The 144179-nt window shown below is 43.5% G+C and overlaps 1 protein-coding gene across 1 annotated transcript; it reads left to right on the top strand.

The window, feature by feature from the left end:
• The first annotated feature begins 44750 nt into the window (after positions 1 to 44750).
• Positions 44751 to 96306, top strand: LOC137383268 (cytochrome P450 3A30-like). The gene is made up of 13 exons (XM_068055808.1): positions 44751 to 44910; positions 58114 to 58207; positions 62138 to 62190; positions 64204 to 64303; positions 67419 to 67532; positions 74976 to 75064; positions 76630 to 76778; positions 80233 to 80360; positions 83186 to 83279; positions 87944 to 88104; positions 90607 to 90833; positions 95315 to 95477; positions 95704 to 96306. The coding sequence occupies exons 1-13, from the start codon at positions 44813 to 44815 to the stop codon at positions 95797 to 95799; spliced, it is 1566 nt and encodes a 521-aa protein (XP_067911909.1). The 5' UTR covers positions 44751 to 44812; the 3' UTR covers positions 95800 to 96306.
• Positions 96307 to 144179: the final 47873 nt, after the last annotated feature.

The raw sequence follows: 144179 nt of genomic DNA, 5'->3' as shown, positions 1-144179 counted from the left end.
ACCACTGGCAGTGCCATCCACACCCTGGTGCGAGGCTCTCGGTCATGTTACAGGGGGTGGTACAGTCCTTGGTAAACCTGAGTCATCTTGAGCATTGCTCCTGTGTTATGATCTCAGTGAGACTGTTAACCATAAAATGTGAGATATGAACGCCCAGAACAATTTAAAGAATTACACGACAAGGTTTAACATTTTAAGACTTATTATAACAACTAAACTCAAAGAAATCCCCAGTAGCTGATACCCCAAATGACAAAGAAAGGTATATTCTTTACTTATTAAAACATTTGAAAACCTCCCATCACACTTATACATTGCACAGTCCTCTTTGATGGTGCAATCTTTGCTGTTAAAAGTCCCAATCTCCACCCAGTTACAATGGGTTGGATCTCCCAGCCCTTTCTTAAAGTCAATATCTTCTTTGCTCACTTCTCTGAGCTCTTTTGACCTGGACGTCCATGAATAAGACAATTCCTGGTGATCTTGTTGATCTTCTACTTCTCCACAAAATTCAACTTTCAAAATCAGGTTCAAGTCTTCACAGACTTTCACTGTATCAGTTTTTTTTTGAGAGTAGATATTCACACTTTCTTTCCCTTGAGGCTGCCACTGCTGGTTGTTTTCCTCTCTTACAGCCTCTTCTGAGGCTGCAACCACTGGTTTCCTTTCTTCGAGCCTTCTCTGAGGCTGCCACCATTGGTCTCTTCTTTACAGCCTTCTGTGTCTTCAGAAAATCTGTTAAATTTATCTGGAATCAAAAGACAAAAGTCAATAGTTCATTGTCCTTTTCCAATATGCAAAGTCTAGAAATCTGGCTTCAGCAGCACCACCCATTGTTTCCATTGTTTCCAGGTATTAGCAGCTGCCATGCACATTTGCATCCTCAGAATCACTGACTCCTTATTTAACAACCAAAAGTCTGGGAGGTTGTTCTTTGTTCTTCAGGTGTTACCTCTACAGTCTTTGAATTTCAAAAAAGTCTTTGATCTGTGTTCTCTTTTGTCCCTGAAACCAAGTTAAGCAGAGTTGATGTGAAATCACCTGACTCCATCTTAAGCTTTTAAAAATCACAGATTGTAAAACATAATCATGTCACAAAGTTCAGCTTTCATAACACCTGGCTCAGATGCAGATATGAGAAGTGTTCCAGGAATAGCCGTGGTTGGTATGGCCTTCTGTGGAGAGCCTTCTGCCTCCTCCCTCTTTACAGAGCTTCTCCTCTCTGCAGCCTCTACTCCATTTGTTGATTCTGTTTCAAACCCAGAGGCACTGAAACAACAGCCCTCATTCCTCTTGCAGACTATGGGTGACAAAATAGGCTCCCCTGAGTGGATGTACAAGCTCACCACCAGACCTCCAAAAACAAGTCACAGTACTTCCACAAACTTTGCAAAATCAGAAGTCAAAAGCACCTCACCTACAAGTTGGATGCCAGACTCGTAAATAGCATGATTGGGGGAGGGGGGTGGGGGGGGGATGGTCCTTGTTTAGCTAAACTCAAGTTCTACTGACAGTGATTAGCACAGGCGTTCAACGGACATATGCAGACCAGGTTTGAAAGGTGTGTATCAAATCAGTCCAAATGACTGACTGAAATCACTATCAGACCTCTCCTCACACCACCAGTGCAATAACAGCACACCTTTGATAGCACCCTGCCCAGCATGGAGTGCCACGCAGGACATGCAGGAATTGGCTGGCAACATGGCTCACACCATTTCATGCCCTCAGGGCTTCCATTGCACTGGCAGCAGTGTTAGTACGGAGCTCAAATTCACGACTCGAGAGTTGAACCAGCTGAAGGTACACAATTTGTCAGCACAGAGTATTTCTTATCCAACTAGGCTGACCCTAACCATTAAGGCATTGGCTTGCAGAGTTACCAGGAGCTGATCGGGAAGAAGCTCAGACCTCAGTGATGGGTCTACCTCTCCATATCCATTAATGAACCAGGCCTGCTGGTCAATTACAACAGCACCATGGATAATTGCGGATCACCGAATCTGCCACAAAGGGTCGACTTGGTTCCACATTTTCATGAACAATTGGAGCAGCTCAGAGCCAACCTGACTCAAAAGGGCCCCTGTTTATATCACTCCCCAGGATGAGAATAGGTGCTACTTGGGCATTAGACAACGGAATATTTTGAGCCCTGAATGCACAACAGATACTAGGAACTCCTCATGAATGATAGTGAGCAGTGAAACATCTCATAGAATATCAATGAATTATTACCATCCTTTGACCACAGCATGGACACATACCATGTCCCATCGAACACGTAGTAAAACATCCCAAGGCACTTCAGAGAAGTGCTATCAAACAAAATTTGACACAAAGCCACACATGAGATTTTGGGACAGATGACAAAAAGCTTGCTGAAAGGTGCAGGTTTTAAGGAATGTCTTAAAGGAAGAAAGAAAGGTTGAGAGGCAGAGAGGTTCAGGGAGGGAATTCCAGAGACTTGGCAACTGAAGGCTCCGTGGTAATGGGGGAGCAGTTAAAATCAGGTATGTGCAGAAGGTCAGAATTGGAGGAGCACGGAGATCTCAGAGGGTGTAGGGTTAGAGGCAGTTATAGAGATGTGCTATGTGGGAAATCAGGGATGCTTCCAGTTTCCTTGACAACCATGTGTGCAGGAAGTGTATCCATCTGCAGCTACTGACTACCTGCATTATGGAGCTAGAGCTGCGGGTGGATTCATTGTGGAGCATCCGCGATGCTGAGGACGTCATGGATAGCATGTTTAGAGAGGTGGTCACACCGCAGGTAATGGCAGCACAGGCAGAAAAGGGATGGGTGACCACCAGGTAGAGTAGTAGGCACAGGCAGGTAGTGCAGGAGTCCCCTGTGGCCATCCCCCTCTCAAACAGATATACCGCTTTGGATACTGTTGGGGGGTTGGCCTCCCAGCGGAAAGCAGCAACAGCCAGGTCCGTGGCACCAAGGATGGCTCTGCTGCACAGCAGGGGGGATAAAGGAGTGGAAGGGCTATAGTGATAGGGGATTCTATCGTAAGAGGTACAGATCGGCATTTCTGTGGCCGCAAACTGACTCCAGGATAGTATGTTGCCTCCCTGGTGCTAGGGTCAAAGATGTCACGGAGCGGCTGCAGTACATTTTGACGAGGAAGGATGAACAGCCAGAGGTCGTGGCACACATTGGTACCAACGACATAGGTAGAAAAAGGGATAAGGTCCTACAACAAGAATTTAGGGAGCTAGGTTGCAGATTAAAAAGCAGGACCTCTAAGGTTGTAATCTCTGGATTACTCCTGGTGCCACGTGCCAGTGAGTTTAGAAATAGGAGGATGGAGCAGATGAATGCGTGGCTGAGAAGATGGAGCCGGAGGCAGGGCTTTAGTTTCCTGGATCACTGGGTCTGTTTCTGGCAAAGGTGGGACCTGTACAAGTTGGACGGGTTGGACCTGAACCGGAATGGGACAAGCATCCTTGCTGGGAGGTTTGCTAGTGTTGTTGTGGGGGGTTTAAACTAATTTGGCAGGGGGATAGGATACAGAGTGGAGGTACAGTAGTGGGTAATATAGAACAGAAACTGAGTCTGTCTGGAAGGCAGAGCAAATATAGACCTGGTAAGGCACAAGTGAAAAATGCAAGGCTGGATTGCATCTATTTCAATGCAAGGAGTCTTACTAGTGCGGCAGATGAATTGAGGCGTTGATTAGCACATGGGATTATGATATTATTGCTATCACAGAGACATGGCTGAGGGAGGGACAGGACTGGCAGCTCAATATTCCAGGGTATAGAATCTTCAGGCGCAACAGGGGAGGGGATAAAAGAGGTGGCATTGCACTGTTGATCAAGGAGTCAATTACTGAATAAGGAGGGATGATATCTTAGAGGGTTCCTCAAATGAGGCCATTTGGGTAGAACTTAAAAACAAAAAGGGGGCAATGACTTGGCTGGGTGAGTACTACAGGCCTCCAAACAGTCAGGGAGAGATAGAGGGGCAGATATGTAGGCAAATCTCAGAGAGGTGTAAAAATAATAGGGTAATAATAGTAGGGGATTTCAACTTCCCCATTATTAACTGTGATAGTCTGAATGCAAAAGGCTTAAAGGGGGCGGAATTCTTAAAATGCATACAGGAGAGCTTTTTGAGCCAGTACATAGAAAGTCCCACAAGAGAAGGGGCAGTACTGGACCTAATCCTAGGAAATGAAGCCGGACAAGTGGTAGAAGTGTCAGTGGGGGCGCATTTCGGGGATAGTGACCATAACTCTGTAAGATTTAAGGTAGTTATGGAAAAGGACAAAGATGGACCAGAAATAAAGGTACTGAATTGGGGGAAGCCCGATTTCAATATGATAAAACAGAATCTGGCCAAAGTGGACTGGGAGCGGGTACTTGTAGGAAAGTCTATATCACATCAGTGGGAGTCATTCAAAGAGGAAATTGTGAAGGTTCAGAGCCAACATGTACCCGATAAGGTGAAGGGTAGGATGAACAAGTCCAGGGAACCCTGGATGTCAAGGGATAAAGAGGATTGGATCAGGAGGCTTACGGCAGATCCCAAGTGCTGAAAACAGCGGAGGCACTAGAGGAGTACAGAAAGTGTAGGGTGGCACTTAAAGAAGTAATTAGGAGAGCGAAGAGGGGACATGAAAAAACACTGGCGGGCAAGATAAAGGAAAATCCTAAGGCATTTTATAAGTATTTTAAGGGTAAGAGGATAACCAGGGAAAGAGTAGGGCCCATTAGGGACCAACGTGGCAATCTTTGTGTGGAGCCGGAGGACATAGGTGAGGTTTTAAATGATTACTTTTCATCGGTGTTCACTATGGAGAAGGACAATATAGGTGTAGAGATCAGGGAGGGGGATTGTGATATACTTGAACATATTAGCATTGAAAGGAAGTATTAGCTGTTTTAGCAGGCATAAAAGTGGATAAATCCTCAGGCCCAGATGAGATGTATCCCAGGCTGTTATGTGAGGCAAGGAAGGAGATAGCAGGGGCTTTGACACAAATTTTCAAATCCTCTCTGACCACAGGAGAGGTACCAGAGGACTGGAGGACAGGGAATGTGGTACCATTATTCAAGAAGGGTAGCAAGGATAAACCAGGTAATTACAGGCCGGTGAGTCTAACATCAGTGGTTGGGAAAATATTGGAAAAAATTCTGAGGGACAGGATTAATCTCCACTTGGAGAGGCAGGCATTAATCAGGGATAGTCAGCATGGCTTTGTTGGGGGAGACCATGTCTAACTAACTTGATTGAATTTTTTGAGTCTGTGATTAGATGTGTCAATGAGGGTAAAGCAGTAGATGTAGTATATATGGATTTCAGTAAGGCTCTTGATAAGGTCCCACATGGGAGATTGGTTGAGAAGGTAAGAGCCCATGGGATCCAGGACAATTTGGCAAATTGGATCCAAAATTGGCTTAGTGGCAGGAGGCAGAGAGTAATGATTGAGGGATGTTTTTGCGAGTGGAAGCCTGTGACCAGTGGTGTACCACAGTGATCGGTGCTGGGACCATTGTTGTTGGTAGTGTACATTAATGATTTAGACGTGAATATAGGAGATATGATCAGTAAGTTCGCAGATGACATGAAAATTGGTGGTGTGGTAAATAGTGGGAAGGAAATCCTTAGATTACAGGGAGATAGAGATGGGCTGGTAAAATGGGCGGAACACTGGCAAATGGAATTTAATCCTGAGAAGTGTGGGATAATGCATTTTGGGAGGACTAACAAGGCAAGGGAATATACAATGGATGGTAGGACCCTAGGAAGTACAAAAGGTCAGAGGGACCTTGGTGTTCTTGTCCATAGATCACTGAAGGCAGCAGCACAGGTAGATAAGGTGGTTATAATAAAAGCAAAATACTGCAGATGCTGGAAATCTGAAACAGAAACAAGAAATGCTGGAATCACCTAGCAGGTCAGGCAGCACCCGCGAAAAGAGAAGCAGAGCCAACGTTTCAGGTCAGTGACCCTTCTTCGGAACGGTGGTTAGAAGATAAGGTGGTTAGGAAGGCGTATGAGATACTTGCCTTTATTAGCCGAGGCATAGAATATAAGAGGAGGCAGGTTATGATGAAGCTGTATAAAATGCTAGTTAGGCCACAGCTGGTGTATTGTGTACAGTTCTGGTCAGCACACTATAGGAAGGATGTAATTGCACTTAGCGGAGGGGTCAAGAACCAGGGGTCATAGATTTAGGGTAAAGGGTAGGAGGTTTAGAGGGGATTTGAGAAAAAAAAATTTCACCCAGCGGGTGGTTGGAATTTGGAGCGCACTGCCTGAAGAGATGGTGAAGGCAGGAACCCTCACAACATTTAAGAAGTATTTAGATGAGCACTTGAAACGCTACAGAATACAAGGCTATGGACCAAGTGCAGGAATATGGGATTAGAATAGTTGGGTGCTGGATGGCCGGCACAGACACGATGAGCCAAAGGGCCTGTTTCTGTGCTGTAAAACTCTATGACTCTAGATAGGGATGTGGAAGCTCATGTCAGAATGAAATAGACACCAAAGTTGCAAGCAGTCTGGATCAGCCTCAGAAAGTGGTCGGGAGAAGGACGGAGTCGGTGGCTAGGGAAGGGAGATTGTGGCGGTGACTGAGGACAATGGCTCACGTCTAACCAAAATTTAGTTGGAGGAAATTTCTGCTCATCCAGGACTGGATGTCAGATAAGCAGCATGATAAATCAGAGAGTGGAGGGGTCAAAAGAGGTGATGGTGAGGTACGACCTGGTGTTGTCAGCGTAAATGTGGAACCTGACTTGTTTTCGGATGATGTTGTCGAAGGGCAGAATGTAGATAAGAAATAGGAGGGGGTCATGGATAGAACCTTGGGGGGCTCCAGAGGTAACAGTGCAAAAGCAGAAAGAGAAGCCATTTTCAATGAGTCTCTGTCTGCAACTGAATAGATGAGAATGGAACGAGGTGACTGCAGTCCCACCCAGCTGGACAATGGAGAAGGAGCATTGGAGGGGGATGATGTGTCCAACTGAGTTAAAGGCTCTAGACAGGTCAAGAAGGTTGAGGAGAGATAGTTTACCATGATCACAGTCACATAGGATAACATTTGTGACTTTGAGAAGGGTTATTTCAGTGATGTGACAGGGGCTGAACCTGATTGGAGGGGTTCAAACGGAGCTGCAGAAAAGATGGACATAGATTTGGGAGGCAGCAATCCGCCCAAGCAGTTTGGAGAGGAAAGGGAGGTTAGAGATGGGTCAGTTCTTTGCAAGGACAGAGGGGTGAAAGGTTCTTTTTTGTGGAGTGGGTGGTGACGGCAGATTTGAAGTGGAGGGGGACAATACCTGAGCAGGAAGAACCATGAACCAGATCAGCTAACATGGGAAAAGTAAGATAAGCTGGATGATTAAGAGTTTAGTCGGAATGGGGTCGAGGGAGCAGGAGGCGGGTCTCATGGTCAAGATGAATTCGAAGAGCACATGAGCAGAGATTGGAGAGAAACTAGAGAAAGATGCAAGTTCAGGTCTCGGGTTGGGAGGAGCCTTGGGACTGGCCCAGCAACCCCACCACACTTACCTCCCATCCGGGGCTCCAGTGCTGGGCCTGGTCCCAGGCCTGGTGTAGTACCAGCAGTGGCCACCGCTCCTGGTGGCACTGCCAATACAACTGAACCGCTGGACATCTGATTGTTTGGCAGCTGTGGAAGGCCATTAAATTGCACTGTGGGCTGGTGGGGGGGGGAGGTGGGGGGCTCCAAAGGGCCGAGGCGGGGATCCCCTTGTCTTTTTGGCCCAGCATCAGGAACGCCGTCAACTCCACTAAATTTAGCCCTACATGTGCATTTTTAATAATAATGATATCCATTAATGTAACTTGTGATATTCATGTCAAACGGCAGTTCAACAATTATTTTTATTATATTATAATAATACTTGCATTTCATATCGTGCTTTATCATGTTGGAACATATCACTGGTTCATAAATGAATTGTGAGTTATGTTGTGTTGACAAATGTAGCAGCCATTTTGTGCCTCAACATCCCATAAACAAGCTTGAAATTAATAACCAATTTATCTCTTTTCTTTTAACAGTAATTGAATCACAAAGGGAGAGGTGGAGTGGTTTAGATATTTAAGAAAAGAGCTGTTGCGCAAGATTGCCGTGAGTAGGTGAACTTCAACTCACATGACATTGCATCCTAATTATTACGTGATGCTGATTGCAAATCTATTCAGGGTGCAGAAAATTTACAGTCTTTAATAGATTTCTTACTCAATCAGTTTACAAACATTCAAAGTACAATTAAGGGAGAACCATCGGGCTCATCCTTCCATCGGCACCTCTCCCTCTCTCCTTGTCGCGGTATGGTCATGTGGTAATGTCACTGGATTAATAATCCAGAGGCCCAGACTAGTACTGTAGTGATGTGGGATCAATTCCCACTATGGTAGTTTGTGAATATGAATTCAGTTAATTAAATTAATCTGGAATAAAAAGCTAGTATCAGTAGTGCTGAACATGAAGCTATTCAGATGTTAAAGCAAGACACTGTATTCCCTCTCAGGTGGATGTAAAAGATGCCATGGTACTATTCCAAAGAAGAGCAGGGGAGTTATACCCAGTTTTCTGGCAAATATTTATCCCTCAATCAACATCACAAAAACAAATTATCTGGTCATTATCACATTGCTGTTTGTGGGAACATGCTGTACATAAATTGGTTGCTGCATTTCCTGCGTTACAACAGTGATTAGACTTCAAAAGTACGTCATTGGCTGTAAATCGCTTTGGAATGTCCTGAGGTCATGAAAGGCACTATATTCTTTTTTATTGGATTGTTGTAAAGAAAAACAACTGGTTCACTAATGTCCTTTAGGGAAGGAAATCTGCTGTCTTTAGCTGGTCTGAGAGTAGCAAGGCTCAGAATGTACTCTGGGTGGAGGACTTCAATGTCAATCACCAAGAGTGGCTCAGCAGCACCACTATTGATGGAGCTGGCCTAGTCTTGAAGGACATAGTGACCAGACTGGGTTTTCAGCAGGTAGTGAGAGAACAAACATGAGGGAAAAGCATCATCTTTGTCCTCACCAAACTACCTGTTGCAGATGACAGAATGGGTAGGTGTGAGAGGAGCACAGTCATTGAGGAGATAAAATCCTGTCCTCACGCTCAATGTCCCATAAATAACCATGAAATATTGTCCAACTTTTAACAGTAAATGGAGGCGTGGTTTAGATATTTAATGTAAGAACTATGGTGATGATGAAATATTGCTTGTGGTGAGTAAGGGACCTTCCACTCATATAAGACATCGCACTATAAATATCACATGATGCTGACTGCATAAGTATTCGGTATACAGAAAATCACAGTTTCACAGCTGACAGGTGCTGAAGCAGAACAGCCCTTCCCAACTTGGGACAGATTCAGGATGTTCCAGCGGGTTCCAATTTTTTAAAAAAAGTCTGCCGGAGAACCACAAAGCTGTTTGGAGTTCAGAAGCGCTGTTCCTGCTCTCAGCACCGTTCAGAGAGAACGCAAGAGAGGGAGAGAGAAAGAAAGAGTGAGGGGAGAGAGAGAGAATGAGGAGAGAGAGAGAGGTGGAGAGGGGGAGAGAGAGAATGGTGGGAAGAGAGAGGGGAGAATGAGGGGGTAGGGGGGACAGAGAGAGAATGGGAGGGGTGGGAGAGAAAGTGGAGGAAAGAGAGAGAGTGGGGGAAAGAGAGAGAGGGGGAGAAAGAGGGGGAGGGGGGACAGAGATGGGAGAGAGAGTGTGAGTGGGGGACAGAGAGAGAGTGGGAGGGGTGGGAGAGAGCGAAAGTGGAGGAAAGAGAAAGAGTGGGGGACAGAGAGTGTGCGGGAGAGACAGAGTGGGGGAGAGAGACAGAGTGGGGGAGAGAGACAGAGTGGGGGGAGAGAGACAGAGTGGGGGGAGAGAGAGATAGAGGGGAGGACAGAGAGAGAGAGAATGGGGAGAGAGAGTCAGAGAGGGGAGAGAGAGAATAGGGGGAGAGAGAGAATGGGTGCTGAGAGGGGAGAAAGGGGAGAATGAGAGGCGGGGACAGAGAGAGAGCAGGGAGACAGAGAGAGGGAGAGTTGGCAAAAGACAGAGAGACATGAGGGTAGAGAGAGAGAGAGGTGGGGGACAGAGAGAGACAGAGAGGTAGGGGGACATAGAGAGAGAGGGGGCAGAGAGAGAGAGGGAGCACAGAGAGAGAGAGGGGGCACAGAGAGAGAGAGGGGGCACAGAGAGAGAGAGGGGGCACAGAGAGAGAGAGGGGGCACAGAGAGAGAGGGGGGACAGAGAGAGAGAGGGGGACAGAGAGATGAGGGAATGAGACAGAGTTGGGGAGACGACACAGAGATGGGGGAACGACACAGGGGGAAGCAACACAGAGGGGGTAGCAACACTGGGGGACAACACAGAGTGGGGGACAAAATGGGGGGAGACAACACTAGGGGGGAACACAGAGGAGGGGACAACACAAAGAGGGGGGAACAGAGAGAGGGAGGGTGAAGGAGTGACAGAGACAGACAGACAGACAGACCGAGAGAGAGAGGAGGGAGAAAGCGCAAGCAGGATCCCTCCTGACAGATGGACAGCTATCCGGAATACTCCACAGTGCTACACAACTGTGCAGGCAGACATTGACTACTTGTGCAAGCAAAAAAATGTCAGGTATCTCACTAAATCACTGTCCAACATAGTGACATGAAAGTCAGTCAATAAATTAGTCTTCTCATTTAAAGCTTTTTCACAAAAATGCTCATTTGTGGTTGTTTTAATAGTTAAATTTTAATACCTTTATCTTTCCAAAATTGTCTCACCGGCCCCCTAAGTAAGACAAAAATTGTAATATGGCTCCCCATGCAAAAAAGTTGGACACCCCTGCTCCAAGCCTTTAACCTTATGTTTTAAAATAACTTAGCAGCTAGGTTATTTTAAAGGCTTGTGTTTGTAAACTCATTTTAAAATGACAAAAGTCACTTAGGGAATGTCTCGATTTCTACCCTCTGGCATGCATTACTTTCACTTGAGACACAAGCTCAGTGGCATGTTGAAAGTTATTGGACTTTTATTTCTCCATAAATGTCACAAGTCTGCTGCTATCCATTTGGGATCACATTGTTCCAGAACTGGTATAAAGGGGAAAACAGACAAGAAAATCCAAGGAATCTCCAGAAGTCAGAAGTCAAGAGTATGGTATAGTGGGGCTAAGTGATATTGGTGACAACAGGATGCTGGTGACCCATATACAATAGTTAGTAAATACAATATAAAGGATAGTGTTAATGAACCTTAATCTATGAGGAGCTGTCTATGATTTCTTAACAAAATCCATGCTGTATTTGCAGTTTTAAAAACTGTTGGGGAAGACATAGTAAAAATTTATTATGTTTCAATGACCATGTTAGAAATAGTCATTAACTGATTTTTTTTTTGCTGTGAATTAGATTAATGGACAAGTTTTACAAGTATATCAAAGATCAGTAACTGCAATGTGCATCATTTACTATCCAGGTTGAGGGCGGATAACATGAGTGGCTATATCATTTGAAAGTTGTCTGTATCATATAATTACATTATGTTATAAGTACACCTTTGCTAACAGGTAAGAGACTTGACTTGAACATAAATTGGTTAGTCTGGAATACAATCTTACAGATAGTGATTAAACATTTTGTAATTGAGTAATACACATTGTTACGACCAGGTGAGAAAGGGATCCCTTTCAGCCTTTACCTGGTCTTACTATAACAGGGTTTAATTTTAAACACACCGTGTTTTTAGCTCCCCATTGGTGAATCCTTGTTCACCGCTTTCCAATTTTAAGGCAAAGAAACCAGCACAAACAGGCTTTCTTAGGTTTAAAGAAGAAAAGTTGAAATGTATTAAACTTAAACTTAAATTCGGTTAATGCCTACGGACATGCCCCATGCTAGCATGGATACGTGATACCCACGTGCAAATAGAGACAGAAAAGAGAAGAAAAATAAAGTGGAAAGGTTTGAGGCAATATCTGCAGAGTTGTTGTTACAGTTCTTCGAGCTCACAGTCGGGTCCTTGATTGTAGGTAGATCTTGCTTTTCGTTGGGTCTCAGTATTCTTCTTAAACCTTGTTCGCTGTAGGAGACTTTTCTCTCTTGGGGTTCATGTGTCTTCAGTGGATTCGGAGGCTTGTGAGAAAGAGATGGCAGCAGACAGAAGAGAGATCCTCTCAGTCCAGGAGCAAACTCCTTTCTGCCCAAACTGTTTGTACAAGTTCAAAAAACTCAGGTTGCCCAGCAGGTTAGTCATGTGACTAGCTGGTTTGACCATGTCGGTTTGTGTATTCGGCCATCTTAGCAGTCAACCTGGAATGCGCGCTCCCCCATCTTCAACGTCTGGTGATCAAAAGTCCATTGTGGGTTGAATTTGTCAGGGAATGGCTTCATTCTCCTTCCAAACACTGTCTGTCACTATGCAAATCTCTTTTCCAACCATGACTGATCTGTTTAACAAGTCCTTTCTTAACTCCACTAACAGTTTAAAATCAATGTTCATGACAAAATTAATGTGCCTTATTCTTGGCAGGTGGGGGTCTTGCATGACAATGCAGTAAAAACTGCCCAACTTTTTGCAGAAAAGCTTGTCAATAATTATCTTGTCAGAAATGAATCAGAATCAACAGTGATAGACTGAGATATAGACAATAAGTGAATTTAAGAGAATTGCTTTATTTGAGGAACTGAAGGGTGCTCTTCATTTGTAATTGTGTTTAACTAATTTTGTCACGAGCTTTGATGAGCAAATGACATTTTGTCCATGAGAGATTTTGCTGTTTTTGTATTTAGAGTCCAGGACCTAGTTCAAGAGCGTGTCTAAGATAAATAAATTATGAACATATGAATTAAGAGCAGGAGTAGGCCACTCGGCCCCTCGGGCATGCTCCACCATTCAATAAGATCATGTCTGATCTGATTGTAATCTCAACTCCACATTCCCACCTACCTCCAATAACCTTTCATCATCTTGCTTTTCAAGAATCTATCTACCTCTGCCTTAAAAATATTTAAAGACTCTACTTCCACCATCTTTTGAGGAAGAGATTTCCAAAGACTCACAAGCCTCTGAGAGAAAAATATTCTCCTCCTCTCTGTCTTAAATGGGCAACCCCTTATTTTTAAATAGTGACCCCAATTTCTAGATTCTTCCACAAGGGGAAACATTCTTTTCACATCCACCCTGTCAAGACCCCTCAGGATCTTATATGTTTCAATCAAATCGCCTCTTACTCTTCTAAACTCCAGCGGAAACAAGCCTAGCCTGTCCAACCTTTCCTCATAAGACAACTCACCCATTCCAGGTATCAGTATAGTAAACTTTCTCTGAACTGCTTCCAATGCATTTACATCCTTCCTTAAATAAGGATACCAATACTGTACACAGTACTCCAGATGTGGACTCACCAATGCCCTGTATAACTGAAGCATAACCTCCCTACTTCTGCATTCAATTCCTCTCACAATAAACAATAACATTCTATTCGCTTTCCTAATTACTTGCTGAACCTGCCTGCTAACCTTTTGTGATTCATGCAAATCATCATCCAGATCCCTCTGTATCTCAGAGCTCTGCAATCTCTCACCATTTAGAGAATATGCTTCTTTTTTATTCTTCCTGCCAAAATGGACAATTTCACATTTACCCACATTATACTCCATTTGCCAGATCTTTCCCCACTCACTTTACCTATCGATATCCCTTTGTAGCCACCTTATGTCCTCCTCACAACTTGCTTTACTACCTAGCTTTGTGTCATCAACAAATTTAGCAAACATACCTTCATTCTCTTCATCTATATCATATATATAAATTGTAAATAGCTGAGGTCCCAGCACTGATCCCTGCAGCACACCACTCGTCACATGTTGCAAACCGGAAAATGCCATTTATAACTTCTCTCTGTTTCCTGTTGCTGGGAGACAACCTCCAGACAGCTAAACTGGCCCCTACCGTTGGTGGAAACTTGGAGGCCAACTGGAAAGATCCAGTCAGCCTCCTTTAATTATCCTTAAGTGGCTCTTAACAAGTCATGTCAGTTACCCAGTGTGTGGGTGAGTAGCCTTGCTGACTCCATCCTGCCTCTACAAAAATGGCCTAGGGTGGATTGGAGCCGGGAACTGGCATACTGGCCAAAGGCACCATTTTTAGTGCCCACCTGCCTCCAATCCAGGCCCCGGTGGGGGCAAAAAAATCAAGCAACTCTTCTCTAGCAGTGTTGTAGCTGTATTGGAAAAATTCAGTAACAGAACCACTATGTTACCTTACACTCATATCTTTGGCCTCCTTATCTCGGGAGACAATGTATAAGCGCATGGAGGTGGTCAGTGGTTTGTGAAGCAGAGCCTGGAGTGGCTATAAAGGCCAATTCTAGAGTGACAGGCTCTTCCACAGGTGCTGCAGAGAAATTTGTTTGTCGGGGCTGTTACACAGTTGGCTCTCCCCTTGCGCCTCTGTCTTTTTTCCTGCCAACTACTAAGTCTCTTCGACTCGCCACACTTTAGCCCTGTCTTTATGGCTGCGCGCCAGCTCTGGCGAACGCTGGCAACTGACTCCCACGACTTGTGATCAATGTCACACGATTTCATGTCGCGTTTGCAGACGTCTTTAAAGCAGAGACATGGACGGCCAGTGAGTCTGATACCAGTGGCGAGCTCGCTGTACAATGTGTCTTTGGGGATCCTGCCATCTTCCATGCGGCTCACATGGCCAAGCCATCTCAAGCGCCGCTGACTCAGTAGTATGTATAAGCTAGTGATGTTGGCCGCCTCGAGGACTTCTGTGTTGGAGATACGGTCCTGCCACCTGATGCCAAGTGTTCTCCGGAGGCAGCGAAGATGGAATGAATTGAGACGTCGCTCTTGGCTGACATACGTTGTCCAGGCCTCGCTGCCATAGAGCAAGGTACTGAGGACACAGGCCTGATACACTCGGACTTTTGTGTTCCGTGTCAGTGCGCCATTTTCCCACACTCTCTTGGCCAGTCTGGACATAGCAGTGGAAGCCTTTCCCATGCGCTTGTTGATTTCTGCATCTAGAGACAGGTTACTGGTGATAGTTGAGCCTAGGTAGGTGAACTCTTGAACCACTTCCAGAGCGTGGTCGCCAATATTGATGGATGGAGCATTTCTGACGTCCTGTCCCATGATGTTCGTTTTCTTGAGGCTGATGGTTAAGCCAAATTCATTGCAGGCAGCTGCAAACCTGTCGATGAGACTCTGCAGGCACTCTTCAGTGTGAGATGTTAAAGCAGCATCGTCAGCAAAGAGGAGTTCCCTGATGAGGACTTTCCGTACTTTGGACTTCGCTCTTAGACGGGCAAGGTTGAACAACCAGCCCCCTGATCTTGTGTGGAGGAAAATTCCTTCTTCAGAGGATTTGAACGCATGTGAAAGCAGCAGGGAGAAGAAAATCCCAAAAAGTGTGGGTGCGAGAACACAGCCCTGTTTCACGCCACTCAGAATAGGAAAGGGCTCTGATGAGGAGCCACCGTGTTGAATTGTGCCTTTCATATTGTCATGGAATGAGGTGATGATATTTAGTAGCTTTGGTGGGCATCCAATCTTTTCTAGTAGTCTGAAGAGACCACGTCTGCTGACGAGGTCAAAGGCTTTGGTGAGATCAATGAAAGCAATGTAGAGGGGCATCTGTTGTTCACGGCATTTCTTCTGTATCTGACGAAGGGAGAACAGCACGTCAACGGTCGATTTCTCTGCACGAAAGCCACACTGTGCCTCAGGGTAGACGCGCTCGGCCAGCTTCTGGAGCCTGTTTAGAGCAACTCGAGCAAAGACTTTCTCCACTATGCTGAGCAGGGAGATTCCACGGTAGTTGTTGCAGTCACCACGGTCACCTTTGTTTTTATAGAGGGTGATGATATTGGCATCGCGCATGTCCTGGGGTATTGCTCCCTCGTCCCAGCACAGGCATAGCAGTTCATGTAGTGCTGAGAGTATAGCAGGCTGGGCACTCTTGATTATTTCAGGGGTAATGCTGTCCTTCCCAGGGGCTTTTCCGCTGGCTAGAGAATCAATGGCATCACTGAGTTCCGATTTGGTTGGCTGTATGTCCAGCTCATCCATGACTGGTAGAGGCTGGGCTGCATTGATGGCACTTTCAGTGACAACATTCTCCCTGGAGTACAGTTCAAGGTAGTGCTCAACCCAGCGGCCCATTTGTTTGCGTTGATCAGTGATTATGTCCCCTGATTTAGATTTGAGGGGGGCGATCTTCTTGATGGTTGGCCCAAGAGCTCTCTTAATGCCATCATACATTCCTCTGATGTTTCCAGTGTCTGAGGCCAGCTGAATATGACTGCATAGGTGTTGCCAGTAGGCGTTTGCGCAGCGCCTGGCTGTTCTTTGTGCAGTGCTTCTGGCTGCTTTAAGTGCTGCGGATGTTAAATCGCTGGGGGCTTTCTTGTAGTTCAACAGTGCAATGCGCTTAGCGGCGATGACAGGTTCCAGCTCTTCATTATAAGATTGAAACCAGTCTGCATTTCTCTTCGCACTTTTGCCGTAGGTGGTCAAAGCTGACTCATAGATGGTGTCTCTGATGTGGGCCCACTTGGTCTCAGCATCCCCTGTGGGAGTGTTTTGAAGGGCTGTTACAAGTGAATTTAGAAATTTTTGTAACAGCTGTGGGTGAGAAATTCTGCTCGTGTTGATGCGCGGGTGGCCCTTCTGCTTGGAATGATGCAACTTCTTTGCTCTGAGTCTAACCTTGCTGCACACCAGGGAGTGGTCGGTGTCGCAGTCCGCACTGTGGAAACTGCGTGTGATTTGAACACTGTTTAAGGCGGCTCACCTTGTGACAATGAGGTCTAGCTGGTGCCAACGACGCAATCTTGGGTGCCTCCATGAAACCTGATGACAGGGTTTAGTGTGAAAGAACGAGTTGGTGATGCAGAGGTTATGATAGGTACACAACTCAAGCAGTCTCTGCCCGTTCTCATTCATCCTTCCAACGCCATAGCGCCCAAGGCAGGAGGGCCAAGAGTCATGTTCGGCCCCAACCCTGGCATTAAAGTCCCCCAGCAGGAATAGGTGTTCGGTGTTGGGGATACTGCTAATGATGTTATGGAGTTCCTCGTAGAACTGATCTTTAGCTTCATGTGCGGAGCAGAGTGTTGGAGCATAGATGCTGAGTAGGTGTACCTTACACTATACTGCAAAAAAGGGTGAGGGAGACTTGGCTGTAAGGATGAGCTGTTTGGTTCGCTATTCACTGTACTTATTGATACTAGCTTGTAATGTTTGTGAAACTGATTGAATAAGGGCTCATGATTTTCCAAGGATTGGCACCGACATGTGCACCACAGACATTTGACAAAATTATTGACTCAGCCATGGACATGGAGGTAATTAATCTCTAGATAAAGTGTACAGCCAATCTAATGCCATTGAAACACAGTCCGATTTAAAACACATTTCTCTCCATAAGTAAAGTAGCTAAGCATACAAACATCAATGGAGAGCAGCACAACTGTAGTTAGAAAGCAAAATAGTATGCAATGCCAATGCGAATTACTTTTGTTGACAGACTAGAGCTAGCTATACCATGTCACAGGGTGGTAGATGGACCTCTGTGGATTCACACAGTGTCAGGAGTGCAAATTCATCCAATAAACCATAAAACTCAAGGAGAGGATTGTTGATGTGGTCATTGAGGTGAGGCAGTAGAAAAATCACCAATAGGAAGACGGACCATTTCTCACACTGTTGTTGTCAGAAGACAATTTAACCCATGGTAAATGATTGTGCAACGTTTGCACCTGCTTGGATTATGTGTCTGAAGACAGGACAGCCAACAAAAGGGCAGTGATCTCCAAATCAGGAGAATTTTATAGGATGGAGCAGATAGTACTTCAGAAGAGTCACGTAAAACAGAAAAGCAGAGTGGGACAGAAAGGGACAGAGAGATTAACGATAGATAGCCAAGACTAACATCCCAGAAATAGCTGTAAATCAGGAAATGGAAAGGATGGAAAACTCAAGAAAATTACAATCAGCAGGGAAGTGGTACTGAGCAAATTGTTGGAGCTGTGGGCTGACAAGTCCCCGGGCCCTGATGGACTTTATCCTCGGGTTCTAAAAGAAGTGGCTAGTTAGAAAGTTAATGTGTTGGTTTTAATTTTCCAAAATTCCAAAATTAATACCTAATACAAGGGAGTCAAGGGTTATGGGGGCAGGCAGGAAAGTGGAGTTAAGGCCACAATCAGATCAGCCATAATCTTATTGAATGGTGGAACAGGCTCAAGGGGCCGAATGGCCTTCTCCTACTCCTATTTCTTGTTATGTTCTTATTCACTGTTGCAAATTGGCTTGTGGAGTCAGGCAGCATCTACTCTGACAGGAGCTTCACATTTAGAAGATAAGAATTAAAATTCACCTATGCTGTGCGATCTAAACTTCAAGATGGAGAAATTCATTCCAGACCTACGTCGATTCCCCGGGGATAGGCAGTGCGCAGGCCGCTACCTGCATAGCCTGAGTAAGGTTCTTCATTGATATCAGTGAAGAATGCCACATGAGCTGCACGGGTAAGAGGCTGTGGTGCTTCCTGCCCCGGTGAATCCACATGAACAATTTTCTCCCCCTGAATATTTGTCAGCCATGGCTCAGTGATAACTCACTTGTCTTTGTGTCAGAAGGTTGTGCATTTAAGTTCCACCCCAGGGACTTGTGTATGTAATTTAGGCTGCCATTCTAGTGCAATACTGAGGTACTGCCAGCGGTGCTCTTTTTTCAATTAAATGTTAGACTGAGGCCCCATTTTCCCTCTCAGGTGGATATAAAACATCCCACTGAGCTATTTGAAGAAAAGCAGGGAAGTTCTCCTGGTGTTCTGGTCAATATTTGTCCCTCAACCAATGCTTAAAAACAGATTATCCAATTGTTACCACATTGTTGTGTGCAAATGGCTGCTTTGTTTGCTACATTACAACAGTGACCACACTTCAAAAGTATTTCATTGGTTGTAAGGTGCTTCAGGACATCCTGAGGCCATGAAAGGTGCTATATAAATACAAGTCCTTCTTTGCCGTGTCTGATGGTTAGTGTCAGGAATAGAATCACTCGAATTTTTCAGCAATTCAGCTCCTATTTGCCATTTTAAAGAAAATTATGACGTGCTTTGACTGGTGTATCAGAATAGTTGTAATTTGCCTAGTTGGCCTGGCATGTACCCAGCCTGCTCCTGTAGCATTATCTGGTCAGTGCTGAAGTGGGCTTGGCTCCATTTTTAGAGAATGGTCTTTGCTGGCAAAAATCAGGTGACTGTAGAATGCTACAAAAGCAAAATACTGCAGATGCTGGAAATCTGAATTAAAAATAGAAAATGCTGGAAACACTCAGCAGGCCTGGCAGCATCTATTGAGAAAGAAACAGAGTGAATATTTCATGTCTGTGACCTATCATCAGAACTGAGAATAGTTAGAAAATTAGGTTTTGAGCAAGTGAAAGGGAGGAGGTTGGGAAGAAAAACAAAAGGGAACATCAGTGATAGGGTGGAGAGGCAGGAGAGATTAAATGACAAAAGGTTTCAAGGTATAAAGTCAAAGGGAGTGGTAATGGGACAAGTAAAGATACAGATGTGTCTAGAGGAGATGTGACTGGCAAGATAGCAGGCATCTGAATACAAAGTAAAGGAATTAAGAAAGAAACCAGAGAAAAAATCCAAACCAGTAAAAAACATGAAACAAAATTGGGGCAAAGGTTATGATCTAAAACTGTTGAACTCAATATTGAGTCCAGAAGGCTGTATAGTGTCCAGTTGAAAGATTAGCGCCTATTCCTTGAACTTGTGTTGAGCTTCAGTGGAACACTGTCGCAGGTCACAGTGGGAGCAAGGTAGAGAACTGAAATGAAAGGCGACAGGAAGCTTCATGCCAATTACTTGGTCATTGGTGGCTTTAACAGATACCTTCTGTATATCTAGTTTTGGAGTTTGAAGCTCTGGGGTTGGATTTTTAATGGAGGCCAAGGTCCAGATTGGAGGTGGGTGGGCTCACAATTTGGTACTGTCAGCCTCCATGCCGTTTCCCCATCACGATCCCGAACCTGAGCCATTTTGAAAGAGGCCGGCTTCGGATCAGATCTGCTGCCCACTGGCAAGTGGCAGGTGGCTAATTAAGGTTAATTAGATATGATTAAGAGGCCGAGTAAGGCTTCCATTCCCTCGCCAACTGGGATTTCCAGTCAGTAATGTGGCAGTCCACATTGTCCTGGACCTGGGCCCTGGGCAGGAATGGGCGAGGGCAAGATGGATTACGTGAAGGACCCCCTTCCAACACTACAATGGCTGCCAGGACACAGCTGCGGCCACTGGCAGTCCCCTGCAGGGTTTGCCTCTCCAGGATCATAGTTAAAAACTAAAATAAACTTACCTGCCCTTGTTCCTCACTGTCTGCATCCTCATTTTGACAGCTCCCACCTGAATCGGTGGGGCTACCAATCTCCAAGTCTGGAGGTCCTTCCATTGGCCCTCCAGCGTCGGGAGCCTGCCTGTTGTCCCTGATTGGATGGCGAGCCCTCACCCTTGCTTTGAATTGGCTGAAGCTTTGATAATTGCGGTGGCTATGTCTGAAGCACACCATGTGGGGTCGGGACGTGGAATCAGCCCTGTGTCTGGTTCCTGACCCCTGATTAAAAATTCAACCCAGGCGTCAGCTGCCCCAGAAGTCCCCACTGGTTCATTAGCCCAGGCTGGGTGAGTTAGGTTCCTTTATTTGTGAGAATGCATAGTGCCATAAGTGGCAAGCCAAAGAGTTCCTGCTGGTTATTTTTGTCTGATTACACTCTTGCGGAACACCTTAGCGTGCTTTACTATGATAAAGGTGCTGTAAAAATATAATCTGTTGGTGTTATTATCAATCACATCACTGAATTCCCAATCTCTGTTGTGGAAACAAAGGGAGAGTCATATGGGCCACTTTTAGATAGCTCTTTGGTAGCTAGTTCAGAGTTGGTTTGAAGCCTGGAATCAGGCCACTGTGTCAGTCTTAGTTGTGTGTTACCCACAGAAACCATTGGAATGGGCAGAAAAATGGTGGGAGTCCTAACATCATTGTTTTTTAAAATTTCCCCGACACCCCCCTCTCCCGCTCACTGCCCCACCGCCCCAATATACTCACTGGTAACATTTCCCTTCAAAAGATTGCACTGCATAATTTTCTTTTGCATCTTTGCATTCTTCAGCTAAATAATTCGTGAGCTCTATTTTTAAAGAATAGTATAGTATTCTTCTCCCCACCCCTCCTCTGCTAACCCAACAGTTGTCAGTGTTTAAAATTAATAGGTATTATCATTACTGACCTTCAGATAAAAATTCAGGAGACCTCCTCCAGCTGCTTGCTTTCAATCACGCAAACTAATCATATTGATAGCTCTGTTCCTCTCAGCGACACTATATTTGACTGATATTTATTAATAATGTAATAGTCTATTCATATTAAGATGTTAGAATATTGAATAGCGTATAATAAATCATTGTGGTCACATCTCCATTGAAAAGCTGAGAGTGTCAGAGATGGCCATTAGTGCTACTCTTACATTAACCTTGGCAGCCATCATTTGCAGTCATCTCATTATGCTTGACTTAGACTTTCATTTGCTGTAAACCAAGGTGGTGCTTAGGCTGTTAAGAATGATAAACTATCAACTTTTATAGAATTTCAAATATGTGTAAATATCTACAGATTAAATACTTCTGCTGCAGCATTTATGATTTTTACTGAAAGGCGTCCGTTAATTTGGAGAACCAAGAGTTGTTTCACACTTCTGTCTGTTCTTAACACTGCTGTTGATGAGGAATATTTCCTTGAGGGAATACTCTTTCTATTCTCCTGGTATTACTTGGCTTCGAAGTTACTGTTGTATCAGAAGTTCAATGTAACTCAGTACAATTTATTTTAGGATGGTTGAGCAAGAACATTAAGATTGACATTTACCATTACTAAAAGTAAAGCAGGAAGAAAAGAGTCAAAATAAGATTCAGTTTGATCTGACCATTCTCTAGGGTTGGGGATTGTTAACTGTGGTCAACCTCAAAGTTTCTTTATTTCATATCCTAATCAACCCTCGGTACAACAATTAAATCCAGTTTCACAAGCAGAGATCAGGTTAATCAATACATACCTTTGGACTCATATTGACATCCTGAGTGTTCTTCAATTGTGTCTTTGATGCCGGCATGCCCACCATCACTGGACATTGTAATTTCATGCAATAATGATTCAAACCATCCTGTCTGCATTTCACCATGCAAAATCTTTGTAAAAGTAAACGGTGGGGTTCAGAATCACAACTGCCATCTTGTAACCCTACCACTAATCAGCATTCTGATCTTATGAGGCTCTGGACCAACAGTGGAGTTTTGTACTTTCTTCCCTATTCTGCATATAAACTTGCACTTCACTTTGTAGTTAGCGAAGACTCATGTCAGGAACTGTGCTCGACACTGAGCACAAGAGAAACAGCTACCAAAGCCCTAAAAATGAACATGACTTACAGCATTAGCAGCTCACACATCAATTCTTCTGTTGAGCTCTTTGACATTAATTGCAAATTATTTTAGGCAATAACTATACTGTAGCAAATGCTTAGCCTTACTACAATAAAAAACATTTTTGCTTTCTAAATAAATGATCTTCCTTTAACTGCACCTTATAAAAATACAATATACTGCCATGCACAGAAGGAGCCATGATTAAATAAACAATTAAATGGAAGAATTATGAATTTAAAAAGTCAACTGTTAAACAAAACTACAAGAACATGGGCACTTGTACCACAGTCAAAATGGAATAGCAGTCACGTGATCCCTCCTGTACTGGAAATCAACAAACCGGTCTGAAAAGATGGAAGTTGTTAACCTCATCTGAAATAGCTCTGGGGAGAACTCCTTTGAAATTGAAAAGAGCACGATTGCATATTAAAGACTCTTATCGACATGAATGAACCAACGAAGGATTCTGGAGACAGACTGACTCACAGTCCAAAGAAAAATGCTTAGATGTGAAATAGCACCATGCTAGCAGAATGGTCCTCATTAAGACATCAATCAATATCCATGGGCTCCACATCCTGGTCCATTGTACAGTCACACCAGGGGAGAGGGTCATGTACCTTCTAACAGAAATTCTAATGTGATGGATTTTTACCTTAAAAAGGGAACCCTCATGAGAGAGAGGGCAGACAAAGCCAACACTTCCAGAAAAAGTGCAGTCAGAGGCTGTGAAAGAGATCAAGCTAAGCAAGAAGAACCCTGCTGAAACAATAACTGAACAGCCACGACAGCAGAGACATCACAAAGTGACTTCAAGACTCTCCATCTGTGAAGGTAACAGCATCCACACTACCAGCTTTGTGTTGAGTTGTAACCACGAGAACTCTACAACACCTCATCAAGTTCAAGACTACAAATACCTCGGCCTGCATCTTTAAAAATACTTTCCTCCTAAGATGTTTCAAAGGTTTACTGTAAACCACGAACACTTCCCTCACTTTGGTCTTTAAACTACTGACCCTTTTCTCTCTATCTGTTTATTCTTGTGTGTGTGGGTGAGGTTATGACCATTTTGGGAACTGTGTAAAAATAAACAGTTAAATTTTTTTACCTACGAGAAAACCTATCATTTGTTTGTTTATTTGACCCTAAAAAGCACTCAGGGACTAACACACCATTTTTAACAAAACACAATTGCAGTCAGTTGGGAGGCAAACAGTGGGAACCACCCACATGCTTTCCACCTGCCCTTAACAATACTGCTTAATAATGCTATAATCCTGTTGCTGCCTCTCGTCTACCTTGCTGCCACATTAACCATGTTTGCAGAGGTTATCTTATGATTCTGTTGCTTTGAACTATTAGACTTTATGCAATTAGAAAGGGAATTAGTGCATTTTGATTAAACACTTGGAACTTAGCAGTATTCATAAGGGAAAAGCATTGTTATACACAGGCGGGAGCTGAAAAAACAGAAACTCCAGCACGAGACAAAAATGACACAAAAGCTAGGCAAACAGATTGATGTATTTTATTTATTTTGTCAAGTGTACATACTCTTCAATTTTTTTAAAGCTTATTTTCTCTTTCACCATGGAAGGAAAGGGAGAATTTGCATATATAGGGCGGCACAGTGGCGCAGTGGTTAGCACCGCAGCCTCACAGCTCCAGCGACCCGGTTTCAATTCTGGGTACTGCCTGTGTGGAGTTTGCAAGTTCTCCCAGTGTCTGTGTGGGTTTTCGCTGGGTGCTCCGGTTTCCTCCCACCACCAAAAGACTTGCAGATTGATGGTTAATTGGCCATTATAAATTGCCCCTAGTATGGGTAAGTGGTAGGGGAATATAGGGACAGGTGGGGATGTGGTAGGAATATGGGATTAGTGTAGGATTATAAATGGGTGGTTGATGGTCGGCGCAGACTCGCTGGGCCGAAGGGCCTGTTTCAGTGCTGTATCTCTAAAGAAATAAAAATAAATAAATATACATTGCCTTGCACAACCTCCAGACATCCCAAGCGCTTTACACCCATGAAATACTTTTGAAATGTAGTCACTGTTCTAATGTTGGAAACATGGCAGACAATTTTCACACAGTACTTCAGCTGTAAAGCGCCTTTGGACATCCTGGGTCGTGAAAGGTGTTCTATAAATGCAAGTTGTTTCTTTTCAGTATTACAAAGTATTTACAGCACAGGCCATTCAGGCCAACAGGCCATGCCGGTGTTTATGCTCCAAACAAACTTCCTCCTACCTTTCTTTCTCTAATTCCATCAACACTTCCTTCTATTTTCCCTCTCCCTCATGTGTTATCTAGCTTCCCCTTAACTGCATCTATGCTAGTCACTTCAACTACTCCTCATAGTAGCAAGTTCCACATTCTCACCACTCTCTGGGTAAAGAAGTTTCTCCTGAATTCCCTATTGGATATATTAGTGACCACCTTATATTTATGGGTCATAGTTCTGGTCTCCCTTGCAAGTGGAAACATCTACCCTATCAAACCTATTCATAATCTTAAAGAGCTTCATCAGGTCATCCCCTCAGTCTTCTTTTTTCCAGAGAAAAGAGCCCGACCCTTTTCAATCTTTCCTGATCTATATTAGCTCTCAATTCTGGTCTCATTCTACTAAATCCTTTTGCGCCTTCTTCAGGACCTCTGTCTGCTTTATAATATGGAGACCAGATCTGTTCACAGTATTCCCAGTGTGGTCTAACCATGGTTCTGTACAAGTTTAACATAACTTCTCTCTTTCAACAGCAGAAAGGTGAGTAACTTACTCAATACTTCAGCCAATTTCATTCATGTTGCCTGATGATGTGTCATTTTAAGAGTCTGTGAAGTGCTCCACAAGAAAGATTTTAGAAAGTTTAATGAGCAAACTATTATACACTGATGAGAAGGCATGTTCTGTTCAACCAGAATCTGAATAGAAGACAGTAATTCAATAACTGTGCAGTGAGAGTGATAAAAACATTTGTTGCTTGTGTACAGATAAAGATTGGTTAAAGTTCACCGGGGAATGACTAATGTGTTTTTTGTTTATATAGAGGTAAAAGGCGATTAAAGTTCACAGGAAAGGGAATTACCAAGACTGAAAAGGACAGTCAGCAAAATAACTGCTGCATGCTGCATACATATCAGAATATCCAGCACGGATGATCAATTACATTATATGTAGATAATTATAACAGCTGTATTTAAAGAAACTTTATTACCAAATGATAAATTGCTATGGGGGTGGGGGTGAAGGAAAGACTGGAGAATTACATAAAGTGAACATGAAAAAGACCTCACAGAGTGAGATTTCAATGTATTTTTACTAGCAATGCAGTGATAGCAGATTTGTTATAATTCAACACATCCACGAAAGCTCAAAGGGGAAGGAAATTATAGAGGAGATTTTTCTTTTACATAAAGTATTTCCTCTTTTACAGAATAACAATAATCAGTTATTCACGTTTTAGTAAAAATATCAAGTTTCTGAGCAGCTTGAGTCAGGCCTCTCTCACTGCTAGCTAGATTTAGTGACAACAGGGATAGGCATCAACATGATGCACCATGGACATTTGACAAAATTATTGACTTAGCCACGGACACGGGATCAATTAATCTGTATATAAAGTGGTCAGCCAATCTAATGCCATCAAAACACGGTCCAATTTAAAACACATTTCTCCCTATAAATAAAGTAGCTAAGCATGCAAACATCAGTGGAAAGCAGCACAACTGTATTAGCTAGCTAGTAAGCAAAATAGTATGCAATGTCAATGCAAATTACTTTTGTTGACAGAATAGAGCATGTCACCATGTCACGGAGTGGTAGATGGACCTTACCAGATGACCTCTGTGGATTCACACAGTGTCAGGGGTGCAAATGCATCCAATAAACCATGAAACTCAAGGAGAGGATTGTTATTGTGGTTATTGAGGTGAGGCAGTAGAAAAATCAGCAATAGGAAGGTGGACCATTTCGCACACTGCTGTTGTCACAAGATAATTTAACTCTTGATGGTCAATGTTTGTGCAACTTCTCCACCTGCTTGTAATATGTGTCTGAAGACAGGGCAGCCAACAAAAGGGCAGTGATTTCCATATCAGGAGAATTTTATAGGATGGAGCAGATAGTACTTCAGAAGAGTCATGTAAAACAGAAAAGCAGAGTGGGACAGAAAGGGACAGAGAAATTAACGGCAGGTAGCCAAGACTAGTTTATTCATTATGACAGGCTGTTAAACTAGGTCCTGGATTCTAAAATACAGAAACAATAGCATCTTTCATGGACAAAATGTCATTTACTCACCAATACTAGTGACAAAACTAGATAAACGCAATTACAAATAAAGAGCGCCTGTCAGACAAGCCCCCCACCTGCCAAGAATGAGGAAAATTAATTTCGACACATGAACATTGGTTTTAAACTGTTGTTGGTGAAGAAAGAACTTGTTTTAAAAACACTTGGAGACTTTGGCTGGAGAAAGACATTAGCATGTCAACATACAGTACTTCAAAGGACAAAGGAGCTATTCCTTGCTCCAATTTAATCCACAATGGACTTTTGATTACCAGATGTTGAAGCATTCCAGGTTAACTACTAAGATGGCCGAATACATAAACAGGCATGGTCAGACCAGTTTATTCACATAACTGTTGGAGTTTTTGAATTTGAACTGGCCATAGGGTTAAAACTCTGAAAGCTGTTTGCTCCTGGTCTGGAAAAGACCACTCTCCTGTCTTCTCTCATCTCATTCTCACCAGCTTTGGAAACCATTGAAGACACGCAAACTCAAAGAGAGAAAAGTCTCCTACTTGAACAAGGTTTAAGAAGAATACTGGGCCCCAATTAAAAGTAAGAGCTGTCTACGATCAAAGACTATACAGCGAGCTGGAAACACAGAAACAGTAATAAGAAACCCCCTTCAGAGACTGCCTCAAACCTCTCTACTTGATTTTTCTGTCCCTATTTGCATGTGTGTATCGTGCCTGTATGCTAGCGTGGGCGCGTCATATATCCATAGGCATTAACCAAATTAGAGTTTAAGTAAGTTTAATAAATTTCATTTTTCTTCTTTAAACTGGAGAAAACCTGGTTGTGCTCATTTTGTTGCCTTATAATTGGAAAGCTGTGAACAAGGATTCATAAAGGGGGAGCTCAAAACACGGTGTGGTTAAAAATCAAAACCTGTTACAATAAGACCAGGTGAAGACAGTAAAAGACCCCTAGACACATTTCTCACCTGGCCATAAAAGCGCCCTTCAATTCCTCCTGTTATGACCAGGTGTGAAAGGTGTCTAGGCTTCCCTCTCAGCCTTCACCTGGTCTCACTATAATAGGGTTCAATTCTAAATGCACCTGTTTTAGCTCCCCCTAGGTGAATCCTTGTTCACTGCTTTCCAATCATAAGGCAAAGAAACCAGCACAAACAGGTTTTCATAGGTTTAAAGAAGAAAGGTTGAAATTTACTAAACTTAAACTCTTATTCAGTTAACGTCTACGGATACACAACACCCCCACGCTAGCATGCATACGTGATACATACATATAGATAGAGACAGAAAAGAGCAGAAGAAAATAAAGTGGAAACGTTTGAGGCAATGTCTGAAGAGGGTTTTTGTTACGGTTGTTTGAGCTCACTGTAGAGTCCTTGATTGTAGGTAGAACTAGCTCTTTGTTGGGGTTCTCAGTGTTCTTCTTAAACATTGCTCGCTGTTGGAGATCTTTCTCTCTTGGGGTTCATGTGTTTTCAGTGGATTTGGAGTTCCATGAGAAAGAGATGGGGAGCCAGACAGGAGAGGTCTTCTTCAGGCCAGGAGCATACTGCAGTCTCTCAGTTCAAACTGTTTGTACAATTCAGAAAAACCAGGTTACCAAGCAAGCTAGTCACATGACCAGCTAGTCTGACCAAGTCTGTTTGTGGATTCGGCTATCCCAGCCGTCATCCTGAAATTTGAGCTCCCTCACCTTCAACATCTGATGCTCGAAGTCCATTGTGGATTAAATTAGATAAGGGAAGTAACCTCTTTTGTCCCTATTGGTATGTAAGTGTCTTCCAGCCGAAGGTCTGGCAGCCCTTTTAACAGGCCTTCTCTTCATCCCAGCAACAATTTGAAATTTAATGTCCATATCGTGAAATTACTATGCCTCATTCTTGGCAGGTGGGGGTCTAGCATGACACTCCAATAAAATGATTGTCTTATATTCACTTATGTCTATATCTCAGTCTATCACTGTTGATTCTGATTCAACTCCGACAAGATAATTATTAACAAAAAGTTTTTCTGCAAAAGATTGAGCATTTGTTACTGCATATATTATTCAATTGCAAAATGTTTAGTCACTATCTGTAAGATTGTACTCCAGACTAACCAATTTATGTCCAAACCAAATCTCTTAACTGTTAGCAAAGATGCAGTTATAACATAATGTTATTATATGATACAGACAAATTTCAAATGACAGGCTATCTGCCCTCAAACTGGATAGTAAATGATGCACATTGCAGTGACTGATCTTTGACTTGTAAAACTTGTCCTTTAATCCAATTCGCAGCAACAAAACAAGTTAATGACTGCTTCTAACATAGTCATTGAAACACAATAAATTTTTGTTATGTCTTGTCTGACAGTTTTTAAAACTGCAAATGCAGCATGGATTTTGTGAAGGACTCGTAGACAGGTTTATTAAAGCTTTCCATTACATTTGTTATGACCAAGGTGGGAGCAATGCACCGACAATTCAGTCCCATCGCTCCACAGGTTACAGCATATTATTAAGGTTTCCCCACCCAACTGGAAAACAGACAAATTAAACCCTCTGGTAACCCGCAGAATACAACAGACTAAACCAGGCATCTTTAGACAACAACAAATTAACTATTTATTAAAAAAACTAACTCTTCAACGCTAGTACAATAAACCTATCTCTAAAGACCTTGTAACTTCTTATGTTAACCTAACTTCCCCATTCACATACATATATTCAAAACTAACAGTTAACCAGTTTTAAAAGTGATGTTTTAAAAATAAATTAACTGTTTCTTAAGCATAAGTAAGTAAATAAGTTTTTGTGGGTTACGCTCCTAATGGGTGAGGTACCCCACCTCTCTCTCTCTTTCTGTCCCCCAGCTCTCTTTCTCTGTCCCCCGCCTCTTCTTGTCTCTGTGAAAATAATTAAATGCTACTCCAAGTCTCCATGCAGATTTGATCTGACCTAGCTTAAGTTATTTTAAAACACAAAGTTAAAGGATTGGAGCAGTGGTGTCCAGCCTTTTTGCATGGGGGTCCACATTAGAATTTTTGTCTTACATAGGGGCAATTTCAGAAAGATAAAGGCATTAAGAATTTATCTTACTATTACTCAAAATAATAAATGTGAATTTTTGTGAAAATGCTTTAAATGAGAAGGCTAATTCATTGACTTACTTTCTCATCACTATGTTGGACAATGATTTAGTGAGATACCTGGCATTTGCTTGCTTGGACAGGGAGTCAATGTCTGCCTGCACAGTTGTGTAGCAATGCAGAGTAATCCGGATAGATGTCCGTCTGTCAGGAGTGAACTTGATTGCTCTCCCTCCCTCCTCTCTCTCTCTGGCTGTCTGTGTGTCTCTCCACTCCCTCTTCATGTACCCCCTCGCTGTGTTCCTCCTGTGTTGTACCCCCTCTGTGTGTTGCTCCCACCCCTCCCTGTGTTGCTTCCTTTCCATATTGTCCCACACTCTCTGTGTCGCCGAAGCTTCACTGCACCATCCCCGCTCTCTCTGTCCTCTCCACCTCTCTCTCGCTGTCCCCCACCTCTCTGTCCCCCCCATCTCTCTCCCTCTCTGTCTACCCCACCTCTCTCTCCATACCCCCACACCTCTCTCTCTCTCTGTGTCCATCACAAACTCTCTCTCCCTGTCCCCCCCAACTCTCTCTCTCCCTCTGTACCCCACCTCTCTCTCTCTTTCTGTCCCCCAGCTCTCTCTCTCTGTCCCCCACCACTTCTTGTCTCTGTCACCCGCTCACTCTGTTCGCCCCTCTCTGTCACCCACTCTCTCTCTCTGTCCCCCTCACCCTCTCTCTCCTCCCACTCTCACTCTCTCCTCCTACTCTCACTCTCTCCCCCCCGCAAACTCACTCTATTCCTCTCTCCCCCTCTCTCTCCCCCACTCTCTCTCCCAAATTCACTCTCTCCCTTTCTGTCCCCCAGCTCTCTCTCTCTGTCCCCCGCCTCTTCCTGTCTCTGTCACCCGCTCTCTCTGTTCCCCCCTCTCTGTCACCCACTCTCTCTCTCTGTCCCCCTCACCCTCTCTCTCCTCCCACTCTCACTCTCTCCTCCCACTCTCTCCTCCCACTCTCACTCTCTCCCCCCCTGCGCACTCACTCTATTCCTCTCTCCCCCCACTCTCTCTCCCAAACTCACTCTCTCTCTCCCACACTCACTCTCTCTCTCTCCCCCCCAGAGCATTTTGAGGTATATGTCTGCGAGGACAATAAAGAAATACTAATATACACTGACTATAACCCATGACGTTTGTGGAGAAGTTTAAAAACCGAAATGCTAAAATCTTTAGATGGATTTTTTTGTTGCAGCCTTATCATCTAAAAGTTATACATACTTCAGGAAAAATAATGTTATCGCCGATGCTTTGTCACAAATTTAACTATGTTAACTGATATAGATAGTGATCGTATAAAGAGAATGCTGTAAATAATTAGCAGGGTGTGTGAATGCGAAAAAATGTTAGTGTTTTTCCAATTTTTTCTTTTTGCACTGTAATGAAACACATTTCAGGAATGGCCTTTCATTTCGTCAAGGGCGGATTTTTCATGGACTTGTATTTTTTTTTCTTCTCAGGTTAAAAACTGTGTGTGCCTTTAAGACTCTGTTAAAAACAGTGCACCTTTAAGGGAGAGAAAATTCGAGAAATCTAGAGACACAGTGTACCACAGCTGCATTTTTGGTTACGCTGAGCAACAATAGTAGAGAGAGAGGTCACATGGTATGATGTGTCCATTTGACTATGCGTGGAGCTGAGGCAAGGTGATCTGAAGAAAGGAGCTGTTTTATTCTCTCTCAAGAAAATTTCTATAAAGCTACAAGCCAGATTAATTCCCCAAGCAAGGAAGAAAAGCTTTTCTTTTACAACATATTGTTTGTATTGCTGTGCTCATTGTTGAAAGAACTGTATAATGCTACTGCAGCTGAACTGTTTGAATGGCTATCAAGAACAGAGTATTTTCATCAAATCCGGATGAAGACTTTGAGTGAACTTTGATTATCTGCACATTAGAAGACCTCAGTCACCGGGAATGTAAATGTGCAAAAAACGTACTTATTTGTTTTATTAAGAAACAGCTAATTTTGAAAAATTCTACCTTTAAAACTGGACCACTGTAATTTTTGAATGTATGTGCATGAATGTGGGAGTTAGATTAAATTAAGAAGTTATAAGGTCTTTAGACATATGTTTATTTTAATAGTGTTTAAGATTTAGTTTTTTCATAAATAGTTAATTTGTTGTTGTCTAAAGATGCACGATTTGGTCTGCTTCTTTCTGGGGATACTAGAGTGTTTAATTTGGCTGTTTTTTTTGATTTAGTGAAAGCTTCATAATATGCTATGACCTGTGGAGTGATTGGACTGAATTAACAGTGTGTTACTCCCGCCTTGGTTGTAACAGTAGGAATCGCGTATGTGATTGCAATCACGTGCAGATCTGTTGCTGTCTGGAAACTGATAAGCATGCCACAGTCTCCAGATATGACATCGAATAGAGCATTCATTCTAGTGTCTTTGAATGAGACTGGCATTTCAAAAGTTTCGAGAATTTTCAGTGGTTTGTCACTGTTGTAAGGGAAATTTTTCGTATTCCATGGTTTGCAGAGAAGGGGCAATCCTGAAGTCTGTTGAATGTTTTGTCTCCCATGGCAGTGACAGATGCTCCTGTGTCAATGAGTGCATTTATGTCTGAGCAGCCACTGATCACTGTCACATGTGGCTCTTTGCTATGTCTGAGACAGAGCTCAAAAGTATGTTCAGAGTCATCCGCCTCTTTGTTAGCGACATTATTTTTGTTGTGGTACGCATACATGGTACCTTTCTGTTGGTATTGGCCTTAGTAGTTATTTTACTGATGAGTGACAAACACAAGTAAAGCGGTTAGGTTTTCCACAGGCTTTACACTGTTTACTAGTAGCAGCTCAGTCTGTCCGGTGTGGGTAAGCACCGCCACAGTGGAAACATTCTTTGGATAAGTCACAACTCTGTTTATGAGATGGCTGTTGCTGCTTTGCAGGTGGTTTGCTGACGTGTGAGGGATAAACAGTGTTCACAGATAATTGTACAATGTTCAGTGCCATTCGCGACTCTTCAAATACAGAAGCAGTCCGTGTTCATATTCAACAAGACCTGGGTAACATTCAGGCTTGGGCTGATAAGTAGCAAGTTACATTTAGGCCACACGTGTCAGGCAATGACCATCTCCAACAAGAGAATCCAACCATTTCCCCTTGGTATTCAATGGCATTATCATCACTTAAACCCCCACTATCAAAATCCTGGGGGTTGCCATTGACTAGACATTGAATTGGACCAGCCATATTGTACAGTGGCTACAAGAGCAGGTCCGAAGCTGGGAATTCTGTGGTGGGTAACTCACCTCCTGACTCCCCAAAGCCTGTCCACAATCTACAAGGTACAAGTCAGGAGTGTGATGGAGTACTCCCCACTTGCTTGGATGAGTGCAGTTCCAAAAACAGTCAAGAAGCTTGACAGCATCCAGGACAAAGCAACCAGCTTGACTGTTTCCCCATCCACAACCTCAACATTCACTCCCTCCACCACCAACACACAATGGCAGCAGGTTGTACCATATACAAGCTGCACTGTAGCAACTCACCAAGGCACTTTCGACAGCACCTTCCAAACCCATGGCCTCAACCACCTAGAAGGACAAGGGCAGCAGATGCATGGGAACATCATCACCTGAAAGTTTCCCTCCAAGCCACACACCATCCTGACATGGAACGATATCAGTGTTCCTGCACTGTTGCGGGGTCAAAATCCTGGAACTCCCTTCCTAAATGGCTGTGCCGACACCACATGGATTGCAGTGGTTCAAGAAGGTGGCTCACCACCACCTTCTTAAGGGCTATTAGGGATGGGTAATAAATGCTGGTCTAGCCAGCGATGCCCACATCTGGTGAAAGAATAAAAAAAACATGAGATGAACTTTGAGTGTGGTAGATACTGTTAGCAGCCTCAACTTCAGTAGCTCTGGACTCTGAGATCGATAGTGATCTTGCTAACTCCAGCAACTCTGATAGCTTTCCATCTTTCTTGAGTGCTTTTCAGTGTAGTTGACTGGAAAGACAGCTTTTGATTATTTGAGTTTTGATTTCCTGTTCAACATGTTCAACATTACTGAAGTCACATCTGGTTGCTAGCTACTTCAACTGCGTGCAATATTGGTCAATTGTCTCATTTGCTTCATGCTTAGTGTGTCATGTTATGACCGAGGTAGGAGGAAAATCCTAAGGTATTTTATAAGTATATTAAAGGCAAGAGGATAAACAGGGAAAGAGTAGGGCCCATTAGGGACCAAAGTGGCAATCTGTGCGTGGAGCCGGAGGGTATAGGTGAGGTTTTAAATGATTAATTTTCATCTGTGTTCACTATGGAGAAGGACGATGTAGGTGTAGAGATCAGGGAGGGGGATTGTGATATACTTGAAGATATTAGTATTGAAAGGGAGGAAGTATTAGCTGTTTTAGCAGGCTTAAAAGTGGATAAATCCCCAGGCCCAGATGAGATGTATCCCAGGCTGTTATGTGAGGCAAGGGAGGAGATAGCAGGGGCTCTGACACAAATTTTCAAATACTCTCTGGTCACAGGAGAAGTACCAGAGGACTGGAGGACAGCGAATGTGGTACCATTATTCAAGAAGGGTAGCAGGGATAAACCAGGTAATTACAGGCTGGTAAGTCTAAGATCAGTGATTGGGAAACTTTTGGAAAAAAGTCTGAGGGACAGGATTAATCTCCACTTGGAGAGGCAAAGATTAATCAGGGATAGTCAGCATGGCTTTGTCAGGGGGAGGGTATGTCTAACTAACTTGATTGAATTTTTCAAGGAGGTGACTAGATATGTAGATGAGGGTAAAGCAGTTGATGTAGTCTGCATGGATTTCAGTAAGGTATTTGATAAGGTACCGCATGGGAGTTGGTTAAGAAGGTAAGAACCCATGGGATCCAGGTCAATTTGGCAAATTGGATCCAAAATTAGCTTAGTGGCAGGAGGCAGAAAGTGATGGTCGAGGGTTGTTTCTGCTAGCGGAAGCCTGAGACCAGTGGTGTACCGCAGGGATCGGTGCTGGGACCCTTGCTGTTTCTAGTGTACATTAATGATTTTGACGTGAATATAGGAGGTATGATCAGTACGTTCGCGGATGACACGAAAATTGATGATGATGTAAATAGTGAGGAGGAAAGCCTTAGATTACAGGACTATGTAGATAGGCTGGTAGGATGGGCGGAGCAGTGGTAAATGGAATTTAATCCTGAGAAGTGTGAGGTGATGCATTTTGGGAGGACTAACAAGGCAAGGGAATATACAATGGATGGTAGGACCCTAGGAAGTTCAAAAGGTCAGAGGGACCTTGGTGTACTTGTCCATAGATCACTGAAGGCAGCAGCACAGGTAGATAAGGTGGTTAGGAGGGCATATGGGATACTTGCCTTTATTAGCTGAGGCATAGAATATAAGAGCAGGGAGGTTATGATGGAGCTGTATAAAATGCTCCACAGCTGGAGTACTGTGTACAGTTCTGGTCACCACACTATAGGAAGGATGTGATTGCACTGGAGACAGTGCAGAGGAGGTTCACCAGGATGTTGCTTGGGCTGGAGCGTTTCAGCTGTGAAGAGAGACTGAAAAGGCTACGGTTGTTTTCCTTGCAGCAGAGAAGACTGAGGGGGGGACATTATTGAAGTATATAAAATTATGAGGGGCATTGATAGGTTAGATAGGAAGAAACTTTTTCCCTTAGCGGAGGGGTCAATAATCAGGGGGCATAGATTTAAGGTAAGGGGCAGGAGGTTTAGAGGGGATTTGAGGAAATTTTTTTTCACTCAGAGGTTGGTTGGAATCTGGAACGCACTGCCTGAAGAGGTGGTAGAGGCAGGAACCATCGCAACATTTAAGAAGTATTAGATGAGCACTTGAAACGCCATAACATACAAGGCTACGGGCCAAGTGCTGGAAAATGAGATTAGAATAGGTAGGTGCTTGATGGCCGGCACAGACACGATGGGCCGAAGGGCATGTTTCTATGCTGTATGACTCTATGACTATCTTTTCCAGTTCCACATCTCCACAGGTCGCAGCATATATTTAAATGTTTACCCTGTTACCGATACAGCTAATCACACTTTTTATCCCAGAATAAAAAACACCAACCAGGTTTCTTTAATAAAAGCAAAATTATCAGTTTATTATAAAACAAGACTTAACCAGTAACGAAGCAAAGCATTAACACACAGAGTGAAATATGGAAGTCCCCTTTTTAAAATGCCCTGATTACACACACACACTGAAAAAAATACAGAAGTTCTCTCTGCATAGGACTGTTACAAAAAAAGACAAAAAATTATTTTGACCAAATGCCTGCTAATTCTGGACAAGAAAAAGAGAAGATATGGAAGGATGTCAGTTGTCCCTTTTTTGGTCTGGTGTCTGGGTATGCGGAGGCAGGTCACTGGGATTGTTTCAAAAGCAGTCTGTTCTGGAGATGTCCAGAATTATTCGAGTAGGCTTTTTGGGAGAAATGTGGCATCAGGGCTTTCCACCAGCACACACTTGAATTGCAGGATTTTTTCCAGCTTCTTAAACTAGTTTGGCAGGGGGATGGGAACCGGAGCCACGGATCAGTGGATGGGGTAGCTGTTGAACAGGCAAATACCGAGTGCAGAGAGTCTGTGAGGAAGGTTAGACAGTTGACAGGGCAAAGTTGCAGCCAGTATGATAGGTTGAAGTGTGTCTATTTTAACGCAAGAAGTGTCAGGAATAAGGGTGATGAACTTAGAGCATGGATCAGTACTTGGAGCTACGATGTTGTGGCCATTACGGAGACGTGGATATCACAGGGGCAGGAATGGATGCTGGATGTTCCGGGGTTTAGATGTTTCAAAAGGAATAGGGAGGGAGGTAAAAGAGGTGGGGGAGTGGCATTGTTAATCAGGGATAGTATCACAGCTGCAGAAAGGGAGGTCGTCGAGGAGGGTTTGTCTACTGAGTCATTATGGGTGGAAGTCAGAAACAGGAAAGGAGCAGTCACTTTGTTGGGAGTTTTCTATAGACCCCCCAATAGCAACAGAGACACGGAGGAACAGATTGGGAGGCAGATTTTGGAAAGGTGCAGAAGTAACAGGGCTGTTGTCATGGATGACTTCAACTTCCCTAATATTGATTGGAACCTCCTTAGTGCAAATAGTTTGGATGGAGCAGTTTTTGTCAGGTGTGTCCAGGAAGGTTTCCTGACTCAATATGTAGATAGGCCGACTAGAGGGGAGATTATGTTGGACTTGGTGCTTAGCAACGAACCTGGCCAGGTGGCAGATCTCTCGGTGGGAGAGCATTTCGGTGATAGTGACCACAACTCCCTGACCTTTACTATAGTCATGGAGAGGGACAGGAGCAGACGGGATGGGAAAATATTTAATTGGGGGAGGGGGAATTACAATGCTATTAGGCAGGAACTGGGGAGCATAAATTGGGAACAGATGTTCTCAGGGAAATGCACAACAGAAATGTGGAGGTTGTTTAGGGAGCACTTGCTGCGACTGCTGGATAGGTTTGTCCCGATGAGGCAGGGAAGGGATGGTAGGGTGAAGGAACCTTGGATGACAAGAGATGTGGAACAGCTAGTCAAGAGGAAGAAGGAAGCTTACTTAAGGTTGAGGAAGCAAGGATCAGACAGGGCTCTAGAGGGTTACAAGGTAGCCAGGAAGGAACTGAAGGAACTGATTTAGGAGAGCTAGAAGGGGACATGAAAAAGTCTTGGCGGGTAGGATTAAGGAAAATCCCAAAGCGTTCTACACTTATGTGAGGAACAAGAGGATGGCCAGAGTGAGGGTAGGGCCGATCAGGGATAGTGGAGGGCACTTGTGCCTGGAGTCAGAGGAGGTAGGGGAGGTCCTAAATGAATACTTTGCTTCAGTATTCATTAGTGAGAGGGACCTGGTCGTTTGTGAGGACAGCGTGGAATAGGCTGATATGCTCGAACAGGTTGAGGTTAAGAGGGAGGATGTGCTGGAAATTTTGAATGATCTGAGGACAGATAAGTCCCCGGGGCCAGACGGGATATACCCAAGGATATTACGGGAAGCGAGGGAAGAGATTGCTGCGCCTTTGGCGATGCTCTTTGCGTCTTCACTGTCCACTGGAGTAGTACCGGATGATTGGAGGGTGGCAAATGTTGTTCCCTTGTTCAAGAAAGGGAATAGGGATAACCCTGGGAATTATAGACCAGTCAGTCTTACGTCGGTAGTGGGCAAATTATTGGAGAGGATTCTGAGAGACAGGATTTATGATTATTTAGAAAAGCATGGTTTGATTAGAGACAGTCAGCATGGCTTTGTGAGGGGCAGGTCATGCCTCACAAGCTTTATTGAATTCTTTGAAGATGTGACAAAACACATTGATGAAGGACGAGCAGTGGATGTGGTGTATATGGATTTTAGCAAGGTGTTTGATAAGGTAGGCTCATTCAGAAAGTAAGGAGGCATGGGATTCAGGGAAAGTTGGCTGTCTGGATACAAAATTGGCTGGCCCATAGAGGTCAGAGGGTGGTAGTAGATGGAAAGTATTCAGCATGGAGCTCGGTGACCAGTGGTGTTCCACAAGGATCTGTTCTGGGACCTCTGCTCTTTGTGATTTTAAGAAATGACTTGGATGAGGATGTGGAAGGCTGGGTTAGCATGTTTGCCGATGACACGAAGGTTGCTGGAGTTGTGGATAGTGTGGAAGGCTGTTGCAGGTTGTAAAGGGACATTGACAGGATGCAGAGCTGGGCTGAGAAGTGGCAGATGGAGTTCAACCTGGAAAAGTGTGAAGTGATTCATTTTGGAAGGTCGAATTTGAATGCGGAATACAGGCTTAAAGACAGGATTCTTGGTAGTGTGGAGGAACAGAGGGATCTTGGGGTCCATGTCCATAGATCGCTCAAAGTTGCCACCCAAGTTGATAGGGTTGTTAAGAAGGCGTATGGTGTGTTGGCTTTCATTAACAGGGGGATTGAGTTTAAGAGCCGCGAGGTTATGCTGCAGCTCTATAAGGCCCTGGTTAGACCACACTTGGAATATTGTGTTCAGTTCTGGTCGCCTCATTATAGGAAGGATGTGGAAGCTTTAGAGAGGGTGCAGAGGAGATTTACCAGGATGCTGCCTGGACTGGAGGGCATGTGCTATGAAGAAAGATTGAGGGAGCTAGGGCTTTTCTCATTGGAGCGAAGAAGGATGAGAGGTGACTTGATAGAGGGGTACAAGATGATGAGAGGCATAGATAGAGTGGATAGTCAGAGACCTTTCCCACCTATGCAGTCATATTCAGCTGGTCTCTGACACAGGAAATATCAGAGGAATGTATGATGGCATTAAGAGAGCTTTTGGGCCAACCATCAAGAAGATCGCCCCCCTCAAATCTAAATCAGGGGACACAATCACTGACCAACGCAAGCAAATGGACCGCTGGGTTGAGCACTACCTAGAACTGTACTCCAGGGAAAATGTTGTCACTGAGACTGCCCTCAATGCAACCCTGTCTCTGCCAGTCATGGATGAGCTGGACGTACAGCCAACAAAATCGGAAATCAGTGATGCCATTGATTCTCTAGCCAGCGGAAAAGCCCCTGGGAAGGACGGCTTTACCCCTGAAATCATCAAGAGTGCCAAGCCTGCTATACTCTCAGCTCTGCACGAACTGCTTTGCCTGTGCTGGGACGAGGGAGCAGTACCACAGGACATGCACGATGCCAATATCATCACCCTCTATGAGAACAAGGGTGACCGCGGTGACTGCAACAACTACTGTGGAATCTCCCTGCTCAGCATAGTGGGGAAAGTCTTCACTCGTGTCGCTTTAAACAGGCTCCAGAAGTTGGCTGAGCGTGTCTATCCTGAGGCACAGTGTGGCTTTCGAGCAGAGAGATCCACCATTGACATGCTGTTCTCCCTTCGCCAGCTTCAGGAGAAATGCCGTGAACAACAGATGCCCCTCTACGTTGCTTTCATTAATCTCACCAAAGCCTTTGACCTCATCAGCAGAAGTGGTCTCTTCAGACTACTACAAAAGATTGGATGCCCACCAAAGTTACTAAATATCATCACCTCATTCCATGAGAATATGAAAGGCACAATTCAGCATAGCGGCGCCTCATCAGACCCCTTTCCTATCCTGAGTGGCATGAAACAGAGCTGTGTTCTCGCACCTACACTGTTTGGGATCTTCTTCTCCCTGCTGCTCTCACATGCGTTCAAGTCTTCAGAAGAAGGAATTTTCCTCCACACAAGATCAGGGGGCAGGTTGTTCAACCTTGCCCATCTAAAAGCGAAGACCAAAGTACGGAAAGTCCTCATCAGGGAGCTCCTCTTCGCTGACGATGCTGCATTAACATCTCACACTGAAGAGTGCCTGCAGAGACTCATCGACAGGTTTGCGGCTGCCTGCAATGAATTTGGCCTAACCATCAGCCTCAAGAAAACGAACATCATGGGACAGGATGTCAGAAATGCCCCAATTATCAATATCAGCGACCACACTCTGGAAGTGGTTCAAGAGTTCACCTACCTAGGCTCAACTATCACCAGTAACCTGTCTCTCGATGCAGAATTAAACAAGCGCATGGAAAAGGCTTCCTCTGCTATGTCCAGACTGGCCAAGAGAGTATGGGAAAATGTTGCACTGACACAGAACACAAAAGTCCAAGTGTATCAAGGCTGTGTCCTCAGTACCTTGCTCTACGGCAGCAAGGCCTGGACAACGTACGTCAGCGAAGAGCGACGTCTCAATTCAATCCATCTTCGCTGCCTCCGGAGAATCCTTGGCATCAGGTGGCAGGATCGTATCTCCAACACAGAAGTCCTCGAGGCGGCCAACATCCCCAGCATATACACCCTACTGAGCCAGCGGCGCTTGAGATGGCTTGGCCATGTGAGCCTCATGAAAGATGGCAGGATCCCCAAGGACACATTGTACAGCGAGCTTGTCACCGGTACCAGACCCACCGGCTGTCCATGGCTCCACTTTAAAGACATCTGCAAACGCGACATGAAGTCCTGTGACATTGATCACAAGTCGTGGGAGTTAGTTGCCAGCGATCGCCAGAGCTGCCAGGCAACCATAAAGGCGGGGCTAAAGCGTGGCGAGTCAAAGAGACTTAGCAGTTGGCAGGAAAAAAGACAGAAGCGCAAGGAGAGAGCCAACTGTGTAACAGCCCTGCCAACCAATTTTATCTGCAGCACCTGTGGAAGAGTCTGTCACTCTAGAATTGGCCTTTATAGTCACTCCAGGCGCTGCTGCACAAACCACTGACCACCTCCAGGCGCTTACCCATTGTCTCTCAAGACAAGGAGGCCAAAGAAAGAACAGCCATGCACAGTCCATGTTGGACATGGCCGATGGGGAGTGGCCTGCCTCTCTTCCACAGTCTTATCCGGGCCCAGGTAGCAATGTTGAAAGAACACACAGTGTCCATCGGCATGCTTGAGGCCTTCCATGACTGCTGGGCACCACAGGGACTGGATGGTGTAGTCAACACTGGGAATAATATTATTTAAATTTATTATGTTTCTTTTGTATGATTTGGTTTTTAATAGTTGTGCATTTCTAAGAAGGGGAAATAGTTTTTTTTTAACTTGATACTGGGGCACAATTGGGTAGATTGAAAGAAGCACCTTGTCCATATGCAATGTTTCAGGACCTCACATTGCAAAACACAGATATCGGATATCAACCAATAACTCATTGCATTAGAGAGGCTGCAGAAAAGATTCACGAGAATGGTCCCAAGGATGAGGAACTTCAGTTATGTGATAGGTTGGAGAAGCTGCAGCTGTTCTCTTAGGAGAAAAGATTGAGGTGATTTGATAGAGGTGTTCAAAATCATGAGGGGTCTGGACAGAGTATACCGGGAGAAACTGTTCCCCTGGTGGAAGGGTCGAGAACCAGAGGACACTGATTGAAGGTGCTTGGCAAAAGAAGCAATGATGACATGAGGAAAAACTTTTTTATGCTGCAAGTGTTTAGGATCTGGAATGCACTGCCTGAGAGTGTGGTGGAGGCAGATTCAATTGAGACATTGAAAAGAGAACTGGGTAATAATCTGGGGAGAAAAAATTGCAGGGTTACAAGGGAAAAGGCAGGGGAGTGGGACTAGGTGAGTTGCTCTTGCAGAGAGCTAGCAGAGAAACGACGGGCCGAATGACCTCCTCCTGTGCTGTATCCAGTTACGAAGTAAACATAAAAGCAAAATACTGCGGATGCTGGAAATCTGAAATAAAAACAAGAAATGCTGGAATCACTCAGCAGGTCTGGCAGCATCTGTGGAAAGAGAAGCAGAGTTAACGTTTCGGGTCAGTGACCCTTCTTCGGAACCCTTATTACGAAGTAAACATCCCGCCCTCTCTCTCCCTGCTTTGTGACTGACACTCCCTTTAAATACACCCAAGGCCCAGGTCAGGCTCCCAGTCGCTCTCTGACTTCTCTCAGGATGACTGTCCTTTTCCCAGAGAGTCTGGGGCTGATCCGGGGCGCTCTGTCCGACCAGACCTGGATCCTTCTCCTCACTTTCCTGCTCCTGCTGTCTTGGTAAAGTGTCTGATTGATTTCTTTAATCGCTGTCCTGTTTCCAACCATGTGAGAAATAGTCACAAAGTTTAACTGCATTCACTGTTTGAATGAGGAAGGTTGACAGCATTTATCACTAGTTTCTGTTTGTTTCTAAGTGTGTGTGTGTGGGGTGGGGGCTCCTCAGTCTCCCCCCTCCCCCAATGCCCACAGAGTGGGTGTGGGCTGAGCCGCGGACGGTGCTGGAGAATCGGTGCTGATTCCGGGGCATTTCCCCCTCCTCCTGCTCACTGCCCGCGGCTCACAGCACATCAGCCTTTTGGGGCTGGACCTCCGAGTTAATGCAAGTGATGCCAGGGTGGAGGTGGCATGGAAGCTGATCCCAGTGGGATTTTATGGGGGCGGGAGAGGCTGATTTTAATGGGATTTTGCGGGACAGACAGTGTTTGGGGTGGGCGGGGTCTTCAATGATATCAGTGAGTGTCTGTCCCGGAAATCCATGGAAATCTGCAGCGCCGGGAGAAGCAATTTCACCCCCTTTATTATTTTTATTGGATGGAAGCTGATCCTGGTGGGATTTTATTTTGGGGGAGGAGGATATCGATTTACATGGGATTTAAATGTAGGTGGGAATTGGTCGCTTTTTACTTGTTTTTCCAGTTTCCACTTCAGGACAAAATGAACCTCAGGACTGGTGAGATTGAAATCCTGCTGCTTTATTGCTATTTACACCAAACTGGGAAATCTTGTAATCTCAAGTCTGCTCTGTATAAAAGGGATATATTTCACTTCTGTAAGGGAGAGAAAAGGAGGAGAGAAGAGCCCAGGTGTTGTTGTTGTTTGCTTTGCTGATGATGTAACCAAGAAGTACTGCAATAACGTTTCTTAAAGCTACAGTCGGACTTCGTCTCTCTTTGTGTAACTAATGGGATCCAACAAATTTGGATTCAAGCTTGGGAAACCCACACTTCCCATTATAAAAGGGAGGGATACTGGAGATCCACAAAAAAACCATATACCATTGCACTGTGAGTGGATGGGAGCTGGCTTTTTAATAGTGTAAATGCAGGCAGCTGGCGGATGAATGCCATCCTCCGACTATCCAAACTAAACAAACACCTTATATTAAAGAGTGTCACTGTCTACAGGAGTACCAGGTGTCTCAGAGTGAATTACCAGGTGCCAATAACAGCTAAGATTATTACAGTATGTCCTATTAGTAATGACATTGCTGTTAAATGTTTGAAACCCAATTGAGGTATTTGCTTAGTGTTTAATGCAGCCCTTTCTGCACAATATCTGGGCTAACAATTGCAGTGAGGGAATGCTGCCCAGTCGGAGGTGCCGTCTTTCAAATGAAACATTAAACTGAAGCCATGTCTGCTTTTCAGATGAACACAATGGATCCTTTGGTGTTATTCAAAGAATAGCAAGGAGTTTTCCTGATCAATATTTATCCCTCAACCAACATCACTACAAAACAGATGATTTGGTCATTATCACATTGCTGTTTGTGTGACTTTGCTGTGTACAAACGAGCTGCTGCGTTTTCCTACATTTCAAATGTGACTCCACTTCTAAAATACTTCTTTGCCTGGAAAGTGCTTTGGGATGTCCTGTGGTCATGATAAGGTGCTTTATAAATGTAAGCTTTATCTTTTACTTCATTGTTAAAGCAGTTATGCAATCAGAAGAAACTGGTGATGCAATGAATTATGCATGACTCACGTGAAAAGTGCCCATTTCCTGTTGAAATAAGTTGCTTTAGTTTAGACCCAGCCCAGGGGTGGGAACAATATCTTGAGGACAAATTCTTGATTCGAGTGTATGAGGCGGTTGCACCTTGTCCACTATTTGAAGGGGCTGCTCCTCAATTTCTGGCTGCAATTCAGTCTCGCACATTCCTGATCTTTGGCTATTTGGTATGGGGTTCTGGGAGGGGTGGGTATGTCAGAGGACCTGCTCGTGGGCCTGACCAAGGTGGCCATCCACAGTCCATGTTGGACATGGCCAGTGGGGAGTGGGCACTCTGTCTGCCTGACTCTCTTCCACAGTCTTGTAGGAACACATCGTGTCCATCAATACGGTTGAGGCCTTCCATGGCCGCTGGGCACCACAGGCACTGAACAGTGCAGTTAACATCGGGAATAGTATTATTATTTAAATTTATTATGTTTCTTTTCTCTTGTGTAATTTGAGTTTTATTACTTGTGCATTTCTAAAAATGGGAAACTTTTGTTTTTTTTAATTTGATAAAAGTGGGGCACAAATAGGTAGATTAAAAGGACCTTGTTCACACACAATGTTTCAATACCTCATTACAAAACGCAGATACCAGATACCAGCCAGTCACTCATTTCCTCTCAAGGTTTTATGTAAGAAGTGAACATCCCGCCCTCTCCCTCCCTGCTTTGTGACTGACACTCCCTTTAAATACACCCAAGGCCCAGGTCAGGCTCCCAGTCGCTCTCTGACTTCTCTCAGGATGACTGTCCTTTTCCCAGAGAGTCTGGGGCTGATCCGGGGCGCTCTGTCCGACCAGACCTGGATCCTTCTCCTCACTTTCCTGCTCCTGCTGTCTTGGTAAGTGTCTGATTGATTTCTTTAATCGCTGTCCTGTTTCCAACCATGTGAGAAATAGTCACAAAGTTTAACTGCATTCACTGTTTGAATGAGGAAGGTTGACAGCATTTGTCACTAGTTTCTGTTTGTTTCTAAGTGTGTGTGTGTGGGGTGGGGGCTCCTCAGTCTTCCCCCTCCCCCAATGCCCACAGAGTGGGTGTGGGCTGAGCCGAGGACGGTGCTGGAGAATCGGTGCTGATTCCGGAGCATTTCCCCCTCCTCCTGCTCACTGCCCGCGGCTCACAGCACATCAGCCTTTTGGGGCTGGACCTCCTAGTTAATGCAAGTGATGCCAGGGTGGAGGTGGCATGGAAGCTGATCCCAGTGGGATTTTATTTGGGGGGGGTGGGGTGGGGGGGGGGGAGAGGCTGATTTTAATGGGATTTTGCGGGACAGACAGTGTTTGGGGTGGGCGGGGTCTTCAATGATATCAGTGAGTGTCTGTCCCGGAAATCCATGGAAATCTGCAGCGCCGGGAGAAGCAATTTCACCCCCTTTATTATTTTTATTGGAGGGGAAGCTGATCCTGGTGGGATTTTATTTTGGGGGAGGAGGATATCGATTTACATGGGATTTAAATGTAGGTGGGAATTGGTCGCGTTTTACTTGTTTTTCCAGTTTCCACTTTCGGACAAAATGAACCTCAGGACTGGTGAGATTGAAATCCTGCTGCTTTATTGCTATTTGCACCAAGCTGGGAAATCTTGTAATCTCAAGTCTGCTCTGTATAAAAGGGATATATTTCACTTCTGTACAAACAGGGGCAATCATAATAAGAAACACTTCTACTCTGCAGGGATTTATAATACAAGACACTGTGTAAGGTGTGGAAGGACTTCTCTTATCTGGGTTCAAAATTACATAATACACTTGCAGGAGGTAGGTTGAATGTGACAGAGACGGATTTGAGGCGAAGCTGTTTTTTGTAAAAGTGAAACCATTGTGCAGTACATGGTGAGAATACATAGAGGAAGTTTTAGTTGGTATCAAATGTTATCATTTGGCCTTTTGCAGTGGGTTAGATCTTTAGAATCACAGTATTGTTACAGCACAGAATGAGGCCATTCGGCCTGTTGTGTCTGTGCTGGCTCTCCAAAAGAGCAGTGTATTTACCTAGTGCCACTCCCTGCCTTCTCCCTGTAGACCTGCACATTCTTCCTGTCATTGCAAGGCAACCTGTCAAGAATGAGGCACATCAATTTTGTTATAGACATTGAGGTTTAACTGTTGCTGGAGCGAGGAAATGAGTTGTTAAACAGATCAACCGTCGCTGGAAAAAAAATTACGTACTAACAGACATTAAAGGTGAGGAAATACATTCCAGGGCCTGCTCAGGAGGATACAATCCACAACAGCCAGGACTGCTTAGACCAGCTGGTCACATGACTAACTGGCTGTTCCAGGGTTTTCTTTTGAACTGGCCACAGAGAGTTTAAAGGCGGAGTGTCTGTTTGTTTGCTCCTGAACTGAGAAGATCTCTCCTGTCTTCTCCCATCTCTTTCTCACAAGCCTCTGAATTAACTGAAGACACATGAACCACAAGAGAGAAAAGTCTCCTACAGCGAACAAAGTTTAAGAATACTGGGCCCCAATGAAAAGCAAGATCTAGCTACAATCAAGGACTCTACAGTGAGCTCAAAACCATAACAACAACTCTTCAGATATTGCCTCAAACTTTTCCACTTTATTTTTCTTCTACTCTTTACTGTCTCAATTTGTACTGTGTATCGCGTATGCATGTTAGTGTGGGCGCATCGTGTATCCGTAGGCGTCAACTGAATTAGAGTTTAGGTTTAATAAATTCCAACTTTTCTTCTTTAAACCTAAGAAAGCCTGTTTGTACAGGTTTCTTTGCCTTAGTTGGAAAGTGGTGAACAAGAATTGACCAAGGTGTTTAAAATTAAACCCTGTTACAGTAAGACCAGATGAAGGCTGAAATGGAACCCTAGACCTCTTTCTCACCTGGTTGTAATACTTCCTTTTCAGATAACAAGCCAATTCTGTTTTGAATGCCTCGATTAAATCTGCCTCTACCACACTCTCAGGCAGTGCTTTCCAGATCCTAACTACTCACTGCATGAAAAAGCTTTTCCTCATGTCACTATTGTTTCTTTTACCAATTATCTTAAATCTGTGTCCTCTTGTTGCTGATCTTTTCACCAATGGGAACAGTTTTTTCTCTATCTACTCTGTCCAAACCCCTCTTAATTTTGAATACCTCTATCAAATCTCCTCTCAACATCTCTTCAAAGAAAACAGTCCCATCCTCTCCCGTCTGTCTAAGTAACTGAAGTTCCTCATCCCTGGAACCATTCTCATGAACTTTTTCTGCACTCTTTCCAATACCTTCACATTTTTCCTAAAGTGTGACTCCCAGAACTGGACACAATATTCCAGTTGAAGCTGAATCAGTGTTCTATACAAGTTTAACATAACTTCTTGGCTTTTGTGCTCTATGCCCCTATTAATGAAGCCTAGGATGCTGTATGCTCTATTAACCATGCTGTCAACCTGTCCTGTCACCTTCAATGATTTATACACATATACACCCAGGTCCCTCTGCTCCTGCACCCCCTTTAGAATTGCACACTTTATTCTATATTGTCTCTGCATGTTCTTTCTACCAAAATGAATCACTCCACACGTCTCTGCATTGAATTTTGATCTGTCACTTGTCTTCCATTCCACCAATCTGTCTATGTCCTTTTGAAGTTCTACACTATGCTCCTCACAGTTCACAATGTTTGCAAGTTTTGTATCATTCACAAATTTTGAAATTGTGTCCTGTACACCAAGGTCTACGTCATTAATATATATCAGGAAAAGCAAGGGTCCCAACACCTACCCTTGGGGAACTTCACTACAAACCTTCCTCCAGCTCGAAGAACATCCACCAACCACTACTCTTTGTTTCCTGTCCCTCAGCCAATTTTGTATCTACGTTGCTACTGTCCCGTTTATTCCATGAGCTATAACTTTGGTCACAAGTCTGGTGTGTGACACTTTATCCAATGCTTTTTGGAAATCCATGTACATCACATCAGTAGCATTGCCCTGATCAACCTTCTCTGTTATCTCATCAAAAAACTTCAGCAATTAGTTAAACGTGATTTGTCCTTCACAGATCCTTGCCAGATTTCCCTAATTAATCTGCATTTGCCCACGTGAATATAAATTTTGTCCTGAATTATCATTTCTAGAAGCTTCCCCATTACTGAAGTTAAACTGACTGGCCTGTAGTTGCTGGGCTTATGTTTACATGCATTTTTGAACAAGGGTGTAACATTTGCCACTCACCAGTCCTCTGGCACCATCCCTGAATCTAAGGAAGACTGAAAAATTATGGCCAGTGCCTTTGCAATTTCCACTCCAGGTCATGACAGTGTAGTTGTGTATGGTGCATTGGAGGGAATGATCTCGATAGGCTGAATGGCCTTTTCCCAGTCCACGGTTTCGTCATGTTCATGTGAAACTTTGTCTCAATATAATAAATGTAATCTGATAAAATCTATAATTAACTGTTTTTGAGGGTGATTAACTGTAAGTGCTAAAGAACCTCCAAGGTGGCCAAAATGAGGTCTTAAACGGAAACATTAGTTTAGTGAATGTTAGCATAAGACGCCATCTTGGTAAAGGAGTTGAAGCTTGTGACAGGAACATTCTCCTGGAGGATCACTATTGGGCCATTTGCAATTTTAAATTGCTTGCTGGTGCTCATTAAGGAAGCAGAACAGCATTTTGGTGGATAGTGCCTGACCTAACGACCTCTCCTAACAGCAACCAGCTGATTGGGAGAAAATCATTGCAGAGGATTTAGAGTGGCACCTAAAGGCTTTAATTACCTTTTTACTGTTCACTCTCTGCTGAATGTTTGAAGAGGACTTTTGAAACACACCAAGAAACTTTCTGGGACACTTTGTCAACACATCCCCAACACTCTATCTATATTTATTCTGGAAATTTTTTGAGGACTTCACCAGGACTTCCCCCTTCCTTTGGACCTCCTGCACCAAGACCTCCTTGTTCTTATTATTCATTCTTGGGAATTGGGCGTCACTGCTGAGACCAGCATTTATTACTCATCCCCAATTGCTCTTAAGGTGGTTGTGAGCCATCTTCTTGACCTGCTGCAGTTCCTATGGTGCAGGTACACCCACAATGCTGTTAGATAGTGAGTTCCAGGATTTTGACTCTGTGACAAAGCAACGGTGACTATATTTCCAAGTCGGGATGGTGTGTGACTTGGAACTTGCAGGTGGCGGTGTTCCCATGCGTCTGTGTCCTTCCAATTGGTAGAGGTCGCAGGTTTGGAAGGTGCTGTCGAAGGAGCCTTGGGGCGTTGCTGCAGTGCATCTTGTATATGGTGCACATTGCTGCCATGATGCACCTATGGTGGAGGGAGTGAAGGTTTAAGGTGATGGATGGGGTGCCAATCAAGCGGGCTGCTTTGTCCTGTAATGTGTCGAGCTTCTTGAGTTTTGTTGGAGCTGCACTCATCCAGGCAAATGGAGAGCATTCCATCACATTCCTGGCTTTTGTCCTGGAGATGGTGAACAGGCATTGGGGAGTCAGAAGGTGAGATACCTGCTGCAGAATACCCAACCTCTGACCTACTCTTGTTGTCACAGTATTTATATGGCTGGTGCAGTTAAGTTTCTGGTCAATAATAACCCCCAGAATGTTGATGGGTGATTCAGCGATGGTAATGTCAAGGGGAGATGGTTAGATTCTCCTTGTTGGAGATGGTCATTGCCTGGCATTTGTGGCACAAATGTTCCTTGCCACTTATCAGCCCAAGCCTGAATGTTGTCCAGGTCTTCCTCTTTGTGTTGTCAGAAGTGGAGCAGCCATGATGGATTTATAGATCCAAGATTGCATGTGACTGTGTGTGTGTGTGTGTGCGTGTGTGACCTAATTTAGAGAAACTGGTATTTGATAAAGTACCGCATAAAAGACTTGTGAGCAAAATTTGAAGCCCGTGTGATTTAAAAGTGCAGTACCTGCGCGGATACAAAATTGGCTCAGGAAAGAATAAGCGAAGACTTGCATTTAAATAGCACCTTTTCACGGCCACCATATGTCTCAAAGCGCTTCAAAGCCAATGAAGTACTTTTTGAAGTACAGTCTCCATTGTAATGCAGGAAAAGCAAAGATCAGAAAGCAGAGGGTATTAGTGAACAGTTGTTTTTCAGACAGGAGGGAAGTATAGTGCTGTTCCCCAGAGGTCAATATTGGGTACAAGGATATCTTTTTGATATCGCAGTGACTCCTGACCACGCAGAGCCTGCGCAGAACGATCGCGGATATCATCAATGTGTGCAAATGTTTGCCAGTATGAATGCGAGCATGTGCGCGCTGATGTCACCACACAATAACGTCCTCCCCCTCAGTCACTGCGATTGCCGCTTCCATTCCCCCGAACAGTACCCTGCTCCCTCCCGCCATCCCGATTTCAATCGCCGCTTTCAATTTCCGGCTGCCTTCCCTTGCCGCTTCCCCCTCGGCCACTTGCTCCCAGCATCGCTGCTTCCATCCCATCCCAAGTCAATCGTTCCCACCCTCGCTGCTTCCCTCCTCGTCCAATCGTTCCATGCTGCCCGAAGAAGCAGTGGGGGAGGGGGGGCAGGGAATGAGCAAGTGGCTGAGGGAAGGCAGCGGGGAGCAAGCAGCGAGCAGACGGGCGAGTGAGGGAACGGTGAAGAGAAGTGCGATGGCAGGAGGGAGCAGAGTATTGTTGAGGATGGAATGAAGGCCACAATCGCAGCAATTGAGGAGATTTGGGGTTAATTTGTTTTTGTGATAAATTGAGCAGCACCATCTTTATTACTGGCAGCTGCCTGAGACGATGTCAGACAGTGACGTTTCAGTGGATGAGGCTGCATTTGTGTATGTGCCAGTATGGTGCCACCTAGTGGTTGTATTGTCAGCAAATGCAGCCTTTTGATATATAATAATAATAATTTGGACTTGGGCATACCGAGCACAATTTTATAGTTTGTAGATGATACGAAACTTGGAAATGTAGAAAACAATGAGGAGGATAGTAATAGACTTCAGGAAGACGTAAAGTGGTGAAATGGAAAGACACATGGAAGGTGAAATTTAACGCAGAGAAGCATGAAGTGATTCATTTTGGTAGCCAGAATGAGGAGAGGCAATATAAACTAAATGGTACAATTTTAAAGGAGATGCAGGAACCGAGAGATCTGTGGGTATATGTACAAAAGTTTTTCTACATGGCTGAACCAGCTGAAAAGGCTGTTTAAAAGGCCTATAGAATTATTGGCTTTATAAATAGAAGCATAGAGTGCAATAGCAAGAAAGTTTTGCAAACCTTTCTATAACACAGTTTAAACCTCAGCTTGGGTGTTGCAGCCAATTTGGGGCATTACATTTTACAAAGGAGGTCAAGGTCTTGGAGAGGGCATTGAGGTGATTCCGAGAATGGTACCAGGGAGAAAAGAGAAAAGAATTCAGTTCTATGGAAGGACTAGAGAAGCTGGGGTTGTTCTCCTTACAGTCGAGAAGGTTAAGAGCAGATTTGATAGAGGTCTTCAAAATTCTGAAGGATTTTGATCAGAGTAAATAAGGAGAAACTGTTTCCAGTGGCAGAAGGATTGGTAACCAGAGGACATGGATTTAAGGTAATTGGCAAAAGAAGTGGAGGCAACAGAGGAAATGATTTTTTATATATACGGTGAGATGCTATCTGCACAGCCTGACAGCATGGTGGAAGCAAATTCATCGATAACCTTCAAAAGGGAATTGGATAAATACTTCAAAAGGTAAAGTTTATAAAGATATGAAGAAAGCGCAGGGGAGTGAGACTAATTTCTTATCTTTCAAAAAAAAAAAGTAGGCACAATGAGCCAAATGGCCTCCTTCAGTGCTGTATCATAGAATCATAGAAGCTTTATGGCACAGAAAGAGGCCTCTTGGCCCATCGTGTCTGTGCCGGCTGAAAATCGATCCACCCAGTCTAATCCCACCTTCCAGCATTTGGTCTGTAGCCCTGCAGATTGTGGCACTTGAGGTGCAGGTCCGGACTCCTTTTGAATACGTTGAGGGTCTCTGCCTCAACTACCCTTTTTCAGGCAGTGAGTTCCAGACCCCCACCACCCTCTGGGTGAAAAACATTTTCCTCATCTCCCCTCTAATCTTTCTACCAATCACTTTAAATCTCTGCCCCCTAGTCATAGACCTCTCTGCTAAGGTAAATAGACCCTTCACCTCCACTGTATCCAGGCTCCTCAAAATTTCAATCAGATCTCCCCTCAAGCCTTCTCGGTTCCCAGGAGAACAACCCCAGCCTATCTAATCTTTCCGCGTAGTTGCATTTTTCCTGTCCCGGCAACATCCTCGTAAATCTCCTCTGTACCCTCTCTAGTGTAGTTACATCCTTTCTGTAATGAGGTGACCAGAACTGCACACAGTACTCAAGTTGTGGCCTAATGAATGATTGATTTATACAGTTCCAGCATAACCTCCCTGCTGTTATATTCTATACCTCGTCTAATAAAGGAAAGGATTCCATATGCCTTCTTAACCACCTTTATCGACCTGTCCTGCTACCTTCAGGGATCTGTAAATATTCACTCCAAGATCCCTCTCTTCCTCTACACTTCTCAGTATGTTCCAATTAATCTTGTATTCCTTTGCCTTGTTTGACCTCCCCAAAAAAAGCATCTCACACTTCTCCGGGTTGAATTCCATTTGCCACTTTTCTGCCCACCAGACCAGACCATCAATATCTTCTAGCAGCCTACAGCTATTCTCCTCGCAATCTACTACACGGCCAATCTTTGTCTTGTCTGCAAACTTCTTGATCGTGCCCCCTACATTGACATCCAAATTGTTAAAATTTATCACAAAAAGCAGGGGACCCAGTACTGAGCCTTGTGGAACACCACTGGAAACAACCCTCCAGTCGCAAAAACACCTGTCAACAATTACCCTTTGTTTCCTGCCACTGAGCCAATTTTGTATCCACCTTGCTGTATTTCCCTGGATCCCATGGGATTTTATTTCTTAACCAGTCTGCTGTGTGTGACCTTGTCAAAAGCCTTGCTAAAAGCCACGTCTACCACATCAACTGCACTACCCTCCTCTATCTTCCTTGTTACTTCAGAACATTCAATCAAGTTGGTTAAACAAGATCTTCCCTTAACCCCACTATTTAAAAAGGGAGGTCGAGAGGAAGCAGGGAATTATAGACCAGTCAGCCTGACATCGGTAGTGGGGAAAATTCTAGAGTCCATTATCAAAGATTTTATAGCAGAGCACTTGGAGAACAGTGGTAGAATCGGGCAGAGTCAGCATGGATTTACGAAAGGGAAATCATGCTTGACAAATCTACTAGAATTCTTCGAGGATGTTTAGTAAAGTTGATGAGCGGGAGCCAGTGGATGTGGTTTATTTGGACTTTCAGAAGGCTTTCGACTAAGTCCCACATAAGAAATTAGCGTGTAAAATTAAAGCGCATGGGATTGGGGGTAGTGTATTGTGATGGATAGAAAATTGATTGGCGGACAGGAAACAAAGAGTCGGGATAAATGGGTCTTTTTCCGAATGGCAGGCAGTGACTCGTGGAGTACCGCAAGGATTGGTGCTGGGACCCCAGCTATTCACAATATATATTAATGATTTAGATGAGGGAACTAAATGTAATATCTCCAAATTTGCAGATGACCCAAAACTGGGTGGGAGGGTGAGTTGTGAGGAGGATGCAGAGAGGCTTCAGGGTGATTTGGACAAGTTGAGCGGGCTAAGGCATGGCAGATGTAGTATGATGTGGATAAATGTGAGGTTATCCACTTTCGTAGTAAAAACAGGAAGGCAGATTATTATCTGAACGGCTATAAACAGAGCAAGGGGAGTTGCAGCGAGACCTGGGTGTTCTCTTACACCAGTTGCTAAAAGTAAGCATGCAGGTGAAACAGGCGTCAAAAAAGGCAAATCGTATGTTGGCCTTCATAGCGAGAGGATTCGAGTACAGGAGCAGGGATGTGTTGCTGCAATTATACAGGACCTTGGTGAGGTCACACCTGGAAAATTGTGTAGTTTTGGTCACCTTATCTGAGGAAAGATGTTCTTGCTATAGAGGAAATGCAGCGAAGGTTTACCAGACTGATTCCTGGGATGGTGGGACTGACGTATGAGGAGAGATTGGGTCGGTTAGGATTCTATTCGCTGGAGTTCAGAAGAGTGAGGGGGGATCTCATAGAATTTTATAGGTTTCTAACAGGATTTGACAGGGTAGATGCAGGAAGGATGTTCCTGATGGTGGGGGAGTCCAGAACCAGGGGTCATAGTCTAAGGATATGGGGTAAGCCTTTCAGGACTGAGATGAGGAGAAATTTCTTCACCCAGAGAGTGGTGAACCTATGGAATTTGCTACCACAGAAAGCAGTTGAGGCCAAAACATTGCATGTTTTCAAGAAGGAGTTAGATATAGCTCTTGGGTCTAAAGGGATCAAAGGGTATGGGCGAAAGCGGGAACAGGCTACTGAGTTGGATGATCAGCCATCATAATGAATGGCGGAACAGGCTCGAAGGGCCGAATGGCCTCCTCCTGCTCCTATTTTCTATGTTTTAAAAGCCTGGGGAACATTTCTTCCGGCCCTGGTGATTTATCAAATTTCATGGATGCTAATCCCATTAATACTTCCTCTCTCCCTATCATTCTTTGGCCTGGATTTTGCGGTCAGCGGCAAAGCAAGGGTGCTCACTGCTGAACTCGAAGAAAGCTGCAACAACTAGTTGCGGTTATTGACTTTTTTACTGGTACTAAAAGCTAATTTTCAATTCTCTGGATATTGACAATGGTTAATTGCAATTCTAAAAAGTGCCAAATACATTCTCAAAAACAAAAGCAGCGAACATCACTTTCTAATTGTATCTGATGTGTCAGTTTATCGAGGATGTGTTTCCTTCATTTTCTTTGCCTGTGTAATTTAATTCTTGCTGATATTATTACTTAGCATTTTTTTTTAGAAGTAATTTTATAGCCACAAACTAAGACTTTTTTTTGTTCGGTGCCTTATGGAGTCTCTCAGAAACTTCTTGTAGTAATTTTGAATTTGATGTGAGAAAGTGTGTGGAGATAATCTTCAGAGTGCCTTAGTGTGCACTAAGTATGGCGAAGAAGAAACTATCTTGAATAAACACATAAATCACATGGCTGCCTGCTCTCCCATGCCATTATGTTTCAGTCTTGAGTGCCAGTGACATAAATGCACCAAATTTGTCATCAGCATTCATTTTAAGGGGTGGGCAAGGCTTTGATAATTAGTTGGTGAGGGTCCCTGGGGCATTGCAGAAAGTCCCAGCAGATCATGACTTGGCATAAGTTATTCCTGCCATAATGTGCTGGAATTCCTTTTACTGCAATAAAAGCGTACACTGTAAATAAGCCATTACCATGGTGAAAGCTTTCATCAACTTCAAGGCAGGGAGCGGAAAGCCAGTACCTGGATACATCTCCTATAGTTGGATTGGGTTTCAGACTGGCACAATGTATTCTTTATCGAACTTGCATTGTAATTGATGTTGCCCTTGGAGAGGCCAGCAACCATCAGCTTTAGTAATGTTCACTGTCTGTGGTTCCACTGCACAAGGGTTTTGAGTTTATTGTCATGCTGCTGCACCAAATTTACAATCTCCATGGGTTCCTATATGATTCTATAGCAGACTTGAATGTTGCTGGGTTTCTGCTGAAGCAGTTACTAAAGCAATGCACAATCCTGTCCTGAAGTCTCCGAAATCCTGAACCTTGTTTTTTTTTAGATTGCAATATTATTTACATTTTTAAATGGAGGTTATCTGTTAGACAAGAGATTAGTGTTTGAATAAGGACATAAGAAATAGGAGCAGGAGTAGACCATACAGCCCCACGAGCCTGATCTTCTTTTCAATATGATCATGACTGATCTTCTGTCTCTACTCGACTTTCCCGCCCACTCCCCCTATCCCTTGGATCCCTTAGAGACCATAAATCTGTCTATTGCAGCCTTAAATATACTCAATGATGGAGCATCCGCAACCCTCTGGGGTAGAGAATTGCAAAGATTCACAAGCCTTTGATGAAATTTCTCCTCATTTTAGTCCTAATTGATCGACCCCTTATCTTGAGACTGTGCACCCCCCCCCCCCCCACTGCATGTTCTAGATATCCCCAGCCAGCGGAAACAACCTCTCTGTATCTACCCTCTCGAGCCCCTTCTGAATTTATTTAGAAATACAGCACTGAAACAGGCCCTTCGGCCCACCAAGTCTGTGCTGACCAACAACCACCCATACTAACCCTACACTACCCCCATATTTTCTACCACATCCCCACCATTCTCCTTCTATCTACCTACACTAGGGGCAATTTACAATGGCCAATTTACCTATCAACCTGCAAGTCTTTTGGAGGTGGGAAGAAACCGGAGCACCCGGCAGAAACCCACGCAGACACAGGGAGAACTTGCAAACTCCACACAGGCAGTACCCAGAATCGAACCCTGGTCACTGGAGCTGTGAGGCTGCAGTTCTAGCCACTGTGCCGCCCAACATAGAAGCTTCTATGTTTCATTGAGATCGCCTCTTATTCTTCTAAACTCCAGTGAATATGGGCAGAATTTACTCAGCCTCGCATCATAGAACAACCCTCCCATCCCAGGAACACCAATCTAGTGAACCTTCCCTGTACTGCCTCCTACGCAAGTATATCCTTTTTTAAATATGGAGCCCAAAACTGCACACAATACTCCAGGTACGATTGGAGCAAGACTTCCTTATTTTTGTCATCCAATCCCCTTACAGTAAAGGTCAGCATGCCTTCCTAATTGCTTGTTGTACCTGCATGCTGACTTTCTATCTTCCTGGTTCGAAGTCTCTCTGAACATCAACATTTTGCGAAAGCATACTGCATACAAATCCATCTTCCAGACTGCCTTTGCCAATTTGATTTGTCCAGTCTACATGAAAATTGAAGTCCGCCACAATTATTATTTGCCTTTGTTACAAGCTCCAATTATTTCTTAATGTTCTGTCCAGTGGCATAACTACTGTTATGGACTAATTAGTGTAATTTTCCTGATGTACCAGAGAGCTGAATGAGCTCTGAAAATAAAAGATACAACAGCTAGATCTTACATTAGCTTCCCCATTAGATTGGGAGGTACTCATTAACTTTTCGAAAAAACTACTTTGTTATTCTTCCTTGATGTGTTGTAATGTTTTTGATATTCTCAGTATCATCTTAATGGCAGACTTGGTATCTCTTTAATAGATTTTCCCCTGACTTGTTGACATGATAGAGGTTTACAAAGTTATAAGCGGCATGGACAGAGTGGATAGTCAGAAGCTTTTTCCCAGAGTGGAAGAGTCAATTACTAGGGGACATAGGTTTAAGGTGAGAGGAGCAAAGTTTAGAGGGGATGTGCGAAGCAAGTTCTTTACACAGAGGGTGGTGAGTGCCTGGAACGTGTTGCCGGGGGAGGTGGTGGAAGCAGGTACCATAGAGATGGCGCAGTGGTTAGCACCACAGCCTCACAGCTCCAGGGACCTGGGTTCGATTCTGGGTACTGCCTGTGCGGAGTTTGCAAGTTCTCCCTGTATCTGTGTGGGTTTTCGCCGGGTGCTCCGGTTTCCTCCCACATCCAAAGACTTGCAGGTGATAGATAAATTGGCCATTGTAAATTGCCCCGAGTGTAGGGATGTGATGGGGAATATGGGATTACTTTAGGGTTAGTATAAACGGGTGGTTGTTGGTCGGCACAGATTCGGTGGGCCGAAGGGCCTGTTTCAGTGCTGTATCTCTAAATAAATAAAATAAAGAGGCATCTTGACAAATACATGAATAGGATGGGAATAGAGGGATACGGACCCCGGAAGTGCAGAAGGTTTTAGTTTAGGCAGGCATCAAGATCGGTGCAGGCTTGGAGGGCCGAATGGCCTGTTCCTGTGCTGTACTGTTCTTTGTTCTTTGTTTAACTATGGTGGCTATTGTAGAGGTTACAGGATGGGAGGGTAACTAGTCTGAACTGGAATCTGGGCCCAAACTAGTCAAAAGCATGAGGTGATAGCCAAATTTTTGCATTCCGTACACCATCAACATTCTTTGTTAGCAATCTGTCGAGATTGTAATAAGGATTGTAATCTGTTAAATTCAACTTGCAGGTACAGTGTTTCACCATATGGGTTATTTAAACGGATTGGAGTTCCAGGGCCAAGGCCACTGCCGTTCATTGGAACATTTCTACATTACAGAAAGGTATGTTTTATTTCCCTCTCTTGACCATGTTAATAACTCCAGTTAGAACTTCACTGGTTATGAAACTATTCTACCATCGCACTGCTTCTTCCTTTAACTGAGAGCTGAGAGAGATATCTTCAAAGCTCCTGCTTATAGTTTTCTATGTTTGGGTGAGAGGAGACTCAGCGCAGAGCAGGAGTGGTGTTAACTGAATGACTGACTCTGTCTCTCTTGATGCTGCAGTGTAAGTGTTTCATTTAATGAACCAGCTAAAATTGGAGAAGTTCTGCTGAAGGACAATCTCACAGTGTCTATAAAGTCTGGTTTGAACTCGTGTCCCTGTGATTGGCAATGCCAGTGTTTCATCCCTGGACTGACTGCAGTGGTACAAAAGAATTCATTTAACAGTTTGGCTAATGAATGCATTGATTTTTTTAAAAAAATTTTGTTTAAAGAGGCAAATACACAAATTAATGGCAATGAATGTATGGGATGGAACACAATGGGCCAGAAATAGGTGAGGACCTCGATGGGGCAGCGTACAGGAGAACACTGAGATGCTGGGTGCATTGGCTGGCCTGTCAACCTCCTGAGACTGTCAAGGAGCATGGAGGATTCCAGCTCCAGGTTGGCAGAGTGCATTGCGCGGTACTTGCCCTCTCTGCAGCCTCTGCTCCATCTCCCATTGTGCTGCGGACCCAGAGCCACTGTCACTGCTACCTCTCTATCTGTTGCTGCCTTTGTGTGCACAGGTACCAACTCCTCTGCCTTCCCTTTCAGGATGCAGCAAGAGTCCCTGCTGACTCCAGGAACTCAACACAAGACCTCCAAAACACTTTGAAGAATAAAAAAAAGTTGTCATAAACTATTTTGCATGCAATTTGGGTGCCTGGTCTTCAAGCATGTTACAGCCTGGTGCCTGGTCTTTGCAGAGTGCTGGAAGAATACATTGCCAGTACTGGTGCTGTCCAAATTCAGGATCCTGGCGTCGCATCAGCTGGTTAGTCTGTGGGACGTCAGGATAGTGCTGCTTCACAGGCTTCCTGCGCATGCTGAGGACACCTGCATGGGCGCCATTTTGAGTAGGCCTTGCCTTGCCACCAGCTGCTGCTTCCGGAAAGTTCCAGCATCACTATGCAACTGAATTATGCATCCAGTATTTTCTCAATGTCCTATAATTGTTCAAGTTTTTATTAAGAAAGTGTTTTTTTTCAAATGGTGACAAGAATACATTTTAATTTCCTTTCTCCTCAGCCCAAGTGGATTAGCAGGTGACCTACTTCCAGGCTTCTGACTATTTCTTGGACTGGTTGCTAGGAGGTTTGAGAGAGATCTTTTTATTCTGGTTCAAGATTCCATTTACCTTGCTCAGGCCTCACTCCCAAAATTGGCCACGCCCCCAGGCCAAAATGGCAGCATTTTGCTGATTGTGCTGGTTTGGGAAGGCTCTTCAAACTGTGCTCCATTATCTTGGGTGCACAGGCACTAGTTGACATGTTTTAAAATTTTTCATATCAAAAATTTAATTTACCAAGAAATTGATTAGCATACACCAATGGAGATATTAAATGATTCAGTATCGTTTTAAATCATTGTCGGTGATTTTTAAAAAAAATTGTATTGCTCAGAGTGGACGCCTTATTAAAACTACTTATTCTTGCTGATGAACCCGTTCTCCCCTATATTAATAAAACGGCACCAGGTTATCACCCGACAATGCATCAACACTTTTTAATGGAGGGAAAAATAAAGAAACTACGGTGTCAGTTTCTGGAAGATTTTATGTCTGTAATTGTGCAAATACATTTAGCGGAAAGTTGAACTGTAATCTAGCAATTTTGAGAGAATTTTCCCGATTTATTGCCAAAGCTGAAACTCTACCCGGTGATGTTTATTAATTGAAAGTAAAACGGGCCAGTGTGGATCTTGATATAAGAGGACTGTCTGCTGAACACTGCAGGCTAAATGGCTTCTCTGTGGGAGGGAATGGAGAGAAATGGTTCTTTGGTACTTCTAGCAGGCAGCTGAGATCCAGCCACCCAATGCCCAGTTATCCACAGCTGATGAGTCACCAGTTAGACCAGGGTGAAGGGAAGGAGCAGGAGATTTATCTTGTGTCTGCCCTGCCTCATGCCACCTGCTGCTCAAATCCTCATCCATACATTCCGCACCTCCTGACCTGTCTATTCCAATGATCTCCTGGCTGCCTCCCAACTTCCACCATCCATAAATTGAAGCTCATCAAAAATTCAACTATGACTTGTGTTCTAATTCATACTAAGTCCCATTCACCCATCACCTCTGTCCTCACCAACCGACAGTGACTCCTGGCCCTTGAACACCTCACTTGTTTGAAAACTCTCATCCTCGTGTTTAAGTCCCTCCATGGCCTCACCCTTCCCTATCTGTGAAATCTCTAAACTCTCTGAGAACTCTGCGTTCCTCGATCCTTGGGCTCCTTTGCATCCAGCACTTCTTTCACCTCCCCATTGGCAGCAGCGTCACCAACCATTTAGACCCTAATCTCTGGAAATACCCCTAAACCTCTCGCTTAGACCTTTTATGATCCCCTCCCCCCTCGATCCCCTCATGTCTCTCTCTGGACCAAGCTTTTGATCCCAATGCTTCCTTCAGCTCGGTGTCAATTTATTTTGTCTGATTTATGCTGCTGATGAATGTCGGCATTGAACAATGTTAATGGAGTGGCCTTAAAGAAAGATCTTGCATTTATATAGAGCCTTTCACAACTTCAGGATATCGCAAAACACTTTACAGCCATTGAAGCACTTTTGAAGTGTAATCACTGTTGATTGTGGGAAATGTGGCAGCCAATTTGCAAACAGCAATTTAATAATGACCAGGGAATCTGTTTTGGTGATGTTGGTTTGAGGGATAAATCTTGTCCAGGCCAGCAGGGAGAGCTCCCCTGCTCTTCGAGTTAGTGCTGTGGGATATTTTACCTCCACCCGAGAGGGCAGACTGGGCATCGGTGTAAAGTCTCATCCAAAAGACACGATTTACTCAGTCAGGCCACATCACCCTCCGATCACCTGTAATTATATATGGGATGGGGGTCCTGCATCTCAATGTCCTTATCTCACCTGCTGGCTGGGTGAGCAGGGCTCTTTCGAAGATGGACAAGGATGCATACCTGTGATCTTGTCCACATCGTGTGTGTGGGGGATGAGGATTGGGAAGGTAGCAGGGTGGCACAGGTAGTGTAGTGGGAGCAGTTGTGGGTTTACAGTGCCCTCCATTCTCTGCTGGTTGAGTTGTTTCCATTTGCCACTGCAGAATCCAGTGGGAGAATTGTACATCTAACAGCAGCTGCCCTCCTCCAGCGTGTGGGATGCGCTACCACAAGGAGTGGTTGAGGCAAAACGCATTAATGTATTTAAGGGAAAGTGAGATAAACACACAAAGGAGAAAGGGGCAGAAAGTCCTGCTGATAGGATGGGAGGAGGCTCGTGTGGAGCATAAACACTGGCATTGACCAGTTGGCCCAAATGGCCTGTTTCCATCATTGAAAGTGTTTTCAAACTGTCTCCTGTGATTGGTTCTCTTGAAATCACATGAATGTACACATGGAAGATGTGAGAGTGGAATGGAGTTGAAAAGATGCATTCCTTGTTCCAGAAGTTTCTTGTGAATAGAACATTTGTAAGAAATCCAACATAGGCCATTGACCTGAAACATTAACTGTTTCTTTCTCCACAGTTGCTGCCTGACTTGCTGTGTATTTCCAGCATTTTCTGTTTTTTTTATTTCAATCTTCCAGCATCCACAGTATTTTGCTTTTGTAATTTGTGTATGTCCTTTATCATCAAAACAATACAAGCAAATATATTTTCCCTCCTAGTGACCCCACATTCAGATTAAGTAATTATTGTTCCACTTTTTGTATTATGTGAATATCTTTGCTGATGATTTTGTTTTCTTCCTGGTCAGGGTATGTTTGCGTTTGATACAGAATGCTACAAGAAGTATGGAAAGATGTGGGGGTGAGTTCATTTCATCAGCCATAATGTATATGAAAATATGGACGTTTTTCCCTTTCAAAATTGCATTTTACTCCAGTAATGTAAAATGTAGTCCAAGAAGTGTTGTACAGGTCATAATCACAGTTTAAAGGCACAGATCATTCCAAGTAGTCTTGACACTGATGCATTCAATTCTAGCATGTCAAAGGATGCTGTATTTACATTGATGTACACTGTTGGTCGGAGTACCTTCACTTTTATCATTGCACTCAAGGATGTTACATTTATATTGAGTTGTGCCGTTTTCAGCAGGGTGGGGGTGAGGGGTTGTTAAACCTTAACTGATTTTGTTCCTTTGCAAACATTCAAACTGAAGAAATGTCTCCAATGGTGCATTTACACTGAGTCTGAAATTCACTCTGTTTGGGTTTAGACACAGGTGGGGCACTTCTCCCTTCAAGGAACTGGAAAGATGGGGGTGAAGCCCCACTCTGCTGGGAATTGTCCCATTTCCTCTGTTGCCTGAATCTTCTGTCCGTGCTCCCGACAGCAAGGGAGCGCGTCTGGGAGATCTTCCCAGGCTACCCCAGGAATTCCATCCATTGAGAACTGACAAGAATTCGAAGGAGGCCCCAGGAAATGTTCCAACATTCTCACAAAGTTAATTGATCCTGGAGGTGATATTTGTTCCCTGGGAACTTTTAAATTTTCCACTTTCTTTGGCCCAGAATAGTCTCTGGGAGGTGGGGGCAACAAATCCACTCTTTGGAGGGGTGGGTCACATGGTAAAAGCATTTATGGAGGCTGCTTTCCTCTATTTTGCATGTTTTTTTATTTATAACACATTTTGACTGGGTATCCTGGGCATCAACTATTCCAATGTTCTCCTAACAGTCTCTTTCCCCTCTCCCTGCCCAGGTTATCACTGTAGTATAAGGGTCAGAAAGGGTTAATCTTGAGACAGTGTAAAGAATGCCTCCTACCCTGATGATGTAAGAGATCACATGAGAGAGAGACTTGAAGATAGATGCAGCGTGGCTTTGGAGGTGTCACACAGACCAGTGTGAAGCTGTACATAGTAATAATGTAATAAAGGGTAATGTTCTACTTACTCCAGACTAAAGAATCTCTCTCTAAGCTAGTCTAATTAAAGTGGCAGCTTACCAAACATACAACAATTGCCTTTTTTCCCTACCTGCTGTCTGCTCCCTGGCTGCGGCCTGGTACTGCAGGTGTACCCTCCTTGACAGTTAGGCAGCCTGTCAATCAGCTATGCTGGAAAACAGGTGACAAAAATTTGAAATACATTCTGCTGTTAAATTCTGCAGGAAGTCTGTGAAATCTGTGTTTCCAGGTTTTTCTGGAACTCCTCCCCTTAGGTATTGCTGCTGGGGTTTCTCTGGCCTGTTCATGAGTGAATTGTGTGGTTGCTGTTGAAAAACTGTTGTAGGTGCTAGTGGCTTTCCCCAATTATACTAATACCCTGTGCCTGCAATTTTGCAGAGGATCTGCAGCTCAGGCAAGTAGCAGAGTTGCAGTTTGGTCCATCATACCAGCAGGGCAGGCCAATTGGAATTTTAACCCCTATAAATTCAACCAATGCAGTTTTGGCTTTGCACTTACAGGAAACCTGTGGATTGTAAATTGGTTGTCAGGGTCTGAACTGAAGCTGAGCGAGGTTGCTCATCTTCATTCTGGTGTCAGTTGGAGTCTAACTCCTGACTCAGGTGCACTTGTGCTGCAGCTGCAATACCAATGTGAAACAAGACTGCTTCCCATTGATCTGGTTGCAGTGTAACTGCAGCCTGGATTAAATACTGCAATTTGAGACATTGACCATTATTATAGTAAGGGAATATCTACAAATGCTCATGTGATCACTTTATAGTGATGGAGACCTGGCTGTCAAGAGCTCCCAAAGTTGTTGCAGTAAGTCTGGATTAGTGGGGTTTGCCCAGGCCACTCCCCCAGTCAGACAATACACTTTCTCCAATGCCCAGATTCACTTTGTCACACTTCTGCCTTTTCCTTTAGGATTTATGATGGGCGGCAGCCCATTCTCTCCATCATGGATACTGACCTGATTAAAACCGTCTTCATAAAAGAGTTTTACACTTTGTTTACCAACAGACGGGTGAGTATTGACCTGCACTGAGGGATATTTGCTCTTTATTGCTTTTTCTCATGATTACAATAAGCCCTTGTTTTCTTCATCTATTTAGACTTTCTTTGGTGGTTAAGCTACAATGTAACTTGGTTCCCATGTTTTTCCCCATCTGATGTTCCGATCTCATTGCATGCAGGGTAAAGGTCAAGCTTATCAAACAAAAAACTGCATGTGTTGGGGGGTGGGAGTGGGAGAAGAGTATGTTTAATGGGGGAGACCTAATGGGCTGATGCTGTGAGTTAATGTCCTACCTCTACTTCTATCTGTATCTCAACCAAATTCCCAGTGATTCCCTGTTCAAGTTTGACCTTTGGAAGTTTGGACTGAACCATATTGTTGAGGTAGAGTAGAAGGTGTATCTCACCCATGCTTTATCTGACTTGTTGCTTGGAACTTGCACCCCTCACCTTGGAGAGTGGATTGCGTAATTGTCTTGAATTCTGACACAATTTTCACAGCTTGATTTGTGTTACACAGGAGAGGGATTTATTAACAGCAAACAAAAACAGGTACAATATCCTGCATGGTCTGTGAAGAATCCTAATCACCGATAATTTTATGGAGCCCTGGGGCTAGACTTTTCCTATTTCAGGGGGTGGGGGCGGTAAAGCAGAGTGAAATGCCCATTTTATAATTTACAACGCACTGAGTGTTGTGGGATTGTTTGGGTTTGAAATGTGTAATTTCATTAATAGTTAGTGAAAGAAATAGCACCTGTAGGAAGTGATAAATCCTATGATGTGAAACAACTTGATGCATATGGAAACGCTACAGTTGATTGATTTTTAATGTGGAGATTGGAGGGATGTGTGCAACTCATGATATAGAGCATACTTATAATCCATGATTTATATTTGTACTCTGTATATGGTGCATGCAATGGCAATAATCTATTGAAATGGAATACTTCAGTTTGTGAATATCTAATGTCACATCTGCTCTTTGAAAGCAAAGATAGCCCAATGAACTACAAGTCTTAGCAAGAGTTGAGCAGCTGTGTGTATTGTACAACTGCCCACTCTTCATTGTACTAATTCTCCTCCTCTTCTTCCCGTGTCTTCTCTCTTCCTCCTCCTACTTGTTCCTCCTCGTACTTCTGTTTCATTGATGTAGACAATTTGAGGCAAGCAGTTTTGTGTTAATAATATCTCCCAAATGAAATATTCCAGGTTTTCTGTGTGCTATCCCAATTGTAGCATTGGTTTTTTTTCTTATCAAAGGGAAAAATGAGATTTCAGGTGTCCTGTGGAAGGTGGGATTATTTGATGTGAAGTTGTGCCCTAGAATCCTTGGTGCCAAAGTGAATTCACACTGTGAGGAGCAGCTGCAGAATTTCTGGCTATTCATTAAGCTGACTGTTTAGAGGAGCATTCACTTTGTCACAGTTGACTAGAGCAGAGTAACAATTGCAGCTTTGCAAATATTGTATAAAATATGTAATGACATTCAACAGTGTTCTACATTCTGTGCAGCCACTGTCCAGAGAAACTGTGATGAGGTGAGGGAGGGGAAAGGAAGAGGAAATTGAGCATTAAGATGAAAACTGTGCATTTAACAGGTATTTATTTAGGAACAGTTGATTTGTACAGCATCCTGACGGACGAAACACACCAACCTTGAACCGCACAGTGGGAGGATATGAACATCTAACCTCACTACACAGTCAGTGACCCACTCTGGCAACCCTTTGTAGAATGGTACTGAGACACAAGGGGTATAAATTGGTTTAGGAATGAGGTAGGCCATTCAGTTCTTTGAACCTGCTTCACCATTCAATCACATCATGGCTTATCTGTCCCTCAACTCCATTGACCTGCCTTTGCTCCATAATCCCTTGATACCTTTACTTAATTATCAATCTCCGTCTTGTAACTGTCCCAGAATCCACAGCCTTGTGGGGAAGACATTCCAGATTTTTACCAGGCCAATTTTCAGCTCTGAAATAAAATCTTAGAAACTTAATACACACGAGGCCATTTGGCCTATTGTGCCTGTGTTGGCTTTTGAAACAGTCCCTCATTCCCACTTTTTGTCAATAAACCTGTAAGTTCCTCAAACTCAAGTACTTTGTACTTGTCTAACTCTCTTAAAATTATTTATGGAATCAGCTTTCGCCACCTTTTTCAGGTAAAGCCTTCCAGTTCCCCACAATTCTGAGTGAAAAAAAATTCCTCCCTGTTGCTTTTTAAATCTTTTTGCAAGATTTTGATTCCATAACCTCTAGTTATTGACTCAATTTCCAGAGAATATTTTTCCATATTTACTCTTATCAAAACTTGTCTTCATCTTGAAAAGCTCTATTAGGTCACCTCTTATCCTGCTCTGTTCCAAGGAGAACAGACCTACCTTTCCCAACCTCACCTCAAACTGAAGTAGACTGGAGGTTCATCCCAAGTTGGACCTCGAGCTTCACTGGAATAATTCCAGTGAGCAGCCGTGCCAGTTTGCCGAATACCAATATGGATTGTCTGTGACTCCAGGACTGACCCTTGTGTAGTTCTGTGTGGTGAAGCAGGTGAACAGGAGGAAGGTGGACTGGCAGTGTAGCTGTGGAGCCAGAAACTTCACTCCTGCTCCTCTTGTCTCTACGCTAATGTTAAGTTGCTCCAAAAAAGTAACTTTTTTTAGTTGCTAGTTTCCCAACAGTCCACTTGGGGATTTCTGGTCAGTCCACATAAGGAACCAGAGAGCTGAGATAAAGTATATGTGAATCAATACAGGCAAATTCCCAGAATTAGATCAGAAATGGGGATAAGGCCCCTGCTAATGTATGCACTGCCTGTTTTCGGTGAACACCACCAGGGAGGCCTGAGGATTGCCTTGCCCAACATGGCATTGGGTGCATTTCAGGGGCCCTTGGTGTGGGCAAGAACACTGAGATTTTACCACATTTTGCCCTTGCCCTGTGCCCCAAAATAGGCACAGTGGGATCCAATTGTTCTCCCCCCTCCCCCACACACTTTATCCCTTCCCATATAGCCAGAGTGCATTGTGCAGTCTTGGCTGAAATCAGTTTATGAATTAATATGTCATTGAACCCAATGTGCAGTTTTAAAAAAATAACTTCCTACTTTATCTGTAGAACTTTGGTCTGAATGGGCCACTGGAAGAGTCTATCCTGGTCGTGGAAGATGACCATTGGAAGAGAATCCGAAGTGTGCTTTCACCAAACTTCACCAGTGGGAGACTGAAAGAGGTAAAGACCCCCAATCCCACTCCCCAATAGATCAAATACTTTTTCTGTGCTTCTACTTGTGATGTGCAAGATTAGATATTTAGACAAGTGAGTTAGATGCAAACTCATGCAATAATAATTGACTTCTTATGATGCTGAAGAGTAGATGCTGATACACTCAGAGGAACGATAATATAAGAAGTTAAAATAGAAAGTGATTAAGATGTTGACATACAACCTGTTCACATGTACTGGAGTCGAAGGTGATCAGATTCTGTCTTACCTTCACTTGAGCATGCCCAGTTCCATTTCAAGAACATTCTGCTAATCTAGGTTTTACGTTTGCAATGAGAAGTTTCTTTATGTTGAGATGCTTGGAATTCAGATTGTTGACAATCTCAAAACAGTTTTATTAAACAGCTAATTAATATATACGACACAGAGCTAACTATTACAGAACTTGCCTCTTGGTGTTAGAGCGAGACAGGTGAGCAGTCACATGACCATGTCCTGGTGCTCCGCTTATTGGAATACTAAGATCTTAAAGGTACGTTACTCTTAAAGACAATCACACAACATCCCCCTTCTTTCCAAAGATAAGTCTCGTATGCTAAAAGCAAAAACATATAATTAGATAACTACAAAATTATTTACACATGGGCAGAAATTATGAACTTTAGAAATATAGAGGCTCAACAGTCCATATATTGTCTCTTCTGACGCCCTACGTCATTTTGACAATTTCCAGTTTCCTGGTCCCAACCGCCTCCTCTTCACTATGGACGTCCAATCGCTCTACACCTCCATCCCCCACCAGGATGGTTTGAGGGCTCTCCGCTTCTTCCTGGAACAGAGGCCCAACCAGTCCCCATCCACCAACACCCTCCTCCGCCTGGCTGAACTTGTTCTCACATTGAACAACTTCTCCTTCAACTCCATGCATTTCCTTCAAGTAAAAGGTGTCGCTATGGGTACCCGCATGGGTCCTAGTTATGCCTGTCTTTTTGTGGGATATGTCGAGCATTCTTTGTTCCAGTCCTACTCAGGCCTCCTCCCCCAACTCTTTTTCCGGTACATTGATGACTGTATCGGTGCCGTTTCCTGCTCCCGCCCCGAACTAGAAAACTTTATCAACTTTGCTTCCAATTTCCACCCTTCTCTCACCTTTACATGGTCCATCTCTGACACTTCCCTTCCCTTCCTCGACTTCTCTGTCTCCATCTCTGGGGATAGGTTGTCTACCAATATCCATTATAAGCCCACTGACTCCCACAGCTACCTCGACTACACTTCTTCACACCCTACCTCCTGTAAGGACTCCATTCCATTCTCCCAGTTTCTCCGTCTCCGACGCATCTGCTCTGATGATGCTACCTTCCATGACGGTGCTTCTGATATGACCTCCTTTTTCCTCAACCGAGGATTTCCCCCCACTGTGGTTGACAGGGCCCTCAACGGTGTCCGACCCATTCCCCGCACCTCTACCCTCACCCCTTCCCCTCCCTCCCAGAACCGTGACAGGGTTCCCCTTGTCCTCACTTTTCATCCCACCAGCCTCCATATCCAAAGGATCATCCTCTGCCATTTTCGCCACCTCCAGCGTGATGCCACTACCAGTCGCATCTTCCCCTCCCTTCCCCTGTCAGCATTCCGAAGGGATTGTTCCCTCCGCGACACCCTGGTCCACTCCTCCATTACCCCCACCACCTCGTCCCCGTCCCAGGGCACCTTCCCTTGCAATCGCAGGAGGTGTAATACCTGTCCCTTTACCTCCTCTCTCCTCACTATCCCAGGCCCCAAACACTCCTTTCAGGTGAAGCAGCGATTTACTTGTACTTCTTTCAATGTAGTATACTGTATTCGCTGCTCACAGTGTGGTCTCCTCTACATTGGGGAGACCAAGCGCAGACTGGGTGACCGCTTTGCGGAACATCTCCGCTCAGTCCGCAAGCGGGACCCTGAGCTTCCGGTTGCTTGCCATTTCAACACTTCCCCCCTGCTCTCATGCTCACATCTCTGTCCTGGGATTGCTGCAGTGTTCCAGTGAACATCAACGCAAGCTCGAGGAACAGCATCTCATCTACCGATTAGGCACACTACAGCCTGCCGGTCTGAACATTGAGTTCAATAATTTCAGAGCATGACAGCCCCCCACTTTACTTTCATTTTTAGTCATTTTTAGTTATTTTTTTCTTTTTTTTTTTTGGCATTCCTTTTTACATTTTTTACAATCTTTTTTTGTATTTATTTCAGTTCATCTTAGTTTGTTCAGTTTGCTCACCCACTGTTTTTTTTCAGGTTGTTTTTCTTCAGGTTTGCACTTGCTGATGTTCAATATTCAGTATATTCACACCTAATCTGTACTAATGCTTTGTCTTTCAACACACCATTAACATATTGTTTGCCTTTGCTCCGTGACCTTTTGGTCAGCTATGTGGCCTGGTCCAATCTGCACCTTCTCCTTTGTTATCTCTTGCCCAACCCCCACCTCACTTGTTTATAATCTGTTACTTTTCTAATATTTGTCAGTTCCGAAGAAGGGTCACTGACCCGAAACGTTAACTCTGCTTCTCTTTCCACAGATGCTGCCAGACCTGCTGAGTGAATCCAGCATTTCTTGTTTTTGTTCCATATATTGTCTCGGTGGTTTGACAACTGATGCTCGGGGACTTTGCATCTCATCTGTTGCTGTTCTTTCTGAAGTTTCTCCCTCTATGTACTCCATTTCTGTTGTTCTGCCTTCAGCCTGCTAACGTTCCTTTTCTCAAGTTGACAACTTTTTGGGCCTTGTCATTCTTGGACAGTTTCTGCACCTCATCTCAGAGCCAATAGACAATGCTTCAACTCATTCCTCCTCTGCCTCTTCAGGGCATTGCATGTCCTTTGCCTCTCCTCATCCTCCATGTCTGAAGGCTTGGGGCTTAATGTCGAGGACTTGTTGGGGGATGAGGACTTGGTCTCATGGAGATACCTGTCTGTCCTGGCTTCTTGTTGTGCTGGCGGTGCTCTGGATAGCAGAAGTGAAGGTGCAGCATAGTTGTAGTGTTGCTGGGTTTCCAGACTGCACCATTTAATATTGGTCAGAGTCTGCGAGTGGGTTCCAGTCCTTGGAGATTTCCCCTTGGCAATGCTTTCATGGATGGTGATGATGTTGAGGCCCTTACACGCTGGTAGTCCTGCCACTGCTGGTCCACTCGTGTCTACTAGGTAGAATGTTTGTGGTTTCCACGCCGACTTGGCATATCTGCACTGCATTTTAAATGTGCCACTGCAAGGGATGGGTGACCCCTTGTCTGCAGATAGTTTGGCATTGTCAGTTGTATCATCAATCTCCAATGACTCCGGTGCATATCTTTGAGGATTCGGACTGGTAGGGTATTTGCACTAGAGCCGGTGTCAATCTTGACCTTGCGTGTGTATTTGCCAGCTTTCTTTGGGCACGTGATGTTGATGGCGGTGAAAGTTTCCAGTTGCTGAACTTCATCAAGGTGATGTGTTGGGTTCACAATGTGGAATGCTTGCTCGTCTTCTGACTGAGACTTGCTTCTCTCTGGGCTTGTCTCAGGTCTATTTTGCTGTGGACCTCATGTATTGGCTTGTGATTATGCAGATCTCTGGAGTTTTCCTTGATGCTGTTGCCGTATTGCTACATCTGTTTTCTGTTGGCTTGTGTCCTGCAGTAGCTTCTGGCTGCATATTCAGAGCCAAAATTCCTGCATAGGCGAGCCCAGTGCAGATCTCGAAATGCAGGACAACTTTGCTGTGAGTGGGCCCAACCACATTTACCACACAGCTTGCTTGCCCTTTTCGACCTGGTTATGTGCTGATATTGTTGGCTGCACCTCATGCTTGGAGGTGCTTTTGTCCTGCTACATTGGCTTCGTACTTCCTGCCATCTTCCAGCTGTGCATCGATGCTGTGACCTTTCTTATTTCCCAAGAGGTTTTTCTGAAATGTTTCAAAGGGTGTTAATTCAAGCAATAGCCCCATTATTAGGTCTGACAGTTCAGCTTCTGAAACATTGCATTCATTGCCCTTACTTTGGCATCTACCGACAAAGAACAAAGAACAGTACAGCACAGGAACAGGCCATTTGGCCCTCCAAGCCTGCGCCAATCTTGATGCCTGCCTAAACTAAAAGCTTCTGCACTTCCGGGGTCCGTATCCCTCTATTCCCATCCTATTCATGTATTTGTCAAGATGCCTCTTAAACGTCGCTATGGTACCTGCTTCCACCACCTCCCCCGGCAACAAGTTCCAGGCACTCACTACCCTCTGTGTAAAGAAACAGGTCTGTTGAATCCTGTGGCTGTTGCCTGTAGGATATCAATTCTGGGCAGTGAATTGTGAAATTCACTCTTAATCTGAGCTGATCTTCCAGCACTTTCCATATCTTTGCGGGATCTTTCTGGTCCTCTTCAGTAGTGCCTGAGGTATTGATTCTGTGCAATCCCTCATTTCCTATTGCTATCAGAATTTTTACAGCTTGTTTTTCTGGTTCTGTAATTACTTGGTCTGTAAAGCATAATTGCATTCTTTGTTGGAACAGTTTGAACGTGGCTAGGATACCCAAAGCTTTCCAGTTCATGCTGGGAATATTGGTATCCATGTTCCTGCTGTTCTTTTGCTTTACTACTTGCTTTAAGACCTGGTTCTGGGACTCTGCACTTGTTTCCCCTTTAAGAAACTCTCTTGGCTGATTTGATTGACAGCAGCAGCTTGTCTGTGTGTATAGCTTCCAGCATTAAGCCTGTTTGTTTACACAGCTGTGCAATAGGTATTTCAAGTGCTTTTTTTGGCTAGTTTATTTATGTAGTCATTCAATAGGCAATTCTTCACAGTTGAGTGGTTTCATGAGTTTTTTTTAAACTCTGGCTGAGTGAACAAAATCTCCTCAGCCTTCCAATGATTTAAAGGTTTCTATTTTTAGCTGCAACGTCCCAATCCCGCCGCCAAATTGTGTTTCTCTGACTCTGGCCTTTTCCCCACTCCAACCCCCTCACCTCACCATTGGTGGCCATGTTTTCAGCTTCCTTGGCTCCACACAGGAATTCACTGCCTTAGCTTCACTGCCTGTCAAAATCCCCCTCCTCCTCCTTTTTAAATACCACCTGTTTTACTGACCTTTGGTCACCCCTCCTAATATTTCCTCCTATGGCTTGGCATCCATTTAATTTTGATAGCACCTTGGCACTTCTCCTACATTTAAAGACATAATATAAATTCAGGTAATTTGCTTTTTTTTCTTGTAGGTGTACTGAAAGAATTTTTTTAAAAAACAAAACCAAACCCAATGGAGGGAATTTTATGCTGTCCCCCGTGTCAGGTTTGGAGGTGGGGAGAGCATATAATTGGGCAGGTGGGTGGGGGGAGAGCCCCGCAACACAAAATGTGAATGGCCTTCCTATGCTGCTGCCAATTGAGGCAATTAAGGTCCTTATCCCACCGCCGCTCCCTCCCCCCTCCGTGGGGGGAGGGGTCGCTGTTAAAAGGCACTTAGTGCTTCAACGAGGGACCTGGTATCAGAAAGGGGTGGGCCTGCTGAGAGCCACCCCCCTGCCCTTGCTGCCAACCCTCCTACATTCCCCTCCCCTTTGATCCCCATCCTTCTGCTGTGACTTACGTGTGGCCTAGTTGCAGGGCCTTGGATGAATGCTGTACCGGCAGCAGCTGCACAGTTAAGGAGCTGCTAGCCTCTGGGGGACAGTTCTCAACAGGTAGGATATCTGTCGCCGGGGTCCTTGATCACTGGGAAGGCCCACCGCTGTCTACTTAAGTACCTAATCGGCATTTGATTTGGTGGGCCTTCCCCAGAGAAGGCGATGTGAGGCTCTCGCCTGTGGTTGAGATCCCCATCACCAAGACAAAATCCCAGTCAATATGTCCATTCGTCTATACTCCTTTAGCCAAAGTGCTGTCACAAATAACTTGTATCCTGCGACTATCAGCTTGTTGACTTCCATTCTGCAACACAAGGATATCAGGTGTAAATATCAGTAATGTGAACGGTTTTGACATAATTGATGTCAAACTAAGTTGATGCAGGGTATGGCTTCCATTTTCCTTCCCTGCTTTTAAAAAAAAAAAAATATATATATATTTTTCTCTTGATGTGAGCAGGTACTGAGAGTTAACAACAACAACTTGCAAATATAGAGCATCTTTCACCGAAAAATATCCCAAGGTGCTTCAAAGTAGCATTGGTGAAATTTGACACTGACCCTCATGATGTGATATTCGGGCAGGCGACCAAAAGCTTGGTCACAATAGGTTTGAAGGAGCCTCTTAAAGGAGGAAAGATGGAGATGGAGAGGTTTAGGGAAGGAATTCCGAAGCATGGGGTCTGGGTGGCTGAAGGCAGGCCACCAATGGTGGGGCAAAGAAAATTAAGGATGCACCAGAGGCTAGAATTGGGGAACACATAGATCTAGGAGGGCTGTAGGGCCGGAGGAGGTTACAGAGATAGAGAGGGGAGAGATCATGGAGATATTTGAAGAGCAGGATGAGAATTGTAAATTTGAGAGATATGATTGTGAGCCCATGCAGGTTGCGAGCGCAGTGATGATGAATGAATGGGACTTGATACAAGTTAGAACAAGGGCAGAGTTTTTGGTGAACTCAAATTTATGGAGAGTTGAAGGTGGGAGACTGGCCAATAGAGATTTGGAATAGCCAAGTCTGGAGGTAACAAATGATCCTATAACTGTTCAACCTTGTCAGTTCTGCTCTGAGTAGGAACAAGAAGAAGCATGTAGAATAGAGAACAACATCAGAGGTCTTGTATTCTAACCTGTGTAGCAGCTGAGATAATCAGCTTTGGTCGGATTCCCACTTAATGACCTGGTCACCTGCTCTCCATATTATTATAGATCTGGTCTGCCTGCTTCTGATTTCAGAGTGAAGTCGGCCATTTTCTAAGGGAGAAGATCTGCTCCTGACCAAGAATTCATTGAGGTGGCCAGTATGGATACAAACCTCAGTACAAGCAAGAGTTTTAAGTAGGAGTTCACCAAATTTCAGTGATTCCAGATCATTTGTGTCTCGAGTTACCATTTTCCCCCAGGATTACCCTGGAGTCTCCAGGAATTTGAGACAAATCTCCAGGAGCAGCGAGCGACCCAAGAGAAAATTCTTTTAAAAGGAATTTTTTGAACAGTTTGTTTACTCGTTATAAAAATATTAGACATGGGATAATATGCTGTTTGACAGTCAAATATCATCCAATCTGGGAATGAAGGGTCTATTCTCTTTCTGATTGGATAGGAAGATGCTGCACCATGAGATGGACAAATGACCAATGGCCAGAGTGTGGCGGTGGGGGGTGTGTGTGGGGGGGTGGCGGAGGGGGTGTTGGAGACAGGTGGTCATGTGATGAAATCTCCAGTAATACATACAACCATATTTGGGTCTAGATTAGCTTTCTGTACATCCTGTATTTTGGTTGTGCTTTTTCTCCCTCCCCAGATGTGTTCAATAATTAGTCACTACGCAGAAAATCTTGTGAAAAGTTCAGAAAAGAAAGCAAAGCTGAATGAAACTGCCGACATGAAGGAGTGAGTAATTTGTCTGTCTGATTACAGATCTGCAATCCTCCACAACAAATTCATCAAATTATTTTCACTTTGCTCCAAAAATCTGCTAATTCACACTGTTCTCCGTGTGAAATTAGTTTGACATTCGCTGATTCTTCTATGAACTGACTGCTTGTTCTGTGTTAACCAGTTTTACTGGCTTATTGTCTGGTTTTGATGGGACATAATAACTTCTCATTGAAGCTCATAAACGTACAGCTTCCATACTGGAAAACCACACATACATTTTTATCCTTATGAGGAATTTAACTCCTTCCATTTATCTTCTTCCCCGCCCGCCCCCCAAAGATGGCCAAGAAGCGGATGAATTGTTCTCTAGATTTCCCCAATGTCACCTTGAGCTGTTCTGTGGGAATGAACTGTTGTGACAGTTCCTCTGGTTTTTTTTCCCACTGCAGTTGCATTTTACTCCATGTTCTAACATGTTGGGTGGAATCTTAGCTGCGAGGGGGTGAATATTTTAGAAAGGTGGGCATCGGGTCGTCGACCCAATGCGATCCCACCTCCGAGTATTCTTGCTGGAGGTGGGGTCATCCTGATACTGGATACTCACCCAGCAGCAGTGGGTAGTGAATTAGTGGCAATTAAGTGGTCACTTGGGGGCAGTTTGGTGATGTCGCTGTGATCTTGCTGCCAGTGGATGGCTCCCTGCTGAGGCCAAAGCCCGTCAGATGCCTATGAGGCCTCATTTAATTACCCCACCCCACCCTCCTCCCCAGATGCAGGGATCAGAGGGCCACAGCTGTGCCTGCACACCATCCTGAGAGGAGCTGACTTCTTTTTTCTGTTTCCATTTTCTTGGGTTTTAAAGCATAAACCAGAGGACATGGTGTTAGATTATCTTCCCTCCTCCAAGATTCATCAGTTGATTCTGACTGTTTGGGCCTTGTTCTGGTCTAAGCTGAAATTCCTTCACAGTGGGTGATTGTTTCACTCTGTAGATTGATTTTTATTCAAATAACAGCAACATATTATGAGAAAGTTGTAAAAGTAACTGGTGAAGGTGTAAATACAAGACTCTCGAGGATGATTCCAGAACTGAGGGGCTATACTAACCAGGAAAAGGTTGGGACTCTTTGTTTTTTCTCTTGAAAAGAGAAGGCTGAAGGGTAACCTAATCAGGGTCTTTAAAATGTTGAAGTGTTTAATAGGGTAAACATGGAGATGATGTTTCCATTTGCAGCAGAGAGGAACAGTGAGGGCTGTAAATATAAATCATCAACAAATCCAACTGGTAACTTGGGAGAACTGTCATTATCCAAAGAGTGTTAAGAATGTGGAACTTGCGAGCACAAGGGGTAGTTGAGGCGACTGGTATAGATGTACTTAAGAGGAAGCTGGATAAGTACATGCAGGAGACAGGAATATAATATTCTGAAAAGGTTGGAAGAGAGAGGGGTGGGAGAAGGCATGTGTGGAGCAAAAATGCCAGTTTAGACCAGTTGGTCAAACAGCTGTCGACTGGCAGAAGACTTCTTTCTTTCAGCTGTTGACCAATTGTAATAAACACATTTCTCTTTTGCCAGTACCTTTGGAACATACAGCTTGGATGTGGTTACCAGCACTGCATTCAGTGTGGATGTCGACTCCATCAACAACCCCGATGATCTGTTTGTCAACAACATCAAGAAACTAATAGACTTCAACTTCTTCAACCCTATACTTATTATTGGTAGTAAGTGATTCCAAATTTTTTCTTTGTTTTAGTTGAGCGAGAGTAGTGATTTTTTTTTTTCTCCAAGTCTCTTTGGTTAAGAAGATATCCTGTTAGTTGCTCTGTTCACTCGGGTTTCAGGTTCCCTGTTTCCCTTCCTCACACTTCCAGCAACTTTGTGGGAAAATTTACTTAAGCTAAAGGTGGAGGGGCAAGTCTAACGGCAGACGCCATTAGACTCCCTGCTCCATCTAAATCTGGTCCAAGTGAGCTGGCTTTTCTGTACAGTTTGCTCAAACTGGTTAGAGAGTTTTTCAGGTCTAATTTTAACCATCAACCCATTGGAGCATGAAGAGAACAGGATATAAGAAGGAGAGGTTAAAGCAGTGACCATAACAAAGTAGAAAATGGATAAATATTTGTAATATTCATGCCAGGCAATGACCATCTCCGATACAAGAGAATCTAACCATCTCCCCTTGATATTCAACAGCGTTACAAACATATGAATTAGGAGCAGGAGTAGGCCACTCGGCCCTTCGAGCCTGCTCCGTCATTCAAGAAGTTCAAGGCTGAACTGATGACTCCACATTTCCACCCACCCCCGATAACCTTCCACCCCCTTGCTTATCAAGAATCTGTCTACCTCTGCCTTAAAAATATTCAAAGACTTTGCTTCCACCGCCTTTTGAGGAAGAGAATTCCAAAGACTCACGACCCTCAGAGAAAATATTTCTCCTCATCTCTGTCTTAAATGGGCGACCCTTTATTTTTAAACAGTGACCCCTAGTTCTAGATTCTCCCACAAGGGGAAACATCTTTTCCACATCCACCCAGTCAAGACTCCCCAGGATCTTGTATGTTTCAATCAAGTCGCCTCTTTTGAATTCCAGCGGATACAAGCCTAGCCTGTCCAATCTTTCCTCATTAGCCAACCTGCCCATTTTAGATATTAGTCTCGTAAACCTTCTCTGTACTGCCTCCAACACATTTACATCCTTCCTTAAATAAGGAGACCAGTACTGTACACCGTACTCCAGATGTGGTCTCACCAATGCCCTGTATAGCTGAAGCATAACCTCCTACTTTAGTATTCAATTCTACTCACGATAAATTATAACATTCTATTAGCTTTCCTAATTACGTGCTGTACCTACATATTAACCTTTTGCGATTCATGATCTCAGACACCTAGCTTCCTCTGCATCTCCGAGCTCTGCAATCTCTCACCATTTAGATAATATGCTTCTTTTTTATTCTTCCTGCCAAAGTGGACAATTTCCCACTTTCACACATTATACTCCATTTGCCAGGTCTTTGTCCACTCACTTAACTTCTTTTATATCCCTTTGTAGCCCCCTAATGTCCTCCTCACAAGTTACTTTCCTACCTATCTTTGTGTCATCAGCAAATTTAGCAACCATACCTTTGGTTCCTTCATCTAAGTCATTTATATAAATTGTAAGAAGTTGAGGCCCCAGCACAGATCCCTGTGGCACACCACTCATTACAGCTTGCCAACCCAGAAAATGACCCATTTATGCTTCCTCTGTTTCCTGTTAGCTAGCCAATATTACATCCATGCCAATCTGTTATCCACTACACCAGGAGCTTTTTATTTTGAGCCATAATCTTTGATGTGGCACCTAATCAAATGCCTTCTGGAAATCTAAGTACAATAAATCCCCATAACGATATTGTCCCCTACAACCATCACATTCCCTTTTTTCTCCCTGCACTTGAATGGCTTCCTGTATCATGGTGCCATGGTCAGTTAGCTCATCCACCCTGCAGCCCCCACTCTCATTCAAACCAAGCTGACAGAACCTCATACTTGTTGGACAATCACAAAGGCTGAGGCTCCTGCACTCCTGCCCTCTAAGTCACTTTTCCTGCCTCAGCTGCAGCCATACTCTCTGTCCCTGACCACTGACCAAATCAGAAGACCCTATCCTAAGGGGTATGACTGCCTCCTGGTACAAAATGTCCAGGTAACTTTCCTCCTCTCAGTGTCACAGTGTCTGCAGCTCGGACTCCAGTTCAATGACTCTGAGCCGAAGCTCTTTTAGCCACAAACACTTACTGCAGACGTGATTGCCCTGGATCACACTGGCATCCAGGAGCTCCCATATGCTGAAGCCGTGACACATCACCTGTCCTGCCATCCTTTTTAATGTGTTTTAATTACCCACTTAATTATTATGTTCATTTTTTTTTGTATGTTTTATTAAGCTTACCACTAGTTCCTTTACTATTTTAAACTATTTTACTATTGCCATCACTGAATGCCCACCATCAACATCCTAGGGATTACCATTGACCAGAAACTTAACTGGACCAGCCATCTAAATACTGTGGCTACAAGAGCAGGTCAGAGGCTGGGAATTCTGTGGCAAGTAACCTCCTGACTCCTCAAAGCCTGTCCACAAGGCACAAGTCAGGAGTGTGATGGAATACTCCCCACTTGCCTGGATGGGTGCAGCTCCAACAACACTCAAGAAGCTCGACACCATCCAGGACAAAGCATTTGATTGGCACCCCATCCACCATCTTAAACATTCACTCCCTCCACCACAAGCACACAGTGGTAACAGTATTTAACATCTACAAGATGCACTGCAGCAACTCACCAAGGCTCCTTCAACAGTACCTTCCAAACCTGCAACGTCTACCACTACAAGGACAAGGGCAGCAGACACTTGGGAACACCACTGCCTTGCCAATGATGTTCATATCCCATCAATGATTTTTTTTTTTTAAAAAGCAGAGTAAGATGCAGGACCATGGAAGAGACCAGGGTAGCAGGATTAGTTTTGGATTGCTTTATACAAGAGCTGGCACAGTCATGGCTGAATGGCCTCCTATGCTGTAAACTTCTATGGCTTGGTAAGAGGGGGTTGAAAGGAAACGCTGTCAAGAGCAAGGTTTATAGAAGTTCAGAATCCGTCTCAATTGGTAGCACTCTTACTTCTGAGTTGGAAGGTTCTGTGTAGATGTCCCACTCCAGAGACCTCAGCACATAATTCAGGCTGATACTTCAGTGCAGAACTCGGAGTAAGTACGACACTATCAGAGGAGCCATCTGTCAGATGAATCATTAAAATGAGACCCCGTCTGCCCTCTCAGGTAGGTTTTAAAGATCCCCTGGGATTATTTTGAAGAACGGGGAGTTCTCCAAGTTTCTTGGCAGTATCAAACAGCATCACAAACAATTTCTGTTCATTATCACATTGCTGTTTGTGGCACCTTGATGTATGTAAATTGACTGCTGCATTTCCTACATCACAATCGTGACTACATTTCAGAAATATTTCATTGGTTGCAAAACCCTTTGAGACCTCCTGAGGTTGTGGAAGGTGGTTTTATAAAAGTGTCTGTGTCTCGCTTTCTTTCCTTCTTGTCCTCCTTTTGAAACCTGTGTGTGCAGGGCCACTGCTGTTATTAATCTGTATGATTTTTTTATTCTTTATTCCAGTGGTTTTTCCTGTCCTTATTCCAATCTTGGCAAAACTTGGCTTTAGCTTCTTCCCTCGAGATGTGAATACATTTTTCATGAAAGTTTTGGCAGATTTGAAGACAAAGAGACAAAAAGGAGTGCACACTGTGAGTGTGAAACTAACCATTGAAATGTTTCAGGTTCCTGCGCCTGTTCTACCGTTCTTCCTCCCTTAACACTGACCATCCTTCTCTGTCGTCTTTCGATAACTAGAAAGGAAGTGACTATAACAATATTGGTATAATTAGAAGAGGCGGGTACTTGGGGAATATTGTGTTCTATTGCAGTTGCTGAGGTTTACCAGCCAGGTGTGCAATTTAAGTGTTCAATCTGGTTGCAGATAGTTCTACAGTCACACGCCTGGGATTGTTACTGGGATTCTCCAATCTCCCAATGTCAAGTGGAACTGGCAGGTACAATGGCTGCTTTCACCCTTTTCTCTTGGCCTTCTGCTGAGGTTACAGCAGGAGATCAGGAGCAGTCTGTGTAAATTCTACCCTGTGGTGTTTTAGGATGTGTATTTTCTTCAGAACTAGGAGCCCAGTAGTTAGATAAACACTTGGATGACCTGTGAATAGAAGATCCCATTGAAAAAGTTGGGGTGGGTAAGGGAGGAGAAGAGGTAACTATAACAGTAACCTTGGTGTGAGTGAAAGCAGTCTGATCTTTTCTCTTGGTCTGTGTTAATGTTGATTAGAAATCTTGTATATTTAAGAAGGCCTTTAACTATTCCATCTCCTTTCGGCATTTGTTTTATGATTGACAGCTATAGTGTATAATTAGTTTGACACTTGGTGCCCTGGAGCTTCACCACCTGTTTGGACTTTGCTCCATTAAATGTCCAGAGCAAAACTGGAATTTGTTTAGTTGATGGACAGTATTGGCTGTAATGAGACAAAGATATTGTTGCAGATAAATTGGATTAGAGGATGTCATCCTACACTGGGGATGCCTTTACAGCAGAGTTGTTGATAATTAAAAGTTAGGAGAAGTGCCTGTCAGTGATTGTGCAGGAGAAATGCTGGAGTTTGTTTGTCAAGTTGAACATCTTGGATTCAAAGTAAAGTTGGTTAAATTGATTGAAGACCAAGAGTCTGAATTGATTCCAACCTGCCCAATGTGGAGTAAATGTCTCCTTGATGTGTTTAACAGACTCTGACGAGGGTTTGGAGAGCTTCACTGGGATAAATCAGGGATGAGAGGTTTTCATTATGAGGAGAACTAAAAGAAAGTGGGGCCCGTTCACTGGAGCGGAGACAGTTCAGAGAAGATCAGGTTCAGAATTTTGTCAAGGTAAAGATGGAAAAACGTTTCCACTGGTTGGGGAGTTGGTCACTAGAGGACATAAATTTAAAACCATTGAAAGGAGAGGTCAGGCAAAATTATTTTTATGCAGAGGATTGTTAGGATATTGAATGTCTGACCAAAAACAGAATCCATTACTGCTTCGAAAAGGGAAGCTAATAAATATATGTAAAGTATATTTTAAAATGTTATTGAGGATGGGACAAAGTGGACAGCTCTGAGAGCCAATGAACTGGATTTTCCCTTGGGGGGTGGGGGTGGTGGTGCAGGACACAGAGACCTGGACTGTTTGCATGTGCTGACCCCATATATACCCAAAGACGACTCCAGGGTGTGTGGGAGGGAGTTCCTGATCTACACTGGGTATTATACCCATTTACATTTTCCCGGAATAGAGACAGTTCAGAGGAAACAAATCACTCGCCTGTGATTTTTCCCCTGGGCGGCCTGGAGACAGGTTCACTGTCCAATTAAATAAAGTGGGCCGGTTCTTGGAGCTGGAGAGCCAATCAGAGGCCTTCTAGCTTGTGAGGAGCAGCAGGCTGTAATATAAGGTAAGTAAGAGAGAGGGTGTTTCAAGATGTAGGCGCCCTCACTCTAACCTCTTTGAAATCTTTAATTAAAAAATAGATTCAGCAGCCAGGCCACCACTCTGAAGAGGGGAGTGCACCCTCTACAGGGCAACCTGTGGCTGCTTCTACCTCCAGGCACCTAAACTGGCCCCTGCTGCCTATGGGAAGCTGGAGGTCCACTGAATCATTCCAGTTGTCCTCAATCAGGCACATAATGAGCCTAATCAGTAGCCCCCTGTTTGGGGGCGGGTAGCCCTGCCAACTCTTGATTCTGTCTCCGCACAAATGGCCTGGAGGCAGGATGAAACCAGGAAACTGGCACGCTAGCCAGCTGGGCGGGTTTTAGTTCCCACCTGCCTCCAATCGCGGCCGAAGATACAGCCCAATGTATCTGTGATGAGCTGAGTGATCTTCTGTGAAAAGCTATAGCCTTGGAATTCCATGACTCCTGCTCTGCCACCAGCAGATTGGAGTAGTGGGGATTCCCACTGGTCACCCAAGGCCATCAGTGTTGATCCTGTTCCAATTATACAGGATGGAGTAATTTAAAGAGATGCTGTGAGTGACCTTGCCTGACTGCAGGATATAAAATTGGAGCTGACCCCTGCTGCTCCAGTCAGGGGAGCAGGGAAACCTTGAAGGCCAAACTTCAAACTTGTTAGATTTTTGTCTTCTCCCCACAGGGATAGAATGATGATCCCTCTGGGATTGATTACCTTTCTCTCAGGCAGTCTTGGGGGCCCTTCACTAGGCCCATAATCAGCTGACATGAGTTCCATTGGACTTCGGGGAAATGTAATGGACAGAATACCCAGTGTAGATCAGGAAGTCCCTCCCACACACCCTGGAGGAGTCTTTGGGTATATATGGGTTAGTGGAAGGCTTGACTGCTCTTCTCTGACTAGAATTCAGGGTGGATTCTGATTCCTGTCCCTCTGGAGGCAATGTTTTCTACTTCCTACTTTCCAGCCCTCTGGAATTTCAGGATTGATGACTTTAATCCTGTTTCTGTGCCATCATAGCTGAGTTCTCACATTGTTTATTTTAACTCTCAGGATCGAGTGGATTTTCTGCAGTTGATGGTTGATTCTCAAATGACTGATACCAGCTCCGGGAAGCAGAATGGTGACGGCAAGTCGACGGACAAAGGTACCATTAGTGGAAAGCTTCTCATTCTCTTCATCCTTGTTTCTTTCTGCTCTTGAAGTTATTGCTCCCTGTTCAATTATTTTTGTTTTTTTATCACTGTGGTCTTCCCATACCCTACCTTGCTGGCAGTTCAGACATGTGACCTGCTCCTAGCCCCTTAAACCCCAGTGAGGGATTATTTGAGAACAGTTTAGTTTTAGTTTAGAGATACAGCACTGAAACAGGCCCTTCGGCCCACCGAGTCTGTGCCGACCATCAACCACCCATTTATACTAATCCTACACTAATCCCATATTCCTACCAAACATCCCCACCTGTCCCTGTATTTCCCTACCACCTACCTATACTTGGGGCAATTTATAATGGCCAATTAACCTATCAACCTGCAAGTCTTTGGCATGTGGGAGGAAACCGGAGCACCCGGAGGAAACCCACGCAGACACAGGGAGAACTTGCAAACTCCGCACAGGCAGTACCCAGAATCGAACCCGGGTCCCTGGAGCTGTGAGGCTGCGGTGCTAACCACTGCGCCACTGTGCCGTCTGGGGAAGCATAACTTTGCTGGGATTTGTTACCTCTCTCGCCCGACTGGGAATTGTCTGGTTTCTGGTCAGTGTTTCTGCACAATCATGGGCAATGATAGGCATCGACATGTTGCACCATGGACATTTGACAAATTTATTTACTCAGCCATAGACATAGCAATTAATCTGTTGGCAGGTAGGGGCCTGCATGACAAGAGTGAGGCACATATTTCAGCACATGAACATTAAAACTTAATGTTGCTGGGAAGAAAAGAGGGCCTATCACAACTAATTGGCGGGCCCCACGCCAGAAAGACCTTTTTTTGCAGAGTAACAAACAGTACTTGGAAAGGACAAAGGGGCCATTCTCTGCTGCACTTTAATCCACGATGGCCTTTTGATTACCAGACGTTGAAGGTGGAGAGGATAGCATTCCAGGTTAACTGCTAAGATGGCCGAATACACAAACTGACGTGGTCAGACCAGTTTAGTCACATGACTAACTGGCTGTTGGAGTTTTTGAATTTGAACGTGCCGCAGAGAATTTGAACTCAAAGCTGTTTGCTCCTGGACTGAAAAGACCTCTCTCCTGTCTGCTCCCATCTCTTTCTCAGAGTTCAAGACACATGAACCCCAAGAGAGAAAAGTCTCCTAAAGTGAACAAGGTTTAAGAAGAATACTGGGCCCCAACATAAAGCAAGACGACCTACAATCAAGGGATTCTATGGCAAACACGAAGCACAGTAACAAACCCCCTTCAAAGATTGCCTCAAACGTTTTCACTTTACATCTTTTCTGCCTCTATTTGCATGTGTGTATGCTAGCGTGGGGCACGGCGTGTATCTGTAGCCATTAACCGCATTAGAGCTTAAGTTTTTAAGGTTTAATAAATGTCACTTTTCTTCATTAAACCTAAGAAAGCCTGTTTGTGCTGATTTCTTTGCTTTATAATTGGAAAGTGGTGAACAAGGATTCACCAAGAGGGAGCTCAAAACACTGTGTTTAAAAATTAAATCCTGTTATAGTAAGACCAGCTGAAAGAGACTCCTTAGGAACCTTTCTCACCTGGTCGTAACACTGTATGTAAAGTATATAGCCAATCTAATGCTGTCGAAACGCAGTCTGATTTAAAACACATTTCTCCCTGTAAATAAAGTGGCTAAGCATACGAACATCAATGGAGAGCTAGCAAGCAAAATAGTATGCAATGTAAATGTGAATTACTTTTGTTGATAGAATAGAGCTAGCTACACCATGTCACAGGGTGGTAGATGGACCTTGTCAGATGACCTCGGTGGATTCACAGTATCAGGAGTGCAAATTCATCCAATAAACCATGAAACTCTAGGAGAGGATTGTTATTGTGATTATTGAGGTGAGGCAGTAGAAAAATCAGCAAAAGGAAGACGGACCATTTCTCACACTGCTGTTGTCAGAAGACAATTTAACCTGTGATGGTCAATGTTAGTGCAACTACTCCACCTACTTGTAATAGGTGTCTGATGACAGGGCATCCAACAAAACAGCAGTGATCTCCAAACTAGGAGAATTTTATGGGATGGAACAGAGAGTACTTCCTGTAAGCAGTCATGTAAAACAGGAAAGCAGAGTGGGACAGGAAGGGACCAAGAGATTAATGGTCGGTAGTCAAGCCTAGTTTATTCATCTTGACAGGCTGTTAAACTAGGTCCTGGATTCTAAAATACAGAAGCAACAGAACCTCTCATTGACAAAATGTCATTTACTCACCAAAGCTAGTGACAAAATTAGATAAACACAATTACAAATAAAAAGCACCCTTCAGTTCCTCCAATTAAGTGATTCTCTTAAATTCACTTATGTCTATATCTCAGTTCATCACTATCGATACAGCTCTGACAAGATAATTAACAAAATCTTTTTTTTGCAAAGCGTTGAGTGGCGGTTACTACATATAGTATTCAGTCTCAATGTTTAGTCACTATCTGAGGTTGTACTCCAGACTAACCAATTTATGTCCAAGCCAAATCTCTTACCTGTTAGCAAAGGTGCACTTAAAAGGTAACGGAATTATATGATACAGACAACTTTCAAATGATTTTGACCACTCAGGTTATCTGTTACTGATCTTTGACATACTTGTAAAACTTGTGCTTCCATCCAATTCGCAGCAAAAAAAGCAGTTAATGAGTATTTCTAACATGGTCATTGAAACATAATACATTTCTACAATATGTCTTCCCGGACAGTTTTTAAACCTGCAAATGCAGCATGGATTTTGTTAAGGAATCATAGAGAGTTCATTATAAATTATGGTTTATTAAAGCTATCCATTTTCATTGTATTTACTAACTAATGTATATGGGTGAGCAGCATCCTGTTTTCGCCAATATCATTCAGCCCCAATACACCATGCTCTTGTATTCATGAGGAACTTACAATGCTGACTTCTGGAGATTCCTTGGATTTTCTTGCCTGTTTTTCACCTCAACACAAGTTCTAGAACAATGTGATTCCAAATGGATAGCAGTGGAATTGTGGGATTTATATAGAAATAAAAGTCCAGTAACTTTCAACTTGTCACTGAGCTTGTGTCCCAAGTGAAAGTAATACGTACTGGAGCATAGAAATCGCGACATTTCCTAAGTAACTTTTGCAATTTTAAAATAAGTTTTACATAGCACAAACCTTTAAACTTGTGTTTTAAAATAACCTAAAGAACAAAGAACAGTACAGCACAGGAACAGGCCATTCGGCCCTCCAAGCCTGCGCCAATCTTGATGCCTGCCGAAACTAAAACCTTCTGCACTTCCGGGGACCGTATCCCTCTATTCCCATCCTATTCATGTATTTGTCAAGATGCCTCTTAAACATCGCTATCGTACCTGCTTCCACCACCTCCCCCTCAGCAAGTACCACGCACTCACCACCCTCTGTGTAAAGAACTTTCCTCACACATCCCCTCTAAACTTTGCCCCTCTCACCTTAAACCTATGTCCCCGAGTAACTGACTCTTACACCCTGGGAAAAAGCTTCTGACTATCCATTCTGTCCATGCCTCTCGTAACTTTGTAAACCTCTATAATATTGCCCCTTCACCTCCGCCATTCCAGTGAAAACTATCCGAGTTTATCCAACCTCTCCTCATAGCTAAGTTATTTTAAAACATTTGGTTAAAGGCTTGGAGCAGGAGTATCCAACCTTTTTTTGGGTGGGGGCCACATTAGAATTTTTGTCATACATAGGGGGCCAGTGAGACAATTTCGGAAAGATCAAGGCATTAAAAATGGATCTTACTATTAATCAAAACAACAACAAATGTGCATTTTTGTGAAGAAGCTGTAAATGAGAAGACAAATTTATTGACTTACTTTCTTATCACTATATTGGACACTGATTTAGTGAGATACCTGTTATTTTTTGCTTGCAGAAGTAGTCAATGTCTGCCCACACAATTGTGTCATGATGCGGAGTATTCCAGACAGATGTCCGTCTGTCAGGAGTGAACGTTCTCTCTCTCTCTCTCTCTCTCTCTGTCTCTCTGTCTCTCTAGCTGTGAAACTGACACAATTGTGTTTATTTTCAAAAGCCGGTCTGAAGAAGCCAATGGGAAATTTCTCATCTGTGAAATTACCAGTCATGGACCCCAAAATTGTTTAGCCGTGGACACTGGTGTCTGTGTACGGACACATCGCCAACCTTGGTCGTGGGTCTGAGATTGGGAACTGGGGGTAGTGAAGGAAATTACAAGCACACATTAATCATCATTACATTTTTGTGTGGCTGGGCTGTGGAGTTTCAGTGTGCATTACCTGCACATTAACCCAGTTAATACTGATTATCCTACAAAGGCATAACAGTGGTGATATTCCCAAAGATTAGAAAGTAGATTTCAACAGCCATTTTTCTTGGTGGCCTCTCACGAAACTGTACCGTGTAATCTATTCCACCTAATGGTGCTGGGTATATATTCAATGATTTGAGTACAAGCATTTAACTTAATGTTTTGAGCACAGTTTTTGGAAAAATTTAATTACCTGTGGCATAGCACTTTTAAGTAGCTGGAAAGAATAAAACTTTTTAGAAATACTTGCATTTTAAGCTTCTGTGTTGCAAGATGAGGTTTGTGGTACAAATTCTGATTCTTCCAATTCTCTGCAGCTCTGACTGACACAGAGATTCTGGCGCAGGCCATGATCTTTATCTTTGCCGGGTATGAGACCACCAGCAATACATTGTCATATGTTGCACACAATCTGGCTACGCACCCGGACGTACAGAAGAAACTGCAGCAGGAAATAGATGAGGCTTTTCCCAACAATGTGAGTCCATGAGAAAGTACGCGAAATAACTTGCATTTATATAGTGCCTTTCATGATCTCAGGACATCCTAAAGCCCTTTACAGCTAATTTTTGCAGTGCAGTCACTGGTGTAATGTAAAATGTGGTAGCCAATTCGCATACAGCAATGGGACAATATTTATACGAGCAGCAGTAGGCCACTCGGCCCTTCGAGCTTGCTCCGGCATTCAATAAATGAGAAAGGCCTTGGTTTAATGTCTCATCTGAAAGACCACCTCACCGACAGTTCAGCAGTCCCCTAGGATCCATTCACGCATTGTGGGGGTTGGAGTTAAGATCTGAGGCAGCGGAGGATGAAGGAGTCATTGGCAGTTGCCAGGAAAGCCAGTGCACACATGGAGGAAGCTGTTGTTGTGGTAGCAGACCAGTTGGACGTTGAGGGAGTGGAAGCCCTTCCTGTTGATGGATCTCACTGGCTGGTCACTGGGTGTCTTGATGGCTTCATTGATGCAATCGATTGATGCCCTGCACCTGGGGGAATCCAGCGATGGAGGTGAAACCCAATGCCCTCTCTGTCCCTGCGAGGCTGTGTCTGTTGTTAAATGAATATGCTGTCCATCTCTGACAAAGAGGGCACCAGTAACCAGTGAGATGCCATGGTGTGCAGCCATTTTTGAGATACCACTAAGGTCTGTAGCTGATCCTTGGAAGGAGCCAGAAGTGAAGAAGTTCAAGGCCACAGTCCTTTTGGCGACCAGTGCTGTGAGGTGCAAGGTCTTCAAGAGCAGAAATGTCTGTGACCATCTGCCTGGAGAGTCACAGTCTCCTGCCGCACTGGTGCGAGGTCATCTCCAGGTAGCTCCAACTTTGGCGGTAGGTCCTGTGTTGAAGGTTTGGCTTCTATTGCCTTCCCTCACGTGCCCCCCGGATGCCCAGGGTTCTGCCCTTCCTGCAGAGGGTGTTGCCCCTCATGCCACTGGGCCCAAAATCTGACTGTTGTGACCTCATTGCCATCTTGACCCTTCCTTCTTGGCAGATGACTGCCCAACTGTGATTCATAGCCTTACCCCCTGCTCTTATGTCTCTGTGATGCCAGGGAGGTGCTGACTCTGTTCAAAGCCTGGGCGCTGAGTGTCCACTCTCCCTGCCAAGGGCACCCCCTCACCAAGTACCGAGTCCCCCTTTGCCCAGCTGACCCTCTTGTCGAGCCGAGGTGATGTCCTGGGGCAGCTATGACTGGCTCACCACTCTTTTTGACCCACCTGCTTTCAGCTGATCTGTTTCTGAAAGTGCAGGTTACCCATTTGTAATGTTAAAAGTCTAAACCTCAAACCTTGACAAACTCTTAACAAGCTTTTAATTGGTCTCAAGTGAGAGGACAGTCTGATTCCTATCCTGCCAGCTCCGCCACCCAGGTGATTATTGCTGGCGCCAGGAACAGCATCATTAAATTGACATGCCGCCTGGCCCCGATTTATTTTTCAAGGGTTCCCTGCCTCCGTTCCTGACTTCAGGGAAGCCCGAAAATTTAGCCTCATGTCTTTTTTTATTTTCAAATTTGAAACTTTCAAATAAGTGATCACCTCCACTGTGGTCTTGGCTATTGGAGAAATTTCTGTTTCTGTCACCCTTTCCAATTATTATTGTCTTAATTTTGTGTTTTAAAACTAAAATGTATTTCTGTATCTTTCCTATTTTGTTCACCTCATCTGTCTGGCTCTAACTTACTCCATCCCATCCTCTTGAATAATCTGAGGTTCTTGACCCACAATTCCTTAGTGTCCACCTCTTTGGGTAACATTACATCACTGGCAATCTGTGAGAAGAGCTAAGTATGGAGAAGCCTGGATTTTATTAGCATGCATACTGTATATTAATCAGCTAGTCTCGGTTCTTGGTGTTTTGTCTAAAATGAATTGAATGTGATTGAGTAACACGCTGGCATCAACATTTCTAACCCAAATAGATACAGCTGAAGTCCATTTACAGATGTGCTGAGCCTCCTAATCTACACAGTGCCCACAATGTCAAGCTCTGCTCTCTGCCTTTTATTTATTGTCATTATGAATATAAAGCACTTAGTGGTCTTTGCTCTGTTTTGTGCTCATGACGTATTACACAATCATTACATCACAGAAACAGGCCATTGAGCCCAACTGGTCCATTCCAGTGTTTATGCTCCACCTGAGTCTCCTCCCATCCTTCATCCAATCTCATTAACATATCTATCTGTGCTATCTGTCTCAACCACTCCTTGTGGTAGCGAGTTCCACATTCTAACCTGTGTCTGTAAAGAAGTTTCTCCTGAATTCTCCTTTAGATTTATTAGTGACTATTTTATATTTATGGCCTCTAGTTCTGGTCTTCCCCACAAGTGGAATTATCTTTTCTATCAATACACTATAACAGAGAATGTTTGTTTCTCCTGCCCTGTGACAAAATATTTTAACTTTCTGGATTGCCTCCCACCCACATTTTTATTAATGTTCTGTTCAGTAGTTAAAGTGTTTTTCTGTGTGAAGGCTCCTCCCACATATGATGGGGTGATGCAGTTGGAGTATATGGAAATGGTGATATCTGAAACCCTGCGACTGTACCCTCCTGCACCCCGTATTGACAGAGTGTGCAAGAAAGATGTCCAGCTCAATGGGATATCCGTTCCAAAAGGGACTGTAGTCATGGTGCCCGCCTACATCCTGCACCATGATCCAGCATACTGGCCAGAACCTGAAGAGTTCAGACCTGAAAGGTACGTAATAATGATTTGTGTTCCCCCATCCCCCATGCCCCTGTCACTGTTCATGGCCTCTGTTGCTACAAATTTGACTTTATTGTGTTGATTTCCTTTATTTGCATGGAAACTTCCTACCTGTGGGGATTTTCAACTAGCTCAGCATGGTTCTCAGACCTGCATCAGTTCCATAATTTACTGGAGTGCTGTTTTCATCACCACTCTGCGCAGGCCTTGACTTCTTACTTGGCTCCGTCCACTTCCGCTGCTGCTTTGGCAGGCGGCCATTCTTTAAGTATAAGCCTGGGTTTTGGTGGGTTATTCTACTGCTGGAGCATTAATCAGAGCTGGCTTGCACGGTCTTCCCTAGATAGAGAACAGAAAGTGCAGAAACAGAAAGTTCTGAAGTTATAGTTGTGTCTTGGACTCCTGACGGTTTTTGACTTTTGGTGGTCAAGTAGCTTGAGGGTTTGTTTATTTGTTTGTGATTTCATTGTGAAGCTAGCAGAAAATGGAAGGCAGGTTACTGGCTACTTTATACTGAGGTATAACTGCTTGAGTGAAGGCCCTGTCACTATGGTTAAGCACCCAGATGGTTAGGCAGGCATAGTGTATGCCACACCTGTCAAAGACTCAACAGCACTGGGCAGAACAAGGTCTTCTTTGAATACCAACATTCACAGCTACTTTCCAGCAAATACAATTGTCAGGAGCCAACACCAGGGAAGTTTCTGTTGATTGTATTCCACTAACTTGGGCTACTGAGGCTCAATTTAGCAGTCTTATCACTGCTCTGACTGAGGCCAACTAACTCAGCACTGAGTAGACATCAAATTTTGGACTTTGCTGTTTGGTGCCTTAACCAACTGAAACATCAGGAACCTTTTTGTCTGTTTTTAAACTGAACCTCTGCCATCTGTTTTCTTACTTTATCGGCACATGTGCAAAAGCACTTTGGCGATGTTGGAAGTTGTGTATTTCTCCCTGTTTTGGAAAGTCAGCCAAAATTCAATGCAGAGAAATGTGAAGTGATGCATTTTGGTAGGAAGAATGAGGAGAGACAATATAAAATAAAGGTACAATTCTAAAGGGGGTGCAGGAACAGAGGGTCCTTGGTCTATGTGCATAAGTCATTGAAGGTGGCAGGACAGGTTGAGAGAACAGTTAATAAAGCATACAGTATCCTAGGCTTTATTAATAGGGGCATAGAGTACAAGAGCAAGGAGGTTATGTTGAACTTGTATAAGACACTAGCTTGCCCTCAGCTGGAGTATTATCTAGTTTTGGGTGAAGTTGTTTAGAGAGGGTGCAGAAAACATTCACAAGATTGGTTCCAGGGCTGAGGAATTTCAGTTATGAAGATAGATTCGGGATGTTAGGACTGTTTTCCTTAGAGAAGTTTGAGAGGTGATTTGATAGAGGTATTCAAAATCATGTGGGGGCTGGACAGAGTAAATAGAGAAATTGTTCCCACTCGTGAAAGGATTGAGAACGAAATGGCAGATTTAAAGTCATTGGCTAAAGAAGCAAAAGTGACATAAGGAAAAACTTTTTCACGCAACAAGTGGTTAAGGTCTGGAATGCACTGCCTGAGATTGTGATGCAGGCAGGTTCAATCGAGGCATTCAAAAGGGAGTTAAACAGTTAAATGAAAAAGAAGAATGTTCAGGGTTATGGGGAGAAGGCGTGGGAGTGGCACTAAGTGAAATGCTCATTAGGAAAGCCAGTGCAGACACGGTGGGACGAATGGCCTCCTTCTGTGCTGTAACCATTCTGTGATTCGAACAACACAGAACTGACCAACCACCTAGGAAGAGCCAGTTGAGATAGCTTCAGGTGGCTTGAGAAGCTATTATCCTGTAATGACAGTAATGATACAAACAATGGCTAAAACTGACCAACTTCCTCAAAGTTTTGAAGCCAGATATGTTTTGTACTTAAACCTCTGAAAGAAATCTGACAAACATCGGCATAAAAAGGTTGTTGGGTCAACTGAGGGTATTAGAAATTCAAAGTAAACTGGTGAACAATCTAAAGGATAGAAAACAATTCAAGCTTGTTGGCGGAATGGCAGATGTACTGCAGTGTGCCCCAAGACTCAATGTTGGGATCATTACTGTTTCTAATTTACAGAAATGACCTTGACTCAAATTCAGTACAAATTGTCAAACTTACAGATGATACCAAATTAGAAGGGGCATTGGAACTTTAGGATGCAGCTCAATTGACAATGATTTGGACAAAATATTCAAGTAAGCCAATAAAATGACAGATGAAATTTGGTGCAGACTGTTGTGAGGTGTTGCCCATGGGAACAAAACATGAGCTTGCCGCTGAGCTAGAAGAAAGCTGCTCACAAAAATCTAGCAATCTGTGTAGATTTCCCTTTTCCTGACATCAGTTTGAATGTGGCACAAAGCCGAGGGGATTTCCGGGTGTCCAGCAACAGTGATGTCATAAAGCAAGGTAAGCAGCCAATCACATTGAAGTATTCTCACAGACAGCAAACCAGGAAGTAAAATGCACAAACTTTTTCAGTTTTAATTAAAAATTTTACAGAGGGCAATAAATAATTGGGGCATATGCACTTGCTGAAATCTTCCAATCCTCCTTAGATACAGGTGTGATGCCAGAGTACTGGAGAATTGCAAATGTTACACCCTTGTTCAAAAAAGGGTGCAGGAAAAGCCCAGCAACTACAGGCCAGTCAGAGTAACCTCAATGATGGGGCAGCTTTCAGAAACGAGAATTCAGGACAAAATTAATAGTCATTTAGACAAATGTGGATTAATTAAGGAAAGCCAGCACAGATTTGTTTAGGGCAAATTGTGTTTAACTAACTTGCTTGAGTTTTTTGATGAGGTAACAGAGAAGATTGATGAGGGTTGATGTGATGTACATGGACTTCCAAAAGGCACTTGATAAAGTGCGACATAACAGGCTTGTCAGCAAAGTTAGAGTCCATGGAATAAACGGGACAGTAACAGCTTGGATAAAAAATTGATGACTGACAGGAAACAAAGTAGTTCTGAACAGTTGTTTATCAGACTGGAGGATCCAGGGGTTGGTGTTGGGACCTCTGCTTTCTTTGATTATATATGAAAGACCTAGACTTGGGTGTAGAGGGCACAATTTCAAAAAGGTGGTAGAGGTTTGGAAGGTGCTGTCTAAGGAGCCTTGGTGCATTGCTGTAGTGCATCTTGTAGATGGTACACACTGCTGCCACTGTGCGTTGGTGGTGGAAGGAGTGAATGTTTGTGAATGGGGTGCCAATCAAGCGGGCTGCTTTGTCCCGAATTGTGTCGAGCTTTTTGAGTGTTGTTGATGTTGGACCCATCCAGGCAAGTGGAGAGTATTCCATCACACTCCTGACTTGTGCCTTGTAGATGGTGGACAGGCTTTGGGGAGCCAGGAGGTGAGTTACTCACCGCATGATTCCTAGCTTCTGACCACCTCTTGTAGCCACAGTATTTATCTGGCTACTCCAGTTCAGTTTCTGGTCATTGGTAATCCGCAGGATGTTGATAGTGGGGGATTCAGTGATCATAACGCCATTGAATGTCAAGGAGAGATGGTTAGATTCTCTCTTGGAGATGGTCGTTGCCTGGCATTTGTGAGGCACGAATGTTACTTGCCACTTATCAGTCCAAACCTGGATATTGTCCATGGCTTGCTGCATTTCTACACGGACTGCTTCAGTATCCGAGGAGTCGCGAATGGTGCTGAACATTGTGCAATCGTCAGCGATCATCTCCACTTCTGACCTTATGACTGAAGGAAGGTCATTGATGAAGCAGCTGAAGATGGTTGGACCTAGGATCAGTTCCCAAACCTAAATATTATAGGGATCCAGTTTACTGTCTTCCATTATTTGCTGAATAGGAGTCCAATCTGTAACATGAGATCATGCCTGTGTTCCCAAATCTTCTCCATTACCTTGAAGACATGTTGTCACATTTCTGAATCCGACTTGATCTTGAAATGAGGCTGGTTTCCCTGATGGCTCAGTAAATAAATACAATGATGCTTTTTCTCAAATAAATCTGAAATCAACATGAATGGGATTCAGTAGACTTGGCACCCCATTATAATAATCAGGCTGCTGCCACTTTCAAAGGGGTCCGCTGCTGGGCGGCTGAGCCCCCATGTGCTTGGGTCCCTTTTTAATGTACAAATTTGGAGTGCTGTGACATACAGACCATTCTGATTTACCATTTTGGATGTCAGGTGAGAATAGGATCAACCTTGCCTGCTGCTGTTCTCCACAGTTGACTAGTCTGCGAACACTCCTCAATCTGGGCTCATATCAACATTGGCACCCAGTGCCTGTGCAACAGCAACTCCAGAAACTTCAGTAAGTGAAGGATTGGCTGGGACAAAATCATGGTTACACTTTCAAACTGTAGTATTCTCCATCCATCTCTCTGATAAATCCAAACTATCTCGAAGCAAATTTGACTAATCTATTACACTTGTTTTGCCTTTGCCAATATCACTAGGTTCAGTAAAGAGAATAGGGAGTCTCGGGATCCTTATATCTTTCTGCCGTTTGGGGTGGGCCCTCGGAACTGCATCGGAATGCGATTTGCACAACTTACGATGAAGATGGCTCTGGCTTCATTCTTGCAACGCATGACCTTTGTGCCGTGCAAGGAGACAACGGTGAGAATTCTAGAATATAGAAATTATCTGAAGGTGTGAATGAATGAATGAATATTGTGAAGCTACATTTAAATCTTTGGTGTTTTTTGAAGTGAATATTGTGGGAAGGGGAGGGAATTTATGGAATGATAGCTGATGGATAGATAAGGGGTTGGAATAGAACCAACCATTGCTGTCGTCGAGCCTTTCTGTTGACTTCCTATCACCATTGTTCGTTCCATTCCAGATCCCATTAGAACTGGATGTGAAAGGACCCATGCATCCTAAAAAACCCATAATATTGAAATTTGTGCCACGAGTGAATGCTGATTCAAAGGAATAAAGCACACAGAGCATGTGAAACTGAAAATGTGTAAGAGTGTACACAACTCAAACTAATGATGAGGATCTTGCATTACTAAAGAAATAAAAATACATGGGAACTTGCACAACTCAAAAATATATCGGATGGGAGGAAACAATAATTAGGCAGCAATGTGCATCCATGATCTATCTCCCAGTTGTTAAGTGAATGTTGACAGAGTCACCATTCCACAGAAATACTATATTAGTGATTATTCAATAGGAAAACATCTGTCAACTGACCATTCCTGTCTGATCAATAAAATGTTGAAAATGGAATATTTTTAACCTTGTAGATTGAAATGAATCATTTGTGATTACAAAACTATTTGACAATGGACAGTCTATCATGCCAATGTACTAAATATTTTGTAGAGAAAATGTATCTGTAAAGGATTTCTTAAACTAATTACATCTATTTACACAGCTTTTTAAATAACTTTCATGTCTAACAAAATTCAAATAAATTTAAAATCATTCAGTACAATATCCTGTTTCGACTACTTGTGTCTGAATCAACTGAATTATAAATTTGGGCAATGCAAGTTTGGGTTGGCTGTTATACTTGTGGACAACTGGCTAATAACTTCGCTCTCGCTCTCGCTCTCTCTCTCTCAATTATTATGTCTCCAGTCCCATTGAGGCAGGCAGCAAGCAAACCTTGTGCTTCCTGCTCATCTACATACAGCCCAGCACAGAACATGTTGACCGGCTGCACACCCAACAGATAGCCCAGTAGCATTGATGCCTAGCAGGGTAGACCACTAGCCTGTACCTCTTAGAGGCAGCCTGACCCTCTCAAAGGGGAGCAGCACTCAGGCTACAGTAGCTGTTGGATCAGAGCCTGGAAGGCTTTGATGGAAGAAAGAGGACAATAAGAGGAGCAACAGGTCAGTGCAAGGGTTCCCAGGTTTTCAAATGTGGTGCGAGGCCTTAGTGATGGAGGTGGAAAGGAGGAGAAATGGCATTTTCCAGAGGGAACCAGGAGGCTCTTGTGGCTCTCACTGAGAAGGGAATGGAACTCGGTGGCCATGGACATCAAGGACCTGGCTGCTGTACCAGGAAAAAATTCAGTGACCTCACAGAGGTCAAGGTCGGTGAATAGATCTTCACATGACATCTCCTTCCCGCTGCATCGCTAACTCCTTTCACTACTCAATGTACTTCAACCCCATCACTCACTCATCAGCAATTTTAGTATAAAGTTGTAAAGTGTAAATACCGACAACAATGAGAGACCCCTTGCACTGTACGAGTGATGATGTAACAGTCATGTGAGATAGGCTTGAGGAGAAGGTGTAGCAGCACAAAGGATGCTAGCTTCGGTGGCTTTCTGAGAGTGTATATCGTAACCGTAAATAATAGAGTTGTTAGTTAACCTTTACTGGAGTCTAAGACTCTAGAATGCTCTAAAATGCTACTAATACAACAATACATAACATGGTGTCAACTGTAAAACTGATGAAAGCAACCAGGAAAATTTGAAGATCTTACCTTTGGAAGAAACACCAGGTAAACAACAGAGAAATTTAAAGATAAATACTGGCCCGGTACAGTAAGAAAGCTACTTACCCATGGAAGAGGCTGTGAAGAGCACTGCAGCTGTGAGTGAGTCAGAGCACAGAAATACAGGCTGCAGCACTGAACAGAAGCGTGGTGGCTTGCAAATAGAATCCAGCGATTGGGAGAGTTACAATACTGATGGTCGGGGATCACTTTTAAAGCCTTTGAAAAGCTTGCAGTAATTTTCTTGAGGCATTGTGCTTAGGAAGAAAAAAAATGGAAAAACCCAATCCTTTACTCGAGCTGAATGCGAGAGCGAAGAGCGGGAAACCCTCGAAAATCGCGGAAATTCCTGAAAAGCATAGGAAACTCCCAAAAACAGCAGGGACACCTCCATTAAGGCAAGCAAGCCTGAAAGAAAAACAAGGTGCATTTCTCAAAGGGGAAAACCCTACAAAAGCCTACTAAAACGGCAGGGAATTCTTGAAAACAGCTGGGACACCTCCATTAAGGCACCAAGCCTAAAAAAAAAAGAAAAATGAATTTCTTAAAGAAAGAGGAGCACCCTAAAACATCTATTAAGAAATCAATATGGATCCAAAATTGGTAATGGCTGAGAATTTCCAGAGTCAAGAGGGACCCAATCAGATTCACAATTGGCTATCATGGAGAAAAAGGTTCCTAAGGTTTAGAATCGCTTCATAACTTCAGACAAAATCATAAGTGGAACAAGTGAACACCCTTCTATATTTCGTAGGGGGGATTGTGGACGATATAATTGTCAGACAAGGGATCAACGAGGCTACCGATAAATTTGAAGAGGTACTCCAATCCTTTGATAAGTATTTTAATTTCCAAACCAATAAAATCTTGGAAAGAGACAAATTTAATAAGTGGCCACAGATGATTGGCGAATCTGTAGACTCCTGTGTTAATGACTTGTATAAATTGACAGAAGGTTGCGAATACGGCGAAGTAAAAGCAGAATTAATCAGACCCAGGACAGCCATTGGCATAGCAGATGAATCCTTGTCAGACCTGTTGCAATCCAAGGAAGACCTTACACTGGAAAAGGTCATTCAAATTGTAAGACAGGCTGAAGTTTGCAAATATAAGAGGGACATCCTACGAGCTGAAGACAAGCCGTGGATGGGAAGGAGTCCAATGCCCATCCAACTGGTTAAGCCAAAGCCAGGGAAACACTTCGAAGAACAGAAAAAACGTACAGGTGAGAATGACATAGGAAAACCTTGTCAATGTTGTGGAGCCAAGAAGACCCACAGATGAGAGCAGTGCCCAGCAAGTAAAGCTGAGTGTTTTAAGTGTGGAAAACTGGACACTATGGGAAGATGTGCCACAGCAAAATTTCTGCACTTAAAGGTACAAAGCAGAAGACCTTCACACAAAGAGCAGTGAATCAAGTACAGCAGTACCCACAGGAGAAAGAAACAGGAGAGTTTTTGGGAGAAATCGGTAATCCAGACCAAGATTTCTGGACAGCAGACATCTATGTGAATGGACATCTCACGAATTTTAAGCTCGACACAGGGGCTAGGGTCACGATATTTTCTAAGAGTCTTAGGTAAAGAGACATTACCTGCAACCGACAGATATATAGTTGCATGGTCCAGGCAGGACACAACTGCGCGTTAACAGGCAAACTCCAAGTAACTCTCAGCATAGAGGTAGACAACTAGTGGAAACAGACCTTATACATCTTCCACAATCAGAATACCTCATTCCCTTATTAACCAAAGTCCAAGAACAATTGGAGGAGACGACAAGAATGGACTAGTGTTCAGCCATGGTTCTGTCCCAAAGCCAAATGGAACTCTGTGAATATGCATGGACTTAACGCAGCTCAACAAAGCTGTAGCACATGAGATTCACCCAATGTCTATGGTGAATGACAGTTTATAGAAACTCTCTCAGGGCAGCATGTTTACAAAACTCAATGCCAATAGTGGATTTTGACAGGTACCCCTGGATGAGACCTTAAGGTTATTAAGTACATTCAAAACACCTTTTGGGTGCTTTTGTTTTAACAGGTTACCGTTCGGAAAAACCTCCGCACCAGAGATTTTTCAATGTCCAATATCTGAGAAGGGCTCACAGGATTGATATGCCACATGGATGATATTCTGGTAGACGGAATATCAGTGGAGGAACATGACCACAAAGTCAGAGAGTGAAGGAATAATTGCAGATCCTCAGAAAAAAGGACCATTAACGAATTTATTATCCCTACTATAGCAACTCCAGAGATTTCTTGGAATGGTAAATCAACTAGCAAAGTTTATACTGTTATGACCGACACCCCTGTCAAAACCCCCCAATCAAAATATATGATTCTGATTGTGGTGGGACCAATGCACTGTTAATTCAATCCTGTTAGCGGGAATGAATCTAGAAGAATCACTCGACACTCGGGTCTGCTCCAATGTCAAACAGTTTATTTAGTTACGCCAGCGGGGAGCAGGTCACTGGGCTGTCCAGATACCTCTTCACTGAACAAAGGAAAATCATCCATACTTATACATTTTCAAACAGTTACTCAGCCCATCCCGGCCGGACATGGTCCAATCACAATGATCATCGATTATATACATTGATTATTAGAGCCAATAGAAGTGGTTACTAGGCATAGAGGGGCTGCATGACCGGCCCATACACAGATAGGGGATTACTCATGATGTTTTCCATACCCCCTTATCTTCACCTCGTTACCGGCCCATACATTGATAGGGGACTACTCATGATGTTTCCACCTTGTTACAGGCTAGCACCTTTGTCAGCATTCGACAAGGGTGTCTGCTTTTCATTTTAATTAACCTTTTGTTTGAGATTGGATTACTCAGCTCCTGTGGAATGTGATCAAGTTCACTAAGCCCCATGGTGCTTTGCAACCTCCTCACTGTTCGCTAATATTATATGTTACTGGTTACTCAAATAATATTTAAACAGTATGATATTTACTGCAGGTGGCTCTGCGCTTGGGAATACCCTACAACAATCCCCCCCTTTCGGTAGGAGACTAACCCTAGTCTTCACAACCGACACTATTTATTATTGTTTTTTTTTGTTTTTTATTTAACCCTTTAAACTCGCCCGGTATTCCCTGCCGCGGACGTGCTGGCCAGTCACGTGATTTCAGGAATTCCGGTCGTACTATATCACATTAATGTGATCCAAATGACTTATTCCCCTGGATAGACAAATTGTCTGTCTTGCTTTTGCTCTAGTTTTCACCCTCCTTCGCTGCACATATCGCCATGCATGATCAACAGGCCAGTATGCCCCATGTTATGGCCAGTATCAACTGTACTCCGACTAGCACATGAGAAATTATCCTAATCCAAGGGTGGATATTCACATTCATCCCCCAATCCCAAATCTTCTCCTACCAACTCCGGTCCTGCAATTCTGTGTCCGTATCTTTCTCTAGCTTTTTGATTTTTGTCTGCAGTTGGTGGTAGTGTTTTACAGATTGGCCCACCCTGAGCCTTAATTCCCTTCGTACTTCGGCCAGGTGTGGGATGGGGACTGGTTCTGGTTCCTTGTAATCCTGTAGGTGGTCAGGGAGATAATCAGTGACGTTAATGATCGTGGTACCTCTACGCTGAACCTGGATAATTCGGGCTTGCCCGAGAGTGACTGGTCTTAAGGACGTAAAGCAAAAATTAGGAAACGGGATAGGGCATTGTAGATTATTGTAGTGGTAGGAACTTTCTGTGGTGGAAACGCAGTATTTCCCTTCACCTCCGTAGCCTGTTCTTGCAAAATGCTTTGGGGCAGGTATGATCTCTACGACACAACCATCAGTTCGATTAAACCCACATTCATCCAATTTTCCCTGTCCCACTGGGTGAGGACATACTGTAGGTCCCCCTTTTGCTTGCATCCCATGAGGGAGGTTTCATATAGTGTATTGTTTCTGAGTATGGCAGAGGTTTCAGTTAAATAGTAGCGGAGGGAGGTATTACCCCGTACAACCCCAATATTTTCCAACTGGTAATGGGGAAATGGCCCTGAGTCCCTACAGTGACTATTGGGATCACCAGGACTATTGCCACTCCTGTAGCTTTGCCCATTTCGCAGTCTGGGATCACTGGACATACTCTGGTGAGTCCTTTCGGAGTACAATCGTCCAGTGTCCCTTTTCTCTCTGCTAGCTGAGCCAGATGTGGGCTGTCTATCCAATCGGGCACCTCCCCCCTTTGGATCTGATCGAGGTTGTGTCGTGTCTGTCCCACCATCCACAAGCCATAAGCGTGACCGAGTTGTCCCTGCCTTAGCTTTGCGGCATCTTCCCGTTCTCTATCTATGAGGTGGTTGACGGTTCTGGCACGTGCCTCTAATATCGTAATTCCGTCTAATTGTATCTCCGTGCCCTCTTCTCCCAGATTGGTCTGATCCTCCTGATTTTTCTCTGCTCTCTTTAAGAGTCCCTTCATTACTCCTTTAAGGTGTTCCATCTTTTCATTCAGACCTTGTATATCTAATGAGTTTACTATGGAGGCACCGGTATTGAATCCGGTAGCAACGTCATTAACTATCCCCCTCTTTGTTCTATAAAGCTGATCCTGGCCTCTAAATCTAGTGGCACCCATGGCATTGGCAGCCTGCTGCATTACAATCTTACTTAATACACTATACATATTTCTTGCCTGTTCCGTACAATATCCTGGCATTTGCATCCCTGAGATATTGACCAGGACAGGCACAATCTCATGTTTAACATTATCATACAACGCTTCCCCTGGGCTCGATGTACCCACACACATCCATGTTCCTTTCAACTTTCCTTATTATCTGTTGCCCAATGGGAGGGGCACAAACAATTCTAAAGACACAGCTCTCAGTTACCCCTTCCCCTTTCTGTCTGGTCACGCAGTTAGCACGGTCATCTGTGGAACACCGTACACATACTGCATCTTTGCCCGGATTCACCGTAAGCCATGCAGTCAAGTAGGTTTACTCGCCGTTATACACTTCCCATCCAACATGTTGTGCAATGCCCCATAGTTCATATAGTCCATATTAATACTCCTTTCATTAATCCGTGTGCATCCATTACCGGGTCTTTGTTCTTCCTCTCCGGATATTAGCATCAAGCCCCACAGCCACTGCAGTCCGGTTCTTTCCCATTCGCCACTAGTGGTTATATCTGTAATTTAAACACACTGCCCTGGTGGTCACCAGGTGTTAGTACTTGTCCATGTTGCGAGTATCCCCTGACGAGGGATACAGGTCTGCCTGTGGGGACCGAACACGTCCTGGGGAATCCAGGAGTTAATTTATATTCTGATCATCTCTACTCTTTCGAAATTATCTATATGGTCCCATCACGCTCGGGCTTCATTCCCCACAATCCTTGCCCAGTTAGTAGCCCATCTAATAATAATCCAAATGCCTATCAACATTACCATTATTCCCAGTCCCCCGAGTAGTCCATTCTCAAGTGTATTCTTCCATTCCCGGTATCTCTTGGCGTACCAGGTGGTGTTTATTTCGGAGTCTATCATTTGCTGTTGTCTTTATATACCTTCAGTTGGGACCAATGTTTCCATCGGCCCTTCCCTTTACCATTACTTTGTCTCCCACAAAAGGTACCTTTGTCTGTTCCTCTTTCATGTTTCTATAGAACCTCCTGCCTCACCTTGTGCAGTTGTCTGCACAACTCCTTCAAAAATCTTTTAACCCTTTCCCTTGCGGGTCCTATTTCCTCACTACCTGCTATGACATCCCCTGACAACCTCATTGCCCTTCCTGTCATTATTAAGGTGTTTAATTTATCCTGATTATTATAAAGTCATTTTCTCGATGTGAGTTGTCTCACTGCATAGGCTGCATTAAACATTTCATGCCATGCTGTTTCTCAAGTCAGTAAACATGTTTGAGACCCGTTCATCAGGTGATCTTATCAAAAGATCAAAAATGGCCAGACTTTCAAATGTAGCCCTGTTAAAAACTCATATCTTCAAGAGAAAACTAACAATTGCCAGTCTTATCTACACTTTCCTGACTTTCACTGTAAAATTCTAGACTTCTTGGAAATTTCACACGATATTATTTTAGCTGTTTAAATTCTAATTTCACCATTTGTTTATACCCAGAATTCCTTTATTAGCTGTTGCATCAGCCAGATCTAATTGCCAATTCCTATTAATTATAATTCTATTTCATTTTGAGCCCTGGAGAACCTTTACAATCAATATTCATAATTCCTTAAAACAGAAATCAAACATTTCCATTTGATTCCAGGCATTACTATATATTGTTTTGTTTTTAACCTTAGATGACATTTTAATTCCTTAAATAACTTACCAAATTAAACCTGGATTTTCGACATCTCAGATTATTCCAAATTCAAATAACAGTAAATTTCCCTTTGAATGCTTTAAATAACCACTCATATCAATTTAATTTTGTTTATCGATTCCAATTTCTTATGCCCAGACTTTTTGATATTGCATTTTTTTTTTTTAGCAAAGACAGAAGTGCTTGCAACTATTTCTCCTTCTCAAACACTTTGTCTCATTGATAAAGATAGTTGCAGCAAGGTTAATTTCTTGCTTGTCTCCAAATGGGCAGAGCAAAGCATTCTCCGCTACGTCACTTTACGTAACCCTTTTTTTTAATAGAAAAGAACTAAACTCCATTTTAAATGTTTTTTTGGTATCCTTAGGATTTTCAAACAACAAAATCTTTAGTAACATTATCAACTTCAAAGGAAACCATCTCCATCAGGAAAGACAGCATTTTAGATTAAATTCCAATTGTTTCCAAACTTTTAGCATCTTTTGTAAGAGGTTTCTAATCCAAGGATTTTTTTTTTAATAACAAAGATGATTCCAAATTCCAATTCACTGCAATAAATATTTAAAAATCAAAACTACCGATGTTATATGAGTGAGTCCTCTGTCTGGAACTTAAGACTCCCCCAAAACTCGACATGCTAAACTTGAAAGTTCATTGTGGTTGCAAATGACATTTCCAGTTTTTTTTTTCAACTAAACAGGTCAATTAACCTGAACAGTATTAATTTAATTCAGACTTATTAATTTATAATACTTATTAACTACACACAGAACAGAATAGCACGTGCTTTTTTTTTAAAGATAGGTAAGTTAAGTCATCTTTTCTTGTTCTTCGAACGCCTTTTCAAATGACTAATAAAACCAAAAACTAAAGAAAAAGTTATTTAACATTCTTACAACAAAAGACTTAACACCAGCTCCTTACACAAACTTTAATCTTTCCCATTATCTCCTTTGCTTATCCTTCTCTCCCTTAAAACCAATATCCAATTCCTGACATTTGCTACTTAAAACAGTCAGTAAAACATGTCTTCAAGTTTAGACTGCAAAATAAAGCAATAGCAGAGTTTCCAATTAAAGCAGTGTTTTAAACTTCAAACTGGATTTCTGCCAAACATCTTCAGACCTTCAAGGCTGAAGCTTATCTCTTAGAAAATTGTTCATTGCCTTTTCACAGTTGCAAAACCAACTTTTAAAATAATAAAACTTTAACTTAAAATATAATTCAAGTTTATATCCCATTCCTGGGTACACAATCTTAAATCGAAATGAACACACTCAACAATCACTTTTCACACTCATTCAATTCCAAACAACTTAATAGACTCATGCTTTCAACATTAAAGCCAGACAACAAAGAGTTAACGACAGTCAGTTCTACAGAACACAAGTTCCACAGAACACGAGCTGCACATCCCAGACATTCAATTCATTCGTGGACGCTTCCAACATTCTCACATTTGAATCAAAGACACAGTAACTTGTTTTTATTCTAAAACATAGTCTTTGATGTCACTCTGCCATAAACTTAGTGAAGGCTTTTCTTCTTTTTGTCACCACTCCCTTTGTTTTGCGGCAGGATCGTGGGGATTCCAAACTGAGTCAATCATCTTTCCTATTAACTTTTTATGTTTCTCTGCCATGTGGCAGGTAAGGGACCCCTCTGGTCCCCGCTCGAGCTCTATCTTTTCACTGGCCATAATTGGGTAGGATTAGAACCGTTAGAATCTACTCTCAGAGGTCCGCTTTTAACCTAGCGCAACTTGTAGTAGACCGTCTCCTGGCTAACTGTCGGGTCACAAGTCTGTCCGTATTTCATACAACAAGCTTATGATATATATATGCATACATATATTCCAAACCCTCCTTGACAGTGCCTACGTCTCTTAACGAACTACCTACCACCGTTTGACCATTGTTCAGATCCTGTTCACAAACTTGGCATTCGTCGGTCGCGAAACACCACCCGGCCCCGGGATAAGCTTTAAAGATACTCACCCGGTATTCCTGATGGCATTAACGCCGAATCCTGTTCTCAAGTTCGGGATCAGGCTTCAGCCAACTCCGCCTTGCCCCTTTACGTTCCCTTCGCCCACTTAATTCCTGGCCTTAACGTGGGACTCAGTCCTCTTAATTTCCGGCTCAGGCTGGGTGATTGGGATATCAGGGTCACAGAAGAGTTGACTTACACCTGATCCTGCCGACTACGCCAATTGTTAGCGGGAATGAATTTAGAAGAATCACTCGACACTCAGGTCTGCTCCAATGTCAAACAGTTTATTTAGTTACGCCAGCGGGGAGCAGGTCACTGGGCTGTCCAGATGCCTCTCCACTGAACAAAGGAAAATCATCCATATTTATACATTTTCAAACAGTTACTCAGCCCATCCCGGCCGGACATGGTCCGATCACAATGATCATCGATTATATACATTGATTATTAGAGCCAATAGAAGTGGTTACTAGGCATAGAGGGGCTGCATGACCGGCCCATCCACAGATAGGGGATTACTCATGATGTTTTCCATACCCCCTTATCTTCACCTCGTTACCGGCCCATACATTGATAGGGGACTACTCATGATGTTTTCACCTCGTTACAGGCTAGCATCTTTGTCAGCATTCGACAAGGGTGTCTGCTTTTCATTTTAATTAGCCTTTTGTTTGAGATTGGATTACTCAGCTCCTGTGGAATGTGGTCAAGTTCACTGAGCCCCATGGTGCTTTGCAACCTCCTCACTGTTCGCTAATATTATATGTTACTGGTTACTCAAATAATACTTAAACAGTATGATATTTACTGCAGATGCCTCTGCGCTTGGGAATACCCTACAACAATCCCATCGCTCCACAGATCGGCTAACATATCATTTAAAACTTTCCAGATTAAAGAAAGACCCAGCCAAATTGTACCATCTATTAATCCCCGAATGAGGCTAACCAAACCAGGTGTCCTTAAATCAACAAATTAACTCTTTAATGAGAAGAACTAAATCCTTAAACACTATGAAGATATAAACAGCATTTAAAACAGAAAAAAATTAGAGCCCTTGCAAATTTACAGTCCAATGTTACTTGAAGTCCTCACAAAATGTTGCTTTCCTTCTTCAGAGAATTTCAAAATGAATGACTTGCAAACACTTTCAACAGAGTCAATCTGACTTTATAAGTTTTTGAGGGATAAAAGATTGTCACGGTCTAACTTCCCTTTCTTCAATTTAAATTACCAGAGATCTCTGTTTTGGCTTGACTTTTTTTTAGAATTTTGAGAGATAATAATTAAACAGTCTAAAATCCTATTCCTTCAGTTTAAATGGTTGAGATCAATTTTCCAGGTGCCAACACCAGCTGTCTCTCCCTGTCTGTTAAAACAAACTGTCTTCAACTAAAAGCCAGTTCAAAACTGAATTGTAACAAATGTATCGCATGAGACTCATTCCCAGTGGCTGTATCTAAGGCAACGAAATGCACCTTCCTATAACTCCTGAGGCTTGCCGGTTCTTAAAGCAATGCTGATCCTCAGCAAATCTTAAAGGCAAACTGCATCTTCCGGAAAAAAACCACAGGACCATGACACCTCCAACCCTAGCAGAATGAAACGCCATTCCTGGAATGCGTTTCATTACAATGGGTAAAAAAAAATACAAATTGAAAAAACGCAAACTTTTTTTTCACGCATTACAGATATACACATTTCTAAAAAAAAATTGTTTAGACTACAGCAACAAGTTCCACCAGAACATTTCAGCTTTAAATTTTCAAAAGGTTGTTCCAATTAACCCATTTCAAATTTACAAGCATAGTCTTCCAATTGCTTCATGTTTTCCTTTCAAGTGTCCCTATTGTCCATGACCTCAGCCAGGTGAGCTGCACAGCTAGGAGCACTGACCACTACTGGGTTCACTATTCTCTGAGAAGTTTCTTGAATACCCTTTAACCTATGTGGCATCACTTGACACTGGAAAACCCTGTCCAGTGTAACAAAGTCTGATTTTTTTTCTTACCCTGGGGTGTCAAAGGAATTTGACAGTATCCTTCCAACACATTTGTCTCTTTAAGACTCATTGTGTTGCCCACTCTGTCCTTACAGTCCTTTAAATGAGAATTTGGGTAGGAGTCTGCCTTCTTTACCATTGTGACTTTTCTAGAGTCTATGCAAATTTGAGCCTTCCCATCAGGTTTAGTCATCAAGACCATCTGCGAATTCCAGCTTTCCTGACTAGGTTTATCTAAGTTGCCCTTCAGCATGCATTGTACCTCTGCTTCCACTTGGGCCTGTCTGTCTGGACCTAAGCAACAAGGATGTTGTTTTAAAGGAATGCCTTCCCCAATACCCACATCATGTGTGGCTAAGGTTGTACATCCTATCTTATCCCTACAAACTTTTTGAAACATTGTGAAAACCCTGGTTAGGACTTCACGTTGTTTTGCCTCGAAGTGTAAAAGCCTATTGTTTAATTTTTCTAGCCATTCTGCATTCGCTAATGGGATATTTGGAGGTTCAATCTGAGAATTTCCTAGGCCTACTTCTGCCTCATCCTCACTATCCTTTTACTTCTCCACAGTCCCGATTACCTGACATACCTGCACTGGCTTATCCACCTCCCTGCGGTAATATGGCTTAAGCATATTAATGTGACTCACCGGTTCTTCATCCGGTGATCAAGGGTGTCAATCAAGTAATCTACCTTACCCACTCTTTTGATCACTCTATATGGGCCACTGAACCATGCTTTCACTGGTTCTCCCTGTGACGATAACACTAATACCTCATCCTCTGGTTTTATGGTAGGTTGTGGTTTCCCCACCATTTGACAGGTGTGGCATGCCCTACAAAATTGACTCACATCCTTTGTAACACCCGGCCAGTAATAATGTTTGCTTATGTGTGATTTGGTCTTCCGAATTCCCCTATGTCCTGAAAAGGGTGCTAACTTTAATAATCCTTGTCGATACTTAGGTGGTACAACTATCTGTTCAACAACTGTCCAGTCTTCATCAGCAGGTCTATGAGGCGGTCTTCATTTCCTCCTCAAAACCCCATTTGCCATATAATAGCCTCCCGGAACTCCATTCACCTCAGCTTCTGACAGAGCCGTCTGTGCTATTTGGTAGATCTCTTGATCAGCTTGCTGTGCTGCATGATAGACGATCTGTTAAACATCTCATTTGGATTATCTAAATCCCCAAATAAGGTTTCAGATGCCTGGCTATCTATTTATGGTGCCCCTTTTACCTCTGACAATGGATCCTGTTTAGCTATTGCTCGGGTAACTACACATGCAGGAAATATTCTCAGAACTTGCTCCTGTAATTGCTCCGTTTCCTTAATTTCACATGGTTCTTCTGTAACCATAGGAGAAACTGATATTTTTGATCCAGCCAAATCGTTTCCTAGGAGTAGATCAATTCCCTTTACTGGTAAACTGTGGACAACACCTACAGTTACTATCCCAGATATTAAGTGACTCTCTAGGCATACTTTCTGCAAAGGTACGGGTAAACACACCCCGCCAATTCCATTAACTAAAACTTTAGCATTCAAGGCGCTCTCTGGTGGAAACCTCATATCTTTCCCCAGTAAGCGCGTTTGGGTTGTTCCTGTATCCCTGAGTATAATGATAGGTTTTCCTGCTTTACTTACAGGTTACAGAGTTACTCTCCCCCTTGACAAAAAATCATTATAACTCTCAGGTATTTTATTCTTAACCTCTACACTCCTCTTAGTTTTAGTATCTGGTTTCACATTCACAGCTGTCATTAAAACTATAGCCTGGTCTGCTATACTCTCAGTCAGAGTCTTTTCCTCTGCACCAACTTTGAATACCCCAAGTCCTATGGGTTTACCTCGCAATTTCCAGCACTCTCTACGACGATGACCCGTTTTGTTGCAATGATAACACTTTGGCTTGTGAAGCTCATTTCTACCCTCAGCACCTTCCTTTCTGACCTGAGGAGGTGATCCTGGGGCATTCCCAGCTGTTCCTTCTTGTCCCCAGCTACTTGCCTTCCTTTCACTCTCCCACTTTCTATCCTTCTCGGGTTTATGGGGGTGACAGACAAAATAGGTTGGCTTATTCACAAGCTAAAGCATCAGCAATCTCTGCTGCTTGTCTAGTTTTCAAAATTTTCAGGTTATCTATGAGTTCTCACAACTGAAGGAATGGAGTTTTTAAACTCTTCTAAGAGAATCAATTTTCGACGGTTCTCATATGTGGTTTCTATCCTTAATGCCCGTATCCAATGGTCAAAATTCATTTGCTTCACCCTCTCAAATTCTAAATATGTCTGCCCAGTCAATCTCCATAAGTTCCTAAGCTTCTGACGGTAAGCTTCAGGGACTAATTCATACGCAGTGAGAATAGCCTTTTTTACCATCTCATTATCTGCAGAAGCCTCTTCAGAAAGCATGGCATAAGCTTCATGAGCTCTGCCTGCCAGCCTGCCCTGCATGAGCAATGTCCAGCTTTCTTTCGACCATTTCATCTGTTTGGCAATGTTTTCAAAAGATATGAAAATGCCTCTACGTCCCTTTCCTCAAACATAGGAAAAGCGTGTATAAATTTAAACAACTTCTTGCTGAGTCCTGATCTAAATTCAGATTCTCCCTGACCTGAATTTTCCCTGGATTTAAGACTACACCTTTGTCTTAGTTCCATCTCTTTTAACTTAAATTCTCTCTCTTCTCTTTCACTTTCTCTCCAAAATGCTCTATCTTTCTTCCTTTTCTCCAATTCAAGTTTTTTTCATTCTTTTTCTGCCTCAAGTTTTTTAATTTCTAACTGAATCCTGGCCAATACCACTGCATCACTCTCGGACCTACTACCTTCTTGTTCCTTGTATTGCCCTTCATCTATATCATCAGCATCATCAACATCATCTCCTACTAATTCCAGGTGTTCGGCTATTATGTCAATTATCCCTGCTTTTTTGGCACCTGATTTCAATTCCAACCCCAATTTTGCTGCTAATTCTTTTAGTTTGTTCTTAATTAAAGTTAACAAGTCACTCAGGGAAACATTCTGCTTTCCCTAAAACTCTGCGACAGCCACTAATGCCATAACAATGGTATAGATTATACCTTATTATACAAGAGATCTGGTTCTTTTAATTTCTTTGTAATTGGTGTCAAATTTAGATCCCAACAATCAAGTTTCCAATTGATAAGATCCCAGACTTGAGAGCAATTAATCTGATGCCAAACGCAAGACCCCAATTTAAATATGTTTTCCCAGAGACGAGTAATTACTATGATTCAAAATGCGAGCCCTCCAGATTAGTCTGATTCTGATCCCAGACGTGAGCCACCAAATTAAATATGATTCAACTGTGAGCGAGCCCCCAGTTAAGATATGATTCAAATCCCGAGAAACCCAATTAATATGTGATTCAAATCTTGATGAGCCCCCTAATTAATAAAATTCAAATCCCAGACAAGAAACCCAATAAATATGTGATTCAAATCTTGAGCGAGCCCCCAATTAATATGTTATTCAAATCCCAGACGAGCCCCCAATAAATATGTTACAACCAACCGCCCCTGTCAAAGCCCCTAATCAAAATATATGATTCTGATTGTGGTGGGACCAACGCACTGTTAATTCAATCCCATCACTCCACAGATTGGCTAACATACCATTTAAAACTTTCCAAATTAAAGAAAGACCCAGCCAAATTGTACCATCCATTAACCCCTGAATGAGGCTAACCAAAGCAGGTGTCTTTAAATCAACAAATTAACTATTTAATTAGAAGAACTAAATCCTTAAACACTATGAAGATATAAACAGCATTTAAAATAGAAAAAATTAGAGTCCTTGCAAATTTACAGTCCAATGTTGCTTGAAGTCCTCACAGAATGTTGCTTGAAGTCCTCACAAAATGTTGCTTTCCTTCTCCAGTGAATTTCAACAATTAATGACTTGCAAACACTTTCAACAAAATCAAGCTGACTTTAGAGTTTTTGAGGGATAAAAGATTGTCACAGTCTAACTTCCCTTTCTTCAATTTAAATTACCAGAGATCTCTGTTTTGCCTTGACATTTTTTTAGAACTTTGAGAGAAATTAATTAAACAGACTAAAATCCTATTCCTTCAGTTTAAATGGTTGAGAGCTCTTTTTCCAGGTGCCAACACCAGCTGTGTCTATATGTCTCTGTCTGTCTGTTGGAACAAACTGTCTTCAACTAAAAGCCAGTTCAAAACTGAATTGTAACAAATGTATCGCATGAGACTCATTCCCAGTGGCTGTCCCGATGGTAACTTCCTCCTTTGGCCTCCTTTTCTCAAGAGACAATGGGAAAGCGCCTGGAGTGGCTATAAAGGCCAATTTTAGAGTGACAGACTCTTTCACAGGCACTGCAGATAAAATTGGTTGTCGGGGCTGTTATATAGTTGGTTCTCTCCTTGCACTTCTTTCGTTCTTTCTGCCAACTGCTAAGTCTCTTCGATTCGCCACTCTTTAGCCCCATCTTTATGACTGTCTGCCAGCTCTGGCGATCACTGGCAACTGACTCCCACGACTTGTGGTCAATGTCACAGGACTTCATGTCGCATTTGCAGATGTCTTTAAAGCGGAGACATGGATGGCTGGTGGGTCTGTTGCTAGTGACGGGTTCGCTGTACAATGCGTCCTTGGGGATCCTGCCATCTTCCATGCGGCTCACATGGCCAAGCCATCTCAAGCACCGCTGGCTCAGTAGCATGTATATGCTGGGGATGTTGGCCGCCTTGAGGACTTCTGCATTGGAGATATGGTCCTGCCACTTGATGCCAAGGAGTCTCCAGAGGCAGCGAAGATGGAATGAGTTGAGACGTTGCTCTTGGCTGGCATACGTTGTCCAGGCCTCGCTGCCATCGAGCAAGGTACTGAGGGCACAGGTTTGAAACACTCCGACTTTTGTGTTGCGTGTCAGTGCGCCATTTTCCCACACCCTCTTGGCTAGTCTGGACATAGCAGCGGATGCCTTTCCCATGCGCTTGTTGATTTCTACATCGAGAGACAGGCTACTGGTGATCGTTGAGGTAGGTGAACTCTTGAACCACTTCCAGAGCGTGGTCGCCGATATTGATGGATGGAGCATTTCTGACGTCCTGTCCCATGATGTTCGTTTTTCTTGAGGCTGATGGTTAGGGCAAATTCGTTGCAGGCAGCCGCAATCCTGTCGATGAGTCTCTGCAGACACTCTTCTGTGTGGGATGTTAAAGCAGCATCGTCAGCAAAGAGGAGTTCCCTGATGAGGACTTTCCATACTTTGGTCTTCGCTCTCGTGTGGAGGAAAATTCCTTCTTCTGAAGACTTGAACAAGAATGCACCCTTTGAATTGCAGTCTCCAAATGGCTGTTTCTAAGGCAACGGAAATGCACCTTCCTATAACTCCTGAGGCGTGCCGGTTCTTAAAGCAATACTGATGCTCTGCAAACCCTGAAGGCAAACTGCATATTCCCGGAAAAACTACAGGATCATGACACCTCCACCCTTAGCGGAATGAAACGCCATTCCTGAAACGTGTTTCATTACAATGGGTGGGGGGAAAATGTTAGCGTTTTTTCAATTTGTATTTTTTTCCACCCATTGTAATGAAACACGTTTCAGGAATGGCGTTTCATTCCGCTAGGGGTGGAGGTATCATGGTCCTGTAGTTTTTCCGGAGGAATGATATTCCTCCGAATCCTTCGTATGTGTGGGGAAAAAAATACAAATTGAAAAAACGCTAACATTTTTTTTCCACACATACGAAGGAATCGGAGGAATATCATTCCTATTCTGCAAAAGCAACAGCCAGTAATCCATCCACAAGATCCAGCTGAACAGGAACAAACCCAAACTGAATGGAATACTACCACACATAGAAACGAAAAAACAGGTCAGTAATCCAGAGTTCCTACGGAGACGACTGATCGGTCTAGACAGATTACAACTAGATCAGGGAGAGTTGTCAAACATCCGATGAGACTGAATCTGTAAAATCAGAGACTTGGGGGGGTGGGGAGGGAAGAGTAGTAGAAAAGTCATAGATGTATAGATGTTTGCAAAACTGTTGGATAAAGACTTGAGGGGAGCTGTCGTATAAGGTTGTAAAGGGTTAATAACGAAAACAGTGAGAGAGACCCTCTCCCACTGTACGAGCGATAATGTAACAGTCACATGAGATAGGCTTGGGAAGAAGAAAGTATAGCAGCACGAAGGATGTTTGCTTAGGTGGCTTGTGGAGAGTGTATATAATAACTGTAAATAATCAAAAGTTGTGAGGTAAACTTTACCGGAGTCAAAGACTTTCTTGACAACATCCTATAACACTACTAACACAACAACATGCAACAGCAATCAGGGCTCATACCTAACATTCAGGGACTCCACTTCACCCTCACATGCTTACCAATGCTGCCAGCCTTACACCAAACTTTTGCTGTTTCCACAGATGCCCAGCTATTCAGCTGTGGCAGGCACATCACCCAAATACATTGCAACACATTCACTGACATTCTTTCCTCTCTCTTGTAGGACAAGACTGCACATAACCACAGGCAGCAGCAGAGAACTGCCAGTGGGAACAGGCCCACCTGCATCTCCTGAGTCCTGTGGAGGAGACAGTGTGCCGGTTTATTGGGCAAGCTGTGGCTGAGGCCTTTGCTTTCCATGCCACCTCACTCCCCTCACCCGAATCTTCCCCTTTTGCATTTCTGCTTTCCAATACCCAAGATTTGCCACATGGTCAATAGATGCAGCCTCATCACGAACAGCATGAGAATGAGCACCCTCAGATGACGAAGCACCATCATTTGACCTGACGCTCGCAGTCACCAGCTCAGCTCCTGGCACCGTGCATACTTTAGAGGGTAATTATAGAGTCAGGATTTGCACGTAATGAGACATCGGGCACAAGTGCACTGCAACCAGGTCAGGGGAACAGGAAGCTTCGTGTGCCAGTTCACTGTAAGGCGAGATCGCAGACACGTTCCGCTGCTGGGGACTTAGATAAGGACTTCAATGGGCCAATGTACAGAAGAACGCTGATGGACATGCAGACAGAGATGCTTAGTGCATTGGCAGACCTGCCCCTGTGCCTCTTGTCACTGTCAAGGAGAATGGAGGAGTCTGACTCCAACTTGGCACAGGGCTTTTGTCACGGACTTGTATCTTTTTTCTCCTTGGATTAAAACAGTGTGTGCCTTTAAGACTCTGTTAAAAACAGTGCACCTTTAAGGGAGAGAAAGTTCTGGAATTTCTAAGGCACAGTGTGCCAGCAGCTGCATTTTCATTGCCCAAGCAACAGCAGAAAGAGGTCACATGGTATAATGTTTCCACTTAACTGTGTGCAAAACTGGCAAAAACCAGTCTGAATTAGTTAGTTTTGAGAGAGTCTCCAAAGAGGTGTGCTACTGAGGAGAAGAAAGCTATCTATTTTCTCTCAGCAAAAATTCTACAGGGAGCTATGGGCCGAGTTAATTGACTAAAGAAGAAAAGCCTCTTTTTCAAGAAACCATTTGTATTGCTGAAGGAACTGTTGATGGCTACTGCAGCTGAAGAGTTGAATGCCTATGAAGAATAGAATACTGCATCAAATCCACATGAAGACTTCGAGTGGCCTTTGACTATTTCCACATTAGAATACCTCATCCATCAGGAATGTTACCTACAAAGACTTACTTATTTATTTATTCTTAAGGAGCAACTAATTTTTAAAAACACCACTTTTTAAAACTGATTAACTGCTGTTATTTCTGAGTGTATGTGTGTGAATGGGGGAATTAGACATAGGTTTATCTTAATAGTGTTTAAGATTTAGTTTTTAATGAATAGTTCATTTGTTGTTGTTTAAAGATTTGGTCTGTTTTATTCTGGGGATTACAAGAATGTTTATTTTGGCTGTTTTCCGGTTGGGTGGAAAGATATTAATAATATGTTGCGACCTGTGGAGTGATGGGACTGAATTGACAGTGCGTTGTTGTCACCGCAGTCGTCACATATTTAGCTAGGTGGCTCATCTGTGATCAGAAGCGGATTAATTGGGGGGCTTGCGTTTGGAATCATATTAATTACTTGTCTGTGGGATAACATATAAATTGGGATCTTGCGTCTGGCATCATATTAATTGGAAACTCGATTGTCGGGATCCAAATTTAATGCCAATTACGAAAAAATAAAATGAACCTGGTTTCTTGTATAATAAGGTACAGTCTATATCATCAGAATGGCATTAGCAGTTTGCAACAGAGTTTCTGGGAAAGCAGAATGTTTGCCTCAGTGACTTGATAACTTTAACTAAGATAAACTAAAAAAATTGACGGCAAAATTGGGGTTAGAATTGAAATCAGCTGCCAAAAAAGCAGTGATAATTGACATAATAGCCCAACATTTAACATTAGAAGAAGAAGATGAGGAACAAGAAGGTAGTAAGTCAGAGATTGATGCAGTGGAATTGGCTAAAATTCAGTTACAGTTGGGGCAACTGGAGCTTCAACAGGAAACAGAAAAAGAAATAGCAATAAGAAAATGCGAGGCTGAAAAAGAATTAAGAAAACTTGAACTTGAAAAAGCGGAAAGGCAGAAAGAGAGGGAATTTAGGCTAAAAGTGATGGGATTAAGACAAAGGGGTGGTTTTGATTTCAGGGAAAATTCAGCTCAGGAAGTACCTGAATTCAGCCCAGGACCCAGTGAAAAGCTGTTTAAATTTATACAAGCTCTTCCTAAGTTTGAGGAAAGGGACGTAGAGACATTTTTCATATCTTTTGAAAAAACTGCCAAACAGATGAAAAGGCCAAAGGAAAGCTGGACACTACTTATGCAAAGCAGGTTGGTGAGCAGATCTCATGAAGTTTATGCCATACTTTCTGAAGAGGCTTCTGCAGATTATGAGATGGCAAGAAAGGCTATTCTAGCTGCGTATGAGGTAGTTCCTGAAGTTTATCATCAGAAGTTTCGGAACTTACAGAGATTGGCTGGGCACATGAATGTGGAATTGGAGAGGGTGAAGAAAATTAATTTTGACTGTTGGATATGGGCACTAAGGGTGGAAACCACATATGAGAAGCTTTGAGAGTTGACTCTCTTGGAAGAATTTAAAAACTGCATTCCCTCAGAAGTGAGAACTCAAGGAGATAACCTGAAAATTTGGAAAACTCGGCAAGCAGGGGTAATTGCTGATGATTTTGAGCTTGTGACTAAGCCAAAACATTTTGTCTGTCACCCCCATAAACCTGAGAAGGATAGAAAGTGGGAGAATGAAAGGAAGGCAAGTAGCCAGGGACAAGACAGAACAGTTGGGAATGCCCCAGGATAATCTCCTCAGGCCAGTAGTAGATATGAGGTTTGCAAGCCAAAGTGTTATTATTGCCACAAACGTGTCACCTTCAGTCAGAATGCTGGAAATTGCGAGGTAAACCCATAGGACTTGTTAGGATATGCAAAGCTAACACAGAGGAAAAGACTCTGACTGAGAGTACAGCAGACCAGGCTATATCTTTAACAGCAGCTGTAAAACCAGATACAAAAACTAAAATGAGAATAGAGGTTAAGAATAAGCTACCCGAAAGTTATAATGAATTTTTGTCAAAGGGGAAAGTAACTCCATATCCTTTAAATGAGGCAGGAAAAACGCTCATTATAGTCAGGGATGCAGGAGCAACCCAAACTCTCTTGCTGAGAAAAGATATAACATTTCCACCAGAGAGCGTCTTGAATGCTAAAGTTTAACTTCATGGAATTGGCAGGGAGTATATACCCGTAACGTTATATGAAGTATGCTGACAGAGTGACTTAATATCTGGGATGGTAACTGTAGGAGTTGTCCACAGTTTGCCAGTAGAGGGATTTGATCTACTCCTAGGAAATGGTTTGGCCCGATCAGAAGTATCAGTTTCTCCTATGATTACAGAGGAATCAAGTGAAGTTAGGGAAACGGAGCAATTACAGGAACAAGTTCCAGGAATATTTCCTGCGTGTGTAGTCACCGAGCAATGGCTAAACAGGATCCATTGTCGGAGATAAAAGTGGCACCACAAACAGATAGCCAAGTATCTGAAACCTTATTTGGGGATTTAGATAATCCAAATGAGCTGTTTAATAGATCTTCTATCATTGCAGCACAGCAAGCTGGTCCAGAGATATAACCAATAGCACAGATAACTCTGACAGAAGCTGAGGAGAAAGGCTGCTCGGAAAGCAATTATATGTGAAACGGTTCTGAGGAGGAAATGGAGACTGCCTCATAGACCTGCAGATGAAGACTGGACACAGATCATGGTACCACCTAAATATCACCAAGGATTATTAAGGTTAGCACATAACATTCTTTTTGCAGGACATAGGGGAATGCAGAAGACCAAATCACATATAAGCCAACATTATTACTGGCCAGGTCTTACAAAGGATGTGAGACAATTTTGTAGGATATGCCATACATGCCAAATGGTGGGATAACTGCAACCTACCATAAAACTGGCACCACTAGTTCCCATACTTCTTATTCTTTCTTTGGCCTCCTTGTCTCGGGAGACAATGGGTAAACGCCTGCAGGTGGTCAGTGGTTTGTGCAGCAGCGCCTGGAGTGGCTATAAAGACCAATACTAGAGTGACAGACTCTTCCACAGGTGCTGCAGATAAAATTGGTTGTCAGGGCTGTTACACAGTTGGCTCTCCCCTTGCACGTCTGTCTTTTTTCCTGCCAACTGCTAAGTCTCTTCGACTCCCCACACTTTAGCCCCGCCTTTATGGCTGCCCGCCAGCTCTGGCGATCGCTGGCAACTGACTCCCACGACTTGTGATCAATGTCACAGGACTTCATGTTACGTTTGCAGACGTCTTTAAAACGGAGATATGGATGGCCGGTGGGTCTGATACCAGTGACGAGCTCGCTGTACAATGCATCCTTGGGGATCCTGCCATCTTCCATACGGCTCACATGGCCAAGCCATCTCAAGCGCTGCTGACTCAGTAGGGTGTATAAGCTGGGGATGTTGGCCGCCTCGAGGACTTCTGTGTTGGAGATACGGTCCTGCCACCTGATGCCAAGGATTCTCCGGAGGCAGCAAAGATGGAATGAATTGAGACGTCGCTCTTGGCTGACATACATTGTCCAGACCTCGCTGCTGTAGAGCAAGGTACTGAGGACACAGGCTTGATACACTCGGACTTTTGTGTTCCGTGTCAGTGTGCCATTTTCCCACACTCTCTTGGCCAGTCTGGACATAGCAGTGGAAGCCTTTCCCATGCGCTTGTTGATTTCTGCATCGAGAGACAGGTTACTGGTGTTAGTTGACGAGGTCAAAGGCTTTGGTGAGATCAATGAAAGCAACGTAGAGGGGCATCTGTTGTTCGCAGCATTTCTCCTGTAGTTGATGAAGGGAGAACAGCATGTCAATGGTCGATCTCACTGCTCGAAAGCCACACTGTGCCTCAGGGTAGATACGCTCGGCCAGCTTCTGGAGCCTGTTTAAAGCGACTCGAGCGAAGAATTTCCCCATTATGCTGAGCAGGGAGATTCCACGGTAGTTGTTGCAGTCACCGCGGTCACCATTGTTTCAATCTCACTTTGAAGAGCTGGAACCTATCATAGCCGCTAAGCGCATTGCACTGCTGAACTACAAGAAAGCCCCCAGCGAGTTCACATCCGTAGCACTTAAAGCAGCCAGAAGTGCTACACAAAGAACAGCCAGGCGCTGTGCAAATGACTACTGGCAACACCTATGCAGTCATATTCAGCTGGCCTCAGACACTGGAAACATCAGAGGAATGTATGATGGCATTAAGAGAGCTTTTGGGCTAACCATCAAGAAAATCGCCCCCCTCAAATCTAAATCAGGGAACACAATCACTGACCAACACAAGCAAATGGACCGCTGGGTTGAGCACTACCTAGAACTGTACTCCAGGAAGAATGTTGTCACTGAGACCGCCCTCAATGCAGCCCAGCCTCTGTCAGTCATGGATGAGCTGGACGTACAGCCAACAAAATCGGAACTCAGTAATGCCATTGATTCTCTAGCCAGCGGAAAAGCCCTGGGAAGGACGGCATTACCCCTGAAATAATTAAGAGTGCTAAGCCTGCTATACTCTCAGCACTCTACGAACTGCTTTGCCTGTGCTGGGATGAGGGAGCAGTACCACAGGACATGCGCGATGCCAATATCAGTTCCCATACTAGTGATTGAGGAATCATTAAGGAGGGTATTGGTAGATTGTGCAGGACCCTTGCCAAAAACAAAAGTGGGACATCAATACTATCATGGCTATGGCTACTTGTTTTCCAGAGGCCACTCCTTTGAGGACAATTACTGCTAGAGTAGTGGTAGAAAAGTTAACCCAATTCTTTACGAGATATGGGTTACTACTTGAAGTTCAATCGGATCAAGGTTCCAATTTCATGTCCAAGATATTTCAAGAAGTCATGGGCAATTTGCGGATTAGACAGTTGAAATATTCAGCACATCACCTACAGTCACAGGGAGCCTTAGAGAGATACCACCAAACTCTCAAAACAATGATTAGAACATACTGTCATGAATATCCGCATGACTGGGATAAAGGACGAGACTTTCTTTTATTTGGAACCAGAGGCTCACTGAATGAGTCTGCAGGCTGCAATCCTTTCGAATTGGTTTACAGACCTGAAGTAAGAGGTCCTCTAAAGCTCATAAAAGATAGATTCTTGGGACAAAAGAATGAATCTTTAATCCTGGACTATGTATCTGTGTTCTGGGAAAGGCTCATGAAAGCTTGTGGTGTGGCCCTGTGTAAAGTGGCGGCGGAGGCGGGAGCAGGTGGGCAAAGGCTCCTGGAGCCTCCAACTCCATTTCACGCCACCCGCCTGCCACCATCCCGCTCTTTGGGGTAGTGTAAAATTCTGCCCAATATAAAATAAAGGGTACAATTCCAAAGGGGGTGCAGGAGCAGTGGGTCCTGGGGGTATATGTGCATACATTGTTGAAGGTGGCAGGGGAAGGTTGAGAAAGTGGTTAAAAAGACATATGGGATCCTGGACTTTAATAAATAGAGGTATAAGTACAAAAGCAAAGAAGTTATGGCAAACCTTATAAAACACTGGTTTGGCCTCAACTGGAGTGTGGTGTCCAATTCTGGGCACCACATTTTAGGAAGGATGTGACCGTTTTAGAGAGGGTGCAGAAAAGATTTACGAGAATGGTTCCATGTTGAGACACTCCATTTACATGGCCAGATTGGAGAAACTGGGGATGTTCTCCTTAGAGAAGAGAAGATTAAGAGGAGATTTGACAGAGGTGTTCGAAATCATGAGTGATCTAGCTAGTAGACAGAGAGAAACACTGCCCATTGGCAGAAGGACTGAAAACCAGAGGACACTGATTTAAGGTGACTGGCAAAAGAATCAATAGCAAAAGAACCAACAACGACATGGGGAAAAACATTTTACACAGTGTGTGGTTAGGATCTGGAATGCACAGTCTGAGGGTCTGGTGGAGGTAGATTCAATCAGGACTTTCAAATAAGAATTGAATAGGAACCTGAAGAGAAAATATTTGTAGGACTATGGGGAAAGGACAGGGGAGTGGGAGCAGCTGAGCTGCATTGCAGAGAGCTGGCATAGACTTGATGGGTCAAATGGCCACCTTCTATGCTGTAACCAATCTATGAGTCTATGAAATAAACTTTTAATAAACTCTCATTAAAGCTTGTTAAAAGTTAGTAAACTTTTAATCGATAATGCCTTCAACAAAATCTTGCAAGGACCTTTGTCAGATTCCTTTTTGAGGTTTTGTTCCAACATGTATCTGGACTTCAAGACATAGAAGAGGTTAGTCAGATTTAGCCATGGCTTCTATTAGTCCCATTAGCAGATGACTTCTGAAGCTATTTCAACTGGCTCTTCCTCGGTGGTAGGTCAGTTCTGTGGTGGTAGCTGGCCCTTTCAATACAACTTCCAACATCCCCAAAGTGCTTTTACATGTGCAGAAAAGTAAGAAAACTAATGGTGCAGGTTCAGTTAAAAAATAACAAAAGCTTCTTGATGGTTAAGTTGGTTAACACAAAACAGCAAAGTCCAAAATTTGGTGTCCGCTCAGTGCTGAGTGCGTTGGCCTCAGTCAGAGTGGTGATAACACTGCTATATTTTGAGGCTGCTTTAATCTGTATCTAACCCTATGCTGTACCTGCCCTGGGTGTGTTTGACAGGACAGTGTACAGGGAGCTTTACTGTATATCTAACCCGTGCTGTACCTGCCCTGGGAGGGTTTTATAGGAGTCTCAGTATCCCGATATCAGTGGAATACAATCGAGAAATATCGCGGGTATCTGTTCCTGATCATGATACTTGCTGGAAAGTAGGTGTGTATGTTGCTATTCAAAGAGAACATTGTTCTGCCCAGTGCTGGTGACCCTTTGACATAGTTTCACTGAACTGTAGTTTTTTCTCCTCAGATGAAAACAGTGTGCTTTTAAAACTCTGTTTAAAAACAGTGTGACTTTAAAAACTAAGAGGCACAGTGTGCCAGCTGCATTTGTTACCTTGGCAACCACAGGAGAGTGAGGAGGTCACATGGTATAATGTTTCAATTAAATTGTGTCTAAAAAACAGCTAAAACCAGTTAAGAGAGATACCCATGAAGCGTGCTTACTGAAGGAAAGAGCTGTCTATTTCTCTCAGCAGAAATTCTACAATGAACTACAGGCCTCGTTAATTGCCTCATGAGGAAAAAACCCTTTGAAGAGACCATTTGTATTGCAGGAGGTAGCTTTTCTGTACTTCCAATCTAAGAGTCTTTGCTTCAAGATTGACTTTCTCTTGACTGATTGTGTTTTCTGGAATTCAGAGTAATGTTTTATCAAAAGACTGCCAATTTATTTTAAAAATTCAAGTAGACCTATTGCTGTGCTTATCATTGAAAGAACTGTTTGATGCTAGCTGCAGCAAAAGTGCATTGAATGCCTATCTAGTGGAGGACTGTTTCATCAAATCCATGTGGAGATTTCAAGTGGCATTTGATTATTTTTACATTAGGATAACTCACCCATCAGGAACGTAACTCGCAAAGACTAACAACCCAGTTATTTATTTCGTCTGAAGAAACAGCTAATTTTTAAAACATAATTTTCTTTTAAAGAAACCGGTTAGCTGTTGATTTTAGAGTGTATGTGTGTAAATGGGGGAGTTAGGTTAAAATAAGAAGTTATAAGACATAGGGTTATCTTAATAGTGTTTAAGGTTTAATTTTTAATAAATAGTTAATTTGTTGTTGTCTAATGATACCTGGATTCGTCTGTTTTATTCTGGGCTTTACTTGAGTGTTTAATTTGGCTGTTTTCTGGTTGGGTGGAAAAACTTTAATAATATGCGGCGACCTGTGGAATGATGGGACTGAATTGACAGTGCACTGCTCCCACCTCGGTCGTAACAATAGGCACAAGTCATTACTACGCACCTTTCAGGTCTGAACTCTTCAGGTTCTGGCCAGTATGCTGGATCATGGTGCAGGACGTAGGCGGGCACCATGACTACAGTCCCTTTTGGAACGGCTATCCCATTGAGCTGGACATCTTTCTTGCACACTCTGTCAATACGGGTTGCAGGAGGGTACAGTCGCAGGGTTTCAGATATCACCATTTCCATATACTCCAACTGCATCACCCCATCATATGTGGGAGGAGCCTTCACACAGAAAAATACTTTAACAACTGAACAGAACATTAGTAAAAATGTGTGTGGGAAGCAATCCAGAAAATTAAAATATTTTGTCACAGGGCAGGAGAAACAAACATTCTCTGTTATTGTGTATTGGTAGAGAAGATTATTCCACTTGTGGGGAAGACCAGAACTAGAGGCCATAAATATAAAATAGTCACTAATAAATCTAAAAGAGAATTCAGGAGAAACTTCTTTACAGACACAGGTTAGAATGTGGAACTCGCTACCACAAGGAGTGGTTGAGACAGATAGCACAGATAGATATGTTAATGAGATTAGATGAAGGATGGGAGGAGACTCAGGCAGAGCATTAACACTGGAATGGACCAGTTGGGCTCAATGGCCTGCTTCTGTGCTGTAAAGATTGTGTAATATGTCATGAGAACAAAACAGAGCAAAGACCACTCAGTGCTTTATATTCATAATGACAATCAATAAAAGGCAGAGGGCAGAGCTTGACATTGTGGGCACTGTGTAGATTAGGAGGCTCAGCACATCTGTAAATGGACTTCAGCTGCATCTATTTGGGTTGGAAATGTTGATGCCAGCGTGTTACTCAATCACATTCAATTCATTTCAGATAAAACACCAAGAACCGAGACTAGCTGATTAATATACAGTATGCATGCTAATAAAATCCAGGCTTCTCCATACTTACCTCTTCTCACAGATTGCTATCATTGATGTAATGTTACCCAAAGAGGTGGACACTAAGGAATTGTGGGTCAGAAATCTTAGATTATACAAGAGGATGGGATGGAGTAAGTTAGAGCCAGACAGCAGACGAAGTGAAAAAAAATACTTTGTAGTTTTAAGACACAGGATTAATACAATAATTGGGAAGGATGACAGAAACTGACAGGCTGGGATGCAGGGAGAGAAATATATGGAAGAAACTACTAGGTTTCCAACAGGAATGGCCACTCTCCCATAGCTCACAGTCGGCTATTTCAGAGCAACGCAGAAAGCCAGAGAGCAGATTGTCTACTTGCCGTTTGTTAGGGGTAAAGAATGATGAAAGAAGATCTAAATAGGTGAGTGGGGCTGTGGAGAAAAGAACAAAATAACTCAATAAAAACTGGCTGGGGTGATGGGAATGCAGAAGGAAATGAAGATGGGATCTTGGGCTTCATAAATAGAGGTATTGAGTATAAAAAAGCAGGGAGGTTTTGCTAAACCTTTATAAAGCTCTGGTTCGGCCCCAATTAATGTATTGCATCAAGTTCTGGTCACCACAATTTAGAAGGATGTGAGGGCCCTTGAGAAGGTGCAGAGGAGATTTACCAGAATAGTTCCAGGGATGGGGGATTTTAGCTACAACGTTAGGGTGGAGAAGCTGGGGTTGTTCTCCTTGAAGCAAAGGAAATTGAGGGGAGATTTGAGAGAGGTGTACAGGATTATGACCGGTTTGGATAGGGTAGACAAAGAAAAGCTGTTCCCATTAGCTGATGTACAAGGTCTAGGTGACACAGATTTAAGGTTATGGGGCAAGAGATGCAGCGGGGATGGATGTGAGGAAGAACGTTTTAATGCAGCAGGTGTTAATAACCTGGAACTCACTGTCTCTGCTTCCACCACCCTCATAGGCAATGAATAATTTCAAAAGAAAATTTGATGGGCACTTGAGGGAAATATACTAACAGGGCTACGGAGATAGAGTGGGGGAATGGGACCGATTGGATTGTTCTCCAGAATGCTGGCATGGTCTTGATGGGCAGAATGGCCTCCTTCTCTCCCGTAATGACTCTGAATCTATGACTCTCACATTATCCGGGGATGTTGGACACTGGAGTTCAGAATGGAATGCAATGTAAATGAGGTCATTCACTTCATGTGAGCTCATCATCATCAGGATGGAAACAATAGAGAGCTCTCCTGGCTGTTCTCTCCCTCCCCACAAAGATTTTGCTGAACAGTTGTTCATCAAAGACCTAGAAAGCATTTGACTTCAAAGCAGTTTACACTCACCACCTTGTGGACATTTGAAGGCCACAGGAAAGTAGAGCAGCTGTTGGTGATTGAACACCATAGGAAATGTACTCCATTCATTGCCTCGGATACCAAAGCCTTGTGAGGCTGCAGGAATCCCCTGAACACACGCCAGTAATGTTGAAGTCAAAGGATGGAAAATTGCAAGCAGCCTGCTCATTATTTCCCCCAATAAGCTTTCCACTGATGGTACCTTTGTCCGTTGACTTGCCGTCACCATTCTGCTTCCCGGAGCTGGTATCAGTCATTTGAGAATCAACCATTAACTGCAGAAAATCCACCCGATCCTGAGAGTTAAAAAAAAGCAATGTGAGAATTCAGCTATGATGGCACAGAAACAGGATTAAAGTCATCAATCCTGAAATTCCAGAGGGCTGGAAAGTAGGAAGTAGAACATATTGCCTCCAGAGGGATAGGAATCAGAATCCACCCTGAATTCTAGTCAGAGAAGAGCAGTCAAGCCTTCCACTAACCCATATATACCCAAAGACTCCTCCAGGGTGAGTGGGAGGGAGTTCCTGATCTACACTGGGTATTCTGTCCATTACATTTTCCTGAAGCCCAATGGAACTCATGTCAGCTGATTATGGGCCTAGTGAAGGGCCCCCAAGACTGCCTGAGAGAAAGGTGATCAATCCCAGAGGGATCATCATTCTATCCCTGCGGGGAGAAGACAAAAATCTAACAAGTTTGAAGTTTGGCCTTCAAGGTTTCCCTGCTCCCCTGACTGGAGCAGCAGGGGTCAGCTCCAATTTTATATCCTGCAGTCAGGCAAGGTCACTCACAGCTGACACTGTGATCCTCTAATCCAGGGGTGTCCAACCTTTTTGCGTGGGGAGCTACATTACAATTTTGTCTTATTTAGGAGGGACAGTGGGACAATTTCGGAAAGAGAAAATGCATGAAAAATTTATATTACTCTTTATCAAAACAGCAACATATGTGCATTTTTGTGAAGAAGCTTTAAATTACTCCATCCTGTACAATTGGAACAGGATCAACACTGATGGCCTTGGGTGAACAGTGGGAACCCCCACTACTCCAATCTGCTGGTGGCAGAGCAGGAGTCATGGAATTCCAAGGCTATAGCTTTTCACAGAAGATCACTCAGCTCATCACAGTTACATTGACTCTCAGAGCTGTCCACTTTGTCCATTCCCAATACTCTTCCAAAAATCTCTTTAAAAATATTCATCCACTTCCCTTTTTGAATCAGTAATAGATTCTGTTTCTGGTCAGACATTCTACATTCTAACAATCCTCTGCATAAAAATAATTTTGCCAAATCTCTCCTTTCCATGGTTTTAAATGTATGCCCCCTAGCGACCAACTCCCCAACCAGTGGAAAAGTTTTTCCATCTTTACCTTGACAAAACTTTGAACCTGATCTCCTCTGAACTGTCTCTATTCCAGTGAACAGACACCACTTTCTTTTACCTCTCCTCTTGGCTAAAACCTCTCATCCCTGAATTATCCCATTGAAGCTCTCCAAACCCTCGCCAGTGTCTGTTAAACACATCAAGGAGACATTTACTCCACATTGGGCAGGTTGGAATCAATTCAGACTCTTGATCTTCAATCAAGTTAACTTAATTTACATTGAATCCAAGATGTTCAACTTGAAAAAGAAACTCCAGCGTTTCTCCTGCACAATCATTGACAGGCACTTCTCCTAACTTTTAATTAGCTATAACTCTGCTGTAAAGGCAGCCCCAGTGTCGGACGACATCCTCTAATCCAGGGGTGTCCAACCTTTTCGCGTGGGGAGCTACATTACAATTTTGTCTTATTTAGGAGGGACAGTGGGACAATTTCGGAAAGAGAAAATGCATTAAAAATTTATATTACTCTTTATCAAAACAACAACATATGTGCATTTTTGTGAAGAAGCTTTAAATGAGAAGATTAATTTATTGACTTACTTTCTCATCACTATGTTGGACCCTGGTTTTTGTGAGATATCTGGCACTTTTTCGCTTGCACAAGTAGTCAATGTCTGCCCACACACTTAAAGCAATGTGAAGTATTTGGATAAATGTCCATCTGTCAGGAGTGATCTTGATCACTCTCTCTCCCCACTCTCTGTCTCTCTCTCGCTAACTCCCTCTTCCTGTGTTCCCCCCTCTCTGTGTTATTTTCCCCTTCTTTGTGTCGTCCTTGTTCTCTGTGCCCCTTGCTCACTCTGTTCCCCCCCCTTTCACTCTGTCTCCCTATGTTTCTCTCTCTGTCCCCCTCTCACTTTCTGCCCCCTTTCTCTCTCACTGTCCCCTCTCTTTCTCTCTCCCTCTCTCTCCTCCTCTCTTTCTCACTATCCCCCTCTCTCTCTCACTCGATCCTCTCTCTGTCCCTCTCTCTCTGCCCCCCACTTTCTCTTTCTCTGTCAACCCTCTTTCTTTCTCTCTGCCCCCTCTCTTTCTCCATCCCTCACTCTCTTTCTGTCCTCCTCTCTCTCTATATATATCTCTCTCTCTCCCTCTGTCCCCTCTCTTAATATTGTTATAGCCGCTTCCTTTCTAGTTATGAAAAGAAGGCAGAGAAGGATGGTCAGTGTTGAGGTAGGAAGAGAGGCAGAACAGGTGCAGGAACCTGAAACATTTCAATGGTTAGTTTAACACTCACGGTGTGCACTCCTTTTTATCTCTTTGCCTTCAATCTCCAGAAAATATTGATGAAAAATTCATTCACATCTCAAGGGATGAAGGTGAAACCAAAGTTTCCCAAGATTGGAGTAAGAGCAGGACAAATAAGTGGAATAAAGGAAAAAAAAAATCAAAAATCATACAGATGAACAACAGCAGTAGCCCTGCACATACAGATTTAGAAAGCTGGACAACATATGAACATACAAATTAGGAGCAGAATTCGGCCATTCGGCCCCTCGAGCCTGCTCCGTCATTCAAGATGATCATGGCTGATCTGATTGTGTCTTGAGTTCCACACTCCCATCTACACCCGATAACCTGTGATTCCCTTGCCTAACAAGAATCTATCTACCTCCGCCTTAAAAATATTCAATGACCCCGCCTCCACCACCTTCTGAGGCAGAGAGTTCCAAAGTCGCACAACCCTCTGAGAGAAAAAGTTTCTCTTCGTCCCTGTCCTAAAAGGGCGACCCCTAATTTTACAACAGTGCCCCTAGTTCTGGGCTCACCCACAAGAGGAAACATCCTTTCCACATCCACCTTGTCAAGACCATTCACGATCTTGTATACTTCAATCACGTTTTCCCTCATTCTTCCAAACTCCAGTGAAAACAAGCCCAGTCTGTCCAACCTTTCCTCATAAGACAACTCATTCATTCCAGATATCAATCTGGTAAACATCCTCTGAACTGCCTCCAATGCATTTCCATCCTTCCTTAAATAAGGAGACCAAAACTGCACACAGTTTCTGCCAAGGGAAGAAAGAGAGAAAAAGAGAGAGAGAACAGACAAAGCGAGAGGGAGAAAAAAAGAGAGAAGGGAAAAATAAGAGAAAAATAGAGAGACATTTGTGAAGCCAACTTTCACAAACTTAGGACATCCCAAAGCACTTAACAGATCATGAAATATTTGTGAAATGGAATCACTGTTGTGATGTAGGAAAACAGCAGCCAATTTGCACACAGCAAGACCCCACATACAACAATTTGATAATAAAAACTGTTTCAGTGATGCTGGTTGAGGAATTAATATCGGTCAAGAAACTTGGAGAACTCCACTGTTCTTCAAAATAGTAACATGGGATCTTTTACACCCACCTGAGAGGACAAATGGGGCCTTGGTTTAACATTTCATCCAAAAGACAGTAACCCTGATAGTGTAAGCTAGAGTTCACTGTTTGGTGTAAATGTATAAGCTTAATTAGAAGTGATTATGATAGGTAACAATGCTTTAAAATATTGTTAAAGTAACTATAATAATATGTGTAAGCTCAGTTAAACATGGTATGAGGCTGAGAAGCAAAGCATGATGATGAATTTAAGCCAACTTGATGTTAAAAGTAAAAAAAGGAAAAGCTGAGCCAAGGTTATGTTCAATAACAAGCTGGCAGTGAGAAAATAAAAATGAGCAAATATGAAAAGAATGTAGAGGTATGTTTGAAACTAACAGATAATGAAAGGCAGAACAATTAATTAAGTTATAATTAAAACAGAAGATTTATCGTTTCTGAGATCTGTTGTCATTAGAGCAAAAGATATTGCTGTAATTCACGTAGGGGTGGCACAGTGACGCAGTGGTTAGCACCGCAGCCTCACAGCTCCAGCGACCCGGGTTCAATTCTGGGTACTGCCACTGTGGAGTTTGCAAGTTCTCCCTGTGTCTGTGTGGGTTTCCTCCGTGTGCTCCGGTTTCCTCCCACATGCCAAAGACTTGCAGGTTGATAGGTAAATTGGCCATTAGCAATTGCCCCTAGTATAGGTGGGTGGTAGGGAAATATAGGGACAGGTGGGGATGAGGTAGGAATATGGAATTAGCGTAGGATTAGTATAAATGGGTGGTTGATGGTCGGCACAGACTCGGTGGGCCGAAGGGCCTGTTTCAGTGCTGTATCTCTAAACTAAACTAAAAGTGATACCAGAAGATTAAGCATAGAATTTAATGTTAAAAGGTTTAAAAAAATGATGATTAAACAGAATGATAGCCCAGGTGATAGTCAGTTGCCATGTAGGTTCAAAGGAGAAAAAGGGTATAAAAGAATAGCTGGTGAACATGAGAAGCAGCACGAAAAACCCAGAGGAAGAAAGAAAAGAATCTTCAGTTAACAGAACACAGCAAAAGAGAGACCGTACCACAGTCACTTGGAGGGCTACCAGCGAGGTTCTGAGGGTCAGACTGTTACTATTGTTTTTGTTAAGTATTACTTCCTGGTACTGGATGTAAACTATTTAATAAATCTGCTATGCTTATAACCAACATATGTACCCATAGTGGTTTGTTGTTATGGACAAGTTACCCTTGTTGGATTAAATTAAATCCTGAAAGCAGCAGGAAAGCTACAATAGTGCATTGCTCCCTGAGTTCTGCACTCAACTATCAGCCTGGATTATGTGCTCAAGTCTCTGGAGTGGAACTTGAAACCACAGTCTTCTGATTCAGGTCAAGCGTGCTATCCAATGAGATTGATCCTGAACGTCTGCGGGCCTCAAAAATTCTCAGAAACCAGTTTGAACAAACTGGAGAAAAGCCACCCTGGCAGTCAAACTGTGAAATTATAGAGTGATGTGTTCACATAGATAAAACTCATTGAAGCAGATTTAGATGTAGCAGGGTATGCCGTTAGACTTTCCCCTCCACCTTTAGCTCAAATAAATTTGCCCATAAAGTTGCTGGAAGTGTGAGCTGCTAACACGGCAGTGAGGGAAACAGGACACCTGGGACCCGAGTGAACAGAACAACCAATAGGATATCTCCTTAACCAAAGAGAAAACAATATCACAACCCTGGCTCAACTAAAACAAAATAAACATTTGAATCATTTACAAGAAATGATAAGTAGAGGATCAAAGACGCTGAAGTCTATTATTTTCTTGACATTGCTGAGAAACAGATCATCGGGATTGTTGATGGCATCGACATCCACACTGAATGCAGTGCTGGTAACTACATCCACGCTGTATGTTCTGAAGATACTGGCGGAAGAGAAATGTATTTGTTACAACTGGTCAACAGCTGAAAGAAAGAAAGACATTTTTTGCAAATTGACGGCTGAGGCAGAGTTAAACTATTACATAGAATGTACAGTACAGAAACAGGCCATTCAGCCCTACTGGTCGATGCCAGTGTTTTTTCTCCACACGAACCTCCTCCTACTCATCTTCAGCTGACCCTATCAGCATATTCTTCTATTCCTTTCCCCCTCGTGTATTTATCTAGCTTCCCCTTAAATGTACCCATTCCAGTCGCCTCAACTACTCTTTACAGTAGCAAATTCCACATTCTTAACACTCTTTGACAATTCTCCCGAGTTTCCCATGGGATTTATTGGTGATTATCATATTTACAGCCCTTACCTTTGCTCTCCCCTGCAAGTGGAAACATCGTCCACACTTGTTTCAGGCACGGGGTCACGATTCACAATCTGCCTGTATCCATTCCAGTTGATGCAGGCAGCATCCCAACATCTCGTTTGAATAATAATTTCAGCTTGCAGCCCAGCGTGACCCATGCTGCTGACTTTTTTTCCACATTCGTTCGTGGGATGTGGGCATCGCTGGCTAGGCCAGCATTTATTGCCCATCCCTCATTGCCTTTGAGAAGGTGGCGGTGAGCTGCCTACTTGAAGCGCTGCAGTCCTTGGGGTGTAGGTGCACCCACAATGCTGCTAGGAAGGGAGTTCCAGGATTTTGACCAGGTGACAATGAAAGAACGGCGATATTGTTCTAAGTCAGGATGGTGTGTGACTTGGAGGGGAACTTGCAGGCGGTGGTGTTCCCATGCATCTGCTGCCCTTGTCCCTCTAGGTGGTAGATGTCGCGGGGCTGGAAGGTGCTGTCTAAGGAGCCTTGATGCATTGCTGCAGTGCATGTTATGGATGGTACACACTGCTGCCACTGTGCATCGGTGGTGGAGGGAGTGAATGTTTGCGGATAGTGTGCCAATCAAGCGGGCTGCTTTGTCCTGGATGGTGTTGAGCTTCTTGAGTGTTGCTGAAAATAGAGACATGTTGTCTAAGCTTTTTGTCTTTACTCATCAGGACAATCGCAAGAATAAACAATGTAAGGGAAAACAATAATTTATACTGCATGATAAGAGAGTGCTGATTGGTTGGCAAGTGAACTCTGATCGGTAGAGGCTTTGCCATGGAGAATGCACCAGTTTATGGTGACTGACAGTTAACTGCCAAGCTTTGTTTGAAATTTAAACCAGGCAGCTTGACTCTGAGGCAATGCCTGCCGCAGATGCATCTGTTCATGACAGTATTGGTCAGAGTGACCACAACACAGTCACTTTGGAGATGAACTCCCATCTTCACATTGAGGATACACTCCATCATATTTTGTGGCACTACCACCATGCTAAATGGCAACGGCCTTCATTGACATTTGTAGTATCAGGTGCTTTCAGAATTTCAGATTCAACATCTGATTCACCCAAATGACTGATTGACGTCTTTGATGTTTGAGCTTTCCTTAGTAGTTGTCTCAAGGGTTCAGTAACATGCTAGATTGGGCAAAAATTTTGCCAACTGATTAACCATTCCAAGGAATTGTTGAAGATCTTGGACAGAAGTCGGAATTAGGAATTCACTCATGGCTCTTGTCTTTTGTGGGTCTGCCATTATGCCCTTGCTACTAACAATGTGCCCTGGGAAACAAATACCATTTTTTGAGAATTTACACTTTTCATTAAGTGTCAGGCCTTCTTCTTGTAGACAATTCAAAACTGCTCTAGCCCTCAGGTCATGTTCTTCGATGGATTTCCCATGAACTAAGATATCATTCATATTGCATATTACTCCTTTAAGGTCCTGTAGAATGCTCGACGTAGTTCTTTGGAATATTTCAGGTGCTGATATTATACTGAATGGCAAACGATTAAAACAAAATCTTCCGAATGGAGTAATGAAGGTTGTCAGAATGTCCAACGGGACCTGCCAAAAGCCATTATTTGTGTCCAGCTTTGTGAACATGGTACTTTTGGATAACTTTGCCAAGCTTTTGTCTACTGAAAATATCAGATGAATTTCTCTTGTCACAGCCTTATTAAGTTAAGTTTACACAAATGTGAAGAGTACCATTAGGTTTAGGAACTGGAACCATTCCAGGACAACACTCTGTAGGTTCAGTGACAGGAGCAATGACTCCCATCCTGGTCATCTCTTCTAGCTGAAGTTGGACTTGCTTCAGTAGAGGATGTGGTATCTTCCTAGGTGTGAAAAGACATACAAGCTTAGCATCTTTTCACAAAGTAATACTATATTCGATTTTAAGACTTCCTCGACCAGTAAATAATTTCGAAAAGTCTTTTTGGAAGTGACTCCTGGATTCTTGCTGCTTAACCTCTTCCACTTTCCTGATAAGATTAAGGTTAAGATTAAGATCAATTCAAGCTCTTCTACTAAAGAGAAAATTCTTGATCCTGTAACCCATACAGTGTTTCCAATATCTGCTTTCCCTTGTACTGGAATGTTGCCTTTCAGTTCAACCCCTCCTTGTCCATGTAACTGAGTTTCTGTTGATTGCAGGCACTGCGTTGATAACCACGGTTCGTTGTTTGATAAAACTGTTACACTTGCTCCAGTGTCTAGTTTAAAGTTGGTGATATGTCCCATTGACATATATATCCGCAGTCAGAATGCATGATGAAGGTCATTAATCTCACCAAGGAAGTTTTCTGATTTCCCTTCTGATGGAGATTGTTCAACTTCATTAATAGCTCTATGTGTGAAGACATTTCCTTTAGAACCCGTAAAAATAGAGGTTTTACTTTGGCACTTCTTCCCAAAACGGCCAATTTCCTTGCAGTGAAAGCATTCTGCTTTGTTTACAGGACACTGTTCGTGCCTGTGGGTCTTTTATGCACCACACACTGGCAGGGTTTCATGGCGTCTTGCACTTTCTCTCCCAACTGCATCTTCTTTTCTGTCACTTCATTTACAGTACTGTGCTTAAGGAACTGTATGGTCATTGGAGGTTTCCGGAATCAAGGTTTTTCCTCACCTCTCAGGATTGCTCTGTTCTGCTTACAGATCTCTGCTTGCCTCACCAGCTGTATTGCTTTGTCTAAGGTGAAGTCTTCCTTAGACTGCAATAAATCTGATAGGGATTCATCAGCAATATCTACGACAATGCAGTCTCAGATTAATTCTGATTTTAGGTCTCTATATTCATAGCCTTCAACCTGCCTGTAAAGGTCATTAATAAAAGCAACTACCGGTTCACCTAGTTTCTGGACCCTTCTGTTGAACTCTGTTGTCCCAGGACATCACTGCAGGAGTTCCTCAGGGTAGTGTCCTAGGCCCAACCATCTTCAGCTGCTTCACTAATGACCTGACCTCCATCACAAGGTCAGAAGTGGGGATGTTCGCTGATGATTGCACAATGTTCAGCACCATTCATGACTCCCCAGATACTGAAGCAGCCTGTGTCCAGATGTAGCAAGACCTGGACAACATCCAGGCTTGGGCTGATAAGTGCAAAGTAATATTTGTGCTACACAAGTGCCAAGCAATGACCATCTCAAACAAGAGAGAATCTAACCATCTCCCATCTCCCCTTGATGTTCAATAGCCTTACCATCAATGAATCCCCCACTATCAAAATCCTGAGGGTTACCATTGACCAGAAACGGAACTGGACCAGCCATATAAATGCTGTGGCTACAAGAGCAGGTCAGAGGCTGGGAATTTTGCTGCGAGTAACTCACCTCCTATCTCCCCAAAGCCTGTCCACCATCTACAAGACACAAGTCAGGAATATGATGGAATACTCTCCACTTGCCTGGATGGGTGCAGGTCCAAGAATACTCAAGAAGCTCGACACCAACCAGGACAAAGCAGCCTGCTTGATTAACACCCCATCCATCACCTTCAACATTCACTCCCTCCACCAGTGACACACAGTTGCCCCAATGTGTACCATCTGCAAGATGCACTGCAGCAACTCACCAAGGCACCTTTGACAGCACCTTCCAAACCCACAACCTCTACCACCAAAAAGGACAAAGGCAGCAGATGCATGGGAACACCACCACCTGCAGGTTCTCCTCCAAGTCCTGACTTGGAATGATATCACCGTTCCTTCACTGTCACCTGGTCAAAATCCTGGAATTCCCTTTCTAACAGCATTGTTGGTATACCTACACCCCAAGGACTGCAGCGATTCAAGAAGGCAGCTCACCACCACCTTCTCAAGGGCAATGAGGGATGGGCAATAAATGTTGGCCTAGCCAGCGATGTCCACATCCCATGAACAAATAAAAGAATGGTCCTTTCTTGAATCATGTTGCTCCTCAGGTTGAAATAATTATCAAAAGCTTTTAAGACTTCTTCAAATTTATCTGATATCTTATTTGTTACGACCAGGTGAACAATGTGTCCAGGGGTCTTTGGCTGTCTGTACCTGGTCTTATTGTTTTATTTTTTAAACACACTGTGTTTTGCGCTCCCCTTTGTGTGAATCCTTGTTCACAGTTTCCAATTATAAGGTAAAGAACTGAGCACACACAGGCTTTCTTTGGATTAAAGCAGAAAGATGAAATTTATTAAACCTTAAACTTATACTCTAATATGGTTCACGCTTCCAGATATATGACGCACTCATGCTAGCATGCACATGCAATATAAACATGCAAAATAGGGACAGAAAAGAGCAGAAGAAAAGATAAGTAGAATGGTTTGAGGCAATATCTTGTTACTGTTTCTTAAGCTCGCTGTAGTTCTTGATTTAAGATATAGTTTTACTTTTCATTGGGGCCCAGTAATCTTCTTTAAACTTTGCTCATGAGGCAAACCTTTCTCTCTTTGAGTTTCATGTGTTTTCATAAGATTCAGTTCGTTGGGAAGAGAAAAAGGCAGGCAGAGGAGATCTTCTCAGTCCATGAGCACACGGCATTCTGCCTGGCAATTCCTTTGTTGGAAGTTCAAATACTCTGCATCAGCCTGTCAGTCATGTGACCTAAACTGGTCTGATCACTTCTGCGTATTGGAGGAACAGGGACTGGCTCCTTTGTTTCCACATTGTCTGGTACTATGCAAATGTCCTTCCAGTCAGAGATTGCAATTTTTAAACTTTTAATGTTCATGTGGCAAAATAATGTATGCCTCAGTCTTGGCAGGTGGGGATTGCCTGACACATTAGTGCCTTGTCTTGCAATAACATCATCTGCTCTTGCTCCTCTGGAATAAAGTAATGTGTTGACTTGTTCTGCTTCTGTTACCTTCCAGGAGTGGAATAGACCTGTGGGGAGAATGCTGAGAGCGGAGCCTATAAATCAAACCAAGGATCGAGGCCCAGTCTCTTACCTTCCGAGAGTGGAGCGAAGCGGACCTGTGGGGAGAACGGTGAGAGTGGAGCCTATAAATCGAACCCGAGGATTGAGGCCCAGTCTCTTACTTTCCAGGAGCGGAGAGGAGCTCTTACAGCGTGCCGGAGTTTTGAAAAAAAAAGAAAAAAAGCCAACAGTGACGTCACAGGAGAGCTGCAAGGTGTTTGGTTGGTGAGTCACTACTGTTAGGGAATAGCACTAAATAGCTGGGTAAGTATCTCAGGTAAGAAAAGTTTAAAAGTTTAAAGCTTAAAGTTTATTTCAAATAAAGTAAGTAGTGATTTTTTTTAGGGAGTTCTGTAGTAACGAGGACCAGGGAAGAAGGGCCCTAGAGTAACTGATATTATTGGGCATTAAGATCTTCCAGAAGGTTTAATTTAATTTAAAGTGTTAAGTCATGGCAGAAGAGCTCAAAGCTGTGGTGAGCTCTTCGTGCTCCATGTCGGAAGCCAGGAACAATTCCAGTGCCCGGGACCAGCATGTGTGCAGGAAGTGTGTCCAGCTGCAGCTCCTGGAAACCCAGGTTTTGGAGCTGGATCGGCAGCTGGGGACACTGTGGAGCATCCACGAGGCAGAGAGTATCGTGGATAGCGCATATAGAGAGGTGGTCAAACCTTAGGCTCAGACCCCACATGCAGGAGCGGAATGGGTGACCACCTGGGAGAGAAAGAGGTCTAGGCCGGCATTTCAGGAATCTCCTGTGGCTATTCCCCTGCATAACAGATATACTGCTTTGGATACTGTTGGGGGGAATGGCCTCTCAGGGGAAAGCAGCAACAGCCCAATTCATGGCACCACAGTTGGCTCTGCTGCACAGGGGAGGAGTAAAAAATGTGGGACTGCAATAGTTATAAGGGATTCAATTGTAATGGGAATAGATAGGTGTTTCTGTGTCCGCAAAAGAGACTCCACGTTGGTATGTTGCCTCCCTGGTGCTAGGATCAAGGATGTCTCAGAGCGGTTACAGGACATTCTGAAGGGGGAGGGTGTTGTGGTACACATTGGTACAAATGACATAGGAAAAAAAAAGGATGAGGTCCTAAAAGCAGAATATGGGGAGCTAGGAAGCAAGTTGAAAAGTAGGACCTCAGAGGTAGTGATCTCAAGATTACTACCAGTGTCACGTGCGAGTCAGAGTAGAAATAGCAGGATATATCAGATGAATACATGGCTAAAGAAATGGTGTGAGGGGGAGGGTTTTAGATTCCTGGGGCATTGGGACCGGTTCTGGAGGAGGTGGGACCAGTACAAACTGGACTGGTTACACCTGGGCAGGACCGGGACTGATGTCCCAGGGGAGTATTTGCTAGAGTGGTTGGGGAGGGTTTAAACTAAAATGGCAGGGGGATGGGAACCTTTGCAAGGAGTCAGGGGAGAGGGAAGAAAAGTGATAGGCAGAGGAATCAAAGGCCAGAATCAAACAGTGACACAGTGAAAAATATTGGGAAGAGGACAGGTAATGTTAAAAAGACAAGCCTTAAGGCTTTGTGCCTTAACGCGCAGAGCATTCGCGATAAAGCGGATCAATTAATCGCGCAAATAGATGTAAACGGGTATGATATTGTCGGGATTATGGAGACATGGCTGCAAGGTGACCAGGGATTGGAAATGAACATCCAGGGATATTCAGTATTTAAGAAGGACAGACAAAAAGCAAAAGGCATTGGAGTTGCATTGCTGGTTAAAGAGGAAATTAACGCAATAGTGAGGAAAGATATTAGCTCTGATGATGTGACATCTGTATGGGTAGAGCTGAGAAACACTAAGGGGCAAAAAATGTTAGTGGGGGTTGTATATAGACCCCCAAACTGTAGTGGTGATGCTGGGAATGGCATTAAACAGGAAATTAGAGATGCATGCGATAAAGGAACATCTGTAATTATGGGTGACATTAATCTGCATATAGATTGGGCAAATCAAATTAGTCACAATACTATTGAGGAGGAATTCTTGGAGTGTATACGGGATGGTTTCCTGGACCAATATGTTGAGGAACCAACTAGAGAACAGGCCATCCTGGACTGGGTATTGTGTAATGACAGAGGAATAATTGACAATCTAGTTGTGCGAGACCCCTTGGGGATGAGCGACCATAATATGACAGAATTCTTCATCAAGTTGGAGACTGACGTAGTTGATTCTGAGACAAGGTAAAGGAAACTACGAAGGTATGAGGCACGGGTTGGCCATGATGGATTGGGAAATGTTACTGAAAGGGATGACGGTGGATAGGCAATGGCAAACATTCAAAGAGTGCATGGATGAACTGCAACAATTGTTTATCCTTGTCTGGCGCAAAAGTAAAACGGGAAAGGTAGCCAAACCATGGCTTAGAAGGGAAATTAGAGATAGCATTAGATCCAAGGAAGAGGCATATAAATTTGCCATGGAAAAACAACAGACCTGAGGATTAGGAGCAGTTTAGAATTCAGCAAAGGAGGACGAAAGGATTGATTAAGAAGGGGAAAATAGAGTGCGAGAGCAAGCTTGTGGGGAACATGAAAACTGACTGTAAAAGTTTCCAAAGGTATGTGAAGAGAAAAAGATTGGTGAAGACAAATGTAGGTCCCTTACAGTCAGAAACAGGGGAATTTATTATGGGGAACAAAGAAATGGCTGACCAACTAAATGCATATTTTGGTTCTGTCTTCACAAAGGAGGACACAAATATCATACCAGAAATGTTGGGGAATACAGGGCTTAGTGAGAGAGAGGAACTGAAAGAAATCAGTATTAGAAGAGAAATGGTGTTGGGGAAATTGATGGGATTGAAGGCCGATAAATCCCCAGGGCCTGATGGTATGCATCCCAGAGTACTTAAGGAAGTGGCCCTAGAAATAGTGGATGCATTGGTGGTCATCTTACAAGATTCTATTGACCCCGGAACAGTTCCAACAGATTGGAGGAGTGCTAATGTAACCCCACTATTTAAAAAGGGAGGTAGAGAGAAAGGCAGGGAATTATAGACCAGACAGCCTGACGTCGGTAGTGGGGAAAATTCTAGAGTCCATTATCAAAGATTTTATAGCAGAGCACTTGGAGAACAGTGGTAGAATCGGAAAGAGTCAGCATGGATTTACGAAAGTGAAATCATGCTCGACAAATCTACTAGAATTCTTCAAGGATGTAACCAGTAGAGTTGATGAGGGGGAGCCAGTGGATGTGGTTTATTTAGACTTTCAGAAGGCTTTCGTCAAAGTCCCACGTAAGAGATTAGCATGTAAAATTAAAGCGCATGGGATTGGGGTTAGTGTATTGCGATGGATAGAAAATTGGTTGGCAGACAGGAAACAAAGAGTAGGGACAAATGGGTCTTTTTCCAAATGGCAGGCAGTGACGAGTGGGGTACCACAGGGATCGGTGCTAGGACCCCAGCTATTCACAATTAATGATTTAGTGAGGTAACGAAACGTAATATCTCCAGATTTGCAGATGACACAAACTGGGTGGGAGGGTGAGTTGTGAGGAGGATGCAGAGAGGCTTCAGGGTGATTTGGACAAGTTGAGTCAGTGGGCTAATGCATGGCAGATGCAGTATAATGTGGATAAATGTGAGGTTATCCACTTTGGTAGCAAAAACAGGAAAGCAGATTATTATCTGAACGGCTATAAACTGAGAGAGGGGAATATGCAGCGAGACTTGGGATAGGTTGCTGAAGGTAAGCATGCAGGTGCAACAGGTGGTAAAAAAGGCAAATGGTATGTTGGCCTTCATAGCGAGAGGATTCGAGTACAGGAGCAGGGATGTCTTGCTGCAATTATACAGGGCCTTGGTGAGGCCACACCCGGAATATTGTGTGCAGTTTTGGTCGCCTTATCTGAACAAGGATGTTCTTGCTATCGAGGGAGTACAACGAAGGTTTACCAGACTGATTCCTGGGATGGTGGGACTGACATATGAGGAGAGATTTAAGTCGGTTAAGATTATATTCGCTGGAGTTCAGAAGAGTGAGGGGGGATCTCATAGAAACCTATAACAGTCGAACAGGACTTGACAGGGTAGATGCAGGAAGGATGTTCCCGATGGTGGGGGAGTCCAGAACCAGGGGTCATAGTCTAAGGATACGGGGTAAACCTTTCAGGACTGAGATGAGGAGAAATTTCTTCACCCAGAGAGTGGTGAGCCTGTGGAATTTGCGATCACAGAAAGCAGTTGAGGCCAAAACGTTGAATGTTTTCAAAAAGGAGTTAGATATAGCTCTTGGGTCTAAAGGGATTAAGGGTATGGGGCGAAAGCCGGAACAGGCTACTGAGTTGGATGATCAGCCATGACCATAATGAATGGCAGAGCAGGTTCAAAGGGCCAAATGGCCTACTCCTGTTCCTATTTTCTATGTTTCTATGCGTCAGACTTGCAGTCTAATTTTGAAGCAATTCTGTACCTCAAAAATCATTTTCTCCAAACTGACCTGTTTTGAGTTTGATTTGGTCCTTCCATGTGTCCAAACCTCTGTGGTAGCGTAAATTTAAGATCCATGACTTTTCTAAGTAGTTTACTTTCTAGGTAGTTTACTTGCTGTGTTAAATTTTCCTCCCAGTGTTGGTCGTTTTCCCGTGCTGCTCAGCCTCGCACTGACTCCCGCTGTGGTCACTGTCTTTCCCTGGGAAATCTCTCTGCTAGACTCGGTATTTATTTCTTGAACGTGGCTTTGCAGCATTATTTCAATAATCTCCTCACTCCCTTTCCATGGAATGTCGAGTATTTGCAGCTGCTTTTTTTTTTCTTTTCTGCTGCCTTGTAGTCGTCACATGTAATGGCGCTAACCTCAGATCCACCCTAGCTAGTGATTTGGCTTTCCCCATGCTGCCTGCCTCATGCACCAGTAAAAACAATTTTCTACCCGTTTTAAGAATTGCTCACTAAATCCTGGTCTATTGCTTGGTTTTCTGACTTGAAACCTGCAATCGTTGTACCGGAATTTCTTTTTTCACAGACTACCATGCCTCTGTTGTGCAGCCTGAATGTCTCTGCAAGCCGACTCCCTGACTCTCTATGCCTCTACTCCATCCATAGAGCAGCTGTCGATCTCCTCACAGCCTTTTCTCGAGTTCTGCAGTTTCGGTGGCACTTTTTCCGGGTCTGACTTTCCAAACTTCTTTAAAGTAGTTTTTCAAATTTTCTGGGTGTTGCATGGTCAGAACCATTGCTGTTCACCATATTGTATGTTTGGTCTAGCCAGGAGAGATGTCGAACTTTTCGGTAAGTTTTAACAATAACTAGCTTATTACATATGAAAGAACTACATACACATTTATGTAAGTTTGTCTAACTCCACTGATGCCATGCTGCTTCTTCTTCAAGTCTCTCTCTCATGGGATCTCTTACATCATCATAGTGGGACGTGTTACTCACACAGTCCCAGATATGAACCCTTTCAAACCTTCATACTACAATATCCTTTTTATATACGCTGACATTATTTGGATTGAAATCAGAATACACGAACTGCAACAAGGCCGGCAACAAAGCCCAGACAGTGAGAATCAACTGAGGAGTCTTAAAGGAGGGGAGATCATATAAAACCCTGTCCTCTGAAATAAAGACAGTAAAGGCTGGAAATACTCAACAGGTCTGGCAGCATCTGTGGAGAGAGAAACAGAGTTAACGTGCTGATAAAGGTGCTGTTCCTGAAGCTTACATTGATCTTCATTGGAACATTGCAGTAAGCCAAAGACAGTGAGGTCAGCGTGAGAGCAAGGTGGACATTGATAATGACAGACGACCCGTAGATCGGGAGGTGTTCCACAAAGTGATTAACCAATCTGCATTTTCCCCAGCGTACAGCCAATTGTATGGTTAGCAGCAAATACAGTCTACTAAATTGAAATGAGTAAACTTAAATTAGTGTTTAACTGGAAGGAGTGTTTGGAGCCTTCGATATTGAAAAGTGAGGAGGTAAAAGGGCAGATGTTGCATCTCCTGGAAAGGTGCCATGGGAAGGGGAGAAGATATTGGGAGTGGACCTGGGTATCAGAGGGAACAATCCCTTTGAAATGCTGAAAGGGGAGCAGAAGATGTGTTTGGTGATGGCATCACGCGGGAGGTGGTGAAATGGCAGAGGATGATCCATTGAATACAGAGGCTGGTGGGAGGAAGGTAAGGTCAAGGGGAACCCGATCATGGTTCTGGGATGGAAGGGAAGGAGTGACAGCAGCAATGTGGGAAATGGAATGGACACGATCGAGGGCCCGGGGATTTAATCTCTTCTATCTTCCACTCTATCACAAACTTTCCCTTTTGTTCTTTTTCCCACCCTTCCCAGTTCTGACGAAAGGCCATTGACCTGAAACATTAACTCTTTTTGTCTCTGCACAGATGCTGCCTGACCTGCTGAGTATTTCCAACATTTTCTGCTTTTGTTTCGATTTCCAGAATCTACAGTATTTTGCTCTTGGATTAGTGTTTAATTCACTGCCACTTCTCTTCCAGGAATGCCCACCTTGAAGAAGTTCTGCTCTTCTCTCTGACGGGATTTCCATTTGTCTCTTTCACCTTGTTCACCTTCATTGCTATTCCCCTTCTCATATTTGATCAGGTAACTACTAAAACTCGCTTTCACAGCCACAACTCCTTCCTCAGCTACTGTCTCCGGCTTGGACTTATTCCACGTGGTTTCCAACTAAAATTCCATCCTTCATGTTTTGGATCCACCCAGGATTATCTCCTAGACATTCAGAATTCCTCAAACTGCTGTTCTCACTATGTTCTGAGATCCACACTCAATGCCGTACACTGCCACATGCACGCTCGCGACCTCTCTCTTCAGCCGCACTGACTCACTTTATCTCAAAGCTGTCCCAATCCATAGTTTTATTTCATCATTTGTGTCATCAGACAAAGTAACAAAAATCTTTTATCTTCCTTTCAGGTGCAAAGGATCACAAGCTCCAACTCATGGGTACCAATAATCCTCCAGGTCTTCCGTCCCCTTCACTTCCATCTGACCTCATCTCTTCTTCTAATTTTATCTCTTGCTGTGTATCCACGATACCCTCTGACCTTCCCCTCTGTCTCTGAATAATTCTGTCCTCGGCAAAAGCCTCAGCTTCATCACCTTACGCCTCAACGCAATGAATTTGGAGCTCGCCACGACACTGAGCTCTTCTTCTGTTTCCTCTGCCTCTACACCAGGGTTGTCCAAAATACAGCCTGCCAGCCAGGTTCCAGCCCGCCAAAGGTTTCCATCTGGCCCACAGAGTAAACTGTACTGGCTGTTCCTCATAGAAACATAGAAACATAGAAAATAGGAGCAGGAGTAGGCCATTCGATCCTTCGAGTCTGCTCTGCCATTCATTATGATCATGGCTGATCATCCAACTCAGTAACCTGTTCCAGCTTTCGCCCCATATCCTTTGATCCCTTTAGACCCAAGAGCTATATCTAACTCCTTCTTGAAAACATACAATGTTTTGGCCCCAACTGCTTTCTGTGGTAGCGAATTCCACAGGTTCACCACTCTCTGGGTGAAGAAATTTCTCCTCATCTCAGTCCTGAAAGGTTTACCCTGTATCCTTAGACTATGACCCCTGGTTCTGGACTCCCCCACCATCAGGAACATCCTTCCTGCATCTACCCTGTCAAGTCCTGTTAGAATTTTATAGGTTTCTATGAGATCCCCTCTCACTCTTCTGAACTCCAGCGAATATAATCCTAACTGACTCAATCTCTCCTCATATGTCAGTCCCGCCATCCCAGGAATCAGTCTGGTAAACCTTTGCTGCACTCCCGCTATAGCAAGAGCATCCTTGCTCAGATAAGGAGTCCAAAACTGCACATATTCCAGGTGTGGCCTCACCAAGGCCCTGTATAATTGCAGCAAGACATCCCTGCTCGTGCACTCGAATCCTCTCGCTATGAAGGCCAACATACCATTTGGCTTTTTTAGCGCCTGTTGCACCTGCATGCTTACCTTCAGAGACTGG

The sequence above is a fragment of the Heterodontus francisci genome, chromosome 24 (genome assembly GCF_036365525.1).
Source record: "Heterodontus francisci isolate sHetFra1 chromosome 24, sHetFra1.hap1, whole genome shotgun sequence".
Lineage (NCBI taxonomy): Eukaryota > Metazoa > Chordata > Chondrichthyes > Heterodontiformes > Heterodontidae > Heterodontus > Heterodontus francisci.
This window is presented reverse-complemented; position numbering and strand designations above follow the sequence as displayed.

Bases quoted from the DNA above. Each gene is read 5' to 3' on its own strand.
- LOC137383268 (XM_068055808.1), top strand. From the start codon at position 44,813: ATGACTGTCCTTTTCCCAGAGAGTCTGGGGCTGATCCGGGGCGCTCTG. The intron at 67,533-74,975 runs GTAAAGACCCCC...CTCCCTCCCCAG, and splicing joins CCAGTGGGAGACTGAAAGAG to ATGTGTTCAATAATTAGTCA. The intron at 83,280-87,943 runs GTACCATTAGTG...AATTCTCTGCAG, and splicing joins CGGCAAGTCGACGGACAAAG to CTCTGACTGACACAGAGATT.